At 42.0% G+C, this 111,875-nt stretch overlaps 3 protein-coding genes and 1 pseudogene across 7 annotated transcripts; 3 read left to right on the forward strand and 1 right to left on the reverse strand.

The window, feature by feature from the left end:
* Nucleotides 1-3,643: 3,643 nt before the first annotated feature.
* On the reverse strand, nt 3,644-91,422 carry EXPH5 (exophilin 5). Of its 5 annotated transcripts, XM_053594811.1 has the most exons (7): nt 91,134-91,422; nt 40,553-40,713; nt 37,358-37,511; nt 25,000-25,048; nt 16,609-16,747; nt 11,147-12,679; nt 3,644-10,558 (listed from the first exon to the last, which is right to left on the reverse strand). In XM_053594811.1, the coding sequence occupies exons 1-7, from the start codon at nt 91,304-91,306 to the stop codon at nt 7,332-7,334; spliced, it is 5,436 nt and encodes a 1,811-aa protein (XP_053450786.1). In that variant the 5' UTR covers nt 91,307-91,422; the 3' UTR covers nt 3,644-7,331. The 5 variants fall into 5 exon arrangements, with proteins under 5 accessions (XP_053450786.1, XP_053450784.1, XP_053450783.1 ...); XM_053594809.1 differs by having other exon boundaries at nt 3,644-12,679; nt 16,609-16,744; XM_053594808.1 differs by having other exon boundaries at nt 3,644-12,679.
* LOC128588153 (40S ribosomal protein S24-like) lies at nt 63,402-63,814 on the forward strand. The gene has a single exon (XM_053594813.1). It carries the CDS (start codon nt 63,413-63,415, stop codon nt 63,812-63,814), a length of 402 nt encoding a protein of 133 aa, XP_053450788.1. The 5' UTR covers nt 63,402-63,412.
* LOC128589278 (uncharacterized) lies at nt 80,576-80,708 on the forward strand (annotated as a pseudogene).
* An 11,684-nt stretch (nt 91,423-103,106) lies between the features above and the next one.
* Nucleotides 103,107-104,792, forward strand: LOC128588155 (sphingolipid delta(4)-desaturase DES1). The gene has a single exon (XM_053594814.1). It carries the CDS (start codon nt 103,169-103,171, stop codon nt 104,138-104,140), a length of 972 nt encoding a protein of 323 aa, XP_053450789.1. The 5' UTR covers nt 103,107-103,168; the 3' UTR covers nt 104,141-104,792.
* Nucleotides 104,793-111,875: the final 7,083 nt, after the last annotated feature.

Here is a 111,875-nt window from a genome sequence, read left to right on the forward strand (position 1 = left end):
CTTGTAAAATTCACAGCTAATTATTGCCCACTTAGTTTATAACATTTCCACCTTTTCTAGCAACTGGCTCTTTTTTCACTCCACTCTCCACATGATTAACAGTGAGGCCTTCTGGGTGGTGCCTGTGGTTCAAGGAGTAGGGCGCTGGCCCCATATACCAGAGGTGGTAGGTTCAAACCTGACCCCAGCCAAAAACTGCAAAACAAACAAAATAATAGTAAGGACTTGTAAAACACATGAATTTAATCTAAGGCTATAGTTGGTTGGCCTGTACTTTGAGACCTGACTCATGCTGAACTAATCAGAATCCTTTCCATGGAAATTTGTTTATTTGTTTTCAAAATATTAATTAAGGGGGTACAAGTGTTTTTGTTACATGAGTATCTTGCATAATGCTCAAATCAGGGTTATTAGTGCACCCAACAGCAGAATAGTGTTCATTTTACCCACAAGGTAAATTTTAATCCCACATCCCACCCTCCCCAACCTCCCTACTTCTTGGTTTTTGATGTCCTTTATATCACTTTGTACCCATCTGTACCCATTTATTAGTTTCCACTTATTAGTGAGAACATTGCTTTCACTGGGAGTTCAAAATCAAGGTTAGGAGACTTTGACTCACAACTAAATATTTCCAAACAGAGAGAATGTAAACTGCCATTTTTCCATAAAATAGCAGAATGAAGATGGAAGAGAGTATAGAAAATTCTCTGCATTCTCTAGAGAACACTAAAGCCTGGTATAGTTCATAAGCAGTACCTCTATCCTTGGTTTCTGAGATCCTATGTGTACTAATTTCCTCTTTATTTATTTATTTTGAGACAGAGTCTTACTCTGTTGCCAGGCTAGAGTGCCATGGCATCAGGGTTCAAGCGATCCTTAAATTCAACTCCTGGGTTCAAGTGATCCTCCTGCCTCAGCCTCCTGAGTAGCTGGGAATGCAGGTGCCTGCCACAACACCTGGCTAGTTTTTCTATTTTTAGTAGAGATTGGGTCTTGCTCTTGCTCAGCTGGTCAAATTCTTTTTCTGTTTTTTTTTTTTTTTTTTTTTGCAGTTTTTTGCCAGGGCTGGGTTTGAACCCGCCACCTCCGGCATATGGGGTCAGCACCCTACCGCTTTGAGCCACAGGCGCCGCCCCTGGTCAAATTCTTGAGCTCAAGGGATCTACTGCTTTAGCTTCCCAGAATGCTAGGATAATAGGCAAGAGCCACAGTGCCTGGCCAATAAATTCCATTTTAACTTTAGAGAACTGTCTGATTTTCAGTGTCATTAATTAAACCTTATATAGGGTTAGGCAAAATTAGATCCCATAAAATGCATAAAACTTTATTTTCATTATATTAATGATATTTATTCAACACCCACTTTATGTCATGCATTCCACAAGGTGCTGGAGATATAAATTCAGTCCCTGCCATTCCATACATTACAGTCTATAAGGTAGATTTTAGGTTGTGAGACAAGTGGTTTTTAATCACATCCAGAGCCAGTTCAGCCTGAGTCAAGCACTCATCCCTGAACCAGTCAACAGTCCCCAGACTGTTAGGGTCATGTAAGAACATTGACTCTTCCACAAGAGGTGGCCTGGGGAGAAGGGATCTCAGAATATAGAGTTCTCAGAGAAAAGAAAAAACAAGCAGTATCTACTAAATCCTTCTAAAACATTTCTAGAAGGGAAATGTCAGTTCCAGACTGGGATGACAGCATAATCTGGAAAGGAGGGTTGGAGAGAAGACAGAGGACTCAAGAAAAACTTAATGCATTTACATTATTGGAACACAAAGTTCCATAGAATCAAGTTCAATTACCAATTTTTGAAAAATCAAGGAACTTATTAAATATTTTTCTGGCCAATAAATTTTTTCAAAAGCTTATCTTTAATTTTCTAAAGTACATAAATAATTATACATTTATATATTTCTATATATGAGTATGTGTGTGTATTTATGGTTTATTTTTTGATTGAATTTTAGTTTTTCTTTTGCTCATATTTCTGAGTTAGAATATGGTTTATATTTTGGAAGGGGGTCTTGACTACCCTTTCTCTGTTTTCTCCTGTTCAAGAACAATCTGCCCCCCATACCTGGCCACAAAACAACTGACATTAATAGCCTAGTGTGTATCCTTTCATATATACACATGCATATACAGGTTTTATTGTTAGATTTACAAAAATGGAATTTTACTTTTCTTTGTTGTTGTTGTTGAGACAGTGTCTTACATTGTCACCTTCGGTAGAGTGCTGTGGCATCACAGCTCACATCAACCTCCAACTCTTGGCCTCAAACTGTTTTCTTGCCTCAGCCTCCCAAGTAACTGGGACTACCTGTGCCTGCCGCCACAACACCCAGCTATTTGTGTGTGTGTGTGTGTGTGTGTGGTTGTCATTATTGTTTGGCAGGCCCAGGCCGGGTTCGAACCCACCAACCTCGGTATAGGTGTATGTGGCCGGCACCCTAAGCACTGAGCCAAATTTTACTTTTCTTACTCAACAGTACCTCATGGAAATTCTTCTAAGTTAACTTATGTAGGTCTATCTTACTTTTTTAATGGTTTCATAACATTACATATGTGGATGTTCCATAATATATTTAGTCATTTCCTACTAGGTATTTGCTTTGTTTCCAGATTTTGCCACAACAAACATTGTAGCAATAAAAATTCTGTGTTATGTGGGCGGTGCCTATGGCTCAAGGAGTAGGGCGCCGGTCCCATATGCCAGAGGTGGCGGGTTCAAACCCAGCCCTGGCCAAAAACCAAAAAAAAAAAATTCTGTGTTATGTGTATATATTAGTGTTGTTTTTATAGGAGTGATTTCCAGGGCCAATGAATATAGTATTTGATGTATTGGTCCATGATTCTGCATCTTTGTAGTCATAACAGAGACATCAGCCCCCTTGGCAGGTCCAATTCTGTGCATGGGTTTTGAAATTGATCTTGGAATTTCAGCTAAAAAAAATCTATCTCCTCAGCCCTAATAGTGAGTCTGCGAGCAAAATATACTGTTTAATAAATCTTTTCCTGTTTGAACCAACTAGAGAGGAGTCTGTTGTCTACCACTAAAATCCTAGCTGATCCGATGTAGTGTTTTAAATTTTAATAAAGCACAGTAAAAATATTTTGAATAAAATGCCATCTGCATTCCAGATCATGATACTCTCCTGTCCTTAGTAGAAAAAGGGCTTTGGGTTACTTCTCCAGAAAAGACAAAAGATTCGTGCAAATCTCTTGATGATTTGCTTAGCAGGAAACTTTGCAGGATATATTCAACTAGAGAGAACTGCTTATCTTTCATCAGTGTTACTGGACAGTGAAAGCCCCCCAACACCATGTAGCTCCCCCTTCCTTTGTAAATATGAGAACCCCCAGGAAAAAACACCTTCTTCGTTTCTTTCCTATTAGGCAACCATGCACATTGGTCTCCTGATGTTGGTTGGTTGCTTTGGGGTACAAATGAAAGGAAAGAGAAGCAAGCCACTGTTTTTTTAAACCACCTGTATCAGGGATGGATCTCATTCAGTAGCCACAAAAAAGATTGGTTTGAATACTTTGCCCCCTTTTTGTATTTTTCCCGAAACTTTTGTACTTAAAAAGAATCATTTGAGGATGGGAATAAAAAGCGAATCAAATAGTGCATCCATGTAAATAATTTATTTCGACACAGGTATTGTTTTAAATTTGCACCTCGTAATACATTTCACACCCACAGAACAGGCCTGAGAATAATGACATAAAAGGAACATTTGAGAAAGTTTTAACCAAGTGCTTACAGCTTGTTTGTTACAGAAACACAGAATGGCCAATCACAAAGAGCCAGTAAGTGGCAATACATTCATAAATTCACTTGAAAAGTAAAATATTTTACATATTTACATTCTATGTTTAAATGAGATATTCTGAAGCACTATTATTAACAATGAACTCTTTTCTTTTTTTTTGTAACCTTCAGTACAGTGCTGTGGCATCATAGCTCACAGCAACCTCAAACTCTTGGGCGTAAGCGATTCTCTTGCCTCAGACACCTGACAAAATGCTGGGGTTTTTTTTGTTGCAACTGTCATTGTTGTTCAGCTGACCTGGGCTGGGTTTGAACCCATCAGCCTTGGTGTATGTGGTGGGCGCCGAGCCTTAACGATGAACTCTTAGCAAGAGGGCCTCTTTAACCCTCTGGCATTTAGAGGAGGATATTGATTTTATAGTTTGACAGTTTGATTCTTTTTTCTTTTTTTTTTTTTGCAGTTTTTTTTTGCTGGGGCTGGGTTTGAAACCGCCACCTCTGGCATATGGGGCCAATGCCCTACTCCTTGAGCCACAGGTGCCGCCCCTGCCAGCTTGATTCTTATCTTCTCTATAAGCTAAGCAGACTTTCTTTCACCACCTTCAGTATAGATATTTACATCCTACACAAAGTAGCTTTTATTAGCTTATCAGCAACCAGGCCCTTGTTAGTAGCAGTTTGAATTTTATTAACATCAATGTATTTACAATGTAAAGGTAAATTATTTAGAGGGAAGTCTCCAAAAATTCACACAATCTCATTAAAACATATTCTAAATGGACTTTACAGTACAAAATGTATTTTAAGAAGTCTAGTATTTAAACAAGTTAATAATTTACAAGGTACTTATAGGTATCGATTCCCCCATGATTTACTCCATTTACATGAATATTTATATTAATAATGATTATATCTTTTAGAAAACAAGTTATGAATATAAAAATGGCTACTGTAAATTACTGTTGTTATACCAAAAATGAACACTAAAATGTAGCAGTTTGTATGTTAAAATACATAGAAACTTGCTAGACTTCTTTAACAAAGTGCTTTATGAAAGTATAAAACTACAAAACGTGCTATTTTCATGAATTTTCTGTTTTCCTGGTTCTTAAGCCAGGACAGCAAGCAAAGATTATAAATAGTGCAACTGAGCATTGACCATCAATTACTTTTGGATTCAGACAGTAGATTCCAAGGCAGAGAGTCCAGGCCCCAAAGCGATTTTTCATCCTTACCTTACCTACTGCCACAGCCTAAACTCACTGAAAATAAGCTAACTTCATTTTATCTTTTGTAGCCTCCATGTAGCTTCAGAGTACATATTGAAACAGACCTTACATGCTGATCATTAGAAAAATTAATCTTAATATTAAAATATTAACTCGAGTATCTTAAAGTCACATAGAAACAGGTTATAGTTTGTAAAAAAATTACTTAAATAATCAGATAAATAGAAAAGGGGTAGAATTTAAAAACATACATTAAACAGAATAAAATGTTATTCTTTATCATGTGAATCTGAGTTCAAAAGTTTACAACAGTTGATTTAAAATCTTATTACCAGTCTTTGAGCTTGAGATTGGTCATAGCTTGAAATTTAAGGAATAGCTTTCATTTTAGTTACTTCATCATTAGTTTTTTTTTTTCTCTTTCTGGCCATTTACCACCTCCGGTATATGGGGCTGGCGCCCTACTCCTTGAGCCACAGGTGCCACCCTCATCCTTAGTTTTGAGTTGCAGGGGAAGAACGTGAACTAGCCCTGATGTTTTGTTTCTCAGCAAGGCAAGAGAAACTTAACCCTTGCTTTGCCTCAGCAAGGCAAGATTTGGAGGAGAACCTTTCATTTCTATCAGTTTCAGATCTCTATACACCCACTGTTAATTTTAATTGATATGGAGAAAACAATGGAAAATAAAATTAGGTCAGGCAGCAAATATAAACCAAACAAGGTAAAATCCACTAATGCTGAGGATCCTAACACTGAGATATAGGACAGTGCTTCCTGTAGTGCTAGCAAATTATCTTCACGGCCATCTATTGGTCTTTATCCTGAATTAGGAGAGAAATCCCCTGATGTTTTGCACAACAACTTAAGAGCTGGGAAAGCCAAATTATCGGTGGTTATCAGAAGTAATTTACTCTAGATAATGTATTGAAAATTTTATGAGAACATGCCTTTAGGAGCTCTGCCTTAGAATTTCTCAAGGGTTTGGTAAGTGATCCTGCAGAGAAGCTTGTGCATCCCGGGGTATCAGATCTGACTTGACTGCATTTTAGGGACTGGTTAAGGTTCCCCCTTGATACTTAGGACTAAAATGTCCCACTTGAAAAAAAGTGTTCTATCCTGCAAATAAAGAGTGTGGGAAAACAGATAGCTCTGGGGAAATACGAAAAACCAATTGCTGAGAGTAAAGATAAGTTTGTCCCGTGAAGAGATAACTACTTAGCTTCACCCTCATTTGTTCCCTTCTTAAGCAGAAATTTTGTGGCCATGCAACCATGTATGGTCAGGTTGCCTGCCCCAAGTCTCTGCCTCAATTAAAATTCATCCCTTAATAATTCAGCCAGTCCCCACAAACTGTTTCAGAGGAATTCCTAAAAGCACTAATCTTCCATTGGCTTACTAGGGATTCAGCCTCTCATCTATAACCTTAACATGTGCTTTAAACATGTGCCTTTGGGCTCCACAAAGGATGTAACAGGATGTTCTTATGAAAATTCCTTTATCTTGGTGGCACCTGTGGCTCAGTGAGTAGGGCGCTGGCCCCATATGCTTAGGGTGGCAGGTTCAAACTCAGCCCCGGCCAAACTGCAACCAAAAAATAGCTGGGCGTTGTGGCCGGCGTCTGTAGTCCCAGCTGCTCGGGAGGCTGAGGCAAGAGAGTCGCGTAAGCCCAAGAGTTAGAGGCTGCTGTGAGCCGTGTGACGCCACGGCACTCTACCTGAGGGCGGTAAGGTGAGACTCTGTCTCTACAAAAAAAAAAAAAAAGAAAAAATTCCTTTATCTTTGTTTGAAAGAAAAAAAAAACACCTTAAAACTTCGGAATGTTGATGAGTCAACAGGCTGATAATATTTACTCCATTGTTATTGCCCTATCTTTTGTTTAATGTCAAGAATATAGGTGTGCACAGAAAGAGACAAACTAGAGTTTTGCAGTTATGTTTGGTGATTAATAAGTTTGCATGGGCCTGGGATGTTAGGTCAATAAATCACAATAAGAGATGTAAAAATGGAAAAGGGGTAAGTAAAGCAGAAAGCCAGATGGACAGTGAATTAGAGACTGAGTTGCAGGGAGGTGGAAAGGCAGGCCCAGAACCTACAGAGAGAAGAAACAGCAGAGAATCCCTCCAAGTAAGTATTAAGTAGTCTAGAATTCAGGAAGTGGGTATATGGAATGTGGAGGAAAAAAGGAGAATTTGGGTTATTTCAGAGCAGGTACTGCTAAGATTTGATCTTTTAAATCTGTCCTTCCCATGGACACATTCCCATTTACTCTTTATTTCTATGACAAGCTTTTTGTGAAAAGGTAATGAATTTTATTTTAAAAGCCTCACAGTTCTGACTCTTTATCCTTTTCATCCAGATAGTATTCATCATCTGTGGTTGTGTCTGTGTCACAATCTGAGTCCACTGGGTCGTCCTCATAGATATTAAGTGGTTCACTTGGGGATAAGCCACCCTCTGGCATTGGTCCACTAGTAGAATTTGAGCTTAATGACTCAGATGGGTTGGAAGGGCTAATCATATCATCTTTTAGGAAGCCAGGGTTCTTAAGAAAACTTGGTTTCCATAATCTTCCTTGCGTGAGTGACCTCTTTACATTTTCCAAGAAAGCTAACTGCTGTTCTTTCCCAAAAATCCCGTAGTCAATAGGTCTGGATATAGACGTGGCAGACTTGGGAGCTGCTTTGGCCTTACTGCTATACAAAGCCCAACTTTCATTTTCATCACAGGTAGAAAGCTCAGAAAAAGATTTGAATCTTCTACTATACCCATTGTTGACAGAGAATTCATTCCTAAGGGTCAGTCCTGTCAGGGCACTGTCAATAGAAGTGCTTTCAGAAAAATGGCGCTCCCTGCCTTTCAGAGGAAGACTCTTTCTTAGCAGATCCCCATGCACATTAATGCTTTTTAAGCTCTTGGACCGATAGAGGTGCGGCTCAGATTCCCACTCCAGAGTTGAAGCACTCCTGTGTTGATGCTGTGAACTGGCCCCTAGGATGCTTATTCTGGGTTTCTGTTTAGGCTCCAATGGACAAGGAGAGCTTAGCCTCCTCTGGTGGTCAGAGAAATCTGCTTCCCTGAGGTTGGTGAATGTGAGCTGGGCTGGTGCTCCCAATTCTTTCTCCAAACTCTGGGCTACTGTTACAGCTTTAGAATTCTCATGCTTTGGTGGTGATTCTGAGGTATTTCTAAACTCATTCTGACATACTTGTGAAACGCTACTAGGTTTCTGACTGCTAAAAAGTGCAGAAGGTTCTCTGTTGGACATTACTGTGACCTGGAGAGGGTTCTCAGAACTCCTGACGTTCATTCCATCATCACTCAACCTGCTTTGCCCTATGGCCTCTGCAGACTTTGGAGTAGGCTCAGGGGACGGTGCGCTGCACTCTGGTGTTCCAAGAGATAAATGGCCAAAGCCAGACGTGTTCCCAGTTTGGGGGAAGATAGTAGCTACATGTCTTCTGGGGCTTAAATCTTTAGCAGAGAATTTTCTGCCTGCTTTAGATATGGCTGTGAATCTGTGATTAAACAAAGATCTGTTTTCCTCTTTTTCTAGATCATCTGAGAAAAACTTTTGCATTTCATCTGTAGCCTCCCTGCTGTCTGTCGTCTTTACTTCCTGACTTCTCTGAGGTAATTCTCTGGCTTCAGACTGTGAACTCTCTGGGTCTGGCTCACCTGACGGAGCCTCCTCAACAAGCTGTAGGTTTTGCAATGCTGGCATAAGAGCAAAGACTTGGCTCTCTGAGTCAGAAAGTGTTTCATTACTCGTTTTTTGGCAGTTGGTTCCAATTTCCTCTCTACCTTCCCTAGGCTGCGCTGTATTAGAGCTATCAGCTATAGCTCTGGCCGTGTGGTCCTTCTGAGGAGACCTCCCATTTCTTGAAGATATAATGGCTATGCCACAACCTGCTTGTTTCCCAGAACTTCTGGTGTGGGAATTTTCAATATTATCTTCTGAATGGGCCGGGAGACTAGAGGGACCACTGTTACCTGAATTACTGGATGGTTGACAATTTTCAGATTTTTCTTCTTTAATATTTTTTCCCTGAAGCATCAATAAAGTATGCAGGGTTTCACTTCGCAACTTTTCCCCTCTTTCTCTCCCACTTGGTGAAACACCTAGAGGTGTTTTAGCTAAATTATCTGGGAAAATCTCTCTAGTCTTAGATTCATTTTTATAAAGAGAAATATCTTCCTCAGCAGGAACCATTTCCTGCAATGTAGGCTCTGAGGGCCCCCTAATTGGTGACTGTAAGATGGTCCTATTTTCAGTGGTGAAAGAAAGACAATGACTGTTCTTCTGAGCAGATGTGACCAGCGTCAGGAGATTCTCAGGTGGAGGTGTTCCTGACCGCTCTTGTGTAGAATAATTTGGGTTGTCTTCTTCTAAAGCATTAGGAAGTGTTTCAGTCTCCACCTGAGGTGATTCTATGTGTGAATTGGCATTTTGGGCATACCGTTGAAGGAGGTCACAGAATTTTTTGCTGGGTTTCCTTGGTAAAGTGTAATATATTGAAACTACCTCAAGACATTTCACATTATCTTCATCACCAGAAACAGAAAACATACTAGTAGTCTTAAATTTATGCAGTGTTTTCCCACTTTCTTTTCCTGACAATTCTGAACAAACAGGTGAAGGGTCTTCATTTGAAAGGGAAAATGCACTTGTCTTGGAGGCAGCAATTTTACCATTCTCTTCAGTGCATTCTTGAGAGTGTTCTGTTTGGTGGTGTCTTTGGGTTAAAGAACAGTCTCTAACAGATAAGTCACTCTGCACAGGTTTAACGATTCTCTCCCAAGGCCTGGGTGTTACAGTGGGAGCATCTGTGTCTGACACCAGGGACTTTTCCCCTTCATCTCTCCCAGTTGCGGCAGATGGCTTCTGTGAAGGAAGTGACGTAGCCCTGTTGATGAGGAAAGGAAGAGGTCCTTTTCTAACAGAAGCAGATCCAGTGATTTTCATACGTTTCATTCTTGCTGTGACTTCGGATACTACTGGGACTGAGTCTGAAGTCACTTTAGAACAACCACTCACTGACTCTGGAGAACTGGGACAAAATTTGTTTGATGTGCCCTTCACTATTGGATCTTCCACATTATTTTTGACTTGGAATGGGGGTGGCCCATTCCTAAATGAAGCACCCTGTATCTTACTTCCTGACTGCCCGCTGTTTATGAGAAAACTGGTTGATTTTCTTGGCAAAGTACAATAAATTGTGTCCAGCTTAGAAGCTTTGGAGTTGCTCTGATTCACCTCAGTGAGGCTGCTGCTATCACTCGCAGGTATTGATGGACTTTCTGTTTTGTTTGACTTTTCAATGCAGGATATGCGTCGTCTTACTTTTCCTTTTCCCTTTCCATTCCTGAAAGGAGAGTGGGAAAGGCACTTGCCGTCGACCTCTTCATCACATGTGGCCACGTGACTATCATGACTCTGCTGGCTTTCTGAGGGGCTGACAGCTAAATGATTATTTTGGTTCTTCCTTGAATTCTCTCTTTCTTCTTTTTCTCCCAGAGATGGATCTTTGTCTAAAGGACTTCTGGAGAACCCTGTAGTAGATGGAACCACAAGAGCATCAAAGAAAGAATTATTTGATGGTGAGGAATGTGTTAGTCCCACTAACGAATCACATGAGATCTTGTGGCCAGCAGCTGACCTGCCACCATTGGTAGAATGAGTTGTGGCACATTGTTCTCCCTCAGCCTCTAAAATAATTGGCTTTTCTGGAGATTGTGCCTTTTGATTAGCAGTAGGTTCAGAGCACCAGTGGTTATTTGCAATAATGCGTGAAATACCTTCATTTCCTACCGTTAATGTCTGGTGACAATCTTGATTTGGCCTGGAAAAAGATGCAGTTCCACTTTCCTGAATGAAAGGAAAGGGAGCTGCCAGGCCAAATTTTCTGTCTCCAGTAAACCTCTTATCTTCTTTATGTTCATTGGATTTATTTTTGTGTGATGTGTACATTTTGGGGCTATCTTTTCTGGAAAAGACTCGGGGTGACCTTTTTGAACTCATTGTGTCAGATACATTAAAATTAAACCTGCTGCTCTTGGCTGAGTCCTGGGAGAGGGGATTTTGAGAATCAGGCAAAGGGTTAGAGGTTACTGTCTGTGAAACAGGTTGAGGTATTTCACCTGTCATGTTTGTCTGGTCCACCGTGCTTAGCTGTCTGTCATCCTCCGAAAAAGATTCATTTACTTCTTTCTCATTATTCACTTCTGTGACCAAGATATCAGGCTGACTTTCAGCAAATGATGAAGAATCAACAGAATGCCTGTTGGTGACGGTGACTTCTGTAGGGCTTCTTATTTGGTAAGTGGCGGGCTTATCAGAGATAATTTTTTGCAAAGTGACCGTGGGATTCTGAAAATTGGGACTCTGAGGATTCCCTTTGCCATCAGGAATCTGGGGAAAGGAAGATTTGAATGAGGATGCCACAGTCTGAGCAATTCCAAATGAGTCAGTTTCTTTATTTATATGTACTTCCACAGGAGAACTGCCCTGTTGATATTCCAACCCACCAGATCTGATGTGATAGCTGGAACCAGTCATGGAGCAAACGTTTGGTTTGCTGAAATGAGGAGTCACCTGGCTCCGATTATCTTGTGATAGCTCCATGCTCTCCAAGCTGGATGCCTGAAAATCAAACTGCCAGGGATGTGGCTTTTCTTGGCCTCTAGAAACATTTGTTCCATAACCAGAAGAAAATGATTCCCAGTGTTCAGAAGAAACACTATGGCCATGACAGGCTGATGTACTATTTGCTTCAGTGGAAATCATTTCAAAATCTCCATCAGAAGTGAAGGATTTCCTTCTTTGACGAATGTCAGACCAGGAAGAGTGTTCTTCCTGATGGCCCCCAAAAGGACTTTGTCCAAATCTCTGTTCTCTGCTTCGTCCAAAGGTATTCCTAAAGAAAGACCTGGCAAATGGGTTGTTTTGATGGTAGAATGGCACATTCTCTGAGTTCTCAAATGTGTCAGCAATCATTGCATTGTCCGTGCGGGCATTTAAACTAACACCTTGGTAAACATCCTGTGAATGGTACAATCCATATCTCCTATTCTCCTGGAGACACCTAGGGTACCTATACTGGTCAGCAGGGTCAATTTCCATGGGTGATGGTGCTGCCCTGCACTCCTCCTGGGTCTGTCTGTCTCCAGAAGAATCTACTCTATTCCATATGATGGATGATAAGGGAGTTCTCTTTGGGCTCTGTTGGTGCCTTGGTGGTACAAATCCACTCTTGTTCTGAGTTGTGGATGGAAAATGTAAGCTTTTTGTTGTGAAACGGCCTGTGGCTGGGAAGGCTGATCGCTGTCTGCTGTCAAAACACAGAGACGTACTACCAAAAGTATTCTTTTGCACGTAATCTTCTTTTAAGATTCTGGGCTCTCTTGTCCTGTACATGTCATAAATTGTCCTCGTCCTAGAAGAAAAGGTTTTAAAACCTTCCCTAGGAGTTCTTGGTCTTAGGATGTCATAGATAGACATATTGGAAGTTTCACTGTAGTGATTTTTATGCCTTCCTGTGATATTACCATGTCTATTCCCAGTGGAATAAAAATCACTGAACTGTGTTCTTGATCCACAGTTGAGGGGTGTTCTGGTATTCACTGTGCTTGAAGCTTGTTCCTGAGCCAGTTTGCTATCCAGATCATCTAAAACTAAAAGAAGAATACGAATTAACTATTTTTTGTATATGATTTTACAGTTTAATAATTTGAGTTGTTGAGTGGCCCTGTTCAATACACATTACCATTTATAATTTTATTTTTACCATATTATCATAAACATGATGACATTAATTTAATTATATTTTTAAGATAGTCTTTTAAAAGATAATAACAGAAATTTCCTTTTCATATTTTTTCAAATCATACTTTTTTGAAGTAGATCTTCAATAATGCCTTAGGTACAAAAAGCTATATTTTTTTCTTACAGTGAATTTCAATTATCATTTATTTTAGTGCATTTAAAATATACTGAATTTTTTAAAGATATGGGCTCATAATAAAAGGGAATTAATAATGCAGATTGTAGTATTGGTTCTACCACTGCATAACTAGACAACTGTAATTAAACTACATCTTTTTGTTTCTTTGATGTCACTAGGTTGCTATATTTCCACATGGGATTGTAAGGGAAATGAGAGTCTGTAATGGCATATGATTTCTTAATTGTACTTTTTTGGGTTTTTTTTGTGGTTTTTGGCCGGGGCTGGGTTTGAACCCACCACCTCCGGCATATGGGACCGGCGCCCTACTCCTTGAGCCACAGGCGCTACCCTCTCAATTGTACTGTTAAGAAAACAGCAGTAACATCAAAAGTTTAACACCTAATTTATAAACATACTTAGTTTATAAACTAAGGATAGATTTGAGAAATATATGTAGTTAAAAGCTCTATACAAAATAATTAAACACTATGCTAATGATAGATTATTTTTCCTGGAAAAATTAAAACCCATTAGCATTCCTATAATACAATGCTTTCTGCTTGTCAGAAAGCACTTAATATATTAAGTGTTTAATATTAACCCATTAAATCCTCACAAAATCTTACAAGGTTGGTACTATTCTCATTGTATTATGAGTAAACTCAAGCATGGAGAGATTAAGTAAATTGCTAAGGTCACAGTATGCTGGGATGTGAACCCAGGCAGTCTGTCTCCTGAGTCCATGTACAAACCACTGTACAATGCAAAAGTGTGCTGGGAAAGCTCACTTTTCATTTTTTACTCTTTATGAACTATAAAGGTTATTTCACTATGAGTTGAGCTCATAGTTGTATAAAGATATGAAGTTGCTGTTGTTCAGTAATGACTACTCTTCTCTCAGTAGCGAGGCAGAGGGTGGTATCCTAGACAGGGCCAGTGAGCTTATAATACTGAGGACATAGGCCAAGGCAAGACCAAGGGCTCAGACTTACTAGGACCACAGTCTCTGTGATCTCAGACATCATAGCATTTTCGGTGCATGATTGATTCATTAAGTTGTGTTTATTTAATCATATTTCTTTAATAAAGACCTGGTAGACTTTGAATAGAACCACAGCCTTTTGAGGCTTTCAGATTCTCTAAGATCTACCCTGTAAGATAATGCATTTTACCATATTTACAACAAACACAAGTTATATAGTTATTAAAGAAATATTCATGGGGCCTTGGTGTGTGTCACACTTTATGGGGGAAAGACACGATTGCAAGAGGGACTTTACCTAACAATTGCAATCAGTGTAAACTGGCTTATTGTACCCTCAATGAATCCCCAACAATAAAAAAAAAAAAAGAAATATTCATTAATGAAAATCAAATCTGAAATGAGAAATGTTATAGCATTATTTAGATTACTGAAGAAGTTTTTCATTTATAGAAATCTTTCCTTCTGAGTTACACAAAATGATACCTCCCCTTGGTTATTTTAAATTACTTGTCATTCAAAATTTTGATTTTAACTGTACAATGACAGAGAACGTGAGGCATATCAGTGTCTGAGCACATGTAGGTAGAATGTGCGTGTGACCTGCCAATTATGTCAGGGCAGGTGCTAAAGGGAATTTTTACATTTGTTCTGCATTTTCCCTTCCCTGTGTTATATATAAGTTGATGCTATTAAGTTCGTGCTGCCAACAGAAAAACTAGTCTTGAGCATAAAGAATCTGTAACTATGGGCGGTGCCTGTGGCTCAAAAGAGTAGGGCACTGGCCCCATATGCCAGAGGTGGTGGGTTCAAACCCAGTCCCGGCCAAAAACTGCAAAAAAAAAAAAAAGAATCTGTGACTAAGGGGAAAATAAAATCTGCAACTAAGGAATTCTTTAGGGAATCATCTGGTGAAATTTTTTGTTTTTTTGAGACAGTCTCACTTTGTCACCCTTTGTCGAGTACTGTGATGTCATAGCTCACAGCAACCTCAAACTCTTCAGCGATTCCCTTGCCTCAGCCTCCCGAGTAACAGGAACTACAGGTGCCTGCAACAACGCTCGGCTATTTTTAAAGACGGGGTCTCCCTCTGGCTCAGGCTGGTCTGGAACCAGTGAGCTCAGGCAATCCACCCATCTTGGCCTTCCAGACTGCTAGGATTACTGGCGTGAGCCACTGCGCCCAACCCCATCTGTTGATGTTTTAACAAAAAAATAATTATCCCTAGTGTTTGAAATAACCTATTCCTTATAGTCATAATAAGATAATCCAGCAGTGCCTAAGTATAAGGTGAGGCAAATGAAACAAAACAAATAGGATTTTAAATTATTCAAAGTCATCAGAATCCCAAGTTAACAACGCTGTTTTACTCACTATGCCTAAGGTGGGAAAAACTCCTGTTTTGCTTCTTTATTTTAGAGAGGCCACACCATTCTCCCTCTCCCCTGTAAACAGTGTTTTTTTCTTTCAAACAAAACATTCATTTTAGAACAGAGGTTTTCCTCTAGTCTTTGCCAGGAACCATATAACTGAACGGAGTCCCTAGGGTGACTGTCTGGGGGCAGTCTCCCTCTGAACACCACACCTGTCCAATACAGTAGGCTAGAGGTCATGTGATTTATTAACGTTGCAAACTGAATTTAGTTCCTCACGGTGAAGCTGGTGTTGACTTTAGAGTTAACTTCTCAAACGACTTAGACTTGTTCTGACATAGAATAACCTATGTAAAGGTGAACTATACAATAATAAAACACATGTGATACTTTTGGCATCTGTTTCAGTTTGTATCATTATTTATTGCACAAGATTAATTTCTTAGTGACAATTAAATTTCATCACAGTGCACTTGGGTCCTGATCAGGAAAAATAAAAGTCTATTAAGAACAGCAAACTTTGTAGATGTATTTCCTAAAGATATATTTTCTTTTGACCTGAGGTTAAATATTAAACATTATTACTATTCCGTGCATTTATTAGTCCTTTATTAAACCATAGCTGTGTACATTAGTATGATCGTGGGGCACCATACACTTGGTTCATAGATCGTTTGACACATTTTCATCACATTAGTTAACATAGCTTTTGTAGCATTTTCTTAGTTATTTTGCTAAGACCTTTACATTCCACATTTACTAGGATTCACATATACCCTTGTAAGATGCACCACAGGTGTAATCCCATTAATCCCCCTCCTTCCCCCTCCCTTCCCCTCCCTCCCCTCCCTTTCCCCTTTCTCCCTATTCTTAGGTTGTAACTGGGTTATAGCTTTCATGTGAAGGTCCTACATTAGTTTCATAATAAGGGTGAGTACATTGGGTACTTTTTCTTCCATTCTACACCATGGAATATTATGCAGCCTTAAAGAAAGATGGAGACTTCACCTCTTTCATGTTTACATGGATGGAGCTGGAACATTTATTAGTCCTTGATCTGAGATTTTTGATTAGATTACTTCATATCTGTGTCGATAACATATCAGCATCCTCTTCAAATAAGGTAAACAAGGAAACTTCAAAAGTAACTACAGGGTTCCTTCTTGGTGTACTTAACACACACACACACATAAAATAACTACAGGGACTGATACGTGTTGAGCACTTTAACATAAACTGTAATTATTATTCGCTTCCTTTAGCACCAGGAGTTCCAAAGGCAATACTGATGCATAAACTTACCTTGGAAAAACTCGTTCTCCAGCAGGGGAGCATCCCAGGGAGGCGGCATGCCACTTTCCTCCCTCATGACTGCTGGCTTGGGGACAAATGCACTTTTGACTGGTTGATTTTCCAGAGCTGAATTGTGTATTTTTGCCTGCTAATTTTAAAGTAGAAAACACGATATTATTTCTGACTTTTTCCAGCCAAAATTTTGCTCCTAAACTGTCCCAAGTTTAAAAGTTCTAATCTAATAAGTACAAATAAAATTTCCTAACATGTATTTTTGTAATACATGTAATGTTTTGTTTATTTTTCTGCCATTTTCAGCTGACCATGAACTTCTTCATTCTTACTTAATTTTTTTTTTTTTCTCTCTCTCTCTCTTTAGAGACAGGTTCTCACTCTGTCACTCAGGCTGAAGTGCAGAGGCATGATCAAAGCTCACTGCAGCCTTGAACTCCTGGACTCAAGCTACCCTCCCACCTCAACCTCCCAAGTAGCCGGGATTACAGGTGGGCACAAAAATGCGCACTTCATTTTTTTCTTATTTTTTGCAGAGTTGGTCTTGCTATGTTGTCCAAGCTGGTTTTAAGCTCCTGGTCCCAAGAGATCCTCCTGCATCAGCCTTCCAAAGTGCTGGGATTACAGGCATGAGCCACTGCACCCAGTCCACATTCATTCTTTCAACTGTGAGTCTTCAGGCAAGATACTGAGCTGCTCTCTGCCAAAGTTTCCTACAAACTTCAACAGTGCTACATAAATCTTAGGGGAGTTCCTTGCAGGCAGGAAAGAAATCAACCTCTTCTTGAGTTACGAGTGTTATCCCCACGGCCCCAATTGCTGGGATTTTGGTTTTATGAATATTGTACCTATTCTATCAATAGCCTGTTAGCTAAAACTTGGAGTGGACCTTAAGATTTGTGAGTTTTAGAGATTTAGGAGGGGAAGTGTTTCTATACAGAAGTTATCTAGGATGGTAGAACCCCTCAGATAGTTAAAGAGCAGATTTAATAGTTCTGAAACAATGGCACTAAAATGTATGATGATGATAAAAGTCTTTAAAAAAAACTATTGCTAATTTTTTAACTAAAAGATTTAGGAGAACGATATAAAGCCAAAGTTGTTGTCTTTTTTTTTTCACTCACTGCCCTACTTTCAAGCTTTTATTTCTCTTCATGACCTTGTGGCACTATCCACACCCACATCTTCACTTTCTTGGGCCAAAACTCCATTTGCATTTCCTCTGTGAAACTGGCTCTATCCCTCATGACTCCACTTCCTGCACTCATCCCTCAACAACTCTGATCTCTGTTTTCAGATTACTCTGCTGTCCAGTCCTTGCCTCTTAAATACTTCTCCTCTCCACTTGATGTTCACCATTGCATATCATCTCATCTTTAATGCTTAAGACCAAAGCTCCTTACTTTTTAACCTTTCCAAAGCTCCAACTTTTTAATTTCTCCATCAGAAATTAAAGAGTCTGTTCCACTCTGAAGCCCAGGTACCAACAATCTAATATTTTCACTCCTGCCTGATTTCTTTCTCAAGATGTAGGTCAATTATGTCTTACAGACAACTGCCCAAATTTCATTGACTTGTGATTTTCAGTTCTATGGGCAAGCCACAACTGACTACTCTCACAGAGGAGATTTATTAATATGGAAGGAACTTTCCCATGATAATTATTAGTCCTTAGATATAATTTAACACACTAATATAAAATTCAGAAGTAGATAAATATTAGAAGTAAAACATAATGTAGTGAGATATCAGATGGAAGTTATAAAACTGAAACTGATCATTTGCAAAATCAGATGAATTAAAACTATTTCCTCTGCAATGCCGAGACTGATAAGGCAACCACTCTGCAGTGGACCACAGCATTCCTGAAGTATATTCAGGAAAGACATGGAGATTCTCTTAAAAAGGAATTTGAGAGTGTATTCTGCGGTAAAACTGGCAGAAGGCTAAAGCTGACCAGACCAGACTCCTTGGTGACCTGCCTTGCACAGGGGAGTCTACAGAGTAGCCCCTCCATGGAGATCAAGTGATCGGACTGAACTGCAATCCCTCGAAATCCAAACCTGTTGTCTGCAATCCCGGAACTCCGCTCTGATAGTCTGACTCGAGAGGGACACGCCTGAAGTTGATGGGACTCCAGTAAGGACTTTGAGAGCACATTTTGTAAAAATATTTATCTAGAACAAAATACTTATCCACTAATGTCCTCTTAGACCATTTGGGGATAAAGACATCTTGATAATTAGTAAGTAATTTTTCAATTATCTGTCTGATTCCATCATGTTTTCTTAACATGATAACATAAAAAATTAACATCCTTTGTCATTTCTTTAGTCTTAAAAAGTACATTGCTTTTTACTTATTTGCATTTTAAATATTCCCCTTTAGCAACTGGAACAAGTTAAATTGTTCTTCACTAGAAAGAGTTTGGAAATTTTATTTTATTTGTTACATCACTCCCCTTGTAATGATTTCCAGTCGCATGGTGCTGTGTTTCCAAATGCAGTACGATTTTAAACCTTTTTGGTGAACATTTTCCAGAGACTTCTTTTAAAGCTACTTTGACCATAAATGAAATGCTGTCTCAGTGGATTTCATAAATGCCCACATTTCCAAAATATTGAGCCATTACTTCGTGTGTAATAAACTGTGGTGTTTGGAAAAAATAAATAAATAAAACTATTTCCTTTTACTCTAAAGTATAGCAAAGTATTCCCTTTTATTCCCTGCCTAATTTCTTTCCAGATCTTTATTTGTAATAATAATTAGTCACAGATCTTATAAATCTATTCTTCCCAAATCTGCAGTTTCGACAGTTGATTTGGAGTAGATAGATCTGATTAACAGAATATCAAGCATCCTTGTCTCTGAACCATTTAACACCTGAACAAACTTCACATTTTTTCTTTGTAGACAGAGTACATTCCTGATGGCTTCCAGGATCACATTCCTCTGTAATGAAAACTTACAGAGAAACAAAAAGCGCATGAACTGAGGGCTCATGTGAAGAGACGACCCCCTCTAGGCTGGGAAGGGTTTCTACCCTTTAGACACCCTAAGCATAACTTCCTTGGTATGTATTTCTGCCCAGACCCTCTGCTTCAAGACCAACTCTACTCACCAAAATGTTCAGGGTGCTTTAGCACATAAGATGTAAATTATATAGTTAATTAAGAGAAAATATTGAGGTTTTATTGATGCTCAACTCTACAAATATCATTTCAATGTCAGTCAATGGTAGGTTTCAGGCGTAAAGAAGACTGAGCACGGCCACTGCCGTGTGGACGCCTGACTTTTGTCTAAGCCACATGTGATATCGCATTATTATTATTATTGTTATTGCTAGCAGAAGCAACTAAATATTGATTATTCCAGGCACCATGCTAAAGGTTTTATATGGCTTACTTTATTTCATTATTTGAACCACCCCACGAGGTTGCTAACTATTATTACCCCTACTTTGAGCAAACTGAGGTTTCAAGAGGTCAGGGCATCTGCCTCAGGTCACACTGCTGAAGGGAGAGGATTCATTATCAGTCTGTCAGGGTCCAGAGCCCAGGCTGAGTCACCTGATTAGGTTTTGCAGCTCTTGGTACATTGTATCCTAGCAGGAGGTACTCTCTGAAGCCACACACAGGTCAAACAGCTGCTGGGAAGTTTCTAAATCCCTCCAAGGCTCAGAGAAGGCGTGATCCTCATCAGAGCTCAGACCTGAACTCAGACGCCCCTCAAATAATGCTCCATGCCAAGGACCTGAAGCCATAGAAGGTGAAGGCCACTTCTTATCCCTAGCCTAAAGGATGACATTTAAACACCTCTTTGCAGCAATATTCTGTCAAAATCCTTTTCCAGGGTGAGCACAGTGGCTCACACCTGTAATCCTAGCACTCTAGGAGGCCGAAGTGGGTGGATTGCTTGAGCTCACAAGTTCTAGACCAGCCTGAGCTAGAACGAGACTCCATCTCTAAAAAATAGCTGGGCATTGTGGCAGGTGTCTATAGTTGCAAGCTACTCAGGAGGCTGAGGCAAAAGGATTGCTTGAGCCCAAGAGTTTGATGTTGCTGTGAGCTATGATGCCACCGCACTCTATGGGGGCATGAATGTCAGACTTTGTCTCAAAGAAAAAAAATCCTTTTCCAACATTTGATGTAAACCTTTTCTCCTATCTCTGTTCACCTGCCTTGTGCTCACTACACACAGTTCCCTCAAATGTCATGTACTTCTTGGCCTCTGGGTCTCTGCTCCTGATTTTTGTGCTTTCTCCTCTTCTAGAAAACAGCAACTTGTCCTTCAGAGTCCAGTTCATACATCACTGTCCCTATAAGTCCTTCTCCAACTCTCCCAGGAAAAATTAATTCCCGTAGTTATCTGGTTATCTGTTCTCTAGTATTGTACTTATTAGGTTATATTGGAAGTTGTTTACATTCTTTTTTTTTTTTTTTTGAGGCAGAGTCTTACTTTGTCGCCCTGGGTAGAGTGCCATGGAGTCATAGCTCACAGACACCTCAAACTCTTGGGCTCAAATGATCCTCTTGCCTCAGCCTGCCAAACAGCTGGGACTACAGGCACCCGTCACAAGGCCTGGCTATTTTTAGAGATTGGGTCTCGCTCTTGCTCAGGCTGGTCTCGAACTTGTGAGCTTAGGCAATCCTCCCTCCTCAGCCTCCCAGAATGCAGGGATTATAGGTGTGAGCCATGCTCCAGGCTGGAAGTTGTTTACATTCTGTCCACTTGTGCATTACCACGAGCCTTCTCCCTTTCCTCCCTACCAAAATTTCAGTACCTACTCTGATCTAGAAAACCAGAGATTCAAAGACAAATAAATCAGGACCCTGAAGTGGACAACCTGTAAATGACCAACAAAGCATAGTATTCTCCAAGCGAGCACCCAGCCTGACCTCCCATCTGAGAGGCTGGTTAATATCAAAACCAAGACCACTTTTTCCGGGACATTTCCTTCTTCTAAACACATTGTTTTTGTATACTATGATTTGCTACTATTTTTCTTATATTTGAACAAAGTTACTCATTCATTCAGTTTTCAATACAGTTTTTAAAATATTCTCTCACTGGATCCTTACAACAAATTTGTGAATTATAGATTGTCATTTCCATATTACAGATGAGAAAACTGGTATCTCCTGTAAGTGCCTACTTCAGTCACATGAGTAATACATGGTATTCACCTGCTCTGATACCAATCCCTGTTCTTGTCATTATGTTTTTTAATGTTGTTTTACTAATATACATATCCTTAGTTAGACGGTAAACTCTCCAAAGAGGGGAACTTTGTCTTAGACATTCCTTGCCCAACATTACATGTGGCATGATACACTGCATATATTTATAAAGTGATTTATGACATACCAACATGGGAAACTATTTAACATTTCTAGTATATGTTATTACAAAAATTAAGACACTGAAGACTGATAATATTAGGACTCCAATAGGTTCAAATCTAGGCTCTGCCCATTAATAGCTATATGACTTTGGGCAAATTACTATTTTTAAAATTTCAAATTAATATGAGGGTACAAATTTTTAGGTCACATTGTTCTCACTTCCAAGATAAAGTTCAAGTTGTAGAAGAGCCCTTCACCCAGGGGGCATGCTGAACACCCTCACATTGTGCACATTAGGTGAGATCCTGACAGTTACCCTCCCTCCTCCTGCCAATCGTCCTCCCCCTCCTCCCTCCCCTCTCTCCTTTCCCCTGCCCCTTGCTAGACTGTATTTGTGTTTAATCATTCATGTGATCGTATAATTATTTATATATTGGTTTCATATTAGTATTGAGTGCATTGCATATTTTATTTTCCATTCCTGAGATACTTTACTAAGAAGAATGTGTTTTAATTCCATTCAGGAGTTGAAAATTTGTTAATCCATTCATGGGTTGATGGGCATTTGGGTTGCTTCCATGACTTGGCAATTATGAAAAGAGCTGCAATAAACATTCTGGTACAAATGTCTTTGTGGTAAAATGATTTTTGTTCTTCTGGGAGATACCCAGTGATGGGACTGCAGGATCAAATGGAAGGTCAACTTTTAGTTCTTTGAGAATACTCCATATTTCTTTTGGGTAAGTTACTTAACCTCTCTGTACCTTAGTTTCTCTCTTGGTAAAATTAAAATAACAGCAATAATAACAACAACAACAAAACATATCCACAGGCATGAGTGAAGATTAAGTGAATTTATAGTTGTGAAACATTTAGAACAGGGTCTAGCACTGAGTTAGTCCTTACTGTTGGCTGTTCCTTTCTTTTGTGGTTCCAGAGAATTTCTTAGAGACCTCCTGCTGATACTTATAGCCCACTGAGCAAGGAAAGTCTCCCACAGGGTTAGAGGGCAGAGTTTCAAACTTCTGGCTTTCAAGATCTCAGTTACATTCTCAAACTTGGTACATAAAATAGACTGAACAAAATGAGGCCTTTACACAACTCTAATTGACTGATACTGTTTGCAATTCTGACATCAGCAGACAAACGATCCTTCCTTCCTAGAGCAACCTTAAGGTATCTGAGGCCTGCTCAGGCAGCCAGACCAGCAGGGCAGCTGTCAGTGCTGCAGCCCGACACCGAAGCCATCAACTGCCTCAGTAAAGTCAGCAAATAAAACTTTCAGGGTGTTCTAAATTCCTGCTGTGTCTGTTCCTGCATAGGTCGCATCCACCAGTACAACTGTCCCTTAAAACCACCCAATAATTTCTTCTTCCAGTTACTGAGTACTCAGGCTGTGCCAGAGCGTGGGGACACTCAGGTGAATGTGACATGGTCCCTGCCTCAGGGAGTTTGCACAAAGTCAGGGGAAAAGCCAGTGTGGTAAGTGCCACACTGGAGGGTGCTCCTACGAGTCCAGAGCCGGCAGTTTCACCTACAAGAGACCCATCCAGAATCCATTCAGATAGCCCGAGCATGCTGCCAAACTTCGTACGATATACCTGACACCCCCACCCCACCACAGAGTGCTATTTAGTCCAAAATGTCAATTGTGCTGAGGCTGAAAGAAACCCTAGGCTAGATGATCTCTACATTTTTCTCTAGCTCTAAACATTCCGTTTTTTGAAACCCTTTGCTTCTTTTAAGCATATGCCAATGAACATAATTTTCAAGTTCTCAAAACCTCAGCATCTTCATCTTTAAAAAGGGAACAGTAGGCCGGGCGTGGTGGCTCACACCTGTAATCCCAGCATTCTGGGAGGTCAAGGCAGGTGGACTGCTTGAGTTCAGGAGTTTGAGAACAGCCTGAGCAGGAGCAGACCCTGTTTCTACAAAAAAAACAAAAACAAATAGCCGGTTGTTGTGGCAGGTGCCTGTAGTCCCTGTTACTCAGGAGGCTGAGGTAAGAGGATCGCTCAAACCCAAGACACTGAGGTTGCTGTGAGCTATGATGCTACAGCACTCTACCAAGGGCCACAGAGTGAGACTCTGTCTCAAAAAAATAAATAAATAGGAAGAGTAATGGGACCTACTTCATAGACATTCTCTAGTGGTTGAGTGAAAGGGTCTACGTGAATAAATCTCCATTAGAGTGTACCAGCTTTTGGTACCAGCATTGTGGTTGGGGCTGAAGCATAAAGAGCAGAGAAATAGGGTTCACTGTTAAATTCCGAAAGAAGAGGTAGCATAGTCACCTCTGTTTACACATGCTCGTCATCAGAATTCTACCCCTGGATTTTGTGAGAGCGAGTGCAGGTTGCAGTGCTGAGACCACAGTAAATCAGTGAGTACCTTTGCTCTCCTTTTCACACTCAGGTACCTTCCAGAACTCTCCCTTTCTTTCATCCCCAAACACATGAGTTAGTTACACAGAAAGATACAGGTAGTATAGATCAAAAGTTATGACCATGGAAAAGCAGACATAGGAAACTCAAACCCTCTCCATCCCGGAGGCCTATGAAGACAGGGATAAACTTAAATTTCAGCCTTTGAGAGAGGTTGTGGGTGTGGGGGTGGGGTGGGGCGTCCCCTCAGGCAGATCTGTTCCAACCTCTCACCTCATAGTGGCTTCCTCTTTAAACACAAATGGTCAGCACAAAGCTCATGAAGGGTCCAGTCCAGACCCACCTGACTAACTGGAGGGGCTGTGGCTACCTCCAGTCTCTTCCAGGCAACCCTCAGGGCTGTCCAGAAGGGACACCAACGGCCAAGTGGAAACACCATGCTCCCTTCTTCCTGGCAGAGCCTACTCTGCTCAGCTTGAGCATTTTAGGACCAGAGCCAACAGGAAATCAACCACGACTGGAAACTGAACTCTTGAGTTGAAATCTTACCTTCTAAAGTAAATTTAAAACTGAGCCGAGGGTAATCCTACTTACGTAGGTACCCAGCCTAGAATGAGGTAAATTCTAAATTTCTTGGTGTAAGTTCTCTGGTTACTTACCCCAGCAGTTCTTCCTGCAGACACAGGAGATCCTACACGGCTGTCCCATCTGTGGAAAGAATTTGAAAAAGTTTCTTTAAAAAAGAGCCTTTTACTAGGAGAAAAAGCAACAGCACATTTCCCATTATATTTTGATAACTTGAGAAGATATATTTTTGATTATCTATAAAAAGACAATTCTTGGTTAGTGCATTGTTGAAAAAAAATTTTGGAAAACTTTTCTAATGATTGCTCAGAATCAATGTTTTACATCTTTGTCACTCAGGTTGTCAAGAAAAAGCTACATTATAGTAAACTTGTATTTGAGCACAGCATGGAAATACGGTAAAATGCAGCAAACTTGTTGAGTATTCCTATGTGTCAGGCACTGTTTTCACGATATTTGCACATGTTAATTCATTTAGATGTATCACTTCCTTGAAGTGGATAATATGGCTACTCCCATTTTACAGATAATAAGATGGAGCTTCACACAAGTTTGAATACACTGCCAAGGTACACTAGTCAGCAGCTGAGCCAGGAGTCAGGCACAAGTTGTCTAAATCCATTGCCCTCCATCTGAGCCAGAAGGGCCTACTGACTCTCCTTTCAAATGGGAAACATATTTTCTGTTTCTGTGTGTTTTAATTTATTTATTTAATTTATTTTTTGAGACAGAGTCTCAAGCTGTTGCCCTGGGTAGAGTACCGTGGCATCACAGCTCACAGCAACCTCGAACTCTTGGGTTTACGTGATTCTCTTGTTGAGAATCAACGAGACTTGAGACTACAGGTGCCCACCACAACACTTGACTATTTTTTTGGTTGTAGTTGTCATTGTTGTTCGGCAGGCCAGGGCTGGATTTGAACCTGCCAGCTCCGGTGTATGTGGCTGGCGCCCTAGCCGCTGAGCTATAGGCACCAAGCCCTGTGTATTTTTATTTTAAAGAACAATTAAGTCAGGACCACTCCATAAGAAAAATTGCTTTAGAGTGTTTATTTTTATAAAAATGTCTAACTTACTAAAAAACCATTTTGGAGATGAACGAGTATATTTTTGCTGTTTATTTTGCTTCTCTGAAATTCAGTTAGAAAATTAATGGGCGGCGCCTGTGGCTCAGTCGGTAGGGTGCCGGCCCCATATACCGAGGGTGGCGGGTTCAAACCCGGCCCCGGCCAAACTGCAACCAAAAAATAGCTGGACGTTATGGCGGGCGCCTGTAGTCCCAGCTACTTGGGAGGCTGAGGCAAGAGAATCGCTGAAGCCCAGGAGTTGGAGGTTGCTGTGAGCTGTGTGAGGCCACGGCACTCTACCGAGGGCCATAAAGTGAGACTCTGTCTCTACAAAAAAAAAAAAAGAAAATTGAGAAGATACAAGACATAGGCCCAAAGTTGAGAAAGATTTTGATCTTTTAAATCTACAATCTTATGCCAAGGAATGCTATTCTGGTTCAAGATTTAACAAGCTATAATGACTCAGAGCTCTGTATGAAATCAGCCCTCTCCTCCGTTAAAAGAACAGCGTTAGGATCAAGAGTTAAAGGAATTGGGATCCCAGGTCAGATTAGTCAAAGTGGCAAGGTGCAGTTTCTTTCATTCAAACTAGCACTTTCATACAAACTCATGGTGCAAAGATTGAACATAAATCCTAGTAGACCAAATGAATTTATACTTTTAAGATATCCATTTGTTTTTCATAGTTTATCTCATATTTTAAACAAAAAATGAAATTAATACCATGGTATGTGGCACACTTTCTCAAAGGACTCAACTACAACTCAGACTTTACCTTACAAACACAAACAATGTAATTTAATTGTATGTACCCTGTATTAACTGAAATTTTTATTTATTTATTTATTTATTTATTTATTTTTTTTGTAGAGACAGAGTCTCACTTTACTGCCCTCGTAGAGTGCCGTGGCGTCACACGGCTCACAGCAACGTCCAGCTCCTGGGCTTACGTGATTCTCTTGCCTCAGCCTCCCGAGCAGCTGGGACTACAGGCGCCCGCCACAACGCCCGGCTATTTTTTGGTTGCAGTTTGGCCGGGGCTGGGTTTGAACCCACAACCCGCGGTATATGGGGCCGGCGCCCTACTCACTGAGCCACAGGTGCCGCCCTTAACTGAAATTTTTTAAAAAGAAATTAATACTATCTTTTTTTCATATTACTCTGAAATACTAGCTCTACTAAAGAAGTTAAATGCTGGATTTATTTTCAGTCTTCTTTTCCACGCAGATTTAGTGAGCCTCATTTCTCCTACATGCCACACACTACAGGGGCCTCTTTGGAGGAGACAGACGTGACTGAGACAAGTTCTCTGAGAACTTTTTTTTTAACGTGATATGGCTATCTTCAATAGAAAAATAGTCTTTGGCTCGGCGCCTGTGGCTCAAGCGGCTAAGGCGCCAGCCACATACACCTCAGGTGGCGGGTTCGAATCCAGCCAGGGCCCACCAAACAACAATGACAACTCCAACCAAAAACAGCCGGGCGTTGTGGTGGGCGCCTGTAGTCCCAGCTACTTGGGAGACAGAGGCAGGAGAATCGCTTGAGCCCAGGAATTGGAGGTTGCTGTGAGCTGTGATGGCATGGCACTCTACCCAGGGTGACAGCTTGAGGTTCTGTCTCAAAAAAAAAAAAAGAAAGAAAAATGGTCTTTGTAGATGTAAGCACAGCATAATCTTTAAACACTAAGCATGTTTGTCCATATGACATTTAAAATCATCTTTAGATTGGTGGCATATGAATTTCACTTGGGAAATACAAGCAAGAATCCAATGTACTCAATTCTCTGAGAACATTTTTTTTTTTTGAGACAGAGCCTCAAGCTGTCACCCTGGGTAGAATGCTGTGGCATCACAACTCACAGCAATCTCCAACTCCTGGGCTCAAACGATTCTCCTGCCTCTGCCTCCCAAGTAGCTGGGACTACAGGCACCTGCCACAACGCCTGGCTATTTTTTTTTTTGTTGCAGCCGTCATTGTTGTTTAGGGGACCTCAGGCTGGATTGGAACCCGCCAGCTCAGGTGTTATGTGGCTGACACGGAGCCACTCTGAGAACTTCTAACAACAGGAAGGATTAAATACATAGAGAAACAGAATACAAGCCAACATCTGATAAGACCAACAGAGATAAGTGAAGTACCCTGAAAAATGCAGCGGGCCCAGCAAGCACTTCTGGGATGAACAGAGAGGCGACAGGGAGACAATGGCAGCTCAGCTGGTACAAGAGGCGAAAGAACTGTGGAAGGAAAACCTTTGAGATGGGAATGTTGCACGGGAGGTTGGGAATGGCCAGGTAATTTAATATGCCTGCAGCTAGACTACATGTCAGATCGGGAAGATTCTTTCCTGAGGCCTTTCGGGCTGCGTCCCTCAGGGTACTTGCCCACGGCCCAGTGCTCTTCACCAGTTCCAAAGACTCTCCCTGTGACTGGGAATGAGAGCAGCAGGGGCAGGTTTCTGGGGCTGGCAGGTGAGTGGAAGATGCAGCTACAGGGCCAGAGGAAGCCTGTAGCACAACTGACACCGGCTGCCACCAAGGGCAAGGGCATGCGCACCAGGAAGGACGTGCGCTCATCTAAGGGTGTGCGTGACCGTCGGAGTCCTCCTGCACCTAGGTGGAGAGTGGAGCACGTGGCCGCTCTGGAGGCCCACTCCCAGGTTCCTGAGGTGAACAGCTTCTACTTGGGAGAGTGAATAAAAGCAAAAGTCATATCATGAAAGCTACACTGGTAAAAGCTAGCTGAACTTGGTCATTCAGATGATGCCAAGGCACCTTGTCTTCTGCGTTTATTCACAAGCCCTGCTGATGCCACGTCTTTTAGAGTTCTCACACATTAACATAGCCTCACTTCGTCTCTAATTATTCTGCTTAATATTAAACTTCACAGCTGCTCCCCTGGCCACCTTTCCATTCTTCATACCTCCAATAGAAAGATCTGTCTGAAATACAAATTTGATCTTAGCAATCCCTGCTAAAAATCTTAAGAGGTATTATCCAAAAATCCTTATGTGACCCAAAGCTTTTCTTTTATCTGGTGAGCCTCCCCCACCACACACACAACCCTTAAACTCTCATCTCGCCACACTCATCCAGGCGTCCTCAAACTTTTTTAAACAGGGGGCCAATTCACTGTCCCTCAGACCGTTGGAGGGCCGGACTATAGTTTAAAAAAAAAAAACCTATGAACAAATTCCTATGCACACTGCACATATCTCATTTTGAAGTAAAAAACAAAATGGGAACAAATACAATTCACACCGCTTATGTGGCCCGCGGGCCGCAGTTTGAGGACGCCTGCTCTAATCCTCCATAGGCCCCTATATCTAGACTTGCCAAATTAATTCCACCTTTGTTCAATATTCTCTCATTTTCATACATTTGCAGTGACTATTCAGAAATGATTCAATAGAGTGGGGCTCAAGAATATTTCTTCCTGACCAGAGCCCTAGGTGATTTCCCCTCAAGTGTTGGTGGAGCACATGCGAACCACTGATCACTCCACCTGGATGCCCCTGGCTGTTCAGACCCTATGCGTCCAGGGTAGACTCCACACCCTCTTTCTAGCCTCACACCTTCCTACCCAATGAATGCACAGTCCTGTTGGTTCAAACTCAGAAATCCCTTTCACATCCACCCACACCTCTACATCTCCCTGCCTTAACTCTAGTTAAGACATTCACCGTCTTTTGCTTTTATTATTGCAATAGCCCCTTAAACTGTCCTTCCATCTCTAGGCTTTGCCCCAACCCAGTCCATTCTCTATACTTCAGCCTGAGTTATCAGTATAAACTGAAACATGCCACTTCCCAGCAGGTTTCCATTTGCTCTCAGATAAAACTTGAAATTCTTTTTTGCATCTGTGATGCCCTGTATGACGAGGCCCTTCCTGCTTTCCAGCCTTATAACTCATGTCCCTGTGTCCCTCTGCCAGAGGGAATTTGAGGTCACTAGCCTATGCACATACTTTTATTTTACCCAAAATACTTTTCTACCACTTCTTTGCCTAGATAACTAGATATGTTATACTTGAACAATCACTATAAATGTTCTTTTTTATAGGAACTGCCCAGACGTGGTCTGAGATCTGTATCCCTCACCTGTCCTCCTACAGTGTGTGGATCTTCCCCATCTTACCATTGTTTTGACTGTTTCTCTATTTTCTTTTTTTTTGTCCTCACAAGAGGAATGCAAGGCCTATTTTATTCCACGGTGCTATCCGTGGTATTCTTCAAGCAGGGTTTTTTGTGTAAATGAATGAATACATTCATTCTTATCCTTACCACATCTGCTTTCCTCTTACTTTCTTCATGATCTTCTACCTAGTTCCACAAGTCAGAATGGAAAGCTCATTTCTCTTCCTCACCTACCACACCCAATTGGCTCTCATAATTCTGTTCTAAATCTTGCACAAATCCGCCCTTTTTTGCCTTCTTCATTGCCTCTACCTTGTTTTAGACCATCACTATCTCAATAGTCTCTTACCTGGTCTCTCTGGCTCTGGTTTTTCCCCTCAAATCTATCCTTGTGCTACAGCGAAAGCAGAGCTCCACGGCCGGCACGGCTGGTGCTTCTTCCTCATGGTGGCGAGTCATGTGCATGGCAGGACATTTAGCAGCATCCTTGGCTCCCATCCCCTGGAAATCGACTGCACACCCCCTTCAGTTGTGAAAACCAAAAACATTTTTTTCGACACTGCCAAACATCCTTCAGGGGACAAAATCACTCTTGGTTGAAAACCACTGAGCTAAAGTGATCTTTCTACACTAATACTGATTACATCACTTCTCTGTTCGAAAACCAATGGAAAAATATACACACATGCACATATGCATGTGGAAGTATACTGAAATATTAGTATATTGAAATATCCGTTTGCCCAGATATACAGGTTGTTTATCTGTTATGGAAATGTAATAAAGAGTAAGTGTGGTGGGTGGTGCCCGTAGCACAGTGGTTATATGCTGACCACATGCACCGAGGATGGTGGGTTTGAACGCAGCCCAGGCCAGCTAAACATCAATGACAACTGCAACATAAAAGAAAATACCTGGGCATTGTGGCAGGCACCTATAGTCCCAGGTACTTGGGAGACTGAGGAAGAGAATCGCTTAAGCCCAGAGACTTTGAGGTTGCTATGAGCTGTGATGCCACGGCACTCTACCCGGGGTGACAGCTTGAGACTCTGTCTCAAAAAAAAAAAAAAAAAAAAGAGTAAGAGTGGTATTATTTTCAAAGTGATTAATGGCTCCCCACTGCCTACAGGATCAAGTTCAAGCTCCTTCACAAGGCATTGCATTGCATATTTATGTAAAAGGTGCCTGCACTGTGGCCTCTGCCAACAACTCCTCCTACCCCAGCTTACCAGATCTCACCTTTACTGGGTCACTGAGCCCAGCAGTTGAATGCCTGTTTGCTCCAGTCTCTGCACCTTTGCTTCCACTATTCCTTTCGACAGGTGCAGCCTCTGGACTCTTAATTGCCTGGCTCAGTCCTATTTGTCCTTCAAAAATTGGCCCTTCTCTTCCAAGGTCTCTGGATGCTCCAATCTGAGCTAAGGGATTCTTCTGCATGTTCTGGCAGGAATGTCATGCATTACCAGAGTACACAGCGCGTTATGCCACAATCATCCGTATCCCTGGCTGGTACCCAGGTTGCAGCTGTGCCCCCTGGTATCCCTCTGTCAACTCTAAAAAGCAGTCCTTCCTCAAGACCTTTCTATGTCACTTGCCGGAAGCTGCCATAATTCACATAGATCCATGATGGTCATGATGTAACTGGTGCTTCCCAAAGTTCTGTGGTCATCTGGTGTTCCCTACTAGATCACAAAGTCCCCCAGGTGGGGATTCTGGTTTAATTTCACTATTTTTTTCTTTATTTCATAAATTTCACTATTTTATCTCCAGTACTAACTAGTGTCTAATTCGGAGTGGGGCTTTGACAAAAGCCTAATAAATAAACGAAAGAAAGTATCATGTTGGCTACAATCACTCATGCCAGGAATTCTGACAGCCCTCACCATGGTGGAAATAAACTAAGTCGCAGTGATTCCCAAACCTGCCCAAGCATCCAAATACCCAAATAAATGAATAAAGTTCTCTGCAGCCTACTTCAGACCTTCTGAATCGGAATCACAAGGTTGGGGCCTAATTATCTGGCATGATTTTGATATTGCTGATGAGATTCTGTAAATACATCAATATTGTATTTACAATATTGGCCACCCAGGATTAAACTCAGAACCACTCCCTTTGTCTTGCTTCTCCCTGTTGCCACCACAACCTGCTGTTCATCTGTGGACACCACACCTGGGACTACGGAAGGAGTGTTTCTTTCTTTCTTTTTTTTTTTTTGAGACAGAGCCTCAAGCTGTCTCCCTGGGTAGAGTGCCATAGCTTCACAGCTCACAGCAACCTCCAACTGTTGGGCTCAATCGATTCTCCTGCCTCCGCCTTCCAAGTAGCTGGGACCACAGACGCCCGCCACAACGCCCAGCTATTTTTTGGTTGCAGCCGTCATTGTTGTTTGATGGGCCCGGGCTGGATTCGAACCCGCCAGCTCAGGTGTACGTGGCTGGCGCCTTAGCCGCTTGAGCCACAGGCGCCGAGCCAGAAGAAGTGTTTCTTAAAGAAGGATCTTGGCTCGGTGCCTGTGGCTCAAGCGGCTAAGGCGCCAGCCACGTACACCTGAGCTGGCAGGTTCGAATCCAGGCCGGGCCACCAAACAACAATGACGGCTGCAACCAAAAAATAGCCGGGCGTTGTGGTGGACACCTGTGGTCCCAGCTACTTGGGAGGCGGAGGCAGGAGACTCTCTTGAGCCCAGGAGTTGGAGGTTACTGTGAGCTGTGATGCCATGACACTGTACCCAGGGCGACAACTGGAGGCTCTGTCTCAAAAAAAAAGAAGGATCTTATTTTCTCTACTTCCCCCTCAGTCTGGGTGTCTTAGAGTCCTGTGTCTTCTGACTCAGATACAGGCACTGGGCTAGAAAAGAGGAAGCACGCACAGTGGGACACCTGAATGGGGAGGTGGGGCGAGGGGTGGAAGGAACAGAGAAGGAGAGAGAGAGGGAAGACACATCCAGCAAAAGATGTGATCTGGCTTTTTAATTTTCCAAATTAAATTTGACCTTTTTGCTTATGTAACCCAGTGGTTGCAGCTAGACGGCCTAAGCTGTGTGTGCCCCGTGGATCAGGCAAATTTGGGCATGTCTGAAGAGTAGCTAGGTGGGTCCACCAAAGCTCTGTGCAGCTGAAGGACAGACGCGTCTCCTATTCATGGTGGGGAAGGCACTGTTAAAGTAACTGGGTGTCTGGAACGACTGTAGATTCTTCTTGGCAGCCAAGAAAGACTGCATTTGTAAGTTCATGGTGTACACTATCTGATACCTTCCGAAGTCTAGAAGGATGTTGTGAAATGATGGAGTTAGTGAAATTCTGTGGTAGGAGCTGAGCACCACATGTTAATGCACTAGATACCCCCATAACAAGGAACATGGAAACACGACTTAAAGGAAAATGTTGGGGGAATATGTGAAATGTACACTTTTCTTGAATTTACTGGATAATAATAAATAAATAAGGTGGTGCCTGTAGCGCAGTGGTTATGGCGCCGGCCACATACACCAAGGCTGGCGGGTTCAAACCCAGCCCGGGCCAGCTAAAACAACGACAACTGCAACAACAACAACAAAAATAGCGGGGTGTTGTGCCTGGCGCCTATAGTCCCAGCTACTTGGGAGCCTAAGAATTTGAGGTTGCTGTGAGCTGTGATGCCACAGCACTCTACTCAGGGCAATAGCTTGAGACTCTGCCTAAAAACAACAACAACAGGCTTGGCGCCTGTGGCTCAAGCGGCTAAGGTGCCAGCCACACACACCTGAGCCGGCGGGTTCGAATCCAGCCTGGGCCCACCAAACAACAATGATGGCTGCAACCAAAAACTAGCCATGCGTTGTGGCAGGCGCCTGCAGTCCCAACTACTTGGGAGGCTGAGGCAGGAGACTCGCTTGAGCCCAGTAATTGGAGGTTGCTGTGAGCTGTGATGCCACAGCACTCTACCCAGGGCGACAGCTTGAGGCTCTGTCTAAAAAAATTAAAACAACAACAACAACAACAACAAAATAAATACATAAAAATATGAATGGGAAATATTTTTCTTTTTTCCTGCGTCGGAGTGGGGTCCATCATTTACAAATACCTTTAAAGTCATAATGAAATAATTTGGGAAGTGTATTAAGTTTGGGAGGAGGAACAAATCATATCTGAAGCCCGAATGGTGAGGCTTTTTGCCTTTTTTTTTTTCTTTTTTTTTTTTTTGAAGGAGAATTTTATTTATTTATTTTTTTTTTTGTAGAGACAGAGTCTCACTTTATGGCCCTCGGTAGAGTGCCGTGGCATTACACAGCTCACAGCAACCTCCAACTCCTGGGCTTAAGCGATTCTCTTGCCTCAGCCTCCCAAGTAGCTGGGACTACAGGCGCCCGCCACAACGCCCGGCTATTTTTTTGGTTGCAGTTTGGCCGGGGCCGGGTTTGAACCCACCACCCTCGGTATATGGGGCCGGCGCCCTACTCACTGAGCCACAGGCGCCGCCCTTTTTGCCTTTTTATACATTCACGAAGTCAAGTTCCCATGGCTTCTTATCTACCTATTAAGAAATCAAACCTTTGGCTCGACGCCTGTAGCTCAAGCGGCTAAGGCGCCAGCCACATACACCAGAGCTGGTGGGTTTGAATCCAGCCTGGGCCTGCCAAACAACAGTGACAACTACAACCAAAAAATAGCTGGGCGTTGTGGCTGGCGCCTGTAGTCCCAGCTACTTGGGAGGCTGAGATAAGATAAGAGAATCACTTAAGCCCAGGAGTTAGAGGTTGCTGTGAGCTATGATGCCACGGCATTCTACCCAGGGTGACAGCTTGAGGCTCTGTCTCAAAAAAAAAAGAAATCAAAGCTTCACGGTACCATATACTTTTACTGTCTGTGCTTTAAAGTGGTGAGTATATCTGGTGAAATGGCAAAGGGCTGGGGAGGTAACCCATTATCCAGTGTTATTTCTCAGGTAAAGGTAAAGCCTAAAAGAGAAAAAGAAACTTCTCTGATAAGCAAGTTTTTTAGAGCTGAACAGAAGGCTATCTTTTGCCATCTGTTGGTTCTTTTTTCTCTGATTTGCAGAAGATCCTCTAAACTGCTTTGCTGCCTTTTTATCCAAAGCACCAAATGTGACAAAGTCAAGCCCTCGATGGCTCCTGCAAGTAGAAACTTGACTGCTGCCTGGCCCAGGATGACTGTGCCTCCCCAGCCCTTTGTCAGCCCCTCCTAGTATACTCATAGGCAGATCGGAGCTCCTGAATGAGTTTGTATTTTGAAGGTTGATTTTGTATTTTCAAGGATCAGAACTTCCAAAGAAAATTAGGTTCTACCTGAGATTAAAGAGCCCCTCACAATGTATGACACACACTTTGTATCACTTGCCATAGCAGAACACTCCCCTTAAAAAAAATACTTCCTCCCTCACATATAGGATTTATATCCAAATATTTAGGTCACATTCAAATTTAAAAATCAAAAGGACATGATTTTAAATTTTATCTTCTGAAACTTCTTAGGATCAAAACACAGTGCCTTATATTCCATACCAGCAGAATTCATAAATATTTATCAATAGAGAATAATTAATATTAAGAAAAATGTTAAATATTCCTACTTATATTTTAAAAGTAAAATGTATTTAAAGAAGATAAGTTCTGAAAACTGATAAACACATGCGTATACTTAAATTACACAATTTGTTTTGTTTCTGTCTGCTGTATGTATGTTTCAGTGTGTTTGGTTAAAAGAGCTATAAGTCATTTCAATATCTAAGAAGGAAATTTGCAAAACAAAATTTCACAAGAATTTCAATTTTTTAAAGTTGGTTTATAACCAAAATACATGACACCCAGAATTAAGATTACAGATCTTTTATCTCCTTTAACAACTTTTGCAGTAACTTGCAATACAAGCTTGGAAATAATTTGCCCAGAGAATTAACAGGTTCCTCAACTTTTCCTGGTTTATTAAATCAGATTGTTCAGCTGTACAATACTCTGCCTCAAAGAAAATCACCTAAAATACAACAGGTTACATCATAAATCCTAGCTACACCACACATTAGGAATGTTTCTTTTCCCCTTAAAAGAAGTATTCCCTGTGCAAGAAATACTCCGCAATTTTAAATCCCCCAAATGAGAGACTCGTTAGAGTCTCAAACATTTCTTACAAAGAAAAGCAACTCACCTATTTGAAGAGTATTTCCTTGCAAAGTGACTGTGGTAGAGACAGTCACAGAGATTAGGTCTACATTTTGTTCAGCTCTTCATTATTTCATCAGACAAAAACAACCTCAGGTGAAAGCTGAAAGTAAAAAAACCTTCCATCCGCCCAAGAGGGGAGGACAGGGCTTTGCCGAGTCCCAGAGCCTCATCACACGCCCCACCAGCTGCTTGCTGGCTCTTGTTTTTCAGTGCCAGTGACCTCCAACACCTTTTATTCGGTGCTGCAACGCACTCTTAATGGTTTCATGGCTCACGGAACACATCACGTGCCAAGCCAACACCTTAAGAGGGTGGGAAGCTGTAACCAGGAAGACGTGCCGAAAATATTTAGCAGTCAGCTCAACTGCACAGAAGCACAGCCTTGCTTGTTTTTCACAAAACGATCCAACAACACAATGAGTCAAGTGAACTGATTTACACAGGTCTCAACCAGGAACTACATTTCCACTGCTTCAAAAACGTTCCTCTCACCTTATATTTAAGCGCTGGGCAACCATATGGGAACAGTGGCCCTCTTATTTCTATGAACAGTAATGCGTTTCCCCCTCTGTTTTAGAACTTGATTTTCTCTACTCCTGGTAATGCCTTTGCTCATTTCATATTCATGCTCATGTAGTCTTTATACCCTACTCTCCTTATGACATACATACTCACTAAAGGAGGAGTAATTTTAATTTTTAAGTTATCTCTTCCTGGCCAAGACACAGACCCACCTCTTGGAGCAGTGGAAATAATAATTATTATTATTTTTAATAATTATTAATTATTAATAATTATTTTCCAAGGTTTAACCCATTATTCACCACATGCACCACCCCTGCCATGGCTTAGATGTTGGATTTCAGGTGAGCCAAGTTTATGGTTTTCTAAGGATTTTGTCACTACATGAGTTTAATTCCTGTTTCCTAAAAACAAACAAGTCCTGTTTCTTTTGTTACTATCTGAGTTGAAATTCTAAGAACAAACATTAAACATTCTGGACACAAAACAGGCTGCTGACCGCTGATTGATCAGATAACTTACAGGCTGTTACATGATCTGAGTTTAACTCACCCTTTCTGCCCCTGAGATTGAAGCTTTGAAGTCTCCTTTCCAGATTTCCTGAAGGAGAACAAGGAAGCAAGTGATGATCTGAAGTTCAGCCGGGAAGGAACAGATGTTGGGTTTCTTTGATTAGTTAAATTTTTAGATCTTGATGTTTGTAACTCTAAAAAAAAAAATTATAAAACTTTTGTATCATTAAAATATTTCCAGGTAAATAAATATACTTGAAAGAATAAAGGTTCGTTCACTCTTATGTCCCTTTCTCCCTTTATGCCAGTGGTTCTCAACCTTCCTAATGCCACGGCCCTTTAATACCGTTCCTGTCGGTTGTGACCCACAGGTTGAGAACTGCTCTATGCAGTCTAAAAATGGAGGTATCCTCACCTGGAGACCTCAGGAATTAAGGGCAGTCAGAGGCTTCTTTCAGAGTCCTGTGCCTCGGGTGGTTCTGCTAAGCAGAGAAAACCCTCACAGGTAGTAGGGAGGCTTTAAGTCTGTACTGGGGATCAGCGTCCCTCCTCTCATGCCAGCTGTCAGCCTTGTCATGGCCTCCATGGCTATCTAAACCCAAGCTAGGAAGTCAGGAAGCCCATTAAGTTCTCAGTTGCTTGACCACTGTGTCCTTCAGAAATTTAGTACTTTAAAATCATGGTGATAGGTATCACCTACATAACTTTTATATCAAAGCCAGCAAAGGGAAAGAAAATTAAGTCACTTAGACTGTTTCTTATTCTTTCCAAAATCTCTAGTATTTGCTACATATATCGTTTCACCTATGTATTTGCACATAACATTTACAGGTCGAGCAACCCAAATCCAAAAGTTCAAAATCCATGGTGCTCCAAAATCTTCAACTTTCTGAGTACCTATATGATGCTTAAAGGAAATGCTCATGGGAGCGTTTCAGATTTTGGATTTTCAGATTTGGGATGCTCAGTGATAAGTATATACAATGCAAATATTCCAAAATCCAAAAAGGTCCCAAATCTGGAACACGTCTGCTTTCAAGCATTTCAGGAAAGAGCAAGCCAACCTGTATATGTATAATATACACCCTATGTATAGATGATATATAATAATATATACAATAGTTTTATACTTGAGTATTAAAAACGCAAGGCAATGTCAGTATATACAAAGTCCATAATACCTTAATACTTTTAGACATGATGACTTTATAAATATTAGAGGAATTTAGGATAAGGGAAAAGTCCCCATGGTACATATGGGGCTGATCTAAAAATGAACTGTGAGTCTTTTTAGATATATTTGTTTATTACGGGTGTTATAAGATATTATCAATATGTTATAAGTTTAGAAATAGTATTATTAACACATGCTTGATGATGTTCTAATGTTAGTAATGTATGCAAGAGCACTCAGTGTGATTCTGTATCAGTAGAGAGATATTTTATATTATTTTAATATTTTGTAATTTCTAATGAACTTTGTTATTTTCACAATAGCCATACTATTTCACAATAGCCATACTAAGGTTTTAGTATCTTCATTAAATTAAAAAAATAATTGGTGAAGTTAAGCACATGCTGGTAGTCACATGGTGAGAATGTACATAGATGGCGTTTATTAGAATTCATTTACAAAGTTTACGAAAGTACCACAAGAGGGACGGACCCTCTGCTACCTTCCCTCTCCCTCTAGTCGCCTCTGATTCTTTCCTCCCCCAACTACCCCTTCTGCGCTTCCTCTTCCTTCTTTATCATCATCCCATTTGTTTAAGTGCTTACTGTGTTCTGGCTTCATACTTTACATACACAATTTTACCCAGTTCTTACGGCCATCCCATGAGGACATCTCTGGACTGAGGCAAAATGAGCAACATTTAAAGATGAGAAATTAAATACAACCCATTTAGGGTGGCGCCTGTGGCTCAAAGGAGTAGGGTGCTGGCCCCATATGTCAGAGGTGGCAGGTTTAAACCCAGCCCCAGCCAAAAACTGCAAACAAACAAACAAACAAACAAAAAAACCATTTAAAGATGAGAAAATTCACCTAATGTGCACATTGTGAGGGCGTATAACACGTCCCCTGGGTGAGGGGCTCTTCTACAAATGGAATTTTACCCTGGAAGTGAGAACAATGTAACCTAAAAATTGAACTCTCATATTAATTTCAATAAAGTTAAAAAAAATAAAGATGAGAAAATTGAGACCTACAGAGAATGAATAACTTGGATAGATGACATAGATAGAGACAAAGTGGAGAATTGAACACAGGCCTTTTTTTTTTGAATCAATGGCTGTTTTCCTAATTACTACGCCATCTTGCCTGATTCTAAAAATAAAATTGAGCCTCGAAGGTCCAGTAAAATTTCAGTTCACATTTATTTTTTTTTTTTTGTAATTCATGTCAGATTTAATAGTCTCTTCACTGATTCTTTGTACTGAGAAAGGGAAGTTTCATTGCCCCCTCGTTCTTAAGACTAACAACAAAGTTTTTATTATCTTCAACTTCTTTTTTTTTTTTTTTTTTGTAGAGACAGAGTTTCACTTTGTCACCCTCGGTAGAGTGCCATGGCGTCACACAGCTTACAGCAACCTCCAACTCCTGGGCCCAGGCGATTCTCCTGCCTCAGCCTCCCGAGTAGCTGGGACCACAGCACCCGCCACAACGCCCGGCTATTCTTTTGTTGCAGTTTGGCTGGGGCCGGGTTTAAACCCGCCACCCTCGGTATATGGGGCCGGCGCCCTGCTCACTGAGCCATAGGCGACGCCCTATAATCTTCAACTTCTTTAGTACTAAGGAGCTCTCAGTTCACATTTTTAATGTATGTTGTAAAACTTTTGTGCCTTATGACTTTAAAGTAGTCCTAAACATGGATTGGTTAAATTGGAGATTCACTGAGCCATTATTTACAAAAATATACCACAGAAAAAGAAAAATAAATAAAATTATTATTATTATTATTTTGAGACAGACTTTTACTATGTCACCCTCGGTAGAGTGTCATGGCATCACAGCTCACAGCAACCTCAAACTCTTGGGCTTGAGCGATCCTCTCGCCTCAATCTCCCCAGTAGCTGGGACTACAGGTACCTTCGCAACACCTGGCTATTTTTTACTGTAGTTGTCATTGTTGTTTAGCTGGCCTGGGCTGGGTTCAAACCTGCCATCCTTGATGTATGTGGCTGGTACCCTAAACACTGTGCCACAGGAGCTGAGCCAATAAAATTATTTTCTTACCATTTTTTGCCATCTCCTTCCTTAGCCTATATGTAAGTGGTTGTTTTAACATTTGGCTAACATCTGTTTCATTGCAAAACTTTTTTCTTTGAATTTCTTCAAACCATTCACCAGTCACTCCTTGAAGCCATCTGATATCCCGCTTTGTCTTCTGAAGTTTGCTGAAATAAAATAAAAATATCAATGCACCCTTTAAATTCATTCACGTCGCGTACATGTTCATGTGATGGATAAAACTTTACCTAATGGAAGAAAAGCATAAAATATAAGTCTAGAAAAAAGTTGACTGTAGTCAGATTTTTGTTTTCACCACTGTGTATATATTTTAGGTGTATTCTTCAAAATATAATGATAACTTGTAAGTTTTTTCCAGTAATTAAAATAATCACCAAGTCAATAAGGGCAACCTGAATTGAGCAATGTGCTAAAACCTGTCCTAAGAACATGTAGTGCAACTGAGTGACAGATGCCCTAGTGACATGCAGAAACTAGAATATTCTAGCTCTGATTACTCATTCATTCATTTCTAATGCATTAAATATTTATTGAGCAATCCTAATTAATTAAAGGTTTATTGAGGCCCCATGGAGGCTGTGGGGTTTCAACAGTGAATAAAATAGGACCCTTACTTATCCATGCAGTGGGCAAAGATAAAAAGCTAATATTCAGAGAAGAAATTATTGAATATAATGGCCTCAGACAATGGAACTCTTTAAACACAAAAACACAAAAGCTTATGAATGAGCACTGGGCTATTGCAAAGGCAGAAAGGGAAAGTATAATTTCAGACGAACAGGAAAAGTCATTCAGAGCACAAAGGCGTCTAACAGGCCTGAAATTCTATCATCACTTCTTTCCTTCTTTTTTGCCCTTTCCTGCTTAGTCCTCTTTCAAATGAAAATACTGATCTCAGTCCTTCATTAAATCACTGGTTGTCATGATTTTTTTTTTTTCAAAGTAGATCATTTTGCTCTCTTTAAGTTGTTTGGAAATGCAAGGTGCTTAATCCAGAAGGGGACATCCCTGGACTGAGGCAAAATGAGTAGAAAGGGGAGTTTGAAAGCCTTGATCACAGGGCTGATAAAGTGGTTGCTTTTGCAAAGCACCGATGAAGAAGTTAGGCATGTTGCTGGGTTCCAGTCTTGGGAACTTCTGCTATTTATGGAAGTATTTCATGTGACTCAGTAGTTTTGCCCTTTATCCACGGTCTGCTGGAAGGCACAAGAGTTAGGCTCTTGGTATTACCAAGAAGGTGACGAGCAAGATGTCTGCAAAGCAGAGAATTTGGGTTAAAGGCAGTGAGCTGAGATGGCCATAACTCAGGTTCCTGCTTAAGGCTACGATACTGCCATTTCACAAAAATATGGGAGAAAGAAGCCAGAGCTCACCCTGCCCCGACGCGTATTTTGAAAAGCAGTCAAGTATTTTGACTACAGTCAAGTAATGGTCAAGTATTTTGACCATTAGGCAGCAGTCATTGTTCAGCCCACAAAATCTGCTTTGGTGTCTCTTCTTTTGCCACTGCCACCCTCTGACCCTGGTCAGCCGGTCTCTTCTCTATTGCTTCCTCCATTACTAATAGAACAGACTAGGAAATCTTAAGTGTCTGCATCTAACCAATACTGGCTGCTTCCAACTTACTAACACCTACTTACTAATGTGCCACATTTGTACACAACCTCCACTTTCTTGGACCACCCCCTTAATTGTCGGGCCTCCAAATGCCAGCAGCACCCTCCTCTACTTCTTAGTAGACACTGGAATATCTCATTTCAGATGACAGTCAAGCTACCCAACTTATGAACATCCTATGTAAACACAATGTTTTTCCTGACAGGCTTGATGTAACATAGATTCTCCTTTAAAAATAATCATACTTCACATAATCCCGGCTCAAGCACTCATTCCACACTTGGACACATATCCATCACTGCCTACTCTTGCCCCTCTTTTGGCAAATAGAACCAAAAGTCTGTATTTCCCTGCAAGTATTCATACACTTTGAACTATACTCCAGGAAATACATCTTAAAGCAATAATCCCACTCCAAGTACATTAATTTAACTGAATATCATAAAGTTGTTAACAGTAATTATACAGATAATGCAGAATCCTGGGAAAATATGTATAACCCCATATGAAATAGGAAAAACAAAAAAACAACATTATATCTAATACAACTATATGAAAATGATCCCTCATTTGGGACAAACTTCCGATAGTAGTGACAAGTAGATAAGAAAAAAATGAAACTGCACAATCTTTTAGAGTAGAATAATAATAGGTATCATTTCTATTTTTAGCTTATTTCGTTATGTTCAATTTTATTTTTTTATTATTCAATATGTTCAGTTCTTTCTTTCTTTTTTTTTTTTTTTAGAAACAGAGTCTCACTTTGTCACCCCTCAGTAGAGTGCTGTGGTGTCACAGCTCACAGCAACCTCCAGCTCTTGGGCTTAGGTGATTCTCCTGCCTCAGCCTCTCGAGTAGCTGGGACTACAGGTGTCCGCCACAACGCCTGGCAATTTTTTGCTGCAATTTGGCCGGGGCCAGGCTCAAACCTGCCACCCTCGGCATGTGGGGCTGGTGCCTTACTCACTAAGCCACAGGCGCCGCTGTGTACAGTTTTCTTCTTTCTGTTTAATTCTGAATTTGTATTTATGTTGTCATTTTTCTATTAAATATTTTTTGGAGGTAGACAGCAAAAAGTCTGTCATATCATCATAATCCTAACACAAGTCACTGTTGCCCTTTTGGTGTGATTTCTCCTCTGCATTCTCCCCATGACTGTGATACAAGAATTCAGCACACGACTGAGAAAGTCCTGCCTCCCATGGTGTAGATGCTGGGACACAGGGCAAGCAGAGCAGGTATGGCTCAGCCCCCGAAGAGCTCATAGTCTAGCAGGAAAAAGATGAATCCAGTAACAACACAGCCAGAAAGTAACAACCGGTAGTAAATATGAGATACTCATTCAACACACATTAGATGCTGGGCAGAGCGGTGAAAAAGTCAAGTCCTTCCCCTCATGGGATTTAAATTCTGCTGTGGGGGGTAGTGCTTGTTTCTGCATGGGGCAAACAATAAAAAAAGGAAAAATGTTATATGCTATGAGAGCACATAACAAGGGACCCTCAGGCTGGGGCAGCAGCAAAGATGTCCCTGAGAAGATGATATGAGGCTGGCAGAATGCAGGATGGAAGAGTAGTGGCACAAGTGTCCGGGAGAGGGCTCTCCAGGCAGGGGGGCAGCCGTGGTAGAGCAGCAGGTGCCCCAAGGGAAGAAGCAAGGAGTGAAATGATGCCCACAGAGCTGGAGTTCAGAGATGAAGGGCAATGCTAACCCAAGGGGGCCAGACAGGCTGCCATTGGATCACACCGCAGTAGGGGTCAGGTTAAGCAGTTTGGCATTTGGTCCTAAGCAAGGAGAAAACATGGATGGCTTAGCAGGGGTGTGACGCATCAGATTTGCATCTTTAAAGATCATCTAGGGCGGCACCTGTGGCTCAACAGAGTAGGGTGCTGGTCCCATATGCTGGAGGTGGGGGTTCAAACCCGGCCCTGGCCAAAAACTGCAAAAAAAAAATCATCCTAGCTGCAGGTGGAGAGTAAACTCCAGTGGGAGACACGAGACCAGTGAGGGTATATGTAAGGTTTAAGAGAAAAGCATCTGCTTGTACCAGGATGGTGGTAGTGAAGCTTAGGAAAAGTGGAAAGTGAGTTCAGAGTGACTTAGGGGGAAAATTGACACCCAAGTGATGAAGTGATTTTGGGAGGTTAGGGCCAGAGACTTTTCAAGGAAGATTCCTAGATTTCTGATTTACATTAGTGGGTAAAAGATGCCACTCATAGAGATAGTGCACATATACTTTAAAAAACCTTAAACTTAACTATTTCAATTATTTTTCTTTTTCAAATTTAATATTTTGGTGGCACTATTTATAATTGTCAGCAATTTTTGTAAGAATTTTTGTTTTCTTTGTTTAATAAAATGTATTACACGGCGGCACCTGTGGCTCAGTGAGTAGGGCGCCAGCCCCATATGCCTAGGGTGGCGGGTTCAAACCCAGCCCCGGCCAAACTGCAACCAAAAAAATAGCCAGGCGTTGTGGCGGGCGCCTGTAGTCCCAGCTACTTGGGAGGCTGAGGCAGGAGAATCGCCTAAGCCCAGGAGTTGGAGGTTGCTGTGAGCTGTGTGACGCCACGGCACTCTACCAAGGGCAATAAAGTGAAACTCTGTCTCTACAAAAAAAAAAATAATAATAAAATAAAATAAAATGTATTACATTGGAATGAGACATATTTGACAGAAAATACTAGTTCATTATTTTTCTTATTTGTTTTAAATATTTCACCCAGGATTTTTGCTTTTATTTTGATTAAAGTTTGAACATTGAGGGGTGGGGCCTTGGTGTGTGTCACACTTTATGGGGGCAAGACATGATTGCAAGAGGGACTTTACCTAACAATTGCAATCAGTGTAACCTGGCTTATTGTACCCTCAATGAATCCCCAACAATAAAAAAATAAAAATAAAAATAAAAAGTTTGAACATTGAGCCATACAAACCTTCTGGCTGTGACTAAAGTAGGTAAAAACATTAATAATCTGTAGATACATTTATGCTAATATTTATCTGCTAAAGAGAATGAGAAATGAAATTCAGATAGTGGTGACAGGTAAATGAAATTCAGATAGTAGTGATAAGTAGATATATGAAGATTTAAGAAATTTGTAAGCTTTTAAAGCAGAAATGTTTCAAGGTTGATCCTATTTGTCGGGAAAGTAGATAAACATGTACAGCCAAAAGCCAGGAATTCAAGATTTAGGTGGCCAATAATGGGTGGTGTTTACTGTTACCAAGGAAGTAAAACAGATAGTTCTGGCCTTTGAAGTTGGGATGACTTTTTTGTCATTCATTATGAATAGTGAATGACAAAAAAGTTAAACCCCGTGGGTACCTATTAACTCACTTTCTTAACCTTACAGTACCTAAGAGCCTTGTAAAATACTATAGTATAGTATGACATATAAAATATAAATTTACAATGGTTGACTGAGCTGCTTATACAAAAAGGAATGTGACGATTGTTAACAATTGTACATAAAATCACTGGTTTAGACTTACGTGTTTACTTACAAAAGTAAAATATCAAACATACGCCACATTACCAAGTAAGGAAAAACGATGTGCAGAAAGCAGAGGCACAGTGACTGAACCACGAGTATAGTATTTTACATCTCAGCTGGTCTCAGTCTGACAGAGGTAACATTTGTCTGTAAGTGGAATTCAACCAAGTTCACAACCAGCCTGCGCCAGGCTCTTCCTCATCTACCACGGTTTGTATGTTCTCAGGCAGCCAATCAGGGTGGATAGTCTACTTCACGCCCACGAGAAGACCTTTGGGTTGCAAACGACCCACATACAGGCAAATTACTTACTAGTACCCAGCTTCTCTGCTTAATTAGTCCAGCATGACTCAACATATCACAAGGGTCTGTTGTGTACACTTCTAATTTCTTTTACCCTTAGGCTGATCAAGTTGACTAAATTAAATCAGGTCTTTTCTTGCTGAGGTGCAGGCCCGGCCCTCTCCTCCAGTCCAAATGTCCTTTCTTTGCCCACATGAATCTTAGCCTGACCAGTGCTGCCTTGGTTTCCATCCTGCCCCTTCCTGGACATGCCACCCCTCTTATGTCCCTCCACATGAGTTACATTTATTTTTCTTTGAGTTATGAATCCCATCTCCCCTTCCTCTTTGTCTCCCCCAGCTGTGCCTTTACCAGCCACCTTTCTTTGTCTTTGTTCTGAACAAGCCTTGGTGCTCACCTTTATTTCTGTGACTAATTAATCGTGTACTAACCACTTAGAATGGCTCAGTAAATGATAGCTATCTCTTTATCTCCCATTTTTTGGCCTCACTTATCCCTGCTAATGAAACCCTGGCCCATTCTTGAGTTACCACCAGGTAGTAGAAAGAACACAGGAATCCTGTGGGGTTCTAGCTGGGTGATCTCAGTCAAATATTTATCTTTCTTGGCTTTATTTTTCCCATTTGTAAAAGAGGTAATGGGTTGATTGTTTGCAAATAAGGCCTCTAGATCCCTCTCAGCCCTGCAGGCACACTCCTCAACTCTGCAACTTTGCTATTCTTCCCCACCCTGGAATCTGGGCTGGCCTGGTGTGTCCTTAGTTAGACAAACGGAATATGGTAAATGAAATCGAGCCTTCTGAGTTCAGGCTTCAAGGGACTTTGCCTCTTTTGCTATCTCTGTCTTGGGACCTTGAGACGTCTGTATAAGAAGCCTTAGCTAGGCTCCTTGAGGTCAAGATCATACACAGAGGCCCAGCTGAGGGCCATCACCAACTGCCCGACATGTAGGAGAAGCCACCTTAGACCATTCAGACCCACAAGCTGTCAGACTAGTAAACCCAAATCAGTGATCCCAGGTAAACCACCAGTTGAGTACAGCCCAAATGCTATCCCACATAATTGTATGGTAAGAAATGAGAGTTGTATTAAGCCTTTAAGTTTTTGCAGTAGTTTGTCATCATGCAACAAAAAAATGAACATGGATTGAGGTTATCTTCAAGATATCTTCTGGTCTAAAATCTATGGTCAAAAAAACCCCTCAATATTCCTATATCACATTTAAATCATTGAGAAATCTTATAAAGCTCAAAAAGGCCTCATGAAATAACCTGACCAAACTCCCTATGTTAAGGTGAAATAATACCAATAAAAAATGACAGCAGATTGTATGGATTGAGCACTATCTCCCAGGATTTTTCAGTCATTATTGCCAATCCTTACCAAGACACTCCAGACAGTGGTGTCCTTACAAAGAGAATACGGAAGTTTGACAGGTTGGAGTTATTGAACTGAGATGTGAGCTTACGCCTCTGATTCTAAAGCCCATGTTCTGGCCAGGTGACATGGTTCACACCTGTAATCCTATCGCTCCGAGAGGCCTGAGCCAAGTGAGATCCTGTCTCTACTACAAATAGAAAAACTAGCCAGGCATGGTGGTGTATGCCTATAGTCCCAGCTACTCAGGAGGCTGAGACAAAAGGATCACTTGAGCCCAGGAGTTTAAGGTTGCTGTGAGCTATGACATCTCAGCACTCTACTCATGGCAACAGAGGTCAACTATGTCTCAATAAAATAAAATAAAACCCATATTCTCCTAACCATAGACCTCATTGACGTATGGGTATTATTAGCCCTACATAAACAATGCAATTGATAGAAACTTTCAATGACTTTTGCCAATTAAACAAGTGGTAATGATAACTCAAATATAATTGAATAGAGAGCAGTTATAGATGTTTTGAAAGCAAAAAATTTCCCTAAGCCAGTAAACAGAAATTTATAGCTCCATTTTGTCAGGAAAATCTCAAATATTTTTCAGAATAATTCCCCTTGTTACCACTCTTGCCAAGGGCATTAATTCCTCTTTTCCTGTTCTCACATCTATTTTTTTTTTGTCTTCTCACGACACCCACACCCAACTTTACTTATTTTTCTGATTTCTGCACGTATATCACTTTTCTTTGACAGCTGATTATCTCGCTCCTGACTGTCTTGTTACTCCTTGTTCTGCCTTCCAGGCAGGTAAGGTCCCTGATCCCTAGCAACTCTCTAGTTTCAAGGACCTCCTCCCAAATAGTTCCCCCAAACAAGTTCAGTCATCAGTGAACCCTGGAATGAATTTTTCAATTACACCAACTTCTTTAAAGGTGAATTTGTCACTTGATTTACAGATCAAAGCAGCATTCACGTTTTCCTCTCACATAGGAATTCAAACATATTTTGCTTCATATCACCCAGCAACTACAACACACTGAAAAGCACAAATGCAGGGCACTGGGCAGGAATTGTATCCTGAGTCAGAGCTTAACCGCCAGCGTCATAGGGAGAATCCCTCACTGTGTCCAAGCAAGAACCTTTCCAAAACCCTGAAGCCCCAAGGGAGACTCACCATCGCAAGAAAAGTGTTGCTGTTTGTTTTCTACTCCAGATAGGTGATACTTCCATGTACAGATTTCTTATCACTCGCTTCCTAGGGAAAGTTTCAGAATAACTACCCCGAGTTCTCAGAAAGAGGCGGAGTAAAGGAAGCAAAAGCCCTGTGGCTGGGCGGCTGCATCAGCAGCTCTGTCATCCAGAGCCTGGTCTCTCTTCTTCCTGCTGCTCTTCTAAAAAGACTGTTATGGGCGGCACCTGTGGCTCAAAGCGGTAGGGTGCTGGCCCCATATGCCGGAGGTGGCGGGTTCAAATCCAGCCCTAGCTAAAAACTGCAAAAAAAAAAAAATAAATAAAATAAATAAAAAGACTGTTATTTGAGAGTTTTTGTCCCTGATATCAAAGCTTGTTCTTTGGCTCAGTTCATAGCCAATACTCAGGGAGGGGCAGGGATTAGAAAAGGCAAGTGAGAATATTGAAAAATGTGTTCTTTCCATAAGGGTAAAGTCAAACTACAGAGGGAAGTCTGGAGTGAAGGCAGCTCAGATAAGGAAAAGTGGTAAACTAAAGCAATCAACAACAACAAACCCTAGGACTCAAAAAGGGGCAACAAAATAACGGCACCAGCATTAGAGCCAAGATAGGTAAGAACACCCGTTTAAACTCCTAGAATGGCTGTGATTGAAACTGCCCGCTCTAAGATAAAGGATAACTTTTTCTGTATTTTTTTAAATCAACTGTTGTAACCTTTTGAAGGTTTATTTTCACATGATTCAAAGTCACAATCGAAGGAAAAAATAAGTTATTTCAGTAACAATAAGGATGTGTAATTCCCACACTGGTTCAGACCACAGTGATTGACCTTTTACCAAGAGTCATCCCTTTCTAATATTTATCCTACAGAAGGTGCTATTGGAAAGACCAGCTGTCCACCCCGAGGTAAGACACAGTTTAAGTGTCAATACCTTCTATACCCTCAGAGCTCTTCTGTCTTCCTAGGTTTATCTTATCTCTTTTTGAATATGCTTATACTTTTTACCCAGACCAGTAAGAAATCCCCCAGTGTCACTTCCAACTGTGCCAGGCTGTCAGCCCCATGAGGACAGGTACTGTGCGTCTCATTCATTTTGGTATTTCCAGGGCCTGGGACAATCCTTGACTCATAGTTGATCAATATATATTTGTTCAATTTGGGGGGAAATGAATGAGTTCTTGTAGAACTTATTCTGTAGTCATTATGAAGCAACTCAATATTTTTTTTTTTTTTTTGAGACAGAGTCTCACTATGTTGACCTCGGTAGAGTGCTATGGCATCACAGCTCACAGCAACCTCAAACTCTTGGACTCAAGTGATTCTCTTGCCTCAGCCTCCCAAGTAGCTGGGACTACAGGCACCTGCCACAACACCCAGCTATTTTTTTGTTGTAGTTGTCATTGTTGTTCAGCAGACCCAGTCTAGGTTTGAACCCACCAGCTCTGGTGTATGTGGCTGGCACCTTAGCCGCTGAGCTACAGGTACTGAGCCAAGCAACTCACTATTTGATGTAAATGTGAGATATGATCTTGCACACAATAAAATCATGTATGTAAAAAATAATTTTTTCCACAGGAATAACACTGGAAAACTTATCATCGGTAACAGTTATCCAGTACTTGCCCTGGGCTAGGAATGGTTACACATATTAACTTACTTATTCATTTATTCATTCATTTGTTAGATACAGGGTCTGGCTCTGTTGTTCAGGCTGGAATGCAGTGGCTGAAATGATCCTCCTGCCTCAGCTTCCCAAGGAGTAAGGACCACAGGCACCACCACACCCAGATGGTTATTGTTTAGACACAGAACTGTACTACTATTGCCCAGGCTGGTCTCAAACTCCTGGCCTCAAGCAATCCACCAACCTCAGCCAACCAAAGTGCCTATTTTATAGGCCTGAGCCACTGTACCCAGCCTGTATTAACTAATTCAATCTTCATAAGAACCCTTACTCCTATTTTACTAAGAAGGAAATTAAAATACAGAGAAGCTAAATGATAATCAGATTACCTGGTATGAATGCTGCCCCTGATCTTTATTTTTATTTTTTTATTTTTTTATAGAGACAGAATCTCACTTTATGGCCCTCAGTAGAGTGCCGTGGCCTCACACAGCTCACAGCAACCTCCAACTCCTGGGTTTCAGCAATTCTCTTGCCTCAGCCTCCCAAGTAGCTGGGACTACAGGCGCCCGCCACAACGCCCAGCTATTTTTTGGTTGCAGTTTGGCCGGGGCCGGGTTTGAACCCGTCACCCTCGGTATATGGGGCCGGTGCCCTACCGAATGAGCCACAGGCGCTGCCCTGCCCCTGATCTTTATTAATGTGTGATTTTTACCTCTTAGTACCTCAGTTCACTCATCTGTGAAACGGGAATAAGAGTAACACTATCTGCTGGAGCTTTTGTGAGGATTACTGGAGTTAACACATGTAAGGCCCATGCATCTCTGCTTGACACAAAATAAAGTACTGTCATTGTGACCTGTGGAATGTGTAGGATAGGTGGTAAAATTGGTGCAGGAGAGTTAGTGGTTATGTGTTATCACCCCCCAAATAAAAGAGGTTGTGGTAGTAAAGAGAACCATCCTTAAGTTTTTCCTTCTGTGGTGGAGGGAGAACCCTATAGGCCCAACAGATTCCATGTTACACTTAAATCAACAGTATTATTATGAGAAAAGCCAACTCTGCAGTGCAGATGTTCACAGCTGCAGTTTAGATGGCACACTCAGGACAAGAGGAGTCCCCTGGGAAAGGCGCACTGCCAGGCTGTGGGCTGGCTCTCAGATGGCTCTGAACGCGCCATCTGGGCTACTGGATTGCTGCACACATTTTATTCAAAGGTCTAAAGACAAATACTCTTCCAAACTCAAATAAGGCATACTATTTCAAAACACAGGAAGAGCCTATACTTGTACCTATCATTTTTTGTTCGTTCATTTGATTGTTTGAGACAGTCTCACTGTCACTTTGGGCCGTGGCGTCACAGCTCATAGCAATCTCAAGCTCTTTGGCTCAAGTGATCCGCTTGCCTCAGCCTCCCAAGTATAGGGCTACAGGTGCCCATCACCAGATCCAGTTTTTTTTTTTTTTTTTTTAGTAGAGATAGGGTCTCACTCTTGTTCAGGCTGGTCTTGAACTCCTGAGGTCAAGTGATCCACCAGTCTCGGCCTCCCCAAGTGCTGAGATTACAGGCGTGATCCACCACACCTGGCCCACTTGTATCTATCTACCTTAACCTGGTTTCCAGTCTAATTTCAGAAAATAACCATGTGGGGAAGTTGCCCGCCATAAAGACACACTGTTCCTTGCAGAAGAAAGTGGGCCTGGAGTGAACTATTAATCCCACAAGGTGATAGCTGCCTCCCTGGGTACTTCCACAGAGATTATCTCATTTAACCACAGGAACCCAGTGAAGTAGGTATTTACACTCATTTTTATAGTACAAGAGACTAAAACCATGGAAGGTGAAAACTTGTAAAGTGGTGATTGAAAGAACCAGGGTTGTACCTAGTTCAGACCCGCAGCCTGATAATATCCATTGAGTGATACCAGTTATTACCCAATTATTTTCCTGAGCCCAGATCATTCAACACCTGCCTGGAATAGCCCTCCTGTTAGTCTCTGCACTTTCCTCTGTGCTGGGAGTCTCTTCTCTGGATTGTCAGTCTGCTCCCTAAGTCAGGTATCAGAATCCCTGAACACACAGCAGATAGTGAATAAATATTCATTGACCAACCCAACAAAAGAATACAAATGAATGAAAAACAAGAGTTTTTAGCTTTTGCATCCCTCTCATTGCTCTTTATACAGATTCTCAGACCTTGCCCTGAAACTTGTAGGACAAGGCTTAACACAAGGGAGTTGCTCAGAGCTTCAGGATGGGACAGAAACGCCTCTTGAAAGACTGTCACCAGCATAGTAGCAAAGCAGGTTAGCGCCAGAAGGTTCTGATCCTTAGATAAAATATATGATCTCAACATCTTAGATCTGCTTATTATATTATTCATGGCTTCTTCCCAAAGAAGACTGCATCCTAAATTCTGACCACATCATCTGTACTAGTTACAGGAGTTAGGCAACAAGACAGAACCATACGCATGAGTATCTAGTGCTCCTTCGTTTTCACTAAAAAGAATTCAGAGCATGTCTTTTCCCTCATACTCGGGGGCAATTTAATGTTCATTCTTAGAACCTGTCCTGCAAGTTAAAGAAGAAAGAGGAGGCTGTGCTATTTTACAAGGTTAAAGGAAAGGGTTATTCCCATAGATTCCTTCTATGTCCAGGCAAAAAGATCACAAGACTACATTACTTTCATTTCTCATATTGTCACTAAAGTCCACAATTACCATATTCGACTTAATTCACCCTCTGTATTATGCAATTTTATGCATACTTATTTAACAGCAAGGATTGTTCATTTTTCTCATGTAGAAGAGGACTGTGACAAAAGCCTAATAATCTAGAGAGAAAATATTAGTAATATTTCAAAAATGTTTGTTACTTAATTGCATGAAATATAGATGAGATCAGATGCCAATGCAAAACCAAAATTATGCAATTTTCAAGGTGTTAGAAAAGGAATTCAAATCCAACATTCTGGAATTAGCTTTATTATTATTATTATTATTTTTTTAGAGACAGAGCCTCACTTTATCGCCCTCAGTAGAGTGCTGTAGCATCACAGCTCACAGCAACCTCCAAATCCTGAGCTTAGGTGATTCTCTTGCCTCAGCCTCCTGAGTAGCTGGGACTATAGGCGCCCCCCACAATGCCCAGCTATTCTTTTTGTTGCAGTTTGGACGGGGCCGAGTTCGAACCTGCCACCCTCAGTATATGGGGCTGGTGCCCTACCCACTGAGCCACAGGCACCGCCCTGGAATTAGCATTAGCTTTAACTTTAAGGAATTTAAGGGCAGAACATGAGCCTCTCCCTCCTGGGCCCTCACAGGTGAGAGGAAAGAGAGAGAGATCTGGAATAGCTGCTCAGTCTTTGGTTTGGGGTACTGTTGTGGGAGACTGGAAGGCGGATTGGATCTAGGTGCCCTTATGCTGTGCACAAAGATTACCAAAACAATGAGGATTGCCTTGTTGGGAGAATGGGGAAGCTGCCTCAAATCCTTCTCTCCACCTAAGGAATATTATGGGCTTTTAAAGGAAGGGCCATGTGCCTGGGGGCAGGTCAGGGTGTGACTCTCAAGGAGCTACACCCTGGGGCAGGTCACAGGGGATGGTGATTCTTGGCAACAGGAATGTTGCTCAGGGGCCTTTGGAATCTCAGCTTCTTCATCCTGCAGCCATCGTTTTTTGGGGAACAACTCAAAAGGTCACAAAGTTCTTAAAGGAGAGGATTTTACAGGGATCAATAAATTTATTCAATGGGGAGCCAGTTACAATATAATGCTGAGAAAACGCCTAGCAGTTTCTAAATGTCACCCCCAAGAATGTACTGCTCCCAGGTTGCTGTCAGGGATAGCACAGGCTCACTGCAGGATTCACTCACTGGGGCAAAGAAAGCTTGATACCGACATCCTTTAAAGCTCACAGGTTTGGATTTGTAGTTTGTAACATAGTTTGTAACATAGAGTTTGTAACATAGAGTTAAGGCTGGAAGTAACCCTGACCAAATGGTTGCCACCTTTTGCAAGTCCTCTCTAGCAAATCTGCCTTACAAATTGACAAGCCAGGCTCGGCGCCTGTGGCTCAAGCAGCTAAAGCGCCAGCCACGTACACCTGAGCTGGAGGGTTCAAATCCAGCCAGGCCCGCCAAACAACAATGATGGCTGCAACCAAAAAAAAAAAAAAAAATAGCCAGGCGTTGTGGCGGGTGCCTGTAGTCCCAGCTACTTGGGAGGCGGAGGCAGGAGACTTGCTTGAGCCCAGGAGTTGGAGGTTGCTGTGAGCTGTGATGCCACCGTACTCCATCCAGGGTGACAGCCTGAGGCTCTGACTAAAAAAAAAAAAAAAAAATAGCCAGGCGTTGTGGCGGGTGCCTGTAGTCCCAGCTACTTGGGAGGCGGAGGCAGGAGACTTGCTTGAGCCCAGGAGTTGGAGGTTGCTGTGAGCTGTGATGCCACCGTACTCCATCCAGGGTGACAGCCTGAGGCTCTGACTAAAAAAAAAAAAAAAACAAATTGACAAGCCAAACGACCTGACAAAACCATTCCCCCTCATCAGAAATCACTGCAGAATCACACGCCACAGGACATGACTTTGAAAGTTTCCCCCCTTGAATCATCAGGGTGATCACTCTGCTGACTAGTTATTCCACACACATGTATTATTTCCACGTGGCATTAGTCAGAAGACCTTTTTACATTTTGTCTTTAGATGTATTGATATTTATTTACCAAAACAAGCACTTTTAGAAGGATTCTATAACAAAATCTGTACCTGAGATAAAATCAAGTTTGTTTGTTTGTTTTTTTTGAGACAGAGTCTCACTATTTCACTCTTGGTAGGGTGCTGTAGCATCACAGCTCACAGCAACCTCAAACTCTTGGGCTCAAGTGATTCTCTTGCCTCAGCCCCCCGAGTAGCTGGGACTACAGGCACCCGCCACAATACCAGGCTATTTTTTTTGTTTGCAGTTGTCATTGTTGTTCAGCATGCCCAGCTGGGCTTAAACCTGCCAGCCTTGGTGTATATGGCTGGCACCCCACTCACTGAGCTACAGGCCCGGAGCCAAAAAGAAGTAATGTTAACAGTGCAAATGCAAGTGTCTACTCCAAATTATGAAACATGAAACTTACTTATGGAAGCTTGACTTTTTATAAAAGATATTTTTCTGGTAATGTCATTGTTATCTGTTCTTATTATGTGCCATCATTTTAACTTTCAGATTCTAGTATCTAAATTTTTCTTTCTCAATCTCAGTAACAAAACTTGTGATCATTCTTTATGATGCAATTAAATAATTTATGTAAAATCTCAATGTTTATTGTAAAATCACTTTGTTATACTATGTACAACACAAATGAAAATATAACACCAGAAGATTTTATGTACTTTAAATGTGACTCAGTGCACCAAGAATAGGTAAAAAAATAATGGAACTCGGTCTGTAAACAATCAACCCATTTCCCCAAAATGAAAAGAAATGTCAATGAAGGAAGCAGTAATTCCAGGTACCTTTTATAGAAGAAAAGTAGAAATAAAAAGGAGTGTTTACTTGGCATATGTATGGGGCGAGAAGGCTGCTCAGCTGATATGCTGTATTTTAGAGAGTGACTAACAATGTAATCATGTCTTTCCTGTTGGCACGTCTTGAAATCACGATGACAACTTAAGATGAACTAAAGTGACACAAAGGCTGACAGACACACAGTGAGAAAGCGTTGAGCAGAGTCATGAGTAGAAGCTGTGAGGCAATAGAGCCTTGAACAGACCAGTCAGCTGGGCTGGTCATCACAGGTGGTGGCCACCTTCTCTGTTCTGCATCTCCCTACCCGCTTCTCTCATCGTAGCTGGTTTTCTTCTTGCAGCTTTTCTCTCTGCTCCATACCTTCTACCTGTTCATGGCTCTATTGCCTCACAATTGTGGCTATTTTTAGAGACTTGATCCCCATCATTCCATCGTTTAAACACCAGGTGCCAAGCATCCAAATGCTCTTCCATGCTATCTGGGCCATTTCCTAAGTTTCTCTTTTGCTTTCAATGCCCTTTCTACATATCCTTTGTCCCATGATCTAACTTAGTGCTGGCATTTGAATAAAGGATTGAAAAATGTCTGTGTGAGTTAAAAAAAAAAAAAAAAAAGATTTAACCTGTAATCCTAGTACTCTGGGAAGCCCAGGCAGGCAGACTGCTTGAACTCAGGAGTTTCAGACCAGCCTGAGCTAGAGCAAGACCTCATCTCTAAAAATAGTCACAATTGTGGTGGGTGCCCCTAATCCCAGCTATTAGGGAGGCTAGGATTGCTTGAGCCCAAGAGTTTGAAGTTGCTGTGAGCTGTGATGCCATGGCCCTCTACCAAGGGTGACAAAGTGAGACATTGTCTCAAAAATAACATCAACTTGGGCGGTGCCTGTGGCTCAGTGGGTAGGGTGCCGGCACCATATACCAAGGGTGGTGGGTTCAAACCCGGCCCTGGCCAAACTGCAACAAAAAAATAGCCAGACGTTGTGGCAGGCACTGTAGTCCCAGCTACTTGGGAGGCTGAGGCAAGAGAATCTCTTGAGCCCAGGAATTGGAGGTTGCTGTGAATTATGATGCCATAGTACTCTATTGAGGGCAATAAAAATAAATAAATAAAATAACTTCAACAACAATAAAAAGGATTTAATTCAAATAGTGAGCATTTAAATTTGTAAGGATGATATGAAGGCGGATTTATTGGTGGAAAAAGATACGTACAAATTTGCTGTGACATGACAGATCATATAATAGAAAACCAAGAATCATGCATTGGCCTTCTGCAGAAAGATAGGGCTTAAAAGACAGAATCAGATGTATAAACTCCATTAAGTGAGAGTCTGAATCTACCATTCTTCGTCACAAGTAATGCTCACTCCCCAGAGAATCAGTGAATAATACGGAAACCAGAGAAAGGGAGTGGGAAGAGGGGAATGGGTGGAGGCCTTCATTGGCAAGGAGGGTAATCTGAGCAAAAGAAGTTTTGTTTCTTTGTTTTAAATGGTCATAGAAAGTTTTTATTTGCTAGCCTTGTATTAAAAGAAACTGTCCAAATTTACCCATGAACATCGATCATTATCTATTAATATTTTCTTTTTTTTGAGACAGAGTCTTAAGCCATCACCCTGGGTAGAGTGCTACGGTGTCATAGCTCACAGCAACCTCCAACTCTTGGGCGCAAGCAATCCTATTGCCTCAGTTCTTCTATTTTTAGTAGAGTCAGGGGTCTTGCTTTTTGCTCAGGCTGATCTCAAACTTGTGAGCTCAGGAAGTCTACCCACCCCAGTCTCCCAGAGTGCTAGGATTACAGGCATGAGCCACCGCACCTGGCCATCTATTAATATTTTCATTACTGTCCTGTGTCGTTGGGCTAAAAATGAGAATTCCAGAAACTCAGAAATTCTCTCAACTCCCTCCTTGATAGATACACAGGAGAAGACTCATTACTAAGATCACCCAAGTCTTCTGGAAGCTTCCTACAATCTCATGTAAAGAAGGCTTGTGGGGAAACTAAAGATTTCTGTTCTTTAGTTTTGTCCTCCTCTCGCGGTCCAAAAGTCTCTCGCTGACTCCCTGTATCCTCAAAGGGATGATTATAGGCAGATCCCACCAGCCAGGGATGCCTGGAGTCTTATCTCCCCAGACTCACAATGCCCAGATGCAAAGAAGGCACCTGTTCTGGGCCTTCTGCCAGTCACCTGCTCACACAGATAGTACCGACACACTGTGTGACTGCACCGTGACACAGCTGATTCACCTGAGATGTGCAGAGAGGCGCCATACAATTATTAACACATATTTAACTTCTATTTTTATCAGAAATGATTTTGTGCCCTTCTTCTATTTAACATTTACAGAATTAAAAAACAAAGAAAAAAGTTAACCTAAACTTTATTCTGTATGCCAAGGTTGTTAAAAATCAGCAAACACAATGGTGGAGAACAAGATGGCGGCCGAGTAACAGCTTCTTTGCATCTGGGCATTGTGAGTCTGGGGAGATAAGACTCCAGGCATCCCTGGCTGGTGGGATCTGCCTATAATCATCCCTTTGAGGATATAGGGAGTCAGCGAGAGACTTCTGGACCGCGAGAGGAGGACAAAAACAGTGGAAAACTGGCAAGTAATCACGTGTGTTCGATTGGTCTAATCCCGCCGACAGCTGTAAGTGCAGTAGCAGCCAGACTGCAAACCGGAAAGGCCTTACCTGTGAACTGTTTTGGTGTTTTTGGACTTGGCACTCAGTTGAACTGCCTCGGGGAGAGCTTGAGCGGGAGTGTGGAGAACTTTGGGCGTTGTCTGGGACACCAGACTGAGCCACTGAACCAGACCGACGGAGCTAATAGTGTTTGGCTGTGGGCCGCAGGGAGCCATTGTGCGAGAACTGCCAGAACAAGGTCTGCCCTAGGGGTTGCAGAGCAAGGATCAGGCGGGACCTAGTAACCTAGTGACTGAGCAGCCTAAAAGGCGGGGTCTGAGCCACCTTACAGCCGTAACCCTCAGGGGCAGAATGACACCGATTTTGGCACACTGGGTAAGTGGATAGCCACTTCATCAGTGATTCCAGTGACAAGCACTTTCCTGGGAAAGCTTCTGCTTAGCAAGTTTAGAAGCTTAAAGTGCCTTTTAAGAGGGCTGAAGAGAGACTTAGGGTGTCTACCCTATGGGGTTTGAGAAATCAGCGAAGGCCTCCAGTCGTATCAGCATTGTAATTAATATCTCATACCCCAGAAGACCATACCCCAGAAGACCACCTATGGCCCAGACAATATACAACAAGATATATATACTGCTTTGTTTTTGTTTTCTTTGTTTGTTTGTTTTTTGTTTATTTTGATGTTGTTTTTTTTTAATTTCAACCTTTTCCATACAGATTTTTTCTTTTCTTTCTCCAATTTTCTAGTGTAAATACAATTTGCCATTGCTGCCTTTTTCAAAAACTAGAATGTCATTTTTGCTAGTGTTTCTACCCCTATTATATGTTTTCTCACGCAATTTTATCCCGTAAAGTTTTCTGTTTGCTTGTTTTATTTGATTTATAGCATTGTTATCTTTTCTCTCTACTTGGTGGAGGTGGGGTACTGTGTCTGATCAAGTTAGCAAAGAGTTGCTCACCTCAAGGGAACCACCCAACTGGGAACCCCAGAGGTTGGGGTTTTTTTAAGGTTGTGTCAAAGTACACTGCTGTACACCTATATTGCGCTGTCTCCCTCTTTCTGTGCCTCTCTTCTTTTTGTCAATATTCCTTTTACCCACCCCCTCTCCTTTCTCTATTTTCTTTTTGTTCTTTCCTTCTTTCTTTTATCTCTTCTTGCTTTTCAACCTTCTCATCCTTCTGGTCCTATACCAAAGGACTCATTGAAACTTTAGGGGCGGCGCCTGTGGCTTAAGGAGTAGGGCGCCGGTCCCATATGCCAGAGGTGGCAGGTTCAAACCCAGCCCCGGCCAAAAAAAAAAAAAAAAAGAAAGAAACTTTAGTCCACAGGCATGGGAACTTAAAGAGCAAGAGGAAGTGAAAGGAAAATTAGGGCAAGGAAACAGATAAAAGAAATCACTCATGAGCAAGAAAGCAACATGAAGAACCAGTCCAGAACAACCCCTCCAAGGGACCATGAGGTAGCTATTGCAGAGGATTCCACCAATAAAGAAATGTTAGGAATAACAGAAAGGAAATTTAGAATACACATGATGAAAACAATGAAGGAAATGATGGAAACAATGAAGGAAACTGCCAATAAAGTGGAAAATAACCAAAAGGAAATCCAAAAACAGAATCAAATAAGAGATGAACGATATGAAGAATATAGAAAGGATATAGCAGAGCTGAAGGAAATGAAGCAGTCCTTATGGAATTTAAAGATGCAATGGAAGGTATCAGCAACAGGTTAGACCATGCAGAAGAAAGAATTTCAGAGGTAGAAGACAAACTTCTTGAGATAACTCAGATAGTAAAAGAGGCTGAAAAGAAGAGAGAGAAAGCAGAACGTTCACTGTCAGAATTATGGGACCTTAGGAAGCGTTCCAACATACAAATTATAGGAATCCCAGAAGGGGAAGAAGAATGCCCCAGAGGAATGGAAGCCATACTAGAGAATATTATAAAAGAAAATTTCCCAAATACCACCAAAGATTCTGACACACTGCTTTCAGAAAGATATTGGACCCCAGGTTGCCTCAACTCTAACCGAGCTTCTCCAAGACACATTGTGATGAACCTGTCCAAAGTCAAGACAAAAGAAAAGATCCTGCAAGCTGCCAGGAATAAGCGCCAGTTGACCTACAGGGGCAAATCCATCAGAGTGACCGCAGACTTCTCTAATGAAACTTTCCAAGCAAGAAGACAATGGTCATCTACCTTTAATCTACTTAAACAGAACAATTTCCAGCCCAGAATTCTGTACCCTGCGAAGCTAAGCTTCAAAATTGACAGAGAAATCAAATCATTTACGGATATACAAACATTGAGAAAATTCGCCACAAGACCAGCTCTACAGGAAATACTTCCACCTGTTCTACACACTGACCATCACAATGGATCAACAGCAAAGTAAAAGCTCCAAAATTAAAGGACAGAACCTAACCTCCGCACTGATGCAAAAGATAAAACCAAACAATGGACTCTCACAAAATAAGATGAATAGAACACTACCACCCTTATCAATTATTGCAATAAATGTTTTTTTTTTTTTTTGTGGTTCTTGGCCGGGGCTAGGTTTGAACCTGCCACCTCCGGCATATGGGACGAGTGCCCTCCTCCTTGAGCCACAGGCGCCACCCATGCAATAAATGTTAATGGCTTGAATTCCCCACTGAAGAGACATAGATTGGCTGACTGGATTAAAAAACACAAGCCATCCATTTTCTGTCTGCAAGAAACACACCTGGCTTCAAAAGACAAATTAAAGCTTCTAGTCAAGGGTTGGAAGACAATTTTTCAGGCAAATGGAATTCAGAAGAAAAGAGGAGTTGCGATCTTATTCTCAGATACATGTGGATTTAAAGCAACTAAAGTCAAAAAAGACAAAGACGGTCAGTCTATATTGGTCAAGGAAAAAATACAACAAGAAGACGTTTCAATTCTAAATATTTATGCACCCAATTTAAATGCTCCCTGATTCTTGAAACAGACCTTAATCAGTCTGAGCAATATGATATCCGATAATACCATAATAACAGGGGACTTTAACACTCCTCTTACAGAGCTGGACAGATCCTCTAAACAGAAATTAAACAAAGAAATAATAGATTTAAATGAGACCCTAGAACAACTGTGCTTGGTAAACGCATATAGAACACTCTACCCTAAAGATAAAGAATACACATTCTTCTCATCACCCCATGGAACATTCTCCAAAATTGATCATATCCTGCGACACAAAACAAATATCAACAGAATCAAAAGAACTGAAATCTTACCTTGTATCTTCTCAGACCATAAGGCACTAAGGGTGGAACTCAACTCTAACAAAAACGTTCAACCCCACACAAAGGCATGGAAATTAAACAATCTTCTGTTGAATAACAGATGGATGCAGGAAGAAATAAAACAGGAAATCATTAACTTCCTTGAGCATAAGAACAATGAAGATACAAGCTACCAAAACCTATGGGATACTGCAAAAGCAGTTTTGAGAGGAAAATTTATCTCTTTAGATGCCTACATTCGAAAAACAGAAAGAGAGCGCATCAACAAACTCACAAGCCATCTTATGGAGTTGGAAAAAGAACAATCTAAGCCTAATGTCAGTAGAAGAAAAGAAATCTCCAGAATCAAATCAGATATCAATAAATTAAAAACAAAAGAATCATTCAGAAAATTAATGAAACAAGGAGTTGGTTTTTTGAAAAAATAAATAAAATAGATAAACCATTGGCCAGACTAATGAGAAATAGAAAAGTAAAATCTCTAGTAACCTCAATCATTAATGATAAAGGAGAAATAACAACTGATCCCACAGAGATACAAGAGATCATCTCTGAATACTACCAGAAACTCTATGCCCAAAAATTTGACAATGTGAAGGAAATGGATCAATATTTGGAATCACACCCTCTCCCTAGACTTAGCCAGGAAGAAATAGAGCTCCTGAACAGACCAATTTCAAAGAGATTGAAGAAACAATAAAAAATCTTCCAACCAAATAATGCCCTGGTCCAGATGGCTTCACACCAGAATTCTATCAAACCTTCCAGGAAGAGCTTATTCCTGTACTGCAGAAATTATTCCAAAAAATTGAGGAAGAAGGAATCTTCCCCAACACATTCTATGAAGCAAACATCACCCTGATACCAAAACCAGGAAAAGACCCAAACAAAAAGGAGAATTTCAGACCAATCTCACTCATGAATATAGATGAAAAAATTCTCAACAAAATCCTAGTCAATAGATTACAGTTCATCATCAAAAAAAGTCACACATCATGATCAAGTAGGTTTCATCCCAGGGATGCAAGGCTGGTTTAACATACTCAAGTCCATAAACGTTATCCACCATATTAACAGAGGCAAAAATAAAGATCATATGATCCTCTCAATAGATGCAGAAAAAGCATTTGATAAAATCCAGCATCCTTTTCTAATTAGAACACTGAAGAGTATAGGCATAGGTGGCACATTTCTAAAACTGATTGAAGCTATGTATGACAAACCCACAGCTAATATTTTACTGAATGGAGTAAAACTGAAAGCTTTTCCTCTTAGAACTAGAACCAGACAAGGTTGTCTCTGTCACCTTTACTATTCAATATAGTGCTGGAAGTTCTAGCCAATACAATTCGGCAAGACAAGGAAATAAAGGGAATCCAAATGGGAGCAGAGGAGGTCAAACTCTCCCTCTTTGCTGATGACATGATCTTATACTTAGAGAATCCCAAAGACTCAACCACAAGACTCCTAGAAGTCATCAAAAAATACAGTAATGTTTCAGGATATAAAATCAATGTCCACAAGTCAGTAGCCTTTGTTTGTGCCAATAACAGTCAAGATGAGAAGCTAATTAAGGACACAACTCCCTTCACCATAGTTTCAAATAAAATGAAATACCTAGGAATATACCTAACAAAGGAGGTGAAGGACCTCTATAAAGAAAGTTATGAAATCCTCAGAAAGGAAATAGCAGAGGATTTTAACAAATGGAAGAACACACCATGCTCATGGATGGGCAGAATCAACATTGTTAAAATGTCTATACTTCCCGCTTCCTCCCTGGCTGCCCGAGGATCGCCCGCCATCATGAACGACACAGTAACTATCCGGACCAGGAAGTTCATGACTAACCGACTACTTCCAACGAAACAAATGGTCATTGATGTCCTTCACCCTGGGAAGGCAACAGTACCAAAGACAGAAATTAGAGAAAAACTAGCCAAAATGTACAAGACCACACCTGATGTCATCTTCGTATTTGGATTCAGAACTCACTTTGGTGGTGGGAAGACAACGGGCTTTGGCATGATTTATGATTCTTTGGATTATGTAAAGAAAAATGAACCCAAACATAGACTTGCAAGGCATGGCCTGTATGAGAAGAAAAAGACATCAAGAAAGCAGCGAAAGGAACGCAAGAACAGAATGAAGAAAGTCAGGGGGACTGCAAAGACTAAAGTTGGTGCTGGCAAAAAGGCGAAGGACTAAAGACTCTGCAGTGATGTTATTATCTGCAGCCATTGTATAGATTTTTCACAAGAGGATTAATAAAGACTTTTCATGTGAAAAAAAAAATGTCTATACTTCCCAAAGCAATCTACCTATTCAATGCCATTCCTATCAAAATACCAACATGGTACTTTCAAGATTTGGAAGAAATGATTCTGTGTTTTGTATGGAACCAGAAAAAAACCCGTATAACTAAGGCAGTTCTTAGTAATAAAACTAACGCTGGGGGCATCAGTATACCAGATTTTAGTCTGTACTACAAAGCCGTAGTGGTCAAGACAGCATGGTACTGGCACAAAAATAGAGACATAGACACTTGGAATCGAATTGAAAACCAAGAAATGAAACTAACATCTTACAACCACCTAATCTTCAATAAACCAAACAAAAGCATACCTTAGGGGAAAGACTCCCTATTCAATAAATGGTGTTGGGAGAACTGGATATCCACGTGTAAAAGACTGAAACTGGACCCACACCTTTCCCCACTCACAAAAATTGATTCACGATGGATAAAGGACTTAAATTTAAGGCATGAAACAATAAAAATCCTCCAAGAAAGCATAGGAAAAACACTGGAAGATATTGGCCTGGGGAAAGACTTCATGAAGAAGACTGCCATGGCAATTGCAACAACAACAAAAATAAACAAATGGGACTTCATTAAACTGAAAAGCTTCTGTACAGCCAAGGAGATAACAACCAAAGCAAAGAGACAACCTACACAATGGGAAAGGATATTTGCATATTTTGAATCAGACAAAAGCTTGATAACTAGGATCTATAGAGAACATGAAAAAAGTCAACAATCCCATATATCAATGGGCAAGAGACATGAATAGAACCTTCTCCAAAGAAGACAGATGAATGGCTAACAAACATATGAAAAAATGTTCATCATCCCTATCTATTAGAGAAATGCAAATCAAAACTACCCTGAGATACCATCTAACCCCAGTGAGAATGGCCCACATCACAAAATCTCAAAACTGCAGATGCTGACGTGGGTGTGGAGGTAAAGGAACACTTTTACACTGCTGGTGGGACTGCAAACTAGTACAACCTTTCTGGAAGGAAGTATGGAGAAACCTCAAAGCACTCAAGTTAGACCTCCCATTTGATCCTCCAATCCCATTACTGGGCATCTACCCAGAAAGAAAAAAATCCTTTTATCATAAGGACACTTGCACTAGACTGTTTATTGCAGCTCAATTTACAATCGCCAAAATGTGGAAACAGCCTAAATGCCCAGCAACCCAGGAATGAATTAACAAGCTGTGGTCTATGTATACCATGGAATACTATTCAGCCATTAAAAAAAATGGAGACTTTACATCCTTCGTATTAACCTGGATGGAAGTGGAAGACATTATTCTTAGTAAAGCATCACAGGAATGGAGAAACATGAATCCTATGTACTCAATTTTTTTTTTTTTGGCCGGGGCTGGGTTTGAACTTCCTACCTCCAGCATATGGAACCAGCGCCCTACTCCTTGAGCCATAGGCGCTGCCCTATGTACTCAATTTTGATATGAGGACAATTAATGACAATTAAGGTCGGGGGGGGGTGGGTAAGGAAAGGCAGAGAGAGGGAAGGAGGGAGAGGGGTGGGGCCTTGGTGTGTGCCACACCTTCTGGGGGCAAGACATGATTGCAAGAGGAACTTTACCTAACAAATGCAATCAGTGTAACCTGGCTTATTGTAGTACCCTCAATGAATCCCCAACAATAATAAAAAAAAAAATCAGCAAACACTTAGAAGTTACTGCAGGTGAACAGACTGAAGGGGAGGAGGAGGGAAGGAGATCAGCTGGGATTGAATGGTCCAGGGCAAGCTGCCAGTCACCCAGTCAACAAACACCAGCCTTTCTTTTAAGAGTTTAGTTTCTCATATTGATGGGAATGGTCTTTCTTAATTAAAGATTTTCAAATTCCAGAAGGGAGGTGGCTCATGACTATAATCCTAGCACTCTGGAAAGCTGAGGCAGGTGGATCCCTTGAGGTCAGGACTTCCAGATCAGCCCAAGCATTAGAAAAACTAACCCAGCGTTGCGGTAGGCACCTGTAGTCCCAGCTAATTGGGAGGCTGAGGGTTGCTGTGAGCTGTGATGATACAGCCCTCTACTGAGGGTGACAAAGTGAGACTCTATCTAAATAAATAAAAAACACTTCTCTACCATCAGTGCCACCCATTAGGCATTTAGTCATTTGTAGCCTTATGATAGTATTTAAATTTTCATGTCCTGTCTTCCCAAATAGACTAGAAATTCCCTGGGTCCTATACTTTGCATTAACTATAGCAGATTGTGTAGCCCATACAGATAATAGGTCTTCAAAATATTTCTCAAGTATCTCTTATTTTAATACAAATGAAAACACCACTAATACTGATCCCCTCTCCCCCAATATTGATATTTATTTAAGTAAACTAAGAACCTCTTTCCTTTATTATTGGGCTTAAGTCAGCCTTGCTGCTTTGAACCTAGAGGTGTGGGCTCAATAGAGCAAAGCAGTTCTGGACACCGGGCCAGCCTTCAAGGGACTTCCCTCTGGTGTGCCATGGCTTACCTGGAGGGTGCACAGCAGGCAGTAGAGCAATGACCTCGTAGCTCTCCTCAGTGACTCTGGACAAGCTTCCAAACCCCAGTCCTCGAGCCCTATGCTGGTGGGCAGGACACAGCTAAGAGAGGGATCCCCTGCTTACTGAAGACAAAACACACTTTTGCTGACTCTGCACCGAAGGGGGGCTGCTACTGAAAACCAGTTTATTGCTGCTTCAAGGGGGAAAAGCAGCCACCTGAAATGCAGTGTCTTGCTTTATGTTTTTTGAGGGGGTGTCTCAATGATCAGTTGATCCTAATTATTTTTGCCTAGAATAGGAGAGAGAGAAAGCTCCTGACCAAAGTTCAAAGCTGCAGGGAGGAAGTGAAAGTTCTGCAGTTTCCTCTGGCTCGCTGGGCACCTGCTGTCCACCAGGCTGTTCACCATGGCTTGCCCTGTGGTGGTTCCTGTGGGCCAATCGGTTCCCCCCTTTTCTGTCAGGTGGCTGTGTTCAGCTTTTCCCCCAGAAGTCCTTCACCAGGCCATCTGGAGCTGGGGAACAGTTTCCAGGCTCCTTTGGCCAAAATTCTACTTTGAAATCTGCCCAGCCCTTCCCCACTCCAATCCTGGTCACAGGCCTAAAATCTGAGGCCTCAATTGCCAGGAGATAATGGACATGAAGAGATTGTATCTAAATATTTCAAGGTTCTGGGAGGCCGAGGTGGATGGATTGCTTGAACTCACAAGTTTGAGACCAGCCCGAGCCAGAGTGAGACCCCCCCATCTCTAAAAATAACCAGGGGCTGTGGCAGGAGCCTATAGTCCTAAGTACTTGGGAGGCTGAGGCAAGGTGATCCCTTGAGTCCAAGAGTTTGAGGTTGCTGTGAGCTGTGATGCTAGAGCACTCTACAGAAGGCAACAAAGTGAGACTTGGTCTCAAAAAAAAAAAAAAAGAAAAGAAAATTTAAATATTTCAAAGTTAATGAAAGAAGAAGCCCATTAGTATCCACATGTAATAAATACCTTCCCCTGGAATCACAAAGTATAGAGCCCACTTGGACCCACTGGCTTCAGTGTAAGTAATAGGTCGAATGCCACAACCTTGCCAGAGCCAGAAATCTGGGCGGTGCCTGTGGCTCAAGGGGGTAGGGTGCCAGCCCCATATGCCAGAGGTGGCAGGTTCAAACCCAGCCTTGGCCAAAAAAAAAAAAAAAATGCAGAGCTAGAAATCTGAGTTTACGCAAACTGTCCTTTTCCTTTCCTCCTGTATCCCGTCTGTCCCCAAGTCCCGATAATTTGATTTTCCAAGTATTTCTTGTATCCCTGGCCATCTCTTCATCCCTTTTCAAGGCCCCTACACAACTCTCCCTTAATCCAGGCTTTACTTTTCACCGGGAGCACCTACCTGAGAAGCAAATTGGACTCTGTCACTCTAAGCATTTCAGCAGTTCTCCTTTACCTCCACTTTTGTAAAGTGTGGGGTCCTCAGCACGGCACACAGAGCTTCCTGAACCCACCCCTGCCTGCTGTTGCCTCTCACGTTGTCATCTAGTGACACCACCGGAGATGGGGCATGCAACTCCCCATAATCGCTCAGGCCTTTGCTCCTTACCTGGCGCTGTTCACTACACTGGGAGCAGCCTTCCCACCTTTATGCTCCTTTCTTCAAGACTCAGTTTATCCACAAGTCTTTTCTGAGCCCTCACGGGGGGCTAAACAACCTCTGTGTTCCTGTGTGTGACTATCTTATTTGCCACATTATGGTAAAAATATCTTCTTCACTACATGGAGAGGTTCAAGAGAGCATTTCTGTATCTCTGGTGCTAGGTTTATGGTAGGACCTCAGATCTATCTGCTGAGTAGATGAGTGCAGCTGAACAGAAGTGTTGTTGAATCATGAGAAGGAAAATAAAAATCTATCCTATGAGGCTCTCACACCCGTGACCCTGATGCTGCAAGGCACTGACAGGAGGATCCTGAGGAGGGACAGGTTCCCAAGAAGACTGTCTTAATGCTGCAAATGGAAGAGCTGGTCACACCTGCCACCAGAAGAAAGAGGTGAAATTGCAAGGTGGATGCTCCCTCTCTCCCACACCCCGCCTGGAGAGGACCACTATCAGGACTTCCCCCACCAAGGTGGATACTCCCTCTCTCCCAAATCCCGCCTGGAGAGGACCACTGTCAGGACTCCCCCTGCCAAGGTGGATGCTCCCTCTCTCCCACACCCCGCCTGGAGAGGACCACTATCAGGACTTCCCCCACCAAGGTGGATACTCCCTCTCTCCCAGACCCACCTGGAAAGGACCACTGTCAGGACTCCCCCTGCCAAGGTGGATGCTCCCTCTCTCCCACACCCCGCCTGGAGAGGACCACTATCAGGACTTCCCCCACCAAGGTGGATACTCCCTCTCTCCCAGACCCACCTGGAGAGGACCACTATCAGGACTTCCCCCGCCAAGGTGGATGCTCCCTCTCTCCCAGACCCTTCCTGGAGAGGACCACTGTCAGGACTCCCCCTGCCAAGGTGGATGCTCCCTCTCTCCCACACCCTTCCTGGAGAGAACCACTGTCAGGATTCCCCCTGACAAGGTGGATGCCCCCTCTCTCCCACACCCCGCCTGGAGAGGACCACTGTCAGGACTTCCCCCGCCAAGGTGGATGCTCCCTCTCTCCCAGACCCGCCTGGAGAGGACCACTGTCAGGAGTCCCCCTGCCAAGGTGGATGTTCCCTCTCTCACAGATGCTGCCTGGAGAGGACCACTGTTAGAATACCCCCTGGCAGCCTGACAGCCACCACTCAGGGGACTGCTTTCAGCAAGCAGATCTTCCAGTCAGGAGGCCGCCACTGTGAGTATCTGCAGCACCTCAGAGACACAGCTCAGATAAGCATTCGCATCACTTTAATGATAAAACTATTGCTTGAGAACACTGTTCGGAAATTATGACATTTATAATATTTATGAGTTGGTTTTAGACACATGCAAATTAAAAAAAAAAATTTATTTATTGTTTTGTTTCTGTGAACTCTTCTTAAGGCTCTGGGAGGCCCGGAACAAGGTGTTATAAGTTGACACACGGGGGGGAAGTGAAAAGAAAGCCAAGGAAGGAGCTGCAGCTAGAGCCGGGCAGAGCTCGCGGAGGGTGGGGCCCGGTGTCCCTCCAAGGTGGAGACAGCTACCCTGGAGGAAATGTGTTACTCATAAACCTTTGAAAGACTTGCCTGGATGGCAGTGGCAAAGCAATTAGACAGCCGTGGATAGACATGACCTAATTTATCAGCTTCTCAGCTGCCTTCTGTAGAACCAGTGCTACCCCATAATTGACAGCTAAGAACAAGTTTTGGTGGGGCGAAAGGGGGGGGGCTGCTGTGAAGAGGGAAGAAAATGACATCCTTAAAGAGGAAGAGGCTCTGAGAAGCACATCAGAAAGGTAGATACTCCCTCTCTCCCACCCACCTGGAGAGGACCACTGTCAGGACTCCCCCTGTCAAGGTGGATGCTCCCTCTCTCCCAGACCTGCCTGGAGAGGACCACTGTCAAGACTCCCCCCTCCAAGGTGGATGCCCCCTCTCTCCCACACCCTTCCTGGAGAGGACCACTGTCAGGACTTCCCCTGCCAAGGTGGATGCCCCCTCTCTCCCAGACCCACCTGGAGAGGACCACTGTCAGGACTCCCCCTGCCAAGGTGGATGCTCCCTCTCTCCCACATCCCTCCTGGAGAGGACCACTGTCAGGACTCCCCCTGCCAAGATGGATGCTCCCTCTCTCCCACACCCCGCCTGGAGAGGACCACTGTCAGGACTTCCCCCGCCAAGGTGGATGCTCCCTCTCTCCCAGACCCGCCTGGAGAGGACCACTGTCAGGACTTCCCCCGCCAAGGTGGATGCTCCCTCTCTCCCAGACCCGCCTGGAGAGGACCACTGTCAGGACTCCCCCTGCCAAGGTGGATGCTCCCTCTCTCCCAGACCTGCCTGGAGAGGACCACTGTCAAGACTCCCCCTGCTAAGGTGGATGCTCCCTCTCTCCCAGACCCTGCCTGGAGAGGACCGCTGTCAGGACTCCCCCTGCCAAGGTGGATGCTTCCTCTCTCCCAGACCTGCCGAGAGAGGACCACTGTCAGGACTCCCCCTGCCAAGGTGGATACTCCCTCTCTCCCACCCACCTGGAGAGGACCACTGTCAGGACTTCCCCTGCCAAGGTGGATGCCCCCTCTCTCCCAGACCCGCCTGGAGAGGACCACTGTCAGGACTCCCCCTGCCAAGGTGGATGCTCCCTCTCTCCCACCCACCTGGAGAGGACCACTGTCAGGACTTCCCCTGCCAAGGTGGATGCCCCCTCTCTCCCAGACCCGCCTGGAGAGGACCACTGTCAGGACTCCCCCTGCCAAGGTGGATGCTCCCTCTCTCCCACCCACCTGGAGAGGACCACTGTCAGGACTGCCCCTGACAAGGTGGATGCTCCCTCTCTCCCACACCCCGCCTGGAGAGGACCACTGTCAGGACTTCCCCCGCCAAGGTGGATGCTCCCTCTCTCCCAGACCCGCCTAGAGAGGACCACTGTCAGGAGTCCCCCTGCCAAGGTGGATGTTCCCTCTCTCACAGATGCTGCCTGGAGAGGACCACTGTTAGAATACCACCTGGCAGCCTGACAGCCACCACTCAGGGGACCGCTTTCAGCAAGCAGATCTCCCACTTGACTTGGTCTCTGGATGATGGGGAAGGGAGAGCTTTGAAGTACAAGCTCAAGTGCAATGCCATACTTAAGCCAGCAGCTTAGACCTGCCCTCCATTACACACAGTCCTGGAAGTCACTTTTATGTGCCTCGATGGCGTCTTTTAGAAAAGCACTCCATGTAAGCCACATGGCAGCAATTGTTCAGATGGACATTGAACATAACCACGGAACGGCCAATGTGAAAGCCTTATGACCACAGCAGTGGTCAAGGAAGCCAGCTCACAAGGCCAAGATCTAAACAGGTTGTGGACATGAAGGCATTTGTGTTTATATAAGACCCACATTAAGTGGGCAGTAAAAAACAGGAAAACAACAAAAAGTAAGAAGTGATTCTTCCAGTTGCCTGTTTAGCTCCAGGGGCTGAACGTCCCTTTGATCCTGCCAAGCAATTTTAAAGGGGGAAAGTACTAGAAACAGTTTACCGGGTTTGTGTCTGTGTCCCTGTCACTGTCTTTTGCTGAGACCCCAGGCTTTCCTCTCTCAAACCACAGGGTTTCCAGAGAGATGGAGTCCCTCAGCTCATGCAAAGGAATGACATGTAGGAAGGATGTGACAGGTAGATGAGTGACCCCAGGGCCCAGGCAGCCAGGATGGAACCTCCTAGCGCACATTAAACTTATAGGAGGAGCTCTAAAAATACTCATGCCAACCTGGTCTCAAAACAATTAATGGCTTAGGATGGAGCCTAGCACTGGTAGTCTTGAGAGTTCCTCAGGTGGTTGTAATTCCAGCCAGGGCTGAGAATCCCTATCTTAGCAGAGCCTGTGGCCTAAGACCTGTCACCACAGATGCCAGGCAGCCACATCAGATGTGTCATCAGCATGGGTGGGCCCGCAGAGAGGAGAAGCAGAGTCAGAAGGAAGAGAACAAGTGCACGACCCCCTCCTGGACAGGTGACTGTCAGTGCCTGCCACATTGACACTGCATCACTAGCTGAACTGGATAGTCTATAGCCTCTGCTTGGAAAGTCCGGCACAAAGCTTTCCCCCAGGAGGGGGGAGAAGAAGCCTGGCCATAGGGGAGCCCATCCACAGGCCAGCTAGAGACATATCAGGTGACCTAGTGTGAAGTCCAGGGAATCAGGACCAGGAACAATCCCCCAGCTGAAGGAGCGGATGAAAGGCTTCCCGGGAGGAGGAGAGGTGAGCAGAGTGAGTAGCTGGCCCCCAGAGGGTCCCTCAAACTCTTCAAATTCCAGTTTCAGTACATGTTTAACCTTTCCACAAAGCCCCCTCCACATAATGTGCCCTGTGTGAGACGTCCTTCCCACCCCCACGCAGACCCTGACTCATGCACACGTGACAGACCTGAGCACAGGGCCTTTCTGGGAGCAGGGCAGAGAGAAGCACAGCACAGAGCGTGGCAGGGAAAGACGGTGGCACCCAAGGCACAGATGAGAGAGAGAGAGGAGCTGTGAGAGAGCAAAGCGTGAATAGGAAGGGCAGGTGAGGACAATGGGAGGGAAACACATGAGCACCTTCAGGCAGGGAAGCTGCAGAATCTGAAGGACATGAAATCCGGTGGAAGAGAAAAGAAGAGGACAGGCGACTGCTCTTCCCCTGCTGTGCTGGCTTCCGCGTGGGTTTGGCCAGAAAGATTAGTCTCTGGCAGGAGATTAAAGCGAAGGGGAAAGGTCTGAGTTATTTCTCCCCCTCCCTCTGCCTCTGACCTTCTGGAAATGACTATTTCTCCTACATCTCCAAATCCCCAGTGATACTTATTGTGGTTCTGGTTTATTCTGGGGGATCCTAACCTGGATAACACCACCTGCTGCCCTTTCTCTCTAGCCAGCAGTGTGCTGCTGTAGCTGGCCATTTGTACTGGCATACAAGAGCAGATTGTTAAATATTCAGGAATTTTGCAAGCTGGTTGTTAAACTCTTGCTAGCTTTAAATTAGCCTATGCTATAAATTAGAGCCCCCAGCCCCTTACAGTCCGCAGGAGACCCACTTATCTGCTAGCCCTGGCAAGGCTGCCTACTGCTGCCAGCCTCTGTCTCCGATTGCCTCACTGTCCCCTGATTGGTTTTCTGCTTCGTTTTACCTCCGTGTAACCATTTCACCTCCCTACATTCTGTTTTAAATACTGAGTAGCTTCTGTTTTCCTGATTGGAGCCTGACTCATCTATTGAAGAGTTTTACCAGCTTCCCTGAGACTGGAGAAACATTACATTTATAACATGTGAGGTTTTTATTGTTTTGCCCAGTAATTCTGCTATTCCTTTATTCTTGTGATTAAGTAATTTTTAAACCAAATTAATTTTGTTACAAGTTAAAAACTTATACCACCCTACCAGGGCATTAGTTTGATCTACAAAATAACCAGATCTAAATGACAATTGGGCCACTTGATGGACACCTCCAGATGACTGATCTACCTCAGTTGGGTTTGTCATTTGCACAGAAAATGGGAAGAGGAAAGAAACTCAAAAAGGATTCATTGGCTGGGCCGGGTAGGTCATGCCTGTAATCCTTGCCGTCTGGGAGGCTGAGGCAGGTGTATCGCCTGAGCTCATGAGTTTGAGACCAGCCTGAACCAGAGCAAGATCCTGTCTCTAAAATAGCTGGGTGTTGTGGTGGGTGCCTGTAGTCCCAGCTAGTTGGGAGGCTGAAGCAAGAGAATCGCTTAAGCGCAACAGTTAGAGGTTGCTATGAGCTGTGACACCACAGAACTCTACCGGGGATGACAAAGTAAGACTGTCTCAAAAAAAAAAAAAAAAAAGCATTCATTAACTATGTATGCTAATACAGGTAATAAAAACAATCACACTTCACGTACATAAGCCTTTCCCCATAAATTCCTTCTCAGATTTCATGGACACTGATGCCTCATCAACTCTTTGTTGTTATTGTTTGATTGCTCCACAGATTTTTTGCCATAAAAATATTATCATGGAAAATTAAATTAAAAATATCATGGGCCTTAAAAGGGAATGGAAACAACTGGTACCAGGACAACTTGCCAGCTATTTGGAAAAAAGTAATTAACACAATTATCATACCTTAAGAGATAAAATTTAATTATAAAAAAGATTTTTAAAACTAGAAGTAAATATTGATCTACTCTCTGGATGAGAAGAACGTTGTCATCTTAAAAACAAAAGGAAATTTTTAAAAAACTTGGTATATGGGTGGTGCCTGTGGCTCAGTGAGTAGGGCGCCGGCCCCATATACCGAGGGTGGCGGGTTCAAACCCAGCCCCGGCTGAAGTGCAACCAAAAAATAGCCGGCATTGTGGCGGGCGCCTATAGTCCCAGCTGCTCGGGAGGCTGAGGCAGGAGAATCACGGAAGCCCAAGAGCTAGAGGTTGCTTTGAGTCCTGTGACATCATGGTACTCTACCGAAGGCGGTAAAGTGAGACTCTGTCTCTAAAAAAAAAAACTTGGTATATTTTGCTACATAAAAATGAAAATAAAATCGCTGTTTTCAGACAAACAGAAGGTAAATGTAAACTAAAACCTGGGAAATAGGGCGGCGCCTGTGGCTCAGTCGGTAAGGCGCTGGCCCCATATACGGAGGGTGGCGGGTTCAAACCCGGCCCCGGCTGAACTGCAACCAAAAAAAAAAAAAATAGCCAGGCGTTGTGGCGGGCGCCTGTAGTCCCAGCTACTCGGGAAGCTGAGGCAAGAGAATCGCTTAAGCCCAGGGGTTGGAAGTTGCTGTGAGCTGTGTGATGCCATGGCACTCTACCGAGGGCCATAAAGTGAGAATCTGTCTCTACAAAAAAAAAAAAAAAACAAAAAAAACTGGGAAATACATTTATGATAAGTAGGACAAAAGTCAATTCCCTTAATGTATAGTGAAATATGTAAGTCAATTAAAAAAACACACAAGACTGTGCCAATGTTGGTTACACTCTGGAAGGCATTCTCCTCCACTCCCCTCCTTTCTGATTTGCTGTGAACAGTGTGTGCTCAGTCCCGGGAGATGGGCCATGATTAGTCGATGCCTAATATCTCGATCCTGTTTCTTACTTTCTCAATTTCCTTGGAGCTAAGGGTGGGCATATGACTTTGTTCTGAGCAATGAGACATAAAGGAGACATGCTGGGAAAACATCTCCAAAAGCTTTTAATTCTATTATAAAAGGCATTCTATTCTATTCTTGGATATATACAAAAGATATAGTAGTAGACTCCATTGTTTCCACCTTCTTTCTGCCTTAAACAAGGATGTGATGTCTGGAGCTGTTGTAGCCATCTTGCATTGCAAACGATCTTGACTTTTAAAAAGTTTAATTTCACGGCAGCGCCTGTGGCTCAAGGAGTAGGGTGCCGGTCCCATATTCTGGAGGTGGCAGGTTCAAACCCATCCCCGCCCAAAAAAAAACACAAGAAAAAGAAAAAAAAGAAAAAAGTTTAATTTCACTATAACCACACCATTAGGAATTTGATCAAGGACAAAATTTTTTCTTGCAAAGTCAGCACAGACTTTTTAAAAATAATAACATTGGCTCAGCGCCTGTAGTCAGCGGCTAGGGTGCCAGCCACATACACCAGAGCAGGTGGGTTCGAATGCAGCCTGGGCCTGCCAAACAACAATGACAACTACAACAAAAAATAGGCGGGCGTTGTGGTGGGCGCCTGTAGTCCCAGCTACTTGGGAGGCTGAGGCAAGAGAATCACTTACGCCCAAGAGTTTGAGGTTGCTGTGAGCTGTGACACCACAGCATACTACCGAGGGCGACATAGTGAGACTCTGTCTAAAAAAAAAAAAAAATAGAAAAACTGAGGCAAGAAGATCACTTGAGCCTGAGTCGGAGGTTGCTGTGAGCTATGAGGCCATGGCACTTCACCTAGGGTGATAGCTTGAGACTCTGTCTCAGAAAAATAAAAATAAAAATAACACTGTCCAGCTTGGAAAAGATATGATAAAATAGGGGCTTTCCCACACTGCTCGTCAAGGTAATTTGGTAGAACATTTTTGGAAGGCAATTTGGTAACATGTAACAAGAATTTAGAAAACACTTATATTATTTAACTAATGGGTCTATTTTTTGGAATTTGCCCTTGAGATAATTTAATTAAGGATGGAACAAAAAAATGTTTCCTAGTGTTTTTAACACAGCAATAAGAAACAAATTTTAGGCCAGGCACGGTGGATCGTGCCTGCAATCCTAACACTCTGGGACACTAAGGCAGGTGGATCACTTGAGCTCAGGAATTCACGACCAGCCTGACAAGAGTGAGACCCCGACTCTAAAAGTAGCTAGGTGTTGTAGCTAGCACCTGCAGTCCATTACTCAGGAGGCTGAGGCAAAAGGATAGCTTGAGACCAAGACTTGGAGGTTGCTGTGAGCTATGATTCCACAGCACTCTACCAAGGGCAACAAAGTGAGACTCCGTTTCAAAAAGAAAGAGAGAGAGAGAGAAACAAATAAGAAGAAAAAAAATCAAATGGCAAAAATATTGGAATGGTTACTCAATTATAAAATGTGTACAGTAGTAGTATACAACCACAAAAATAATGTTGACTCTGAGTCTTTAATTTGGAGGGGTTACTTTTATGTAAAATTGATAAATATTTAGCAAGACTGAAAAATAAAAATTGTAAAAAGGCACAAATGACCAATATTAGGAATGAAAGAGGAGCTATAAATTACATAACCTCAGACAGTAAAAGAATAATAAGTGAATAAAGTGAGTATCATAAACAACTTTATGTACATAAATCTGACAACCCCAATAAAATAGATCCATTTCCCAAAACCACAACCAATCAAACTCACCCATGATGAATAGCCTTATGTCTATTAAAGAAATTGAATTCATAGTTAAAAGCCTTTCAAAAAAGAAACTTTCAGTTTCACATGGTTTTATTGGTGGATTTTACCAAACATTTAAGGAAGAAGTAATACCAATGCTACACAATCTTTTCCACAAAAAGAAAACACTTCCTGAGTTACCCCGACACTAAAACCAGACAAAGATAGTATACCAAAAAATAAAACTGTGTATCAGCATTCCTCAGGAACCCAGATGCAAAAATCCTCAACAAAACATTAGCAAATGGAGTAAAAGCATTAAAAAGCAATATGCCACAATCAAGTAGAATTTTCCTGAGAAAACCAGTGTTTTCTCAGTGTACTGGTTTTCTATAGCTGCCATAACAAAGTACGATAAACCGAGGGACATGAACAACGGAAATGTTCCGTCTTACAGTTCTGGAGGCTACGATCAAGCTGTTGGGGGGGCCATGCTCTCTCTGAAGGTGCTAGGGGAGAATCTGTCCCAGGCTTCTCTCAGATTGTAGTAGTTCCTTGGCTTGGCAGTGTGAGCCCAGTCTATCAGTCTCTGTGTTCAAATATTTCCCTTTTTAATAAGGACTTTGGTCATATTAGAATAGGGTTCACTCTAACGACCTCCTTTTAACTTGATAACTTCTAAAAAGAGTGTTTTACCAAATAAGATCACAGTTTAGGGTACTGCAAATTAAAACTCTAATATGTCTTTTTTAAAGGATATAGTTCAATCTGCAACTGTGTAAAGCTGGTTTGATATTTTAAGATTAATTACTATAAATAACTATATCAACAATCTAAAGAAAAACCACAGTAATATTAACTGATACAGAAAAAGCATTTGATAGAAGTCAACATACGGGCGGCGCCTGTGGCTCAGTGGGTAGGGCGCCAGCCCCATATGCCGAGGGTGGCGGGTTCAAACCCAGCCCCGGCCAAACTGCAACAAAAAAATAGCCGGGCGTTGTGGCGGGCACCTGTAGTCCCAGCTGCTCGGGAGGCTGAGGCAAGAGAATCGCGTAAGCCCAAGAGTTAAGAGGTTGCTGTGAGCCGTGTGACACCACGGCACTCTACCCGAGGGCGGTACAGTGAGACTCTGTCTCTACAACAAAAAAAAAAGAAGTCAACATACATTCCTGATAAAAACTCTCAGCAAGCAAGAAATGGAACCTGAGCAAAGGCACCTACAAAAAAATCTATAGATAACATCATACTTAATAGTGAAAGACTGAATGGTCAGTAACAAGGCAAGGATGTACAATTTCAACACTCCCACTCAACATCATGCTTGAGGTCTTTGTCAGTATTAAGCAAGGAAAAGAAATAAAAGGCATACATATTAGAAAGCCAAAAATAAAACTGTCTTGTGTGGCCTCAGGAGCTCATGCCAGTAAGCCCAACGCTTTGAGAACCAAGGCTGGAGGATTGCTTAAGCCCAGGAGTTAGAGAGCAGCCTAGGTAAAAATCCCATCTCTAAAAAACATTTAAAAAACACAACTGTCCCAATTTTAAGATGACATGATTGGCTACATAAAAAAATCACCCCCCCAAAAATCTACCCACCTCAAAATGTAATAACATCGTAGAGCTATAAAGTGAGTTTAGCTAAGTAGTAGGATACAAGACCAATACACGAAAATCAATTATCTTTCTCTTTACTATCAATGAGCAATTACAAACTAAAATTTAAAAAGTTATGTGGAAAAACAAAGTAACTATAAAAAAAGCAATTTTTAAAAAGAAATGTAAATTTTAAAATGAAATTGTAGAAATCATACTACTTGATGTTAAGATCTATGATAAAGCCATAGTAATCAAGATGGTATAGGATTTGTGAAGGAAAAGACATATAAATCAATGGAACATAACGGAGTCCAGAAATAGACTCTAAAAATATCATAAATTTATTTTACAAAGGCATAAAAGCAACTCAGTGAAGGACAGTCTTTCAACAAATGGTGTCGGGATAATCAGGCATCCACAGACAAAAATAAAATAAACTGCAATCTAAACCTCACACTTTACATAAAAATTATTTCAGAGTGGATTGATGTAAGACAGAAAACTATAAAAAGAAATGATGAGAGAAAATCTTGGTAATCTAGGTTTATGCAGAGCATTCTTAAAATACTACCAAAAGCATGATTCATAAAAGAAAAAAAGATATATTGAATTTTATCAAAATGAAAACATGTTGCTCTGCACAGCCACTATAAGAGAATTAGAAGACAAATTACAGATGGGGAGAAAATGTTTGCAAACCCTATATTCAGCAAAGGACTTATACCCGGGATATATAAAGAATTCTGAAGATTCAATAGTAAGAAAATAACCCAATTAATAACACACAAAAGATTTTAACAGATACTTGACCAAAGTGAATGTGTGTATATAGAAGGCAAATAGGCACATGAAAACTTGTTCATAGTCACTAGTCATTAGGGAAATGCAAATTAAGACATGATGAGGCTCTCTCCCCTCCTCTCTCTTCTCTCTTTCTCTCTCTTTCTGTCTCTCTCAGTCTCTCCTCTCTCCCCCTCTCCCTTTCCTCTCTCTCTCTTCCCCCCCCACTTTTCTCTCCTTGGTGCTGCTCTGCAGCCTCCCTCCCTCGCCAATGAAAACCTTTTATATAAAAAAAAAAAAAAGACATGATGAGATACCACTACAAACCTATTATTGAAAATATCAAATGCTGGCAAGATTGAAATGCTACTATGTAACTATCTAAAGGATGTGTCCCTCCCCCAAGCTCATATGCTGAATTCTTACTCTCAAGGTGATGGTATCAAGAGATGGGGCCTTTGGGAGGTGATTAAATCAAGAGGGCTCTGCCCTCAGGAATGGGATTAGTGCCCTTATTTTTTTAGTTTTTGAGACAGGGTCTTGCTGTTGTTCAGGCTAGAGTGCAGTGGCATCATCATAGCTCACAGCAACCTCAAACTCCTGGGTTCAGGTGATTATCCTGTCTCAGCCTCCTGAGCAGCTGGGACTACAGGTGCATGCCACCACACCTCCTAATTTTTCTATTTTTTGTAGACATGAGATCACACTATATTGCTCAGGCTGCTTTGGAACTCCTGGCCTCAAGCCATTCTCCCAGCTCAGCCTCCTAAAGTGCTAGGACTACAGACATGAGCCACCACGCCCTGCCTAGGTCTTTATAAAATAGGCCTAAGAGGGCTTCTGCCATGTGAGGACACAGAAGTGCCATCTATGAGAAATGGGCCTTCACCAGTCACTGAATCTACTGGTGCCTTAATCTTGGACTTCCCGGGCTCCAGAACTGTAAGCAATAGATTTCTGTGACCTGTCCAAGGCATTTTGTTATAGCAGCCCAAATGACTAAAGCAAAGATCGGAGTGCTCATATGCTGCCGGTAGGAATGCAAAATGGTACAGACAGGAAAACAGTTTGACGGTTTCTTATAAATTTAACATATGGTCCAGCAATTCCACTCCTAGTAAAAAAATTTATGCAAAAATATGTACCTGGATTTTTATAGCATCACTATTCAATATCACCAAAACCTGGAAACAATGCAAAATCCTTTAGCAAGTGAATGGATAAACAAATTGTGGAACATTTATACAATGACACACTAGTCAGCAGCATAAAGGAACGGATTATTGATACAACAGCCTACATGAATCTCGAAGGCATTTTGCTGAACTAAAGAAGCCATTCGCAAAAGCTAATACACTCTACACTTCCATATATATCACATTCTTAAGTCTATACTTTCAGGGATCATCTCTATAGTTCATTACTTAGCATTCTTCAAAAGATGAAACTACAGTGAAGCAGAGAACAGCAGTTACTAGGCTGTTACTCTCATCCCCATCCCCTTACTCCTTCATCTGCTGTTAAGTGTGCTGTTTTAAAGCTGAAACCAAGGCAAACTTGACCAACATAAAAAAATCGCTTGACAAATCATAAAAACCTTTTGTCGGGAGCAAGGAACTTGGATCATTGTAGGTCCGATTTTCTCTTTCATTGTTAGAAAGCCTACCGCACAGTGGAATGAGGAAGCTGGCTCTTGCAGTAAGCCAAACTAATATTCAAAGTACAGCCTTTAATAGGGTAATTGGCAATGTCAAATATCTCAAATATCATAGTTTGTACTGGTAACTAACTGCAGATAAACAGACCTGAAGGAAGGTGAAGGAGAGAATCCACCCACGTGTGTGAAAGACAATGCCTCTGCAAGGTTCTCAGCCACTTTGTCAGGTTAAGAAGCAAATATGCCAGAAGTGAAGGAAAACATTTTCCTACTCACCTTAACCTGACCTCCCTCTCATCCAGCTGTGGTTCTAGGTTTAATACCATCTGTGCTAATGAGGAAGGAAAGTATTTTCTGATTAGCCTTACTTGGACCTTCTTTTGTCCTTTACCTAGTTTCCCCAGATCTATCTCTGTTCTCTACACGGCAGTAAGTAAAGTACCATCTAACTAGGTATTGGGTACTAGATAATCCTTAAGATAATCCTTCACCACAAGGAATCAAGGCTAATGTACCAATTTCCCCAGGTACACCCAAACATAATAAAGAAAATGACAAGGGCAGGCTCGGTGTAGGTAGCACGGTGGCTATGGCGCCAGCCACGTACACTGAAACTGGCAGGTTCCAACCCAGCCCAGGTGAGCTAAAAAACAACAATGGCAACTGCAACAAAAAAACATAGCCAGGCATTGTGCCTGGCACCTGTAGTCCAGCTACTTGGGAGGCTGAGGCAAGAGAATCACTTGAGTCCAAGAGTTTGAGGTTGCTGTGAGCTGTAACGCCACAGCACTCTACGGAGGGCGACATAGTGAGCCTCTGTCTCCAAAAAAAAAAAAAAAAGAAAAAGAAAAGAAAAAAGAAAATGACAAGGGCAGAAAACACAGTTACCCCCCCCTTTTTTAAATTTTTAATTTCACTTTGTTCATTCTTCTTCTTTTGAATATTTTTCTGTTTGTTTCTTTTCTTTTTTTTTTTTACTGTTCTTCCTTTGGCAATTCTCTTTCCCTTTTGCCTCCCCAGTAGCTGGGATTATAGACGCCCACTACAACGCCCGGCTGTTTTTGGTGTTAGTAGAGACGGGGTTTCACTCTGGCTCACTCCTGCTCATACTGGTCTCCAACCTCCGAGCTCAGGCAATCCACCTGCCTCAACCTCCCAAAGCGCTGGGACTACAGGTGTGAGCCACCGTGCCCGGCCATTAAAGAAGTTATTCTAAAACACATTTATGAAGATAAAAAATAAAAACATTCCATATTTCTGGGTGGCGCCTGTGGCTCAGTGAGCAAGGCGCCGGCCCCATATACCGAGGGAGGCGGTTCAAACCCAGCCCCGGCCAAACTGCAACAAAAAAATAGCCGGGCATTGAGGCGGGCGCCTGTAGTCCCAGCTACTCGGGAGGCTGAGGCAGGAGAATCGCCTAAGCCCAGGAGTTGGAGTTTGCTGTGAGCTGTGTGACGCCACGGCACCCTACCGAGGGCAATAAAGTGAAACTCTGTCTCTGCAAAAAAAAAAAATTTCATATTTCTTTTTTTTTTTTTTTTTTTTATTTTTGGCCGGGGCTGGACTTGAACCCGCCACCTCCGGCATATGGGACCGGCGCCCTACCCGTTGAGCCACAGGCACTGCCCCCAAAATTTCATATTTCTTATCAAAAGAAATAGTCATCATTGCATTTTTAAGAAAAAATACATAACTGTGAGAAATAAAAGAGTAAAAGTCCCTTTATATATCATTCCCCAGAGATAAAAATTTTGACAGTTTGATGTATATCCTCACAAAATGCACATGTGCATTTTTTAACAAATGATTACTGGCATTTTTTTCTATATAGACAGATAGTACTCGTAGTTCCCTAATATCCATCATGCCATTTTCCTCAGTAATAACACACCCAACTTTTAGTTAGGCAAAATGACTATCTTGAGTGGTGTGTTTTTAAAATTTTCATTGTCAATAGAAATAGCAAGAGTTTTAAAGTGAATAGATCTCAGTCTTGGTTTTGTTACAAGCTACAATGACCCCTATCTTGGACTTCAGGGGGAAGGACTGTACAGTGAGGGTGTGCAGATGGAGTTTCCAAATCTGACATTCCCAGCAGTATTATCTCAAGCTTGTTACTTATCGCTCTAAGCTTCCTCTGTAAAATAGAGATAAAAATATACCTTAACTCATCAAATTGTTGTGAGAATTGAATGAGATAATATACATAAAGAGCTGAGCATAAAGCAAGTGCCCAACAGATGTCCGCTACTATTACAGTTGTTCCGATTATTAGCTTTTGAAAAAGATAAAAATATTTTATTAAGAAGACTGCAGTGGCAATCCCAACAACAACAAAAATAAACAAATGGGACTTAATTAAGCTGAAAACCTTCCCCACAGCTAAGGATACAACAATTAAAGCAAATAGACAACCTTCGGAATGGGGAAAGATATTTGCATGGTATGAATCTGACAAACAGCTGATAACTAGAATCTACAGAGAACTCAAATTCATCAACAAAAAAGAGCAAACAATCCCATCTGTCGCTGGACAAGAAATTTGAACAGAACCTTCTCTGAGGAAGACAGATGAATGGCTAACAAACGTGAAAAAACGCTCATCGTCCCTAATCAGCAGAGAAATGCAAATCAAAACCACCCTGGGATATTACCTAACCCTAGTGAGAACAGTGCACACCACAAAGTTTCAAAGTTGCAGATGCTGGCGCAGACGTGGAGAGAGGGGAACACTTTTACACTATTGGTGGGACTGCAAACTAATACAGCTTCTCTGGAAAGAAGTATGGAGAATCCTCAAAGCACTCAAAATAGACCTTCCATTTGATCCTGCAATCCAATTAATAGGAATCTAGTCAGAAGAAAAAAAAATCATTTTATCATAAGGACATTGGAACTAGATTGTTTATGGCAGTTCAATTTACAATTGCCAGGATGTGGAAACAACCTAAATGCCCACCAACCCAGGAATGGATTAACAAGTATATGTATACTGTGGACTACTATTCAGCCATAAAAAGATGAAGACTTTACATCTTTTGTATTAACCTGAGTCGAGTTGGAGAACATTCTTCTTAGTAAAGTATCACGAGAATGGAAATGGAAATATCCAATGTCCTCAATACTAATCTAATATAAAGCTATTAGACCATCTAATACACACCCACACAAGAGAAAAACTCAATTCAAGATGAGGGAGGGGGAAGGAGGGTCAGGGAGGAGGGGAAGAGGGAAGGGGTTTGGTGTGCTCCGATGTACTAGGCACAATGTGGGGATATAAGGCACACCTCCTGGGGGTGGGACAAAACTACAACAACAATGCAAACATTGTAACCTAATTCTCTATACTCCAAATCAAATTTATTTATTTATTTATTTTTGAGACACAGTCTCAAGCTGTCACTCTGGGTAGAGTGCCGTAGCGTCACAGCTCACAGCAACCTCAAACTCTTGGGCTTAAATGATTCTCTTGCCTCAGCCTCCTAAGTAGCTGGGACTACAGGCGCCTGGCTATTTTTGTTGTTGTTGTTTCAGTTGTGGTTGTTGTTTTAGCTGGCCCGGGCCAGGTTCGAACCCGCCAGCCTCAGTGTATGTGGCTGGCGCTCTACCCACTGAGCTACGGGATGCCACCTTAACCTGAAATTTAAAAAAGAAAGAAACAGATAAAAATACCTGTGTTGTCAGCTTTAGGACGAGGATAAAAACAAACAGAAATAAAAGACGCTAAAAGCTAAAAGAGTTACATAATGTCACAAAGCTCAAAAAGAACATAGCTGCCCAGCCTTGAGATGGGGAACTATCTGATTATAAGAGTAGCTCTGTGTATTACTGGCCCATGGAGACCAATCCCAGGAGCAACTAAACAGGTGACTGTATCCGGGAGAAAGTTCTCCCCTCAGTTTAAAGGAATTAAGCAATTGTTGTTGGAAAGGATAGACACCTCAAATGATGTTAATATAGCAGAACACTCAAGCCTGTTGGCAGGCCTGTGACTTCAGGCATTGTTTTCTTATGGTCCCTTTTATGGGCCATCTAGGGCTGCTTACGGGTAAGCTACATTTACAGGAACACTTCATTTTACAGGTTCTACCACTAACAAACCACTTTTATAGACTGCAGCCATTTGAGGACAGAATCTGTTTTATCCCCTGCTGTATTCTCCGGGCCAACCACGGTGTTTGGCTTATGGTAAAAGCCAATCTATAGACATCCAAGGTACCATGAAACTATCTCTTACCTGGAGGCAAATTTCACAGGCTGGGCAAGGAGAGGGAAGGCAGAAAGTCTGGGAGAGACAGGAGCTTGTGTATCTGGCTTCTTTTAATATCTGCAGGGCACTGCAGCTTCCACCAGCCACAGTCCCCTTCAGAATCGTGGCACAGCTTCATGGCACAATTGGAAACACTGAATTATGGAAAATTTCCTGGGCTGTAATCTTGGCATGGGGGAAAGATGGTCTAAATCTAGGCATGCTTATTTAAAATTGATTACCCTCGGCACTGTAACATTTTATATTGTGTACATTTTCTGCAACAGGAAAAATAAACATTTTTGATGTATCCATGAGCTACCAAAATGACATAATCTTTCAGTACTCTTGGAGTTCCATTCACGAGACCTAGTAGTGGAGCTTGGGTCAGGGGAGATAATGTAATTGTGGTTTTCAAAGACTATAAAAAAGTAAGATGCTTTTCAGATTATACAGTATATATATATGTTTATTTGTGTTTATATGGAAACAAATATGTGTATATGTATATAGATACGATGTGTATATATACATACATATATATGTATACAGTAGAACCTCCATCATTAACTACTCCACTACATTGACCACCTCCTTAAGTTGACCTATTTTCTTTTTTTTTTTTTTTGAGACAGGCAACAGTCTAACTATGTTGCCCTCAGTAGAGTGCTCTGGCATCACAGCTCACAGCAACCTCAAACTCTTGGGTTTACTAGATTCTCTTGCCTCAGCCTCCCAAGTAGCTGGGACTATAGGTGCCTGCTACAATGCCTGGCTATTTTTTGGTTGTTGTTGTCATTGTCATTTGGCAGGCCCGGGCTAGGTTCAAACCGGCCAGCTTCAGTATATGTGGCTGGTGCCCTTGCCTTTGAGCTACAGGCACTGAGCCAAGTTGATCTATTTTCATAGACTAGATGCACCATATCTACATAGAGTAGGCCTCGTTCCTTATGTTGACCACCTCCATATGTTGACCAGTTTATGACTGGTCTCTTGGGTGGTCAACTTATAGAGGTTCCATGGTTTATGGAAAGAATTCCGGTTTTGGAGCCAGATCTGAGTTCAAATTCTACCACTTAAGAGCTATGTGAACTTGGGCAAGTTCCTTAAACTTGATAAGCTTCAGTTTCCCTTCTGTAAAAAACCATTAATAATAGTCACCTTAAGGAATGGTTATGAAGATTATTTAATACTTGTGGGATAGACCTGGATTTGAATTCTAGCCCTACCACTTAACTTGGACAAAATACTCAACCTTTGTAAATCTTTTCCTTCTCTGTGAAATGGGAATTAAAGTGTATACCTAATGAAGTTATTGGGAGGATAAATTAAATCTGTATAACATATTTAGTACAGGGCCTAGTATACAGTAAGGGCTCAATAAATGTTAGCTATTATTATTATCGCAATAAATTCCTATTATACAAAAAAGGAACACTTAATCAATGCTGGTGTGGCCTTCTCCTTCACCTAATCTCCTACTAATGAGAAATGTCCGAGAATTGGACAAGTGGGTCATGGAGAAGGCATGCCTTTATAGGTATTGCAGATTGCTCATCAAAAGTCTTATAGTCAACTTAAACAATTCCACTAACAATACGTAGAATTTATCCATTTCACTCCAACCTTCACCCATAGTATCTTGTTACTTTAAAGGGGCAACATGGTTTGTTAAGGTTACTTCAATTTCATTTATTACTCTGAGGGTGAATATTTTCCCATCTGCTTTGTTTACAGTTTGGCTATCTTCCGGCATGAATGAGTTAGTTCTATCTTTTGCCTATTTATCAATTTGAATCTTGGTGTTTTCTCAAAATTTGAATACACTCTTTATATATAAAAACATTAATTATTATATTTAATTCAAATACTTTCCCAGTAACCTGGAGCCTCAGAAGTCTGGTATAGATAAGAAGAGAGCAAAGAAAAGTTCTGAGTGCACAGAAGCATTTCTGCTGTCACCTGCAGGGTGAACTCATCTCCTCTCACAGCTTTATCCTTTCACTTGTTTTTATTTTTGTTAGAAATGGGGTATCTTATTATGTTGCCCAGGCTGGACTCAAACTCCTGGGCTCAAGCAATCCTCCCACCTCAGGGTCCTCAGCAATTATAGGCATAGTCGAAGCTTTAACTCCCTTTCTGAACGTCTCTGGAGTTTAGACTGTAGTTTTATCTATTGCTAGCCATAGGATACCTGGATTTCTTTTTAGTTGTCTTATAGATATCTCAGACCTATAATAAACAAAAGTGAACTCGTCAGCTCAGCGCCTGTAGCTCTAGTGGCTAAGGTGCCAGCCTCATACACCAGAGCTGGCGGGTTTGAATCCAGCCCCGGCCTACCAAACAACAATGACAACTGCAACCAAAAAGAGCTGGGCGATGTGGCAGGCACCTGTAGTCCCAGCCAGGGAGGCTGAGGCAACAGAAGCCTCCTGAGGCTTAAGCCAGGAGTAGGAGGTTACTATGAACTGTGATGCCATGGCACTCTACCCAGGGCGACAGCTTGAGACTCTGTCTCAAAAAAAAAAAAAAAAAGTGAACTCGTCAGTTGTTCCACAACCAGCTAACTCTCCAAACTTCTCCATTTGGTCCTTTATTATCCTAGTTAAGAGATCTCGAGGCCATTTTTCTTTTTTTCTTTACATTTTTTTTATTTTTATTATTTTTATTTATTTACTTTTTATTGTTGGGGATTCATCCAGGGTACAGTAAGCCAGGTTACACTGATTGCAATTGTTAGGCAAAGTCCCTCTTGCAATCAAGTCTTGCCCCCATAAAGTGTGACACACACCAAGGCCCCATCCCCCTCCCTCCGTCCCTCTTTCTGCTTTTCCTCCCCCCCAACCTTAATTGTCATTAATTGTCCTCATATCAAAATTGAGTACATAGAATTCATGCTTCTCCATTCTTGTGATGCTTTACTAAGAATTATGTCTTCCACTTCCATCCAGGTTAATACGAAGGATGTAAAGTCTCCATTTTTTTTAATAGCTGAATAGTATTCCATGGTGTACATATACCACGGTTTGTTAATCCATTCCTGGGTTGGTGTTTTTTTATTGTTAAATCATAGCTGTGTACATTATTGCAATCAAGGGGTACAATGTGCTGGTTTCATATACAATCTGAAATATTCTCATCAAACTGTTCAACATAGCCTTCATGGCATTTGCTTAGTTATTGTATGTAGACATTTGTATTCTGCATTTAGTAACTTTCACCTGTACCCATTCTAAGATGCACCTACCCTCCCTCCACCCTAACCTCCACCCCCTTCCCCTTCCTTGGCCTTTTCCTCATAGTCTTGTGCTATAGTTGTCTTTTTTCTTTTCTTTTTTTTACAGAGACAGAGTCTCACTTTGTAGCCCTTAGTAGAGTGCTGTGGTGTCACAGCTCACAGCAACCTCCAGCTCCGGGCTTAGGCAATTCTCTCCTAAGCCTCCCAGTGGCTGGGACCATCGGTGCCTGCCACAACGCCCGGCTATTTTTTTGTTGCGGTTTGGCTGGGGCAGGGTTTGAACCCACCACCCTCGGTATATGGGGTGGGTGCCCTACTCACTGAGCCACAGGCGCTGTGCTTGAAGCCATTTTTCAACATACTGTGGTAAAAAGACCTCCCAGAGTATTTCAGACAGTCCTGTTGAACTGTCTCCAAAAATTATTCTGTTGAATTGTAAGTCATGTATGCTAATTTTTCATTTGGAAAATATGATCACACTTATCAAGAAAATAAGGAGAAGCAGCCGCCAAGTTAACATGTTATCTCAAGCCCTTTCTCCATGTCAGTATCTCCTACTGAAACCCATGCATGTGAGCCTGAAGCGGGTAAGGGGAACAATCCTATGGAGACTGCAATCCAGACAGTGGGTATTTAATAGTGGAAGCCAAGAATTAAGGCAGGGGAACTATTAGAAATCATTGCCTTGGGCATTTGGTTCAAGCATCTACTTTCCTTAAATTATTTTTATATTTTAATGGTGGAATTTTTCAAATTTCTTGGGTAATAACATATTTTTTTAATAGTTTAATATTACAATATTGATTTTGTCTTAGCATTATGGCTTTTTCTGTGGATGCTTCAGCAGAAAATGAGCACCATGAAATCAGAACACATGATTTCTGCTTTGATGCTTTGATGTCCCTCTGATGCCTACACCAGTGGCTTTACCACCTCTGTGCAGATCCAGGTCCATCTAAAGTCAGCTGAGGTGCCCACCATGAGCTGCCATAGAGAAAGCACATAGCAAGCATTGGTCAAACATAAAAAGTCAAAATTTCCTTGAATAAAAATTAAAATGAATTGCCCAACGCCTGGCTATTTTTAGCGACAGGGGTCTTGCTCTTGTTCAGCTGCTCTTGAACTCCTGAGTTGGAGTGATCCGCCCGCCTGGGCCTCCGAGTGCTAGGATTACAGGCCGGTGGCTCTATCACTTTTCCAAGACCTTACTTTCTGAGAAGCCAACTTGATAACATACTAAGTGGAAGCTTCCTCCCTCTTGTATTTTCTAATTCTCTCCTCAATTTCCCCCAATATACATATGCAATGGGTCACTGAAGAAGTCCCATCCACTTCAGAGACAAGAAACACCTCCAATAGCCTACACTGAAAAGAAGAGTTTTTTAGCGCCTTTGGAATGTATGTGTCAAACTCCAGGCATTTCTTAAGTCCCCTTCCCAGGGTCGGGTGTCCCTGCGTGTGGTGCATGTGTGGGTACACGCACGTGGCTGTGTGTGGGTGTGGACATACTGTTCTCGAGAAGGCACACTTTTTACACTGGGGGGAATGATGAGGCCTATTTTTCTAAAGGCGGAGTATAAGGGTGTGAAATCCACACCATCAGACTTTAAATATCCATTCCTCCCCCAAAGAGTCGTGCCGAGGGGAGAAGAACCAAGATAGGCTGTGGAACCAGCATATTCTAATTACTTCTGCAAACATCAGCTAGGATTTCTCAATTTGAAGACGGTCCTTGAGGGATTTTTTTCATTTTTATTTTTGGAGGTAGGAGGTGGGCAGGCAGGGCTATCTGGAAATAACTGGGAACCTGGAACTCACATCACTGAACAATTAATAACAAACAAAATGGCTTTCTAAATTCCAATCAATTCCGCACATTGTGGCCTGAGAGTGCGGCCTTGGGTTCCCTTCCACAGTCACTTAAACAAGACCCAGAGGGGTCTATTCTAAGATTGATGAAAGAGTCTCTTTAATTCACTCCAGGACTTATCACACTTCCCTAGCAGAAAAACTCACTACCTGTGGCTCTGGATTTCATTTTTTCGTAACTAACCCCTCACCTACAGCAATGTATAGTAAGGTCGAGAGTGAAATTCCCTAGAAACTTCCTCCCCACAGCACCACACACAAGGAGACCCACTCATTCCAGCCAGTCTTACGTGTCCAAGTCCCATTCACACACACAAGCCTCTATTTGAAGCTCGAGCCTCAAAGTTCCTAGAGCACCTGCCCTAGGGGTGGGGACGTTTCTCCGCCCGTGAGATGGCAGCTGTCCCGGGCCTCACCGACTGTCCGGGTGGGGTGGACAGACGTCCCTGGGACCGAGGGGAAAGCGCGTTAGGCGCAGGCGGACACGTGTGATCGCGCAGGGGCGGCAGCCGGGACCCTCCGGCCCGCGCCCCTCCGGCCCGCGCCCCAGCCAGATCACAGGCCCTGAAACCGCCCAGGGACACCTGAGCGCAGCGCCGCTTCGCTCCGCAGCGCCCACAGCCCTTGGCTCACACGCGGCTCAGCGCCCTCGTGTGTCGCGGACCAAGGCGGGACAGCCTGCGGGACCCACTCGCGGAGAAATGCGCAGAAGAACGTGCCAGCACACAGTGTGAACCCAGACTCGCGACCGTGCCTGCCCGGCGTGGCGCGCGCGCCGAGCCCCGGGAGAGGCCCGCGGCGCAGACTCCCTGGGCCAGCGCGGTTCCCCCAGCAGGTGGCCGCGGAAGCCCCGCCGCCCCCGCGCACGCCCTGCTCGCCCGGAGTCGCCGACCCAGGCCTGGGGAAGAGAGGAAGGCGTTTGCTCTGTACCTGATCCTGTCCTTCTCTGCCCTCTGTAGCTTCTCGTTTCTTTCCAGCACCTGAAGGATCTTCCTGGCTTCTTCGTCATTTAAGAAACTGAAATCAAACCCCTGAGGAACTTTCGTCATTTTCTTTACGGTGTGGGAGTTACACTTAAGCTCCTGGGCGCCTCCTGTTACCATGGCATTTTTCAAGATAAAGAAGACTAGTTTCACGAACTTGATCCCACAGTCAAATAAGTCTGCCCCTTTGGAAATGTAAAACCACAAACTTGGGGAACGGCCCACACCTACACGGCTCATTTTGACAACACTATAATGACATGTTTCTCTCAACCTGTCCAACCGAGATGCAAAGAGAACGACTGAAAGGAGAGAGGGAACCAATCCCATTCCCAGGGAGGCGGGCCCTCTCTTTCCCCGCCCTTTCCTCCGCCGAGACTCCCCATCTGAATTGCTAAGCAAACAAGTCTACATAATTCTGTCTCTAAGTGAGACGTTAAGTGGTGGACCCAAGTGTTTGCTTTGGCTGTTGCTGTTTGCTCTAAGAACTTGAGCTTGACTGGTAGAAGGGGTGAAAAAGAAAGATTTATTACTAATCCTCCCTTTCAAATAATTAAAAACCCATAGGAAATAGAATTGCAAGTAGGAGCTTTAGAACTGGCAGGACAGTTACCCTATTTGAAAGACTCGGAAGAACCAAACAAACTCACTACACAGCTATCTGTGGACAGACATGACTGAAGGGCTGAAATCACTGTATCCTTGGAAATGAATTTTTTGCCAAGCGTCCCCATCCCTCAGACACTCCCAAGTTCCACTGCCCCACAGAAGTCATTCTCAGACTTTACGGGGAAAAAAAAAAAGAAAAAAAAACCCCGCAAAAACCAAATAGCTGTGATATTTTAGGAGAAGACGGTTCAGGGTGAAAGGATGGTAGAAAACACCTGTTAGATGTTTTCTGTAAGATTTTATTATTTCCTTAATCACCTCTTTTCAGAGAAGTAATACAAGTGCCACTTTCAAATACCTAATCTTCTGACTAAAGCAAAAGGTAATCCTGTGAAACTACAGAAATAGCTTTCCTGGGTGGCGCCTGTGGCTCAAGGAGTAGGGCGCCAGTCCCATATGCCAGAGGTGGTGGGTTCAAACCCAGCCCCGGCCAAAAATCACAAAAAAAGAAAAAAGAAATAGCTTTCCCTAGAAAGTCAAGTATTCTGCGATGTAATAAAGTATGACAGAAATTTCCAGAGACATTCATATATATATATACATTTCAAAAATTATCAAGGCTTTTTTACAGAAAACATGTTTTTTGGTTTCACATTCTACACAAAAATAACTTTGTCAGCTTTACTTTCTGCTCCATACATGCTTAATTTAATTATTTCTTATGTGGTAGTAATGATTACTAACATTTAAATTGTACTTTCATGGGTATCCTCTCTTTTCATGGCAATTGAAAAGATTTTGTAACTGTACAAAATGTCAAAAATTGCTTTTGGCTTCTGGGCCCTCTACCTAGCTTGATCATCATTATTTAAGACATGTTTAGGCAGCTAGCCATTCAAATAACCTTCCATGGGTGTGTGTTTGTTATGTGTATGAAACAGGAACCAGTTCTGTTTACTGATGTTGTAGAGCACACAAAACTCCTTTATAAATAGTTTCTGTGTTAATGATTGTGTTTTAGAAGTGTGTCTTGTATATGGTGTCTGATTTTTCTAGTATGTTCATTTATTCAGCATACATATAGGACTTTTTAAAGTTGGCACTGATGAGTTTTCACCCTGTTCCCAACGTAACAGTGAATTGATTTCAACCAACATATTTTGGTGCATATTACATGAAGACATCGTACACTGTGCACAGCATAGTTCTTGTTTTTAGGTAGTCCAGTGGGAAAGAGAAGGTAAACAGAAAAATGACTACATAACCAAGAAGAGAATAATAGAGAAAAGAAGAAAGTTTCTTGAGAGCACAAATGGTTCCAACTAAGTAAATCAGGAGAGAGAATATGGCATGGCTGGACATGAAGGGTCAGATTTCAACAGGCAGAAGCAGAGGTGGGCAGAAGGAGATGTATGAGTCTGTTTTCAGCAGGAGGAACAGTGTGTGGAATAGCAGAAGTACATTCTGGGAATCTTTTCATTTTCCTTCAACTCCTCTAATGGTCGGAGTCAGCAAAAACCTGGGAACTAGACATTACAGGGACATATAAGGATTACTAAGTGATTTGTTTTGGTTAAAGCATGCATTCTCAGTAGGGGCAAAATCTTCCCCTTTTACGTAGAAAGCACAGATATACAAACAGTACATTTCGTTAGGTAGATGATTACAAAAACAATTTTAAAGGAGACTCCTTAGAGGTTTAGAAACTCTGAGACAGAGCTTAGGACACATAAAGAGTAAATCAGGCTGAGATCTAACTATGAATGACATTCTAAAAAATTGACTGTGTAGCAACAAGAAAACAACACAGGTTTGGGAGTAATACAATGGAAACCTAACAGTTGGGAAGATCACCCTGCTGGCAGTAGATAAGGAAAAGGAGTGTGAAGATGGTGTTAGGAAACCATTATGTCCGAATGTTGGTGCAGGGAGAAGAGGACCCAACCCAAGGCAATGTAAGTAGAGTAGAAAAGAAGGTTGAAGTCCAAAGACTGGCTAGTAACTCATTAAACATGTGGTTAAGAAAGACACAGTCACAAAGATGATGCAAGATTTTTAGAGAAGTGTCTAAAAAAAGGACTATGTTTAATGGTATGAGAAACATAAGGATCATAAACAGGTGTTTGATTTTAGACATAAGGAGTTTGAGGTACTTGCAATTCAGCCACATGGTGGTACCCAGCTCAAGTGAAAATCATGGGACTGGAATTCTTGAAACAGGGATGGAGAAATACGTTTGGAAGTCACCTGCTCAAAGATGTTTGGCAAGACCCTGAGATAGCAAAGGAAGGGCAGGGAGCAGAGCTGAGTTCAGAACTTTAAACGTCCAGCCCTATCAGACAGCAACACCAAGGCATGCTTAAGCCCTGGGCTGTGGCACCACAGGGAATACTATTAAGAAACTTTCAGGCTCGGCACCTGTAGCTCAAGTGGCTAAGGCGCCAGCCATGTACACCAGATGTGGTGGGTTTGAATCCAGCCTGGGCCCACCAAACAACAATGAGAACTACAACCGAAAAATAGCTGGACGTTGTGGCGGGCACCTGTAATCCCAGCTACTTGGGAGCCTGAGGCAAGAGAATCTCTTAAGCCCAAGAGCTGGAGGTTGCTGTGAGCTGTGACGCCACAGCACTCTACCCAGGGCGACAGCTTGAGACTCCATCTCAAAAAAAAAAAAAAAGAAACTTTCATATTGAGGTTTTATATTGAGAAATTTATAAGATATTGGGGGTTGCCCTGAAGACCATATGGAATCATTTCTGTGGGGTAATAAACACAGTGCTCTTAAAGTAAAAATAATTTTCAAAGATTTGTTTTATGGGTTTATTCAGCCAGCGGCAAGCTGCTATTTTCAATCATAGTGTTGGTAACCCTGGCAATCTCTTGCCCAGACGCTTAGCTAAAGAGATACTCATCAGTTTGGTTTTTAATAGTAACAGCTAGACAGAAAGCAATAATCTGTAGAAATCTCCCATAAATCTCCTATCTTTTCCAGTTTGTTGGCTAAATTCCCAGCGCAGGGCTTAATTTTGTTTCCTCCTTAGTGGTCAGTTAGACAAGAGAAATGCTGGTCATGTAACCGAGTGTTTGAATTTTTGCCATTTAAAGTCACCTATGAACCCAGCAGGCCACTGAGAAGCAAGTCTGTGGCCTGGGGGTAATCTCTTCACAGAGGAGTCTTTGACTCTTCTCCCTGGATGATCCAAATGGCTTCTCTCTGAACAGCAGATTATGGGTGATTTTGGGTGGTAGCTTTCAGTTAAACAAATAAATAAATAGGGTGGCATCTGTGGCTCAAAGGAGTAAGGTGCCGGCCCCATATATTGGAGGTGGCGGGTTGAAACCTGGCCCCGGCCAAAAACTACCAAACAAACAAACAAAAAGGAACAAATAAATAAATACAAGTCAGCTTGAATATAAGACGTTAGTAACAGGTCTTTATTAGTAAATAAGAGACATAAAACTGAGAGGGGAGTTTGCACAGTTGTTCATTTCAGTTTTCACTATTCTAACTGTTGTAACTACTAGCAAATAGCTTTACAAATCTGGTAGAAAATTCCCTTTTTGGTTGCCTCTGAGGCTTCAGTCCTATATCCACAATCACAAAATAAGGACTCCATGAAGAACAGCAGCTTAACATCCCTAAACTTTGGCTTTTTTACACATCTAAAATGAAGATCACAATAGAACCAAACTTTTAAGTGAAAACTCAGTGAGATGATGATGCACATAAAGCAATTAAAAGGGTAACATAAGCATAGTTAATGTTCAATAAATTTAAAAAGGTAACATTTTATTTGATTACAAAATTAAGACCAGGCTGGGCTCAGTGGCTCACACCTATAATCTTAGCACTCTGGGAGGCGGAGGTAGGTGGATTGCTTGAGCTCAGGAGTTGGAGACCAGCCTGAGCAAGAGCAGACACCCCATCTCTACTAAAAATAGAAAAACTGTGGCAAGAAGATCACTTGAGCCCAAAAGCTGAAGGTTGCTGTGAGCTATGATGATGCCACAGCACTCTACCCAGGGCACAAAGTGAGACTCTGTCTTAAACAAACAAAAAAAACAAAATAAACAAAAAAGTAATACCTAATTGTTGGGGCTAGGAAAAAATAAAAAATATGACAGATGGGGATATAAATCTCAGCTTTAAAGATGGAGACTTTACCTCGTTCATGTTTACATGGATGGAGCTGGAACATATTCTTCTTAGTAAAGTATCTCAAGAATGGAAGAAAAAGTATCCAATGTACTCAGCCCTACTATGAAACTAATGTATGGCTTTCATATGAAAGCTATAACCCAGTTATAACCTAAGAATATGGGAAAGGGGGAAAGGGAGGGGGTGAGGGGGAAGGATGGCGGAGGGAGGGTGATCGGTGGGATTACACCTGTGGTGCATCTTACAAGGGTACATGTGAAACTTAGTGAATGTAGAATATAAATGTCTTAACACAATAACTAAGAAAATGCCAGAAAGGCTATGTTAACCAGTGTGATGAAAATATGTCCAATGGTCTATAAAACCAGTGTATGGTGTCCCATGATCACATTAATGTACACAGCTATGATTTAATAATAAAAAAAATCTCAGCTTTATTATTGATAATTCAAGGATATGGGTTAGTTCTGCAGCCAAGTGGGCCACACTGACCTGTCTAGACCCTGGGGCAGTGTACCAGAAGGAGACTTGGATCTGGGGAAGAGAAGTCCTCCTGTGTACTTTAAATCATCTCTAGATTACTTACAATACCCAATAAATGCAATGCTATGCAAATAGTTGTACTGTTTTTTCTAAATTTTTATTTTTTTATTGTCCTCTACTTCTAATATTTTGATCTGTGATTGGTTGAATCCACAAATGCAGAGCCCATAGATATGGAGGGCCAACTGTGTGTTAACCTTTTATCATAGTACTTTATTTTATGTTTTTTTAGTTTTTTTTTTTTTTGTAGAGACAGAGTCTCACTTTATGGCCGTCGGTAGAGTGCCGTGGCCTTACACAGCTCACAGCAACCTCCAACTCCTGGGCTTAAGTGATTCTCTTGCCTCAGCCTCCCGAGTAGCTGGGACTACAGGCGCCCACCACAACGCCCAGCTATTTTTTGGTTGCAGTTTGGCCGGGGCCGGGTTTGAACCCGCCACCCTCGGTATATGGGGCCGGCGCCTTACCAATTAAGCCACAGGCGCCGCCCATACTTTATTTTAGTTATAGAAGAGGTATGGACTTGTTTTTCTCTCTCTTTTTTTTTTGCAGTTTTTGGCCAGGGCTGGGTTTGAACCTGCCACCTCCGGTATGTGGGGCTGGCACCCTGCTCCTTTGAGTCACAGGTGCTGCTTTTTTCTTTTTTTTTTTTTTAGATTAATATGAAGGTACATACAGTTAGGTTACATAGTTTGCCTTTGTAAGGTTAAAACCCAAACTGTGTCCTTCACGCAGGAAGTGTGCCTACAGCCCCCAGGCATTGTACCCTGGGATGGGAGCCCACTGACCCCTTCTCTGTCCACCTACTTGAATCCATTTCCATCTTCACTCAATCATTTAAAAGGCCACATAGATCTATGACCCGGCAGCAGCTGGGCTACAGCCAAGGACGAGACATGGTTTCTGAGAACGTGTTTCCAGTTTTTGGACCTGGCAAAGGTGGTCAGCCCACAACCATAACAGAGCTCTTCCCAAAATGGCTCCCCCTACTTGAATCCAGCTGAGCTTTTCTCTCACATGAGCTCGTCGGGGTTAATCTATTAGTTTCAGTTCAGTGCTTGACACCTGTGATGATCGTCTTTCTATCCTGTGATGCTTCACCATGTCCATCTGGGATGCTTCTCCATGTCCATCTGGGATGTTACAAAAAATGCACACTGTCCATCTTTTTTATGGCTGAACAGTATTCCATGGTATACACATACCACAATTCATTAACCCATTTTAGGACTTTGTATCTTGTAGGGAAATGGTAGTTGTATTTTGGTGGTGTGCAGTAGAGTTGTACCATGTTAGGTGGAAGGATGAGTTTGTTAATGCTTTAATTTGGAAATTTGAGGAAATGTGTATGGGGGCCAAGAGGAGACAGGATGGACGGTGATGATCAGTTTGTTATGTCAACTTGGCTAGGCTTCCGTCTCCAATTATTCAAACACTAATCCAGGTGTGGCTGTGAAGTAATTTTGTAGGCATGACTAATTCTAAAATCAGTTGACTTTAGTAATGGAGATTATTTTACATAACCCAGACAGCCTAATTCAATTGGTTGAAAGGCCCTGAGAGAATGAATGAGGATTCCCTAAGGAAAAGCAATTTCACCTGTGCCCAGGAGTTGTGGCTTGCCCTCCTTATATATACCTGCCCTCTTATTTCAGACTTGCCTCACTAGCACCCACAATTCCACAGGGCAGCTACATGTAATAATTCTCTTAATGTACATCCAACTGGGTGTTTCCCTGGCTGAACCCTTACTTATACACTCAATAAAATTTTCTTGCAATGAAAGGAAAAATTTACCTATGGATGGTTTTCAATCAATTTAGTCACTTGTGACACTTCTTGCTACCCCCAGTTTTTTTGTTTGTTTGTTGGTTTTTTTTGAGACAAAGTCTCCCTGGGGTAGAGTGCTGTGGCGTCACAACTCACAGCAACCTCAAACTCTTGGGCTCAAGTGATTCTCTAGCCTCAGCCTCCCGAGTAGATGGGACTACAGGTGCCCGCCATGACACCCAGCTATTTTTTTTTAGAGACAGGGTCTGGCTCTAGCTTTGGCTGGTCTGGTACTCCTGAGCTCAAGTGATCCACCTGCCTTGGCCCCCAGAGTGCTGAGATTATAGGAGCGAGTGGTGTCCTCCGGCCCCGCTTCGTGATTTCCTATGAATTGGTCCGGCCCAGTCAAAAAGTATGGGTGAAGGGATTTCATACCCTTACCACAGATAACTTACTCCTCCATTATCGTGAGAAGGAATAAGTAAGCATCAGAAAGAGAGACCGGAAGTTACTCAAATTGTAGAAGTCCCTGTCACAGAGAATTGATGGGATGGTTGCTCCTTCTAGTAATGATTATTGTATAAAAAGGTAAAAGTATGAAAAAGAGTAAAAAAATATTAATATATATCCATATTCTATATCTAGTACCTATTTTCATTTTGTATGTTTTTATTTATATGCTTATATATTATCCTCCTTTTCCATATGTATTTCAATAGAAGTGTCATATTATTAAATGGTCTTCTATAATATCCCTTCACATGGCTAAATAGGGTTCCCCAGGATAGTGAGGTATGAGCCCTCAAAGTAAGGCAACCAATAGGAAAGAGTCATAAATATTTCAGAGTGTTTTAAAGAGTCAGTGAACCCTGATGTGACATATAGTTGAAGACTATGATTCTGAAACCCAACTTGTCATATGAGTAAAGGGGACTAAAACCTCCGGCTCTTTCATCTCAGAATTCAATATATCTGAGATCCAGATCTCAAATTTACTTGACAATAACCAAAACCAAACCAAGTCAAATCAAACCAAACCAAAACAAAACATAAAAAACAAGCCTGACTGAATCCAGGAACTAAACAAAACTACTTCGTCTCACACCAGTGCCCCGTTCTGCCTTAAGGATGAAGGAAGGAAGCAGCGGACCCTGAGAGTCGCACAAACACCTAGGACTCTGTTCCAAAACTCAGAAAAAAGTAAAACATTTCACACGGCATTTTAGGAATCTATTGTTATCCTGATAGCAACCAAAAGAGCTAGGTGAATAAATAAACACATAAGCCAAAAACTACAATTTCCCTTCTGACCATAGATGTGAAAAACATTCAAAGAAAAATGCCAGAAAATAGATAGAAATATATTAAATGGCTAAGTGAAGTTTATTCCAGAAATGTAAGAATATTTAAATATTAACACAGTTTGTCTTATCATGAGGTCAAAAGAAGAAAACAGTATTACCAAAAGTCCTCTGAGAAAATTCAAGATTCCTTTTTATCAGAGCTAAACTGAATTGAACTAAATCTGAACTAGGATTTGAAGGATTTTTCCTTGATGTGATAAGGAATGTCTACCCCAGACAATACAATATTATAATTAATAGGGAGTCCATTAGGTAACAACAAAGCAAAGATACCTGCTATTACCTGTATTGTCTAACATGTACTGATAGTTCTAGCTGATGCAATAAAGAAGGAAAAAATGAGGTTTAACTCTCAGAAAAGACAGATGATGATCATCTACTTAGGAAAAAAAATAAATTCATTTTAAAATCGTTAGAACTAAAAAGGCTGTACAAATTAGTGGCAGTGGGTGGATTCATTCAACAAATATTTATGGAATGTTTACTATGAGTTGGGAAATGTTCTGGTAACTGCCTAGACAAGATTGTCCTGCCTTCAAGAACATTGCATTCTAATGGGAAGAGGTAAAAAAAAAAAAAGAAACTAATTAACAGGACTTTGGAGTGTGACAAGGGCTGTAAACCAGGTAAGCAGAGTGAGGATGGGGAGATGGCTCCAGCCAGAGCAGTCAGGAAGATGCCATAGGAGCTGAAATTGAAGGATGAAAGGAGCCAGGCTTCGGAAGAACTGGGAGAGTAAATGTACAAATGTCCTCAAAGTGGCTTAAGTTTGAATAAAATGTGGGTAAAAGTAGATTTATGTGCTATTTATAAGATCTTTTGAACCTACATCATCTTTTGTACAAGAAATAAGTCACTGGGTCCTTTCCCCCAGATAATGCAGCTTACTGGTTAAGGGCATTTAGTATTAACATTTGCTCAACCTGCTATGTGTGAGGTCCCATGCCAGGTGCTAGAAACACAGAGGCACAAACAGGTCTGTGTCCTCACAGGGTTTGCATTCCTGAGGGAAGAGACAGACAACACGAAAGCAAATAAATAAAAGATTTACCAAGTGTGTTAAGTGCTATGAGGAGAGAGTAGCTTTGGAAGGAAGGGCACTGTCTCACAGGGGGTGGTCAGGAAGGCCAGCCTGAGGGGACACTAAAGGGCATGTTATCCATGCCCAAAGTATCCAGCTTTGCTAAGACCCAGAAGGGCTTTCCAAGCCCGGGCAAGTGTTGGTGTCTCTGGATCATGGTGAATATGGCGAAGAGGGACACAGAAGGAGGCTGGAGAGGGAAGCATGGCCTGATGACAGAAGGTGGTTAGGCTAAGGAGAGGGGGGTTAGATTTTATCCGAAAGGCATGGGCTCAGAGTTGGAGTCCTTGGTTCAAGCTTTGGCTTTTATTAGATGTATAATTTGGGTGCTTATTTCACCTCCTCATCTGTGAAATGAGGGTCTTCACAGCACTGATGTCATAAAGTTGTGGCATTAAATGTGATAATGTGTGAGAAGTGCTTAGCATTTAGTGAGTCCTCATGAATGAAAGAGAGAGAGAAACAAATTTCTTCCCAGCCAGGTGGCCAATTGGATTCTGCCCAGTTCCCTCTTCACACCTGGCTGGCTCTGGGACAATAAAAGATGTCCAGATGTCATCTCTTGTCTCCCCATCGCCTCAGAACAGAATCCACCTCAAATCATTTATGACACAAGGATTAAAATTATTTTAAATTGAAAATGTAATGTGATGACATCAAAGTAGTAATATATATGTATTTATTCATTTATAATCCTATCATTCTAATTCAAGAACTATTTCCACATTTGAATATCATCCTAAAGTTCTTTCCTATGTGTGTGTATGTATATATGTGTATATATGTATCTATTTACCTATAGCTTTAATCACAACTGTGTATACATATATAAACATATTCATAACATAGTCATAATAATAGTGTGCATATTATAATAAAAGCTTCTAATACCATTATTGAAAGGCCTCTGCAGAAGAGTTCACGATCTAGATTAATTTTAAAAAGTTCTGTTGGTTCTTTGAAAACTTGAAACTGCTTCACAGAAATAAAATCATTGATTTTTTTAACATTACCTCAGTAATCAGTACTATCATTTTATAGTATCCATTCTTCGAACGTTTTTCCTGAACAGCCATTCTACCTGGTTCCGTGTGGTTGCCTTTCTTTTGAGAAGACACTGCCCTTTTAGTAACAATTGTGCACAAGTCGGGACAGCTGGAAAATCTAAATCTTTTTTGTTTGTTGTTGCGTGCTCTTGTCATCAGAAGAGAAAGCAGGGCGAGCACACACAATGCCGGTGGGATGGAGACTCTAACAACTACTGTGAACCAGAGAGGAGGAATACCAAAATAACTCACTTCTTTAAAGTCAAAGGCTTATATTTCTTTGCCTCCATAATACTACTTAATCCATTGGACTTGGTTTTGTTCTTGGAGTCTGTGAAATTTGTCCTCTGGGTAGCTTGAGATGTATAAGGGGGTGACGAGAGAGAGGGTTCTTCCCCAGTGAAACAGAAAGAATAGAAGCAAATTCTGATATAGAAGACTAAACTGAGCTTCTTCTAAACTTCAAAGAAATTTCTACTCAGAATGAAAGGAACGAGATTGAAAATTAGGCCTTTCCTATCAACAGCCTTCACACTGGTATACAAAAGCCTCTTTGCAACCTCTAATTAAGTGGTCATCGCAACTAATTAATATACCACTTACATCTAATCAGATGGAAGCTCAGACACTACACCTGAAGTTTCTTTTTCTCTGTGCATTTTCATTTTCTTTTTTTCTTTTTGAGACAGAGACTCAAGCTTTCGCCCTGGGTAGAGTGCTGTGGCATCACAGCTTACAGCAACTCCAACTCCTGGGCTTAAGCAATTCTCTTGCCTCAGCCTCCCCCTGTAGGTGGGACTACAGGTGCCCGCCACAACACCTGGCTATTTTTTGGTTGTAGTTGTCACTGTTGTTTGGCAGGCCTGCGCTGGATTCAAATCCGCCAGCTCTGTTGTATGTGGCTGGTGCTTTAGCAGCTTGAGCTACAGGCGCCGAGACTCTCTGTGCATTTTCAAGAGAGTTATTTGGACTTTTTTTTTTTTTGAGGGGGTGGACTTTTTTCTCAATATTATTCAAAAACCTAGGTTTTTTTTTTTTTTAAGTTTAATAAAAGTTTTTCTTTTATTTTTGGTTGACAAATAGTAATTGTACATATTTATAGGATACCCAAGAGCAAGATTTTGAAACATGATGTATGATGTGTGGTGATCAAATCAAGGTAAATAGCATATTCATCCCCTAAAACATTTATCATGTCTTTGTGTTATGACATTCAAAACTTCTTTTCCAGGTTCGGCGCCTGTAGTACAGTGGTTATGGCCGCCATCCACATACACCAATGCTGGTGGGTTTGAGCCCAGCCGGGGCCTGCTGAACAACAATGAAAACTGCAGCAAAGGCTGCCGCCTCCTCAGAAAGCCGGGCTGGGAACGACAGCCGGGAGCGGAACCGCGAGCCGCCGCCGCCATGGGGAGCCGTGTTTCGCGGGAAGACTTCGAGTGGGTCTACACTGACCAGCCCCACGCACATCGGCGCCGGGAAATCCTGGCCAAGTATCCTGAGATAAAATCCTTGATGAAACCTGATCCCAACTTGATATGGATTATAAGTATGATGATTCTCACCCAGCTGGTTACTTTATACTTAGTAAAAGACTTGGACTGGAAATGGGTCATATTTTGGGCATATGCCTTTGGCAGTTGTGTTAACCACTCAATGACTCTGGGTATTCATGAGCTTTCTCACAATAACGCCTTTGGCCACAACAAAGCCTTGTGGAATCGCTGGTTTGGAATATTTGCTAACCTTCCTGTTGGAATTCCATATTCAATTTCCTTTAAGAGGTATCACATGGATCATCATCGATACCTCGGAACTGATGGCATTGATGTAGACATTCCTACTGATTTTGAGGGCTGGTTCTTCTGTACCACTTTTAGAAAGTTGATGTGGGTTATTTTTCAGCCTGTCTTTTATGCTTTTCGACCTCTGATCATTAACCCCAAACCAATTAGTCATCTGGAAATTATCAATATAATGGTTCAGATTACTTTTGACATTATGATTTACTACTTTTGGGGAATTAAATCTTTAGTCTACATGTTGGCGGCATCCTTACTTGGTCTGGGTTTGCACCCAATTTCTGGACATTTTATAGCAGAACATTACATGTTCTTAAAGGGACATGAAACTTACTCATATTATGGGCCTCTGAATTTATTGACCTTCAATGTGGGTTATCATAATGAACATCATGACTTCCCCAACATTCCTGGAAAAAGCCTTCCACTGGTGAGGAAAATAGCACCTGAATACTATAACAACCTGCCCCACTACAATTCTTGGATAAAAGTACTGTATGATTTTGTGATGGACGATACATTAAGTCCCTACTCAAGAATGAAGAGGCATCAAAAAGGGCAGGTGGAGCTGGAGTAAATATCCTTACAACCAAAGGAATTCTTCTTTGAAGCATTAAAATAGGTGATAAAGTAGAATTTCACATTATAGAAGCTAGGACCGGTAATGCTTTACAGTCAGCCTGTCTCTGTAGTGCTCAGCTTTACTCATAGGAAATGTGTGTTGTCATCATTGTGGATCTCTTCACCCATGTCTGTCATCTTATAAGCATATCATTAAAGAAGGCTTTTAAAAAGCCATTTCTAGCACATTATTTTCACTATAAAGTTTTACTTTATTAAACTAGCTAATAAACTGAGCTATTGGCTGGACAAAGTAGCTCACGCCTATAATCCCAGCACTCTGGGAGGCCAAGGCAGGTGGATTGCTAGAGTTCAGGAGTTTGAGACCAGCCAGAATAAGAGTGAGACTCCATCTCTACTAAAAATAAAAAACCTAGCTGGGCTGTGTGGCGGTCGTCTGAAGTCCCAGCCCCGTGGGAAGCTGAGGCAGGAGGATTACTTAAGCCTTAGAGTTTGAGGTTGCTATGGGCTGTGATGCCATGGCATTCTACCAAAGGCAACAGAAACTGTCTCAAAAAAAAAACCCGAGCTATTAATCACAATATTTTAGTGTTTGTTGTATTTTACTGTCTTTTACTATAACATGGTAACTTGAGTACTAAGAGAACTCACTTTAAAATTTTGTCCAAAAAATAATTTTAAAAAGTTCTGATGTGGGCAGCCCCTGTGGCTCAAGGAGTAGGGCGCCGGTCCCATATGCCGGAGGTGGAGGGTTCAAACCCAGCCCCGGCCAAATAAAAAAAAAAAAAAAAAAAAAAAAAGTTCTGATGTAATAGGTTAGTATGAAAGGTTGAGATGGAAATAATCTTTTATTATAAGCTGAATTACTCATTTTTAAGTTTTACTTTCGTACATAGGATCTAAAGTAGACACTTGAATCTTGTACAGCCTTTCTCATAAATAAAGTACTTACTGAATCTAAAAAAAAAAAAAAAAGAAAACTGCAGCAAAAAATAGCTGGGTGTTGCGGCTGATGCCTGTAGTCCCAGCTACTCAGGAGGCTGAGGCAAGAGAATTGCTCAAATCCAAGAGCTGGAGGTTGCTTTGAGCGTTGACACTATGACTCTCTACCAAGGGTGACATAGTGAGACTCTGTCTCAACAAAACAAACAAACAAAAAAATCTTCTCTTTCAGCTTTTTGAGAATATACAATAAATTATACTTAACCATGTTCACTGAAAACCTAGGTTTTAAACTAGATAAAATTGTTATCTGTTTAATGTGACTCACCCAGTATCAAGATTGTAGTTCTTTAAAACTTCTATTGTGATTTAAGAAGGCAAATTTCCATCGAAGAGAATTTGATAATTTCATTTATTGTTTCTAAATTCATTATAAGGACCAAGCTAGGGTTTGGTTGGAAGACTTAAAGCAGAGCCAACTAATGAAGGCGTTCATCATTCAGCCTCCGTAACTTAATTCGTGAATGTATTCCAAGTACTTTCATTTCCTTTACTGGTTGTCTGTTCTTACATATGGGGCACGCTTCAAACAATACCTGAACCACACAGATTTCAGGATTCTGGGCTTTACTTTCCCATGACATACATTGTTTTCCCTGGTTATGTTTGTTTTTCCACACGGTTAGAGGTTTATTGTCAAGTGACAAGTTTGATGACCAGTACAATGTTATCCAATGCCTTCCAACAGGACAATGACACACAAGCTTCTAAATACTGTATGAGCTTGAAAGAACACAGAAAGTTGTTGTTGTGCATTGGGAAGCTTGCTAAGTCCTGTGGATTGGCAAGAATTGTTCACAATTCTTTTTGTGGACTTTTTGCAAGTAACAGAATATTCTTGCCAGAGGTAAAAATATGCCATATATGCTTATTTCCCTGAGTTAAAATGTCTAACTTGAATATTAATTCAGCAGTAATGTCTACTCTCCTGGAATAGAATAACATCTAAGTCTTGCTAAATCCTATTAAACTAATTATTGTGTAGATCAAAATATGCCAGTACTTTAATTAACTGGTTAGTGTTATAACACTAATAGTCGCATAATAGTGTCCATAATATTATGCATTCTTTTGGTCAAGGGCCTGACTCAACAGACAGACTTTTAAGTTAGAGCATACTTCAACTAATTGTCACAGGGGAGAAAATATACTTAACATATAAAGAAATACAAACTAGGAATAATATCCCCCAAGACTGACTAAGAAGTGGTGATGCAAATTTACAACCACACTAGGTGCAATCCAAGCTTGTAAACAACAATTTATATAATAACAGATGCCCTTCTACTTCCGGCCTTTTTGTTAAAACCTTAAGTTCTGGAATTCGGTAAATATTTTTCTTTCAAATCTGTCATCTCATAAACTCTTTAAATATGATAAATAGCAAAATCTATAAAAAGTCCATCATTCCCCCTACATTGTAAATATTTAAATGTGAAATGATATGTTCTTTACATCTCTTCCCTATTTGTTTTTCCAATTGGTCCAGCAGCTTAGGACAGCACAAGGACACACCATGCTCCCCTGTGGCTTGCCCAGCTGCTCCCTGAAGGTCTCACTTCTCCCTGCATCCTGCATCCAGTTCTAATGCGTTCACCCATCCATTCATTCTGGGTTATTTTCATTCATTTGGTCAGGATTATTTTTGTTCATTTTATCATTCAACAAATATTTATTGAGTACCTGCCATGTACCAGGCTGTCTTGTAGGGCTATTCTTTCCCTATCTCTTCTATTTCTCTTTTTTATTTTAATTCCTCCAATTCCTTCCTTGATCATTTTGAGCAACTATTTGTACCCATTTCCTACCCCTCTCTCTTTTGAAGAGTATATTCGATATAGATTTATGTTATCTGGCAATTTTCCAGAAGAGTAGCTTATCTGGGCCGAAGGAGTTTCTCCCATGTAGCTCACTGTCCTGCTTGGACTCCCACTTCACCGAAACTGGCTTGAACAGAAAGTTATAAGGGGTCAGTGGGATGAGAAAGCAAAATAGAAACCCAATGCCTATGGCAAACGCTGTCCAAATCATATGTAATTGCCCAGGTTGACTTACATATTTCAATGGATATAGGTTTTCTTTCTGACATGCTGAAAATGTTTTGGAGCTAAGTAGAGGTGGTACAACCTTGTGAATGTACTAAATGCCTCTGAATTGTTCACTTTACAATGCTTAATTTTCCACGTATGGCACATCTCTTGAGGGAGGGACATAATAATAAGAGGGACTTTACCTAACCAATGCAATCAGGGTAACCTAATTCTTTGTACCCTCAGTGAATCCCAAACGATAAAAATAAATGAATAAATAAATAAATAAAATAAGATGCTTAATTTTGTGTTATGTGAACTTTGCCTCAATAAAAATAAGTTTTAAATCTTATTTCACTGTCTTTGCCCATGGTGCTAACTTTGTAAACCTCCCCACCCTCACTTCAATAGGCTAAGGGATAATCTGAATATAAATTAGTACAATGATCATAATGACATTAACTCAATCTTCTCAAAATGTGAAGCTTAAGGCTTAGCGCCTGTCGTTCAGCAGCTAAGGCACCAGCCACATACCTCAGGGCTGACGGGTTCAAAACTAGCCCAGGCCTGCCAAACAACAAGGACAACTATAACAAAATAGCCGGGTGTTGTGGAGGGCCCCTGTAAGTCTCAGCTACTCAGGAGGCTAAGGCAAGAGAATCGCTTAAGCCCAAGAGTCTGAGGTTGCTGTGAGCTGTGATGCCACAGCACTCTACTTAGGGTGTTATAGTGAGACTCTGTCTCAAAAAAAAAAGTGAAGCTTAAGTTTAGTTCACCAGGACAACATTAAGCCAAAGGAGCTGTGAACACTTGTAAGACACCCCTCTGTGTTCTGATTTAGAGCCCATTTGCTGAGCTTGACTCTGAATGCAGTAACAAATGTGATCTCCACTTGTGGGTGGAGAGCAGTTCCTAATAACTACTTAATAACCATAAGGATCAAGACTTCCTTCAGAGTCTCACTGTATCGCCCTTGGTAGAGTACCCTGGCATCACAGCTCACAGCAACCTCAAACTCTTGGGCTTAAGCGATTCTCTTGCCTCAGCCTCCCAAGTAGCTGGGACTACAGGCACCTAACACAATGCCTGGCTATTTTCTTGTTGCAGTTTTTGTTGTTCTTTAGCTGGCCCAGCCTCGGTGCATGTGGCTGGCACCGTAACCACTGTGCTATGGGCACCAAGCCTCTTCCTTATTGTTTTTAAGGTTGGCAGTTTCTAGGAGGAGCAAGTACAGATTTCAGAGATCTGGGGGAAAAGATGAAAAGATGGCTGGCCAAGGTCCTGAGATGATGTTGGGGAAGCATAACAAGCCGTCACCTACCAGTAAACATACCCTAGAGAGATGTGATGGTCCAAGTCAGAAGAGAAGATCTTCTGATGGCTCTCTATCCATTTTAGATTTTTTTGGAGGTTGGCAGTTAGTTTGGCTACATCTAATTAAAGAAAGGGCTCAATATTTTTGTTGATTGAAAATGTTGTTTTTTTTATTTCATCTTCTCCTCAATACTCTGACCACCCCCTTTATATGTTCTGTATTTTTAATGTATATTATTATTGCAAATTAGCATTCAGAGAGAAGATTCTCCTGCTGAGGAAGTCTGAACCCAGATCCTTTTCTGTAAGTAAAAGTCTTGGTTTATAGGTGACAGGATAGGACACCAACAAGTACATTGAGATGATGACCCTGAAGAGAGATGGCTGGAAAAGTGGTCTGGAAGTGGAGGTGGAGGCCAAGGAGAACGCTAACACCTGAGGGTCCTGAGACCCCAGAGTCAAAGGAGAAAACCCAAGTCATGAGGATGAGATCTGTTTTAGGTTAAGGGAGAAAGGAACACTCAAAGGTCTTTAAACGTACAGGAAATTTTAGTTATGTTAATAAAAGTTTCAGAATTCATAAAATAAATAAGTTAGAGAAATAGAGGCTTATTTGGGGGGAGCTCAGTTGGCTGGAACTGGCTTGGAACTCACTGAAGAGGTTAGTGGAGAAGAGGGACATTACCCAAGAACAAGATCACGGGGGTTGGGGTGAGGTCTCAGGTAGCAGAAAACATTTCTGGGGCAGAAGGATCAAATCGGTCATCCCCAAAGTTCCAGATGGAAATGGGGTGTGACGACAAAGCGCCTTGAACGGACACTTGGAGGTAGAGAGCCTTTCGTTGCTTACGGATTTTAGCCATAGTTACCCAAATGAATTGATCACAAAAGCAGTGACCCTGCTGTTGCTGGGTAGGTTCTTATCCGGCAAATAATTTGTGTCTGAGCAGCACTGGCTTGGGGTTTACACGTAACAGTCACAGAAAGTAGTTGCCTAGATAGATCGTAGGAAAAGAGATAGTCTTACAAAAATTAAACTGTGTGATACAGCTGAGTGGTTGTTCTCAACCGAGGGTGATTCTGCCACCCTGGGGGTCATTTTTCAGTGTCTGGGATAAGGAGTGCTACCAGTATAGAGTGGGTAGAGACCGGAGACGCCGCTCAACGAACCCTACACTGTGCAGGACACTGCCACCCACCCACCCTAGAGAATTATTTGGTACAAAATGTCAATAGTGGTGAAGCTGAGACACCTCATGTTAGTACAATTTTGGTTCAGAGACTGGGTTCTGGAAAGTGCCCTACTTGATTCTAACTCTGTGTCCTTTGAAAACCTACTCAGCTTCTCTGATGCTTAGATAAAGTTGCTTGCCCTGCCCGCTGTACAGTGGACGTACATGATGATGGAGCATCCTGAAAGTTATGGAGAGAAATACAAATGTAGTAACTACTCCCTGTCAGTCAGCAGCTGGCTGCCGCTCCCCCTCATTTCTCTGCTGCCACTTGGAGGGACTGCAGTGGCCTCTGCTGTGGCCTCCCAGCCTCCAGCCTAAGCACATTTTAGTCCATTGTTTGAAATGGAAACTACTTTTGTTTTGTTGAAATATTGCATTCAGCGTATGACCTCCTTGATAGGATCTGTGAAGTCTCGCTGGCATCCAATCCCTGAAGTGCTTGGCTCCAACGTGGGTCATACACCTGCACCGGGTCGCCCAGTGCTCCTGGCCGGCCTGCTGGGATTTTGTCTTTCCCTGCCCCTGCTCCCTGTTCTCCTCCCCTGTACTTACCTGTATCTTGCCCATTCTGAAGCTAGACTCAGCTCCACTTCCTTTGCAAAGACCTTTGTACCTGCTCTAGCGCATCTACCCTACCTTTCTAAAAGCTATCTATAGCTACTAATCAGTGTCATGCTATTTTTTTTTTTTTTTTTTTGTAGAGACAGAGTCTCACTGTACCGCCCTCGGGTAGAGTGCCGTGGCGTCACACGGCTCACAGCAACCTCTAACTCCTGGGCTTCCGCGATTCTCTTGCCTCAGCCTCCCTAGTAGCTGGGACTACAGGCGCCCGCCACAACGCCCGGCTATTTTTTTTTGTTGTTGCAGTTTGACCGGGGCTGGGTTTGAACCCGCCACCCTCGGCATGTGGGGCTGGCGCCCTACTCGCTGAGCCACAGGCGCCACCCAGTGTCATGCTATTTAATACCAAATTATTCACTTTTTCATATATTTTAAGTTTGGGCTCTTTAATGAGCTTGCAAACTCCTTGATTTTAAGCCTTGGAAAGTCAGAGATCTGTGCCTACAACTCAGCTCAAAACTCACTTTGCCCATGAAGCCTTTATCAACCCATCCCCTTATGAGTCACCCCTGGCTGACAACACCCGTTGTGGAGCCTCGTCTCCCATGAGGACCTTTATCACAGAACCCAGAGCCCCTTAGCACTCCTTATCACAGCACCCAGAACCCCTTGGCGCTCTCTGTCACAGCACCCAGAACCCCTTGGCACTCTCTGTCACAGCACCCAGAACCCCTTGGCGCTCTCTGTCACAGCACCCAGAACCCGTTGGCACTGTCACAGCACCCAACCCCTTAGCACTCTTTGCTCTTTGTTGACATGCTTCTCTTCCCTTGCTAGGTGAAAGCTCTGAAGCAGGGACCATATCTTTTTTTTTGCAGTTTTTGGCCAGGGCTGGGTTTCAACCTACTACCCCTGGTATATGGGGCCGGCGCCCTACTCCTTGAGCCACAGGCGCTGCCTAGGGAGCATATCTTAACTATTTTTGTTAAACTCATATACTCTGCTCCATCTTCAATTTTCATACCACTTACAGATTTTTAATGTTCATAAACTATTGAGAACGTTTTCATTTACATTCACAGACTACAAAGATCTTAAATAATGGGCTTTTCATGGTGGGCAGCTGAGTCATCAAACTGAGGCCCAAGAGAAATTGGAGAGATTAGGTCTAAAAGTCTCCATCTCTGGAAATCGTTTGAAATATGAATCTGGGAACAAACAGCTGTTGCCAGACTGATATAACCCAAATAAACATAAAACGTAACTAATAAGAATGCCACTATCCAACATAAGATGTTAGATAAAGGGAAGAAGAGCTTCATTTCTCTTTCAGCTTATCACTTTCATGCCTTGAAGAGCTGACAGAATTGAAAGATAGAAAGAAGAAGTGTAGAATTCCATGCTGGGAATACTCAATACTAATATCAAGAACAAGAATAATTTAGAAAACTTACTTAGACATAATTTATTAAATGTCTTGTGATTTTTAGTGAAGGGAGAATATGGAGTCATAGAAAAGAATTCATGCTACGTTTTCCTCATTCAGTGTATGAAATATCTTCCGGATAAAACATTGATAGATAACGAG

This window comes from Nycticebus coucang, chromosome 6, assembly GCF_027406575.1.
Source record: "Nycticebus coucang isolate mNycCou1 chromosome 6, mNycCou1.pri, whole genome shotgun sequence".
NCBI classification, from domain to species: domain Eukaryota; kingdom Metazoa; phylum Chordata; class Mammalia; order Primates; family Lorisidae; genus Nycticebus; species Nycticebus coucang.

What these genes read in the sequence shown, in the direction of transcription:
- LOC128588153 (XM_053594813.1), top strand. Translation starts at nt 63,413, where the DNA reads ATGAACGACACAGTAACTATCCGGACCAGGAAGTTCATGACTAACCGA.
- EXPH5 (XM_053594808.1), bottom strand. Translation starts at nt 91,306, where the DNA reads ATGGTAACAGGAGGCGCCCAGGAGCTTAAGTGTAACTCCCACACCGTA. An exon ending in CAATCTCAGGGGCAGAAAGG is followed by an intron (nt 25,049 to 37,357) that starts GTGAGTTAAACT and finishes TTCTTTCCACAG; the next exon opens with ATGGGACAGCCGTGTAGGAT. An exon ending in CTGCAGGAAGAACTGCTGGG is followed by an intron (nt 16,748 to 24,999) that starts GTAAGTAACCAG and finishes CTTTAAAATTAG; the next exon opens with CAGGCAAAAATACACAATTC.
- LOC128588155 (XM_053594814.1), top strand. Translation starts at nt 103,169, where the DNA reads ATGGGGAGCCGTGTTTCGCGGGAAGACTTCGAGTGGGTCTACACTGAC.